The 144179-nt window shown below is 42.8% G+C and overlaps 2 protein-coding genes across 3 annotated transcripts; both read left to right on the forward strand.

Moving 5' to 3' along the window:
- The first annotated feature begins 25944 nt into the window (after positions 1-25944).
- On the forward strand, positions 25945-59466 carry C27H21orf91 (chromosome 27 C21orf91 homolog). 2 transcript variants are annotated; one of them, XM_004429498.3, is made up of 5 exons: positions 25945-26070; positions 27017-27150; positions 50961-51497; positions 52796-52858; positions 54614-59466. In XM_004429498.3, exons 2-5 carry the CDS (start codon positions 27024-27026, stop codon positions 54778-54780), a joined length of 894 nt encoding a protein of 297 aa, XP_004429555.1. In that variant the 5' UTR covers positions 25945-26070; positions 27017-27023; the 3' UTR covers positions 54781-59466. The 2 variants fall into 2 exon arrangements, with proteins under 2 accessions (XP_004429555.1, XP_087274316.1); XM_087418190.1 differs by lacking the exon at positions 25945-26070 and adding an exon at positions 26077-26216.
- Positions 59467-118798: 59332 nt separating this feature from the next.
- Positions 118799-120310, forward strand: LOC147913455 (melanoma inhibitory activity protein 2-like). Its single transcript, XM_087418219.1, has one exon. The coding sequence runs from the start codon at positions 118799-118801 to the stop codon at positions 120308-120310; it is 1512 nt and encodes a 503-aa protein (XP_087274345.1).
- Positions 120311-144179: the final 23869 nt, after the last annotated feature.

The following is a 144179-nucleotide window of genomic DNA, read 5'->3' on the forward strand; positions in this document are numbered from 1 at the left end:
TGTTCACGGCAGAAATATTCATAATAGCCAAAAGGCAGACACAATACAAATGACTATCATCTGTTGTATATCCATGCAATGCACTATTATTGGGAAATTAAAAGAAATGAAGTACTGATACATACTACAATGTGGATGAATCAGGAAAACATTATGCTAAGTGAAAGAAGCCAGTCACAAAGGACCACATATTGTATGATTCAATTTATATGAAATGTCCAGAATAAACAAACCTATAGAGACAGTGGTTGCCTAGGGCTAGGAATAGGGGGAAGGAAATCTGAGTAGGGGATGAAAATTAAAGGGCCTAGGGTTTCTTTTGAGGGTGATGAAATGTTCTAAAATTGATTACGGTAATGGTTACACAACTCTGTAAATATATTAAAGCCATTGAATTGTACACTTTAAATGGCTGAATTGTATACTGTATGAATTATATCTCAATAATGCTACCAAAAAAAAAGAAGAAGAAAGAAAAGAAGAGAGTTCCAAGTTTGAGACCTGGGGCCTTTGAACATTTAGGGATTTATGCTGCTTATTAGATAACCAAGAGGAAATGCTGAGTAGGAGGCTGGGTATGTGAATTTGGAGATGAGGAGAGAGGTCTGGGCTTGAGAAATAAATATGAGCATCCTTATTATAGATAGTATTTAAAACCATTGTACTAAGTGAGATTACCTAGAAAGTGACTATACAAAATGAAGAAAAGAGACATGAGACTGAGTCCAGGGCATACCAGTGTTTAGAGGCTGGGGATATACAGAGGGGCTAGAGCACAGGGCACAGAGCAAAGGAGCCTGAAAAGGAGATGCCAGTAAAGTAGGAACAGAACCAAAAGTAGAGTGTCCTAAAACTCAAGGGAAGACATATTTAAGGGAAGAGTGATCATCTCTGTCAAATGCTTCCAACAGCACAAGTAAGATGAAAACTAAGATAGAGCATTGGTTTTAGCTATATGGAAGTCAATGGCAATCCTACAAGAGCAGCCAAAAGAATGAATGCCTGATTGGAAAATGGGAGACAAGCAAATTGCAGATATCAAATAGATATAACTACTGAGAAGATTTGCTTTTCACAGAAGCAGAGAAATGATCCAGTAACTGAAGGAGGATAAAAAGTCTGGAAGATTTTGTTCTTCCTAAGACAGGAGAAATAATAGCATTGTATAAGCTCATGCAAATGAGCAAGCAACAGAGAAACATGATTTTACAGAAGACAGAAGCCAACTGCTGATGTGATGTCCTTGAGCACAGGAGAGGGGATGTTCACCTGTAGTCATAAAGGGTAGAGCATGTGGGCACAGAGCAAGCAGGTGGTAGATGTGGTGGTAGGAGCACATTGGAATTGTATTCTAGTGGCTTTAATACCCCGGTAAAATAGGAAACAAGGTCTCAGCAGAGAGTAAGGCTAGAGAAGGAGGCACTGAGGAGAGAGAAGAAAGAAGAAAATAATCTCTGGGCAATGGGTGGGTGGAGGACTAGAGAAATGCAGATGGTTGCCAGACAGTATTAAGTGCGCACTGTGGTTCGTACCAATGAATTGAAAGAGAGACCAGCCAGCAAGGTGGTGTTTTTCCAGACCTGTTCAGCCCCATAGGGGTAGACCTTGATAAACTGAGAGTTGGCTTTAACCACGGTTGGGATTAACGAAGGAGAGGTGGAGGGAAGGGAAAATGCTCATAATTTTGTAAAAAAAAGAAAAATAGGAGATTTTACATACAGCATGATAATAGCACTTCCATACGAACAAAACAGATTGAAAGGAAATTTACATATGGGTATGGTTTTATAAGCAATTTTAATTTCTTATATATTGTCTAAATTTTTTCATAAAAATCAAAGCTCACTCAATCTGTCTTAAACAAGCTAGTATTTGGGACTATCCATATAACCAAAGGCAGGAAGTAGGGTCAGGTCTCAGAAAAAATTTAAATCTGAAAGCAATAAAACAAGACCACAATTCTTTTTGTCCCTTCTCTCTCTGACCACATCATCTCTTGCTCTCACTGAGCACAAGCATCTCCTGCTTCCTTCCGGGTATTGTATCATTCTCTTTGACTCTCTCTGCTTGGGGACCAAAGCACAGGATCCCAATACGGCTGCTCTTGTTTCAGCCCATTTTTCCAGAGACCACCATCACCTGGCTGAATCTTTGTCTTTCTCAGATAAAATCCATAAGAGGCAAGCTGATTGGCTCAGCACGAATTAGGACTCATTTGATTCAATCAGCTGGAACCAGGAATGAGAAGTCAGCTAGTCAAAATATGGTGGCCACCCAATCCTTTCCTTTAGCTGAATGTCGGGGAGACAGGTAACTCCAACGAAACAGGCCAAGCAGGACCCCAAGTATAACTCTAAAAGCATATATTACATAACAAGAAGAACAAATATTTAAAAATAAATACTTATAAAGAAGAGATGAAAAGGAGACAACAAAATATTAAAAACTTAGTTTCCCCTTTTTTGTCAAATATTCCTTCTGTTTCAGGTAGGTTTTTCATCATTGTAATTTCTAAAAAGCTTCTGTTGAGTGCCTATTAGCACAAGGCATCGTGTCCTTCACTGTGCAGAACGAGTCTGACAGGCACAAAATCATATTAAACAGTAAAATTTACATTTTTGAAGAAAATATTGAGAAGATGGAACGTATACCTAACTGCAAAATGGAACTGTTGACAATATCAAAAATTCTGAAGATTCTCTTCCTTCTTCAGTGAATGCCTAGAGAATATTTCCTGCATGTTATTAGACTTGAATGTTAGATTGGAGGCGAAAATAGCAAGATAAAACTGAAATGTTAAGTCTATTAGTGGCATTCTCTTTTAAGATTATTTTTAGTTGCACAAATTGTACATGATCCATGTTTGTGTATTTAAAAATCTGAGTAAACACAGAAGCATATAGAGAAAAAGAAAAGCCTCCTTGGTCTTACCTCTCTCACTGCTGAGTACCCCCAAATCCACAGCCCTCTGCAGAAGAAAATAATCAACAGTTTGGGCTGTGCCCTTTCAACTGTTTTTCTAGGCTGGGTTTATTTACTATTTTGTTCTGAAGGCTTTTCTTTTTCATTTTTAAACTTGCCTTTCTTTCTTTATGCTGATGACTTCCTGTCAGTATTCCTGGTAAGTTATATACCCCAATGGCCTTGCATCCAGGCTCTATAAAGACATTTTTAATAATATCCCAATGGTCTAAACTCTTAAGGCTCTAATATTTCACCCGTTTTTTTAAAAGCAGACATTTTATGGACTGGTGAAGCAATCATTTAGAAACATACATCTCTGAAGCCATCATCATTTTACAATTTGTTCTGCCTCGCAAACAATCACAGTCAGTCTTCCAAGAGGACAATCCTTTAAGCCAAATCTCTAACATTAAAGCTGCTTACGGCTATTTCCGATAATAGGAGCTGTCCAGTCTGATGTGTTTGGTCTCGTCCATTTAGGGAGGATCTGTTGTACTAATAATTGACTTGAAAATGAGTTCTGCACTAGAAATTCAGCAGTGAATAATGGACATGAGTGAGCTTACGAAATTTATTAGAAATTTCTTTCTGAAGGTCAGAGAATATATCAAGCACAATAGCAAACATGAATTTTTTTAGTAGTATATCATATTCTTATGAGAATCTGATGTAAAGCTTATGGTGCTATCCTTTCAAAAGAACTGGTTAAAGATGCTTCAACCAAAACCTACTTTGTAGATTTGTGTAAATTTCTGAAATAATAAATAATATACAACAAAGGAAAAAAATCTCTGGAGATTTCTCCTAAAAAAGAAAAATTTTGGGGCCGGCCTGGTGGCATAGTGGTTAAGTTTATGCGCTCCGCTTTGGCAGGCCAGGGTTTGCAGGTTCGGATCCCCAGCATGGACCTACATACTGCTCATCTGGTGCCGTCCCACATACAAAATAGAGACAGACTGGCACAGATGTTAGCCCAGGGCCAATCTTCCTCACCAAAAAAAAAGAAAAATTTCCAAAACTGTGTTCTTTGTGGTTGTGAGTCATACTGATGTAGAAACTCACTTTATCACTTAAGAGTTATGTCACCTTGAACAAGAACCAGAATTTGTCTGATTCTCAGTTTCCTCATCTTTAAACTGGAAATAATAATGTCTATGTAGCAAGTATTGTATAATGTATGCAGAGCAGAAGCTCTGCCATGTGTCTGGCCAATCATTGACTACAATTCCAACTGTTGGTAGACAATTCCCATTCTTATGGCAAAACTCCACCCTGAGTGTCTGTCTTATCTCTCAGCTTTTCTTCCTCAGGATTTATTCTGGTGACATAAGATTTTTCAGCCTTATGCAACATTCTAGAAACATCGGGGAGTTAACACCTACAGGGGCAACCTTCAACTAATGAGGAATGGGAGTCGGTGGACAAATGCCTCAGTCTTCTGTTTTTTGGAGGAATGATTCTGAAGCCCATTCTACACGGTTCCTTGGAGAGTCCACAGTGGAATTGAGCACCAGTTGCCCATAGCAACAACTGGCTCAATAATGCACCTTTAATTGGCTTCCTGGAATCATCTCTCAAATGGATAACATTCTCCCAAATGCTTGTCTCAGACTCTGCTTTGGGAGAAAACCAAACTAAGATATTATGTAAAGTGCTTTTAACAGTGCCCAGTACATAATATGTGGTTAGTACACGATGGTTCACTTTCCTGCATCTCCTCATAAATGCCATTCACTCTACTGATGAATCAGTTTTCCAGTCCTTATCAAGGACTCACTCTTAGCAAAACAATGCTCTAGATACAACTGTTCAATATGGTAGCCACTAGCCACACATGGCTATTGAGGACCTGAAATGTGGCCAGTCCAAATTGAGAGGCGTTGACAGTGGAAGCTACACAACAGATTTTGAAAACTTAGAATAAAAAAAGAATGTAAAGTATCTTATTAATAATTTTTATATTGATTAGTTGAAATGATAATATTTTAGATACACTGGATTAAATAAAATTCATTATTAACATTAATTTCACTTGCTTCTTTTTACTTCTTATAATATGGCTACTAAATTTTTTAAATTACATTAATGACTTGTATTATACTTATTGGACTGCACTGCTCTAGAAATTATGGAAAAGAGCCATAGTGTGAAGAGAGAGAGAGAATGTGTATGTAACTCAGTATATTCAACAAGATGTTTACTTATAAGCCACAGAAACAATTTAGGCTCATACCGTAGAAGCAAGAAAGATTTTATTAAAGAATAAAGGAGGCTCTAAAATCTGATCCAAAGAACCAAGCTTGGAGGCTGCACAACCAGGTACAGGGTCTGCAGATTGTTTGCAAGAATGGCTCCGTCGTTCCCCTCCCTATATCCTCATCCCTTGGCAATGTGACTTTGAAGCTCCTCCCATCAAGAGGTAGGCTGCATTTCTCTACCCCTTGATTTTGGGCTGGGCTTGTGACTTGTTTTCACCAATAGAACTTGCAGAAGTAATGACTGTATCACTTCTAAACATAAACTTCATGAGGTTGTCCTTCTTGGAACCCTGCTGAGCTGTCATGCGAACAAGCCCAGGCTGGCCTGCTGAGTGACAGGGACACGGTAGTCCAGTTGTCCCCATAGCCTCAGCCGACTGTCAGCCAAATCACAGAAACAGAGCTACCTTGCTGACCAGCAGCTAATTGCAGACACATGAGTGAGCCCAGGGCTGCCTAGTCAAATCCAGTCCAAACTGCTGCTTCCACAGAACAATAAGCTAAATAGGCTACCAAGTTGTGAGATGGATTGTGTCAAAGACAAATCTGAACACTAAAGTCGTAAGAATAAACTTTATTCAGTGATATAAAGGGGTGGGCGAGTGGACAAAATCATTTGCGCTGAGAGTCTGCAGTTTTTCTAGGCCAAAGTTGAGACCTAGCTGAAAAGAGGGCTCAAGGGAGCCTGTCTAAAGTTGAGCCTAGAAGATAGTCTCTGTTACTTGCTACTTATTTTTGCCATGGTTTGTTATGGAGCAAAATCTAAATAATATAACATGTCAAATCAAAGCCACAGGACTGGTCCAGTGGAAACTCCACCACCACTCCCTCCAGACCTAGAAACTGCAGCTTGCACTGCTGGATCTGGGTGTTGCCACTAGTGCCTCTGTAAAGCGCACGTAGCTCCCACCGCTGCCAGGCCCGCCAGAATGGATTCTACGTCATTCGTGCTTTTTAGAATCACTACCCTCAATTCAAAGTCTGGAGAGAGTGCATCTGACTGATGGAGCCTAAATCAATTGCTCAATGCTTCACATTGGTATCTTCAGCCTCTGCAATGGAAATGGGTTCTGTTTAATAAAATAAGAAATTCCTCAATGAGGGAAGGGTGTTCAGATGCTGGGTCATCAAAACAAAAAAGCAAATGCTATTACAGGTACCATAATATTCCATACTTCATTGCTTTACTGATGCTGAGAATCATGACCAAAACACATCCTCATCCTTTTCTACTTTAATACTTCTCTTCATCTTCCCTGGGAAATCTTCAACTTCCCCCTTCCCCAAACCTGGCTGAATTAGAAAAATGCATAGAGGCATGAAACCTGCAAAGTAATTAGCATTCTCACTCTTTCCTTAGTTCCTCGTTGGTTATAGTTCTTATCATTAAGCATCTCGCAGTCTGAGTGAATGAAATCTTTCACCTATTTCTCAGTGTCTGGAATACAGTAAGTATTCAGTGTTTGCTTCCACACAAATAAACCAGAGATTTCATTACAGGAAGAAATAGGAAGTGAATTTTATAAAATAGGTTGGTGTCAGATTATGCAAGATGTCAAGGTAATTTATCTCAGAGGCAATATAGCACCACTGAAGGTCTGAGTACTATTTATTAGAAAGATTCATCGGGAATCAGTGTGTAGGATGCAAAAAAGGGAGTGAGAATAGAGCCTAGCTGGCAGGCTACTGCAAAATACTGGTATGCGAGTAGATGTGGGTAGCCATGGCAATGGAAGAGAAGAGTCAGATACACAAGATAAAATTAAGAAGATGATAGAACCTAATTGGTTCTGGGTGGAGGGGGAAGAAAGGAAGGAATGTTTTCATATGTCAAGGGACAAAAAAGATGAATTGAAGTGTATGTGTTTTATTTTAATTGTAGTAATTTCCATGCTGCCCCCAAGAACTTTCCATCATCCTATTCATTCTGAGGCATTTTCCAACCCAGGAAAAGAAAAATTACTGCAGAACAGGAGAAAAGGATGTCATATTCTCTGCTTTTAGCTTCAAAAGCAAGGTTCTTAGGACAACAAAGATGTTGCAAGAGTACTTGCAGAAAGAGACTACATCCTTCCTCTCCACTCAAGCTCCCACGCCCAGCAGATAAGAGCCTTCTGATCAGGATGAAAACGAGTCATGGGGGGAAAGCAAAAGGGTTGAATGCATATGCAGGGAGGATTGGAACGTGATCCTCTTTCCCAAGTATGTAGCTTGGGGAGAGAGAAGGTTGGAGAAAAGTGTGGTGTTCTAGATCTACCACATCAACTTGGTACCCCAGTATCAGGACAGAAATGGTGGTGTGGGTCTCTCTGCACCATAATTACATCGGGCCAACAATTAGACATGGCAGGGTGTGACAATAGGGAACAAAGAGGCTCTGATGACTACCTTATGCTCACCAGTGAGAAGTGGACAAATAAACTTTCCGCCCTTCCCTAAGCACGGCTCAGATGTCAGTTGAAGGAGACAGCTGAGAGCCAAAGGGGTTGAATTTGTAACCCAAATGCCAGTGCGAATCGTGCAACTGAGGCTTTACAACTGCAGAGATTTCAGAGGTGGCCTTTCTGAAGAACGCCAAATACCATGACCACTAAAGAGCAGGCAACCTTCCTCTCTGCACGTACTTCCAACCTCATCCTGTCATTGTCATAAGTAACCCTTGGAACAGGAGTGTCACCCCGAAGAGGAGGAGAAGAAGGTCAAATTCAGAACTGACGTGATTTTAAACTTGAAGTGACTGAAGAAGCATGACAAAGACTGGGTTCACCTGGAAATGACTAGATACCATTTAATAGCATCAGGAGAAATAGAGCATATAATAGAAACTAAGTTCAATTATGGGAAAATAAAATGTTATCTGTTTTGTATGTATGATTTTAGAGCCTAAGAAAATGATACTTGCAACAGGTATCAAGAAGTTTAGTGCAGGGCCGGCCCTGTGGCTTGGCGGTTAAGTGCGCGCGCTGCGATGCTGGCGGCCCGGGTTCGGATCCCGGGTGCGCATCGAGGCACCACTTCTCCGTTCATCCTGAGGCCGAGTCCCGCATACAGCAACTAGAAGGATGTGCAGCTACGACATACAACTATCCACTGGGGCTTTGGGGGGAAAAAATAAAAAATAAAAAAAAAAAATAAAAAAAAAAAAAAAAGAAGTTTAGTGCATCCTTAAGAGGATTAAGAGCTCTCTTTGGGGAACTACAACATATTTTATTTAAAAAACACAATAAATCATTAACTGAAATGGTTCAATACTAGATTGAAATTAACAAAGTGAATTGCTATTTTCCTCATGCCTGGCCTTCCCTCTGAGGAGCGTTCTGATTCTAATTTAATTCTGGGTTTGGGTCACTATGTGATAAGGGTCGATAGCCAATATTCTTCAGTACAGGGCATTCCAAAGATTTCCAGTATACTCTTGGATCAGTTAAAGTTTAGAGGACTCCAAAAAGATGCATTAAGTTTTGAAGTGATAGCTAAGATAAACTCTAGAGCAGCAGTTCTCAGTGGGGCAGGAGGGAGAGGTAGCAGGCTGAGGGGTGGAAGGTGCACCCCACGGGACAGTCGGCAACGTCTAGAGATAGTTTTGGTTATCACAACTGAGGGTGGTGCTACCGGCATCTAGTAGGTAGAGGCTGGAGATGCTGCTAAACATCCTACAACGCACAGACAGTCCCCACAACAGTCAACAGTCAAAAAAGTCAATAATGCCAAGGTTGAGAAACCTGCTCTAGAGGTAAGTTAGAAGCCTAACCACTTTCAGGGATCCTGGCAGCCTCATAAAGTTGACCTATCACTTTGAATTACTCATATAAGAAATTTTGTGTTCACAGGATCTTCTGTTCTGGGGAGGGCTTGAACAGACCTTCGAGAATTGTTTCAAAAATAATTTTTTCTTTAAAGGGCTCTTGATGATGATAATAATATTCAGGTAAACTTAATTCTAGTTATAGTTTAGTGCAAGAAAGACACAGATAATCTACTCGTCTGTTTCTTTTGGATGCTATATTATGGGCTTTTGAATACAGAGAACAGGGGAAGGAGAGGAACAGGGGAGGGGAAGCAGTCTGTAAGAGAGAGAAGCTCAATATTATCATTTCTGTCATACTGGGAAACAAGTTACTAGGTCATTTAGTAGTATCAGCTTTGAAAAATGTAAACCTTACATTTTAAAATGGTCATTAGATTGTTTTAAGAAACACTTTAACTTCTAAATAAAAATAAAAGTACATTCTTCAAATACTTTGCCTCCCTCCTTTAAATGTATAATTGAATTAGTTAATAAATACTGCCACCTCTCTCTTAATGTCAGTAATCTGTTCTTGCATAGTTCTATACAAAAACACTAACTGGGAACCTAATTACCATGTTAAATGGAAAAATTATAATACAGCATATGTCAACCACAAACCTGCAGCCAATTTCCTAAAACTCAGTAAAATACCTATAAATAAATGACAAACTGCCATGTTAGGATGTAAAATGCTTAAAATATTACTTCCCAATAACCAACAAAATAATATAGCTAATAATCAGTTGTTTGGTATACAGCAATATACTGAACATCTCCTGTCTGAAGGCTCAAGAGCTTTTCAAAATATCAACATGTGACTCTGACATTGTGGTTGAAATAACTCAAAAACTTTCCCATACATTATTTCACCGAAAATATTTCATTGATTTTTCATTCCACTGATAACTAATGGTGTTGTGTACTTTTTCATGTAATTATTGGGTATTTATATATCCTCCTTTGTTAAATGTCTGTTCAAGTATTTTGGCTATTTCTGTTTCAATTGTGTGTATTTTCATTATTGAGATATAAGAACTGCTTATATATTCTGAGTATAAGTTCTTTGTCAAATATATGTACTGTGAATATTTTTCCCCAGTTTGTGGTTTGCTTTTCTTTTTTTTTTTTTTGGTGAGGAAGATCAGCCCCGAGCTAACATGGATGCCAATCCTCCTCTTTTAGCTGAGGAAGATTGGCCCCGGGCTAACATCCATGCCCTTCTTCCTCTACTTTATATGGGATGCCGCTACAGTGTGGCTTGACAAGCAGTGCGTCAGTGCACGCCCAGGATCTGAACCCGCAAACCCTGGGCCACTGAAGCAGAGCGCACGCACTTAACCACTGCACCACCAGCTGGCCCCTGCTTTACATTTTTTTTAACAGTGTCGTTCAAAGAGCAGAAACTTTTAATTTTGATGAATTCAATTATTCAATTGTTTCTTTTATGGTTAGTGATTTCTATACCCATTTCAGAAAAATTTACCTACTTCAAGATCACAAAGATATTCTCATGTTTCTTTCTTCCAGAAGCTTTACACACACTAGAATGGCTAAAAATGAGGGTTGACAACACCTAATGCCAGCAAGGATGTGGAGTAACTGGATCTCTCACAAATTGCTGCTGAGAGTGCCAAATGGTACCAGTACTTTAGAAAATTGCTTGATAGGTTCTTACGATGTTAAACATATACCTACTCTATGACCCAGCAATTCCACTCCAGGTATTTTCTCAAGAGAAGTGAAAACATGTCCATCAAAAGCTAATACAAAAATACTTATAGCGGCTGTATTCATAAAAGCTTAAAACTGGAAACAACACAATTGTCAAACAACAGGGAGTAGATAAACAAATTGTAGTATATTTATACAATAGTGAATGAAACACCAATGCGTACGACAATATAGATGAATCACAGAAACATGATGAGCAAAAGAAGACAGACACAAGAGTACATACTTTATGATTCAAGTTCAAAACAAGTAAAACTACTTGATATCGATAGAAATGAGAATAGTGGTTGCCTTGGGGTGGAGGGAAAGAAAGGGGATTGACCAAGAAGAGGTACAAAGGAATTTTCTAAGGTGGAAATGCTTTTTATCTTGACAATGGTTTGGATTACATGGGTGTATTTTATTATGTGTATGTATGCATTAAGTGAATTGCACACTTAAAATTCGTGCACTTCACCACATGTAAATTATACCTTGAAAATATATATATCATATTGCATTTTAGAAGCATAAGTATAAATTTGTCCTAAATGTACATGGCTGAGAGATATGCATACTTTATGGTGTTCGGGTATTAAAAGTCACAGGCATTCTACTGGAAAAATGTTAAACTGGGAGAAATTCTCTTGGGGTGTGCCCGTATTTCCTGAATGGCTGGAAAGATCTGTCCTCGTCTGTGCCCTTTTAGATGTAAGTAGAGTCAGATTATGTGCTGGAGGTTGTTTCACTCTGGATTACAACATTTTAACTCAGTGGGAATTCCCAACAGTGGGGCTGTGTTCTCTGCTATGTTTGATCTCTACTGTTGGGCAAGTGCCAGGAGTTCATTCTATCTATCCCTATAGTTGTAAATACAAAATATGGTATGAGAGGATTTTATTATAAAATAACAAAGTTGGAAAGTACTTTTGTTAGCTATAAAATTAATGTAACCCACTCCATGTTCTCAAGGACCAGAGAAAGTGCATCCCTTGATCAGTCACCAAATCTGCTCAGCCTCCAATCTAGTCTTAACAGTACAAAAGAGGCTGCGTGACTATGGGTAAAGCATTAACAAAACCTTTTATCCTTTATGAACAAACTTGACCTTGGGTTAACTTTATAGCACTGTTTCCCTGGAAACCTGAAAAAGGTAGAATGAAAGTGGTGCTACTGGGCAATATTTCTTATGATAAAAAATGACAAATTACATCTGGCAGGAGAGAGACTATATATGAACTATAAATACCTGGTGGAAACCATAACTTTGGAGTGTGATGATTCTTCTAACTCAGCAGGCCCATTGCAGGGACTCTGGAATTTATGCCTCAAACATTGTTACAAGAGATATTGGTTCCTATTTCAGACATGAGACTTTATAGCCAAGATGGACCACATGTATGTGTCTCATCCCCTTGCACTCAAACTGTCAACTTGGAACCAAAGATTAGCCCCTCGATGGGTGTGAAGACGGCTGCAAGAAGTCTTACTGAAGAGCGATGCCCAAAGCTGCCAGTTACATTTCATGTCCTATATATCTCAAATTGAGTCTGATGCCAAGTGTGCCCCGTGGAAGTCTCATGAGTCAGAATTTTTAGAGACCCCCTGGTGGGCATTGCAATAACTCAGTACACAATATAGGATGCCGTATATGGAATGATAGTGAATAAATGTGTTTCATGATTGATGGGAAATTCACTGCTCTTGGAGGCCTTCTCATTTCTGTCCCACGGATAAGTCACTCTTCAATGCCACAATATAAAGTAGAGATGACATCTGCTTCTCTACAATAGTAGGAATGTCACAAACATAAAATAATACATGAAATATTTTGACCTCCTTAGAGAAAGGCATTATAAAAGGCAAAATAGGCTTTAGTACAGGCATAGTTTCTAGCTTTATTTCCTCTTATTTGATAATCTATTTTTTGTTTTCCTCACAGATATATACATAAATGGTTCTTCTTTTTAAAACAATAAGTTTACATATATCAAAAATGAACATTATAATCTCTCTTCTCCCCTGGTTAACTGCACTTGGCCATTATATATCACAAATCAAAAGCAAAGGAAGGGAACGGTTAAATAACATTAGAGAAGTTGATGATCAGAGAGTAGACAGGAACAAAGAACGGAAATCCCCAAATCATTCTAAAGCAGAGAGAAAAAAATTAAGGATACTTAATTAAAGGTACTTGACATGAACATTAAATAAATAAAGCAAACTAAGAGGAGCTCCTGGGCAGTTTCCATGGGCATATAAATTAATCCACTTGTTAGGTCTGTCAGAAATCAGCGTACCACCCCGAGCCTCCCCCTTGTCTTCAGTTTGCTATATAAACTTTTTTCCTACATGAACTTTCAATGAGCCTAACATAAAAAGCAAATGAGTGAACCTAATACTAAATGACGCACTTAGAGAGATTAAGACTCATCCTGAGCATACATGCATTTGTCATTTGAACTTTATTATGAAAGAGAGTTGGGTACACTCCACTTCCCTTACTGAGTTCTAGGTATAAAGCCCACATCCTCCTTTGGCAGATAACATTACCATCTGCACGTATTGAACGGCTTTGCAAAAAAAAGGGTTGGATACATCAATGATTAGATAGCCAGTTTTGGATGATAAAGCTGCAGGGCTTTTTTGTTTTGTTTTGTTTTTGAAGACAAAAAGATGCTCTAGTTTTCCAGATGATTAAGCTGAAACATTTAACAATCTGCAATTCTAATTTATTTTCTACGCATACATGCAAATTTCACTGATAGCCTGCAGCAGCATACTTAAGCTGCCATCAGTTGATCAACACATTCTAACCACAGTCAGTCCCATTCTTCTGGGTGTTTAAGAAGGACCTGTAAGTGGACATGAAGGAGAAAGAGGCAAACTATCTCATCTGATTCCTTAACCCTATAATCTTCTCCATCAATGAGTTTATGTCTGAATAGATGGGAACTAAATATGGCCAAAATGGCCTACATTAGCATCACTCTTTCTGTAGCAATAGAAGACAGCCTCTGTCAAATGGTGAATGAGAGTAGAATCCATGTGGGCCCATTGCAGAGATGATAGGATAGACTACCTGTCTATCTTGGTATGCCTAGAAGACTAATCAATTCTACTAGTTATATTGAATGTGAATGCTAATAAGTACTTGCTCTGTGATAACAGTATGCTAGACAGATAACTCTGTGATTATTTGTTTGCACCTCTATTGTCAATTCCTTGAGGATATGCATGAACTGTATCTTATTAATCTTTTTACTCTAAGTTTTGCATCTAGCATGGTACACAGTAAATTTACTCAATAAATGAATGAATAGACAAATGGTTGAATGCGTAGCAGTATGGTGGCCAGTTCGTCTCAGCAGCTACTGAAGATACTGCTACTCTATCAGTTAGGATGTTTTCAGCTGCAATCAAAAAGTAACAGACCAAAAATGGATTAAATGAAGTAGACATTTATTATCTCTTTTAAAAAGGAAGTTATTCCAAGGTTGGTACAGTGATTCAGTTATGTCATATGGATCTAGGTTCTATCTTTCCACTCTTCCAACCTCAGTATGTCAGTGACGTATGCTTTCATGGTCACAAGATGGCTGCTAAAGCTTCAACATCACATCATCACAAGAATAAAGAATAGCCAAAGCAGAAAGGAAGGAATTGATCAAAAAAAAATTTTTTTTCTTTCCAGAGGTCCTCGATTCTACCACTCTTTTGCTTACCTCTCACTGGCCAAGGCTGGATCACTTGTCCTTTGTTAGACTGGACAAAGAAGAATGGAATTTCCATAACTGGTGTAGAACAGTTCTCTATGGCTAGAGAACAGAGAGAGAACAGAGACGCATCCCCCCTGCCCTACACTACTAAATGAACAAAGTGAGAATTCTGCTTACATGTAAGAGGAAGAAACGGCTATAACCCACAGTATTGGCACAGCTGACTAACATCATGATATATAGCAGATCCAAAAAGTCAGCACACTCTCAAATCATTCATTCATTCATTCAACAAATATTTGTTGAGCACCTACTATGTGGCAGGCACTATTCTCCATCCCCGGGATACATCAGAGAACAAAATATAAATTCCAAACCTCATGGAATTTACATTCTAGAGGAGGAAGACAGACAATAAACAATAAGTATGATCAATAATAGTAAGATATATGGTTCATATATATGCATATATACAGATTTAATATATTCATACATGAAAGCGATAAGCAGTTTTTTTTAAAAGATCAGGGTAAGGTGGGAGTGAGTAGAAGCTTTAAATAGGGTGATCAGAGAAGGCCTCCTGAGAAAGTGACAATGATTTGAAGGTGAAAAAGCCAAAGATTAAGTGCCCCTGGGCCTGAAAAACTGATTTAATCTGGATCCCAAATGGCAAAAGGTCAGACTTCTGTCTTCCCAGCCAAGTCACATTTTTCAGATGGCCTCAAGATAGCTGCCATTAAAATGAAAGAACATGTCAGAAGAAGAGCAGGAAAGCAAAGACCGAAGTACTGTATAGAACATATCCAGAAAAATTTGTGGTTGTGCTTACATACTGGAAGGAAATAAACTAGGAGCTTACTAATATTGAGGAAACTGTGTTGTTAAAGAATCTATGAGCCTAAGAACCAAAGAGCTATATGACTCTTTGAGCCTTAAAACAACCTATGAGCCTACAAACAGCTGCAAAGTATCTGCAGCCCCAAAGGGAACATATTCCCAAAACCCCATTTCAGATGTCACCAAGAAGAATAATAGACAAGGAAGGTCCTTCCAGAGAGCAGAGCAGGGGATCACAGAGAGCAATGGACAAGAATTTCCTCCTGGGGAGCAGAAACAGGATCCAATCAAGGGACTTGCTTCACTGCCAGAGCAGAGGTCTTTGACATCCCTGCTCAGCTGGTTTCCATCAGTGCTATGGACCAGGGACTGTTGCTTTTCTCCTTCTTCTCTTCTCCAAATAGGAGTTTTAATTATCTGATCCTCCTGAGCTACGTCTGGGCCTGAGTGATAGGACTGAACATCACCCAGGAATCATGGAGTCTAAGCTGAATATAGCAACTGGATGGAACATGACTTGTCTCCCTTGAGGAAGGGCCGAGTGTGCTCTATGTGTCTTGCTTGGAGAGAGGATGACTGTGAGAAGGACATACACAGAAACTTGGCAGCCAGAGTTTCAGGCTGTGGGAGAGACAGCAGCCACCCACCAATATTCATCCACCCTTATTCCTGGGCACATAATTGGGTTACATTACCCAGTCTGCTTTGCAGACTGATGTAACCATGTGACTAAATTCTCAGCAATAATGTATGAGTAGATGTGATATGTGCCTGCCTCTTCAGGACTGGGGTCTTTAAGAGAGCTGTGCCTCCTCCACACTGTTCCCCTTTCTATTGGCTCAAACCTGGATGTGGTGACCAAGCCTTGACAGTGCACCTGATGACAAGTTCCTAGAGGATGAAGGAGTCACAAGACAGAAGAATCTTGGGTCCCTGAATCACCACATGGAAGAGAGCTGCTACCAACCTGGAGCACCCTTGACTATTACATGAGAGAACAATAATCTTCTAGTTCATTAAGTCACTGATTTTCTAAGTTTACTTTTACAACAACTTAGTCTACACGAACACAGAGTTTTAGCTCCTTGGCTAATGCAGAAATTATCTTCTACATATTTTAAGATGGCAAAAAATAGTATAATACATTTTAGAAAGCTTTTGTCTTAGTGTCAGCTGCTATTACAGAACACCATAGACTAGGTGGCTTATAAACAACACAAATTTATTTCTCGCAGTTTTGGAGGCTGGAAGTCCAAGATTAAGGCACTGGCAGATTCAGTGTCTGGTGAGAGCCCACTTCCTGGTTCCTAGAAAGCCATCTTTTTGCTGTGTCCTCACACGGCAGAAGGAGAAGCAAGCTCTGTGGGGTCTCTTTTTTAAGGGTACTAATCCCATTCCCGAGGACTCCACCCTCATGACGTAATCACCTCCCAAAGGCCCCACCTCCTAATACCATCACATTGCAGGGTTAGGACTGCAACATATGAATTTGGGGGGGCATAAACATTCAGTCTATTGAAGCTTTCTCTCAAAATAGCTAAATTTTTTAAAATTTTGAAACCATCATTTTCCAGCTATTTAAAAAAAAAAAACTGGGGCCTGGCCTGGTGGCATAGCGGTTAAGTTCGTGCACTCTGCTTTGCCGGCCCAGGGTTCACAGATTCAAACCCCAGGTGTGGACCAACACACCGCTCATCAAGCCATGCTGTGGCAGTGTCCCACATACAAAATAGAGGAAGATGGACACAGACTTTAGCTCAGAGCCAGTCTTCCTCAGCAAAAGACGAAGACTGGGAACAGATGTTTGCCCAGGGCCAATCTTCCTCACAAAAAAAAAAGAGAAAAAAACCTATGGTGGAACCCTTCATTTCCTACAGATTATGGATAAATGAATCATTACTATACTTGACATGTAAGATTTAGCAGAATAATGAAAAAGAAGCAAGACAGAAAAATATTATTTACCAATGTGGTACTTAGACATCTTTACAGTGCTATAGCAATTAAAATGCAACTGTATTTCAATGCTATTAAAAACTCCACTCCTAAAGCAATTACTTAATGCCTGTCTCTTGCAGTAGGTGGTCAATTTCTAAGAATAGGGACTGTTTTGCTCTCTACTCTATAATATCTGGCATAGTATCTCACACATAATAAGCATTTAATAAAAAGTTGTTGAGTGAATAAATAAATGATTGAATGAATGAAAAAATATTTAAAATGTTTAAACTTTTGTGGAAAAGTAACATGTTTAGGAGAAATTAAAAAAACAAAAAAATTGTATTTTTTTTCACTTACTCTTAATGATATCATCTGCCATAAACAAACCTTTCTGAATTACAGAAATTTCTGAAAATTTAAAATTCTGAAATTTTAAATACATCTAACTCAATGGGTGCACCAATAGTTAACTCAGAAACATGTCTAGATTTCAATTTCTAGCTTGAGTATTCCACACCTAGACATCTGATATAAAAATAAACTTCTGGTAAAATATTATGAAACAGACTCTTTTCTAACTTCAGACATCAATCCTAAACCTTTCTTTTGTCACCCTGAGTGTAACAGTGGGAACTGTCCACATTACTAAAGACTGGATTGGCCCACAGTGGGAAAAAAATCAATAGCTTGGTAGTTAACTCTCAATCACCTCCCAGCAACGCCAACAGTGAATTTATCCATAGACTGGAAATAGGTTTGGTTTGTTCTGCTTGCATAACAGGACAATGGATCAGCAGACAGCTTACCCATAATGTCAGCATTACTGAAGCTATAGGTGGTAAATCCCTTTAATGCAAATATTTGTATCCCAAACTCTCAAAGGGATGCTTGCCTAAGCTTAAGAGGAGCCATAATTTTAAGAGAGGTATTTTCTTTAGCATTCCAATAGAGTAGCACTAGACTCTGTCTAGAATCCTGTAAGGATTAGACTTTCAGAAAATGGATCAACAAAACTGAAATAGCCTGCCACACTGTTCAAACTGAGTGCAAAGCAAAAAGAATCCTAAAACAATCAATTATGGCTTTCTCGCTTACAAAAAATGAAAAATAGTTTAAATAGGTATTTTAACCTCAAATATATTCTTTAAACCAGCATTGACTCTAAGATTGAAAATTTAGTCTTCAGTGTTTATTAACCAATTTTAGTTTTGATTCATTCACTCACACATTCATTCAGGAAAAATTTGCTGAGCACTGTGGCAGAGATTGCTTTTTGTCTATTCCAATATCCATGCTTCCTCTTTAGAAGCCCTGATTTGTAGCTGGGCACATGGGTGCCTGGAATGAAGACATGATCCCCAAGTCTTCCTTTCAGCTAGGCTCCTCCCGTTGCAAGGGTGGGGCATAATCAGAAATGTTATGTGGCAGCTTCTGAGAAATAGCCTTAAAAGGCAGCTGGTCTATATTCTTTGCCCAGTCTTCTCAATTTCCTCCATCCTGCTGTTTGGAATATGGTTCTAATGAAAGGGCCTATCTCTTGCCCACAAAGATGAGACCCACATCCTAGGAATGACAGAGCAGAAAGCTGGAAGCAGCACATATGCCTGAGGACTTTGTGGATCAGAGCCACCACACTTGCCCTAGACTGCCCACCTCTAGACTGTAACGCAAGAGAAAAAATAAAATCCTATCTTTTAAAGTCACTCTCATTTGGGGTTTTTATATTATTTGCAGTGAAACCTAATGCTAACTGATACAGGCACTATTTGTAAGCTATTATAAGTATTGAATAAATATGAGTATGGCAGAGTTCCTGCACACAACAAGCTTAAAATTTAGCAATGAATACTGAAGTATAAAGAGCACCAGAGTGGACTATGATAGACAGTTTTTGCCTGTTTATTATGTTTCAAACCACCTCTCTTCTTCTGGCAACAACAACCACTTTCCTTTGGAGAAACTCTTCTCTCGTATCATGAGATCACATTTTAATCCCTGTAGCTGCATTGCTGAGCCAAGCTCAGTTATTTGGGGAAGTGGGGAGGAGAAGAGGTGGGAATGTAATCCAAGCCTGGCCAATTAAAGTATTAGCCATTGTAACTGATTCAGGAATAAGCATATGAATTAAACTTGGCCATTTAGAATCCTGGGTATTAACAGCTATCACACTGTTCAAGGCAATATGTTGCAGAACAAAACAACCCACAACTCACTGCTTACAACAACAAACATCTATCATGGGTCTACAAGTCAGCCGGGCCTACCTAGCTTTAGGCTGCAGATTGGGCCCAGGTCTGCTCCATAAGTCTCACAGCCTCCTTGGATCAGCAACTATCTGGGTGAAGTTCTTCTCGAGACATATGGCAGAAGCACAAGAAGCCAAACTAAACCAGGTCAGGTTCACTAATATTCCATTGAGGTGGGGAAATATATTTTGCCCACTGTAGTGAACTATAAGGTCACATACCAGAGGGAGGGTAAGAAGAAGTAGAAATGATAATGCAATCGATTATGCACACAACTTGAGTTTCTGGTGCCTTTAGGGTCATGATACTAGAAAGCTCTAAGCCTGGGGCTGCACGTGCCAACCTTCTAGGCTAAAAGGATGAAGCACATCTCCAACAGCAGAGCGTGAGATAACACACAAAGAGAAGCAACGACAGGGTAAAATACCCCAAAAATATTGAAAAAATACCAAAAATAGTAGCGGCATGAACAAGAGTTATGGGGATTCAGAAAAGGGAGATGATTAGAGAAATTTTTGTAGCAGACATTCATTTGAATGATGAGTAAGGATTATTTTCACCAAAGCAGATACAAAAGTGATTTTAACTTTTCATATACAGAAAATTATGTAAACTCTCCAGCAGTCATTGTTGGTTTATTTACCTAATCTTTTTTCCTTGCTTTTTGGTATAGAGGCTGAAAAAGGTAAATACTCATTTTCCTAGAATCCATTGTTTTCATATAAGCTCTGGTGATCAGATATAAGTGGAAATCTGCTGGGGTCTCTCAGGAAAGCTTTTCTTTCCTTGCAAAAATGAAAGAGGCAGCTTCCTCTCCCATTTCTCCCTACCTCTTCCATCTGTATCTTCTTGCCTGGAAGAAAATATGTTGCCTAACTGTAGGGCAGCCATTCTGCACTCTTGAGAGGGAAGCCAGAATAGTTCCAAAGAGGGTAATCTTGACAACAATGAGCCAAGTACCCCTGCCAGTAGTTGGTTCCTCTGATCTTGTTGTGTGAAACAAATAAAACCTTACTAGATTCAGATACTATCAATCAGGTTTTCTGTTACTTGTATCTGAAAGGATTCTTAACTGATTTAAGCCTAAAGCCAAAGTAACGTCTACTTTAGGTCAAAAACCAACTATATAACTAATCTTTGTATATCTCCTTACAGTTTATAACACATTTTTGCACACTTCATTGAGTTACTAGATTAGAAAGTATTGCAGTTAGTTAAACAGAAAATCCTGGACTATCCAAGTAAATAAGTTAGGTTTTATCAAATGAAACAGTAAAGTGGAAAGCCCACTGTAACTGTCTAACTGCTAAATAGATTTGTGTATTACTGTTATGAAAAAGGCAAGAAGCCATGAAAAGTTTGTGAGAAGGAGATTTCCTCTGTATTTGTTTCAGAATGGACTGTAAAGGATGGACTGAAAAAACTACACTGGAAGCAAAGAGATCTGTGAAGAAGCTCTTGTTTGGTGAATGAAGGATCCACTGACAAAATAACAAGAGATTGTAGCCAGGATGGAGTAAAGAATACCAGAATAGCTGTTAAAAGTTAGGAAACAGGGCAAAATACATGAAATATCTATTTTCAGATACTGGGACATAGGCAGAGCAAAAATGTGATCCCAAAGAGAAAGGAAACAAATGAGGTAAACCCTATAATTGCCCCGGTCTTTTACCTGGAGGTACTTTCAGACCATGCTCCACATAGGGAGAGCCAAGCAAAGATGGGTTGAGGAGACAAAAATTGAGTTTAGGGAGTATGAGAAGTCTGGAATTTGCAGTAAAGAGTGCTAGAAAGGAAGAACCATACATGGAAAGAGTTTCAGAATACTCTTTAAGTCTTTGCCTGAATACGAAGCTATGTATGTGTGTGTGGGGGGGGTGAGATTCCAAGAGGCTGGGCAAAAATTAACTACCAGAGAAAGAAGAGTTACCGAGGAAGTGTAAACTAAAAAACTACTGGGACTCACAAGGAAAGGAGTCATTTGAGTTTTATCCAACTAGAGAATAGAAACTTCACTGAAGACCTGTGACATATAATAGAAAGCCTAAGCCACTCCTTAAGAGAGGACTAGAAAATCCTTATAACAAAGGATAGTCTAGACTCGCACAAACGGAATTTAAAAACAAGCCTCAAAAAGACCAAGCTGACCCACTACTAGAATAACAGCCTTCCTAAACAAAGCCCAACACTCTTTAAAAATCCAGACATTCGATTTATTACTTTGGTAACGCTGCCGTAACAAATTAACACAAATTTAATGGCTTAAAACCATATCCATTTATTATCTCACAGTTCTGTAGGTAAGAAGTCCAAGCACAGCATAATTCAGTTGAATCCTCTGTTTCAAGGCTGAAATCAACGTGTTGGGAGGGTGTTGGAATGAACTTCCAACCCCATTCAGTTTGTTGGCTGAATTCAGTTCCTTGCAGTTTTAGGAGTGACATCTCCATTTCCTCGTTGGCTGTCAGCCAGGGTCCAAGTCTTTGCTCCTAGAGCAATGAGTGGCTCAAGTCCCTCTCATGCTTCCAACCACTTCGACTTCCCCTTCTGCTGCATCTCTCTGACTTTAGTTGGAGAAAGTTCTTTGCTTTTAAGGGTTTATGTGATTAGATTGAGCTCACCCTGATAATCCAGGATAATGTTCCTATCTCAAAGCCCATAATCGTAATTATATCTCCAAAGTCCCTTTTGCTATGTTACATACATATGTACAGGATCCAGGGATTAGGGTGTAAACATCATTGGGGAGCTCCTCTGCCTACCCTACTCAACAATGTCAAATTTACAATGCTCAGCATCCAATCAAAGCATATCAGATAAGAAGCAGGAAAATATGACTCATATCTAGGAGTGAAAAAAAGTCTGTTAATAGAAACAGGCAGCAATAACAGAGATAACGGAATTAGCAGATAAGAATTTTAAAATAGCTATTATAAACATATCCAATGTTTTAAAAAAAAACATGAAGACACTGAGGAAATAAATGGAAACTATCAAAGAAAACCAAATGGAATTTCTTTTGTTGAAAATACATTATCTGAAGTGAAATTTTCACTGAACAAACATAAGAACAGGTTAGACACTGAAGAAGAAAAGATCAGTAAACCTGAAGACTTGTCAAAAGAAACTATAAAAACTAAAATACAGAGAGAAAATGTTGAAGAACAAAATGAACACAGCCTTAGTGATCTCTGGGATAATATCACTCAATCTATCATACGTGTAATTGCAATCCCAAAATATCAGAGAAGATTAAACAAATTTTTTCTATATTTGATGAAAAATATCAACCCATATTCATGAAGTTCAACAAGCCCCATGCATGATAAACACAGGAAAATCAACCAACACACATCATAATCAAATTGGCTAAAGCAACAATTAAGAGAAAATCTTAAAGCACGTAGAAGCAGGGAAAAAGACACATCATATACAACGGAAAAGATTAAGAAACATTGCTAACTTCTCCTCAGAAACACTGCAATCTCAAAGAACATGGAACAACATCTTTTAAAAGCTGAAAGAAAAAAAATCTATCATCCTAGAATTCTATATCTACAGAATGATTCCTTCAAAACTGAAAGTGAAATAAAGACATTTTCAGACAAACAGTAGCTGAAAGAAATTGCTACCAGCAGAGCATCATTACAAAAAATAATAAAGAGAGTTCTTCAGGTGAAGGAAAATGATACCAGATGAAATCTGGATATACACAAAGGAAGGAAGAACACTGGAATTGGTAAATATGTGGGTAAATATAAAAGACATTTTATTCTCTTTGTAAATTTATTTAAAATATAGTTGATGAAGGAAAAAAATAATGTATTTGGAGTACATGACACTTGTGAAGTAAAATATATAACAATAATAAATGATCAGAGTGGAGAAATATATATCAATTGATTGAAATATATTATCGCAGGCTTCTTATATTTTACATGAAATGTATATCAGGTAGATTGTGAGAAGTTAAAGATGAATCTACTAAACCCCAGATATTTTGCAGCCCCAAAATACATAAATATAGCCATTCATCTATACATATGTACATATATAAACTGTAGCTAATGGAGGAGATAAAATGAGGAGACAAAATACTAAACAAAAAACAAACAAAAAAAATCCTCAACTACTCTAAAGAAGACATAAAAAGAGGGAAAAGGAACAAAGAGCATACAAGACAAATAGAAAACAAATAGCAAGATGGTAGACTCAAACTCAACGATATCAATAATTATGTTAAATATAAATGGATTAAACACACCAATTAAAATACAGAGATTGTCAGACTGGATTAAAAAAGCAAGACACAACTACATTGTCTACAAAAAATACATATTAATATAAAGACAAAGAGAGGGTAAAAATAAAAAGAGGGGGAAGATACACATGGAAACATCATAATAAAGCAGGCGTGGCTATATTAATATTGGAGAAAGTAAATTTCAGGAGAAGAAATATTACTAGAGATAAAAAGAAAAGTTGTATATTGATAAAAGGGTCAGTCCATCAAGAAGACATAACAGTCCTAACTGTGTAAAATGGTATAACCACTTGGGAAAGCAGTTTGCCAATTTCTTTTAAAAGTAAATGTGCACTTACCATGTGACTCAGCAATTCCACTCCTAGGTATTTACCTAACAGAAAGAAAACATAAGTCACAGAAAGACTTTTACACAAATATGCATAGCATCTTTACGATAATAGTCCCCAAACTAGAAATAACTCAAGTGTTCATCAATAACTAAATGGATAAACAAATCATGAAACGTTATTTGGCAATAGAAAGGAACTACTGTTACAAAATATCATGGTAAATCTCAAAAACATGAAAGAAATGATTGCCTGAATGAAAGCAGCCAATCACAAAAGAATACATACTGTTTGATTTCACATATATCAAGTTTTAGAACTTGCCTTTAGTGATACAAATTATATCAGATGTTGGGGGACGAAGCATAAGAGAATTTGGGGGTTGTGGAAATGTTCCATATCTTGATTGGGGTGGTGGTTACACAAGTGTATGTGTTTGTCAAAATTCATCGACTATACTTTTAAAATGGAAAAATTTTAATTCTGTAAGTCATATCTCAATATGTTGACTTAAAAAAAAGGTTGGGGAGAGAGAGTTTTAAAGTTAGGTAATAGGGTAAAATGCCACAGAAAGAGAGATAACTGTGAAGTGAAACTAACTTTTCTGCTAGAAGGAAATTGTTAGTGATTTTAGAAAGCATTTTTATTGAAAAGATGGTTTGAATACAGGATGCAAGACATTTTAGTCATATTTACCTAGGATGAGAAATTCAAACAGAAAACACTTAGATTTTACTATTTCAGTTAGTGCTTCTCAGACTTTAATGTGCATAGGAATCACCTGGAGGTCGTGTTAAAATGCTGCTTCTGATTCAGGAAGTCTTAGCTGAGACTTGATATTCTACATTTCTAACAAGATACCAGGTGATGTCGATGTTGCTGGTTCATCTACTACGCTTCGAGTAGCCAGAACACAGATCACTTTTCTCAGGTATTGACGGTTTATATCAAGTGCCAATTTGGTCTAGAAGTTCCCAAGATCTGTGGAATCCATTCCCACCATCAGTTACATTCTATTTGTGAATGTAACCAGTACAGGTGTTTATGATGCTCTGGAAAATGAGTGTAATTTTACATCAGTATCCTTAGGTTCAAGTCCCAACTCTGTTTCTCACCAATTGATCATCTGGGTTAGTCACTCCAAAACTGCAAAACGAGAGAAGTGCTTCCGTTTCTTCTCTCTAGGCTGTTGTGACGATTACAATAGAAAATGTAAGCGAAAGTATTGCTTGAACTATAACCTAAAAAAAAAACAACCGCTTAAAACGTCAAGCAAGGGGGTCAAAACAAGACCTTAAGTACCCGTCTTTAAAAGGGGCGGGACCTAAAATAAGAGGTGGGGCTTCGGGATGATCCCTTTGGGCGTGCAAGGAATGTGCCATATTATAGGGGAGGGCCGCCCCATTTTAAAAATAATCTGTAAAAAATAAGCTTCTGTACTTAAAATCACCTCTAAATTATGCAACTTGAAACATGAGCTTTTCACTCATTAAATACTTCAACTGGCACCTAACGTGAAGTTCAGTGATACTACTTTGCTTCCGTCTACTGATTTCAAACAAAGTCCTCTCCACGCATCTGTATCCCTCTCTCCCATCCACTCGTCACTTCTGCCCCCGCTCCCTGCGGCCCCCGCCCCGGGACCGGAGTTTCCACTACGCTGAAGGGGGAGGTGGTAACGGACTCGTCTATCTTTGTGCCTCTAAGAGGGGGGTATGAGGAGCCAGGTTCCAGAGAAGCTGAAGAGACCGGGGCCAAGAGCCGCGGCATCACGCGAAAAGACGAGTCAAGGACGCGGCGTCGGGGCGCGAGGAGAGAGGCGGGCCCGCAGCCGCCGTGCGAGCGCGCAGCTGTGCCCTCAGCCGCGCCACCCCCCTCGGAGCCTTCACCGGATGGCACCGGCGGGAGAGGGCGGGGCCGGGCGCGCGGCGGCCGCCTCCGCTGCGGCCGGAAACAATAGTGGAGAAGTCGGAGCCGCGCGGAACGTTTGTGGCGGCGCGCGGAGGCGGACGGTAAAGACCCCGCGCCCCTGTCCCCGACCCGCCTGCGCCCCGGCCCCCGGCCCCGCCGTCCTGCCGCCTCTGCGCTCTGAGTCCTGCGGCTCCTCGCGCTCCTCCGCGCGGGGCGCTCCGACGGACGGACGGAGAGACGGACCCAGGTTCGCGGCACCCTGAGGGGCGGGGCGCGCCCCCAACCCCGGAGACGGGGCGGCCGGGCGGCCCCCAGGCGCCGGGTCCGAGGGGACTGGCTGCCGTGGCCCGCGGACGCGTTCGCTCTGAGTGGGAGGGAGCCTGGGGCGAGGGGACGCGGCGCTCCGCCGGCCGTGCTTCGGGACGCCGGCTGTGCTTGGCCGCCCCGTCTCCGGCCGTGCCCGACCCGCGCGGTGGAGCCGCTGCCAGGCCTTCGCTGCGGGCGCTGTGGCCGCGGCTGGGACGCGCTCCCCGGGGGTTCGCTGTCCCACGTGCGTTTTCCTGCCGCCGATCTCGGATGGGAAACCTCGCTCCGCCGAGTTAGCGAAACGCACCTAAGGTTCCCACAGTGGAGTTAGCAAAGCGGTGTCCCTAGCAGGTCGTTCTTCCTGCATTTAGCAGCGTTCAGTAGGTTGACAGACCCCGGCGGCTGAAATGGCCTCGCTGCTAAGCTCTTTCTGTGCCTGGTCGGAGGTGGGGGGCGGACTGGAACACCCGCAAACTGCTTCCCTTCTGATCCCCTCAACCCGATGAAATATAGAACCAAAAAAAGGGCGTAGTGTCACTTGTGGCTAGGCTTTAAGTGTTACTAGCTTTGTGTCTTGGTACAAAGTATGCTATTGAAGTACTAGTATGGCGATGCTTGTTTGAGGGGGCTGTTGCATTAGATCAGCTGAAGAGCATCTTTCTCTTTTCCTAGAAGTTCCTGATATTGCCGTCATGGCAAGTTATTGGAATTGCATCACTTTCCTTTTCTGTTTCTTAATAGGGGCACTATGACCGAAGAGGAGCAGTTTGTAAACATTGATTTGAATGATGACAACATTTGCAGTGTTTGTAAACTGGGAACAGACGAGGAAACACTCTCCTTCTGCCACGTTTGTTTTGAGCTAAATATTGAAGGTAAGGACATAGTATGGATTCATGTCATGCATGAACTTACACAACTACTTTACTTTTATAAGGTAAAACTAAAATTTCTTGAATGATTGGAAATTGTGCCAAATATGAAGTGTGAAGATCTGTCAAAAATAAGCATTTCTGGAAACGAAGCTGAAGTTAGCACAGCTATGAATTTAAGAGAAATCTTTTTTAACTCCCACAGTACTAACCCCAGTTTTGCTAATATAAAATTGAGGTATGAGTATTGACTGGTAAACATGTAGCTTCTGGTTTGAGAGCTTATTAAGTTGTCAGATTGTAACAGACATTTGTGTGTGTGTATGGTTTTGTTTTTTTCATGTTAAGAACTAAGGTAACCAAACATTTACATTGACGGACAAATGTATTCTCTTCTTTTGGCCTACCAACGCCAGTACCTGACTGAGGTGAGCTGGAACTCTTTTCCTCAGTGTTACCTTATTATTTGGAAAAATGTTTTTAAGTTTTAGATGACCTCTTTTCAGTGATCACACACCTCTTTTATAATTTTTAAAAACTAAGATTTTTTAAATTTCTTAATAGTATCTCAGAGTATATGAAAAAGAGTTCTTCGAATATTTTTAAAAATCTCTGTTATTGAATGGATTGGTTTGGATTGGTGTAGGTAACTGTACATTAATGTGTCTGTGGATATCATTAGTTTGCCCCCAGGAAACACGTAGGATATGTTTCTTTAATCTTGACGTTGTCATGATAAAAACTCTGATTTTTTTAGAAAATATGAGTCAAACTAAAAAGAATCTTAATATTCCTGCAATAAAGTTTGCCTTTCTTTTGAATTTTGAATTATAACATATCAGTAGAGATTTTTTGTTAGACTTTTAGATTTTGGACAGTTTCAAAACAGTATTTCATTCTTTTTCCTGGATTGTATATTTGAAAAATTTCAATATGTTTTTTTATTTATTAAGTAGGAGATATGAAATGTTCTTATAGTGAAAAAAAAAATTAGGATTATCTACCTTGAGGTTCCTATTAGGACTTGTTTTTCAGAAATTGTTGTAGGCACCAAATTAATATGTTTAGATATTCTATAGTCAAAGTCAAAATAATAGCCGTGAGTAGACTACTAAAGACATAATGGAGTTAATTACTATAGGACATTCATCTTCCATTTAAGATCATATTGGTTATGACAGTTTTGCCATTATATACTTTCTGAACATGGTAATTGATTGAAGATCATGGATTTCCTGTGGGTTACAGAGAATACATATAACTTTGGCTTTAATAAATGTAGTAATTATAACTAATTTCAAAGGGATGATTTAGAAATATGATTCTTCTGTGACATTTAAATTACCATGTCCTTAATCACATTAGAGTGAAAGATCTAACTAAATGTATGTTCTTTGGAAATAGTTGGTCCTGTATATTCTTTTACATTGTAGATTTTAATTTTAGATGGGCAAAGGCATTAGAAATGATCCAGCCCAAACCTTTTTTTTTTTTTTTTTTACATTGAAGGCCGGATAGTAGGACTGCTAACGGTTGCTCCAGTGGTGATGGGGAACTGTTGTTATGTGCCAGGCATTTACTGTGAGCACTTCTGTGCCAGGCACTGTACTAAGCACCTTGTGTGGATTTTCTGATTTAACTCAAAATAGCTCTGGGATGGCTACTGTTATCCATTTTAAAGGTAATGGAAGCTAACCTCCAAGACCTAAGAAAAGCACTTTGAAGTTGCACAGCAGTAATTGACAGTGCTGGCTTTGAGGCCTGGCGATCTGGTTCTAGTATATATGATCTCAATTCCATTGATCTACTGTCAGTTGTTGTTTTAATTGTTAGAGCTAATATTAGAAACTTGTTTTCCTGAATCCTAATTGTCTATCCTTGCTATTAGGTCACTCAACTTTTTCTAACCAGTGCTTCCTGCTAAATCATTATTAGTGGTGTTCATGCTGTGATAGAATTTTTCCACAGAAACCTAAACTTTCATAGTTGCTTTTCTAGCCTTTTTTTTTTTTTTTTTTTTTTTATTTATTTTTCCCCAAAGCCCCAGTACATAGTTGTCTGTCATAGCTGCACATCCTTCTAGTTGCTGTATGTGGGACGCGGCCTCAGCATGGCTGGAGGAGTGGTGCCTCGGTGCGCACCCGGGATCCGAACCCGGGCCGCCGGCAGCGGAGCGCACGCACTTAACCACCAAGCCACGGGGCCGGCCCTCTAGCCTTCTTTTTAATGTGCCTTTTAACTAGTTCTCAATTATTATGTAGAGAATATACAGATATTCCTTAGGTACCATCTTTATAAATATTTCATCTCTGATAACATCTATCTCGATGTGTAAGCATGACATAAGTCCTATGTTGTTGAGATAATAGTTATCTTTAACAGACAAAAACAATTCTCAATTTGAATTTTATACTCTGTATATGCTTAAGGTTGTATATTTCAAAATGCCAATTAAACCTATGTGAGAGAAATTATTTTAGAATTTAAATTTCTTCTCAATTTGTCTGATGTCAGTTCTCGCGAATATATACATTTTCATATTTACTACAGTGACAATATGGTGCATTATAACCATTTTGATTTAATATCATAAGATTATTGTAGGAAAAAAGGAAGGAAATAAGAACACTGAATTCCACAAAATTTCATTTTTTATATCACTATACAGGTTTTTAAAAATCAATGAAAAAAACTGATAATAAAGTAATCAAATACCTGAAAAATAACAAGGTATGTTTTTTTGTCTATGTCAGTAAACTTTTTTTTAAGTGTTTTTGAAGTTTTCTTTTTCCTACCAAGTTCTCAGCACAATGCCAGTCAATAAATGTTATAATGTAAGAGGGATTTTAAAAAATACAACATTTAACTTGACTAGTTTGGTATAACTTTATTGTAGTATGGTAATGTTGCTGTTGCCAGGTTTCGTAGTTTACTAATTGCTAAATTTGTTCTAAAGCATTCTGTGTTTTACTCTGCCAAGAGGCTAGTTAAAAATTCTGTCGAGGAATGATAAGAATTTGGCTAGTTTTGAGTCCACACATTTGTAGTAAACAAAAATATTTTACACCTTTGGGATTGTTGATTACGTCGACTCAAAACTGGTCTAATCAAGTGGCTTCTTGTTTAAAAGCTGTGTGCATGCACATATTTATAAAATGAAGACAAAAGAAGAAAGAGGATAACAAAAGACAGTCTAATCTTGTCAGAGAGATTAGTATTCTGAGCATGGTTGTAAGTTGCCTTTTTTCTGTGACTTGATAGTAATTAAAAGTAAAAGGGTAGCTATGTTTTTATATACTTCCAAGCCATAGGTGATATACTTCAAGGACCTAAGAAATGTACTTGGAGGACTCAGATCTTTTAAAATGTTCACAAGATTGATTTTTTTTTTTTTGTACCTATAATTCACCATTAGAATAACTTGTCTACTTGCTGGCTTAGGAGACAAATAAACTTCCTATTACTTATGGTCTATCCTTGGTCCGAAGACACTGTAAACTTTTTTATGCATGTATGATCAAATACTCTAATAAGCATAATAGTTCATTGTGCTAAAATCTCTAAAGTTATTTAGTGACCAGATTACTACCATTCCCAAAACTATTGAGGCTAGAAGGAAGGTAGCCCAGGGTGATCTGAAGCCAGGAGTGAAAGTTGATTGTAATGTAACCAAGTCAGAAAAATGAAAGTAGAGGGGACAAAGATCCCAGGCCTCTGATCTGTTAGTTCATACTGTTTTCATTTTGTTCCAAAATACTGTGCAAATAATTCTTAGGGCATTTCTACCTTTCTTTAATACTTGATTTTCTTTCTTTTCTATGTAGATATACTTTTTTATAAGACTGCGTCCATTCTTATGCCAAGCTAAGTTTTCAGTTTAAGTTGATCTTGCTAGTTGATTAGTAAGCATTACTAATGTTTATTAGTCCATCTCAGATTTCGTTCTCCCCTTATTTGTTGAACTTTCCAGGAACTTTTCTAGAAGTTCCAAATTCAGATCCTTAGTAATCTTTCCAACAAGAAAAATTTTTAGGTGTTTTCTGTTGGTTAAGGCACTGGTGTACACAATGCTTACTTTTAATCTCATTCTTCCTTGATTCTCTGTGTATGACGGAAACACTGTTCATAACGGTCGGTAGTCAGGGAGCAGTCTGAATCTCACTATTAAATCCTTGATTTAGTTTGGAAGTCAAGACTGGTTATTACTACTCAGAGTCCGTCAACAACTCTTCCTCTTTCCTGCTTCTGACATGCCAGCATCTTTCCACTTAAGTACAGAGGCCCACCACTTGTGATAGGGAAGCTGTCTGTAGCTAACTCAATCTGGCGTTAGCCTCTCTCTCTTGGGTTTCCCACAGTGGCAAACATCGTGCATTGGTATTAACTAAAAGAGCACTTTTAAATACAAATCCTAATGTGACTTTTGAACTTTAGCTTGGCTATCTTTGTTATACTTGGAAATACAGATGGAAGGTTGCTTTTCCATAACTGCCTTTTAATGTCACTTTAAATAAATTTAAACACTTTTAAAATGGCTCTGATAGTAAAACCTCATTATTTGGACAGGAACAGGGAGAGATGGAAGTGGAAAGTGGGTTTAATTCGTGATAAATTTAAGTTATAGAATATTTTAAAAGAAAAGTAATTGAAACTAGGCTAACTACATGTAATTAAGACTTTTGACTTAGCTAACACCCATGTATGAGGAGCCAGGTTCCAAATTCTTATCCCTGTCCTAATTATGGTGGCCTCTTTTTAGTTACTCCCAACTTTTACTTCCTTTTAACTTTGTTAAGCTTTATAATTCTAAAGTCTAGGATGAGTTTAAAATTTAGATCATACACAAATTTCAGTTGGGAAGATATATCCATTAGGAATTAGGTCTGGCTGTAGGTAACAGGAAATCCAAATAATAATGAAATAAAATGGAATGGATATTTCTCTCTCTCGTATAAAAAGAAGTTGAGCCTGGAGTTGGTATGGTAGCACCATGATCAGGACTCACCTGCTCCTATTTTTCTATTCCACCTTACTTAACACACGCTTCCCATCTTCAAGGCCATCTCATGAGCCAAGGTGATTGTTGGAACTCCAGCCATTGCTTGTTTATTCTCAGACAAAAGAAAGGACGTCTGACACAAGGTGCATGCCAACAGTCTGTCCTGCATCTAAAAAGGAGCTTTTCCTGAAGTCTCACCTAAGAGTTTCTTACACATTTCACTGCCCATTCAAGAGAAGCTGCTCCAGATAAAATCAGTGTTTTACAAAGAAAGGGACAAAGGATATTGAGTAGGCAACTAACAAAATCGGCCACAGAGAGGCCTTTCTAGTAATTAAAGATTATACCACTTGAAGACAAACTATTTGAGCTGCACCTAAGACCAACAAGTAATGCTCTGGTGAGTCTTCTAATCCTGGAGTTTGAACTGAAAGAGATTTTAGCAAAATGAGGGATTGTATTCTGAGGATAGGCATACAGCCAGATCTCACGGGGACTTGTTACCAGAAAGCTGTAAGAATTTTCAAGTTTCTGACCCATCTCAGTACATAAAATGTAATGATTAATGCTACTGCTCATAAAGAGGTCTGCAGTGTTTTTTTTATTCTGTTAGAAACTTGTGTGATTAAACAAGTTAGATATTATAAACTTAGGAAAACTCTTCCCTTTTTTCTCCCAGCCTCTGTTCATGATAGACTACCACCTTCCTGTACGTTTAGAGAAGAGTGCTTTTCTGCAGCTGGACACATCTGCCACAGCTCCACTTCTGCTTAGTGATTAAGTGTGTGGGCCCTGGACTCAGACCTGGCCTTGAATCTTGACCCTGCCACTTACTAGTTGGGTTTTTTGGCAAGATAGTTAAGTTTATAGTGTCATACTGGTTCTCAGATGTTACTAGTAAGAGCAATTTTGTATTTTTGTTTCTTAATCTTGAAATGATGGTGGCAGAATCTGATTCAAGAGGCTGAACTCCAGGTGTTGCCTTTTGTTCCAAGAACACTTGGCAGTAGAAGCAGTGGAGCTCAGATGTATGTTTGCTCGTGATGCTCGGAGTGAAGCTGCAGAGTAATTGAAGCATGGCGATTAGGGGCACATGTTCCTAACTCTGTGCCCCTTAAGTCCAAAAACTCCAGGTCGGGGCACACACTCCAGAGCCAGACCTTCTGGATTCAAATCCCCACTTACTAACTGAGACTTAGGCAAGTTACTTATGTGTATTATTCTGTCAATTCAGCTAGAGATATATGCCCATAATATTTATTTTCTCCTATTTAGCAATGTAGTGTATAGCTAAAATGCCTGTAGAAGTGACTAGGAAGGTTGGAAACCCTTACTTTACCAACTGATTTTTAAGTGTTACCAAGCATTTATCATAGCTCTCACATCAGGACTGAGGGGTAAGTAATAGTATCCCTATTTATATGTGGCTAAAGGAAGACTCTGAAGTCAAATAAAGTTGCTCTAAGTCCCAAAGATACATAGTAAGCAACACAGAAGGGGGCCACATCAGGTCTCTGATATCAGAGTTGTTGTAACCACTGGGAAATGGACATTTCTCTGTTTGACCTTTGCCATATTTTAACAGTTTCATTAGTAGGCCCTCTATGATGACGGAATTAATACATTGGTTTTCCTGATGCCTCTGATTAGTCCTGCGAATCTTCTTTGTAGTCTCCTTTTTTTTTTTTAAATGTTGGCATGCTGTGTTCTCAGCCTTCCATCCTCACTCTGTCTTGGCTTTCATGACTTTTTAGATGCTGATAACTAGCAGACCTCCTCTGCCTCCTTCCCCCATCCCCCAAGCTACATGTCTATATATGCAACTAATATTTAGACATCTTCACTTGTATAGCCCATAAGTACTTCAAACTATGTGTCTAAAGCTAAACTATCACTCCTACCCTACCCATACCTTTTCAAAATGAATGAATAAATAAATAAAATAAGGAAGTGAATTCCCCTTCCATCCCTGCAGCCAAATCCCAGGGTTGGAAGTGCAGTATGGAGAAGTTAGACTTGACCTGCCTAGCTAGAGCGTATGCAGGGTTGCTCCGCAGAAGAGCCTGCCTGCCCTCGTTCCTAACAAGTTACTTCTCGAAGCCGTCCTCCCTGCCCTTCACCACTGCTTCCCTGCCACCACTGCCTACCACATTGTTCTTTCCCTCATAGCACCCTTTTCTTCATGGCACTTTCTATAATTAGTTACTATAGTTATTTGCTTGTGTGTTTAATGTGCTCTCCTCCCCAAATTTGTAATTCCATAAGGATGTGAATTAGAGTGTTTTATTTACTAGTATATAATCGGCACCACAAGGACTGGCAGGGAGTAATAAACGAATATTTGATTGATGAGTGAAAAACCCATCAATCTTAAGGGGACTTTAAAGAACTGTCTTTCTTTATGTTTTTTCCCTTAAATTTGCCCACGCTCTTTTTCTGCCCTTGCACGAGATCTTTCTGGAGTCTACTAAAAGTTTTATGAATCTTACAAATAGAAGAGCTTTGTATCATATTCAAAGAAAAATATAATGTAGCCAGTAATACTAACAGTGATATCTAGTGTATTTTTTCAATCAGGAGGATGAAAAACAGAAATAGTATTTTTCTCCAAACACAGAGCAAGAAGTTTTAACAGGACCGCGTTTAGAATGGGAGAGTCTAGATTCATTTTACACACTGCCACTCAGTTATTCTGGACACACCAGCGTAGTGATGTTTGCTCATAATGATGACCCCAAGGCAGCTGATGATCTTGAGTGCATTTTAAATCAGTGATAAAAGTATGTTCTTTAAATCAGTGATTTAAAGTTGAAAACAAAGAAGCAGAATATACAATCCAGAATATCTTATTAATAAGAACATCATAATTATAAATAAAAAGGATTTGTTAGAATACATAAAAATGGCATTCTGGTTCACAGTCATAATTCATTCATCCCAATGTGTTGACAAAGATGAAAAGAAATGTTTTATGAGATATATGGAAACAAATTTAGATTGAAAATCTTTGATACTTAGGTCAAAATGATCTATTCTCAGTAAAAGGATATAATTTTCGTGATTGAAATAATTTATAATAACTGTTACTGGAAAGCTGATAAAGAGAAATCAGCTGCCCAGAAATAAGGATAATTTTTCTATTACATGCAAAGTAATACTGGCCTGAGAAGAAGGAAGACAAAGATAGGTTTATACCTCTAGTCTGAAAAAAATGAAATATCACTCTAGTTGGGAGAAGCTACTTCCTCTGTCAATAAATATGTAAGGGATTTACACATTTTGATAAGTGGCTTTTTTAAACAGTAGTCAGGTATTGTTTGTCAGGTATTGTGTGCTTTACATGCATTGTTTTATTTCATTCTTAATACAACTATGTGAGATAGGTGCTGTGTTATCCTGATTTGACGAATAAGGGAAGTGAGCAGAGAGTCTGGGTAACTAGTCCAAAACCACACAGCTTAGAAGTTCAAACCCAAGGTCTCTGATTCCTGAAAGCCCAAATGTCTAAATCATTTCTGCTTCCAAAGAAAATTACATGGACTCTTAAATAAGAATTTAGGAGATATTAAGAAGCTTTTAGACAAAGTTAGAGATGAATTACACAAATGAGAATATTCAAGTAAGGGACAAAATATGGGTCCCAATAGATGCTTAATTTTTGAAAATAATTTCTACCCATGATATTATTTGATTAATACACATTCGGTGGAATATCCAAAAAATACACATTTCTGATGACTCAAGAGAGTGGGATAATGCAATCTGTATAGATTGTAATCTAAACAAATAATAATCTGTCAAGAAAATATGGTTTTTAGAACTCTTGGATTGGATTGATGATGATCACAGAGGAGAGAAGACCTAGGAAGATAAGGGACACACCCATGACAGTCTTGCCTGTTTCTGCCCAGGAAGAACAAGCTGGTAGAGCTGCAGACTGACGTTTGCTACAGAATTATGCAGATGTCAGCTAAGAATGGGGCAGCGGTTCTAACACTGCTCTCTGTCCTTCCAACCATCCAGGTAATGGAGGCTAACATACTTATCCTGACTTTTGTTTCTCTCAAGAGGGAATAGGGTTCTGAGTAAGTGGAGGCAGCCAGTGTAAACACAAGTGAAAATGTCAGCACCAGTGCTAGAATTGCACACTGTCTCCCTTTTGTTCATCAGCCTCTGTAGCTGATCCTGGGGCACTCTCTAGAAAGAGAGAAAGAAACAGGTGGTTTATGAAGTGGATTTTCTAGTTTCTGAGTTTAGAAAATAATGAGCGTTAAACTTCACTACATCAGTAGAATATTTTAGAAATGTTTAGAATGTATTTAGAAATATTGTCCCTCTGTTTACATTCTAATAAAAAACGTAAGAAACTTTTCCAATGTCTGTTACTGAATATAATACAAAGACAACATAACTTTACGTTTGTTAGCACCTTAGAGGTTGGAAGGTGCTTTTACAGCACCTTATATTTAATCTCCACATTATATAGGAAATGAACATTAGTGTTCATTTCAGAATTCCAAATAAGGTAATACATGAAAAATATGTGGTTGAAATCAAAGTGGCTAACTGCAGAATTACCAAAATGTTATCAACTATAGTTCTAGTTAGAGTGGATTTAAATTACTGTCATCCAATTTGGCACATCATCTGTTAGGATTTTGATATGGAGAATAAACCCATTAAACACTGAGCCTTGGGTTTAGTTTGTAACAAGGTAACATTGTTCGTTTACAAAGAATTTTAAGCTAGTGTATCTATTTCTGGTTGCTTTTTGCCATTACTGTCTCAACTGTATATGAGTAAGGCAAAATAATGATTTGTATGTACCCATCAAAATCTAAATCTCAGAATTAAAGCTATATGTGGTTGAGTCCATAGCAAATTTTTATTTTTTTATTTTTTTGTTTATTGTAGTAACATTGGTTCATGACATTGTAAAAATTTCAGGTGTACATCATTGTACTTCTATTTCTGCATAGATTACATCGTGTTCACCACCAAAATACTAATTACAACCCATCACCACACACATGTACCAAATTATCCCTTTCACCCTCCTCCCTCCTCCCTCCTCCCTCCCCCCTTCCCCTCTGGTAACCACCAATCCAATCTCTGTCCCTATGTGTTTGTTTATTGTTGTTATTATCTACTACTTAATGAAGGAAATCATACGGTATTTGACCTTCTCCCTCTGACTTATTTCACTTTGCATTATACCCTCAATGTCCATCCATAGCAATTTTTAAACACACTCATTCAGTAAATATTAACTGAGCAACTGCTATGTGCCAGAAATTGTACTGGCAGCTGAGGATAAGGCAGTTAACAAAACAAACATACATCGCCGCCGCTGTGAAGCTTACATGAGAGGAGGGAAAGGACAACAAAATAAATTATGCAGTATGTTGGAAGTTAAATCCCCTTCCAAATGTTGGAAGGGGATATAGGATTATTTGCCTTTATGAGGTGTAAATTCAATCTCTAATATATTTTCCATGTATTACCTTATTTAAAATTCACACTTAATGATCATTTCCTATATAATAACCAGGAGATTAAATTTAACAGATAGTAAAAGCATCTTCCAACCTCTAAAGTGCTATACAAATATACTTAAATGACATTTTTAATATCTAAAACTCACGATAACTAGTGGAATAACATCCCCAATGAATTTAATGAACAATAATTGCTAGTCTGTTTTGGAAACAGAGTCCATATGCTGAGGAAGTTTGGTGGTATTATTGGGAGGGAGTGTTTCAAAATTAACATGAAATACTCTCTTACTCTCTGACTCATATCTTATATTTCTATCTTCAAATATTGAAGAGGATCTTTGGTATTCTTTAAGTATTGGAGACAATGTAAAATATTTTAAAGTTTTTGTGTTCTTTCTACTTCCTCCCTAACACTGTTAATAGTATTTGCCCTGAGAGCATTTATTTATGTTATTTATTATCAAAATATCTTTCATAATCTTGACCATGTTACTTTGGCTTACCAGATTATTTTCAGTATATCAACAATCAATTTTTAATTCAATGTCAAGCAAGATTTTGGCTATATTTCTACTACAAAGTAGAATAAATACAATATAGATAAAATATAATTCCTACATACTGTATCAGAAAGTTCTCCAGAAAACTCAGTTTTATGTTACCAGTGAACGTATTTATTAACTGAATATGACTGATAAATATCAGTCATAAGTTATCTTGGGGAGGAAATTAAAATCTCACAATTCTATATTTAGTTGAGACTGGACATAGAACAATTTCATGCTCCTTACAGCCTGTCTTTTCTCCCACCCACTCTTCTGAAGTCATCTCTTGACCTTCCCCTCCGTTCGTTTTACCTTGTACTGACTCATCACCTTGCCTGCTTACAGTTCTGTTCTCTGAAACCTGGCAGATGGACCAAACAGATGATTAGGGTTGCAGAAATGCTCATGTCTCCCATATTTAAAAGAAAAGGAAAAATCAAGGGAAACAACTTTCCTCTCCTTCCCTTAAACCATAGTTCTTGAAAGAGCAGTGTTCATTCAAGGTCTCCTCTCCCTCTTCTACGACTTATTCTTCGGCACCCTTATAATTTGCCAACCTCCTGTGCTTTCACTAGTGACCTCTTAGTAGTCAACACAATAAATTGTTTCACATTCTTGCCATTTTCAAAATCTGACATTTAACATTTCCCTCTATCTTGAAACACTGGACTCCCTGGGTTCTGCAGTAAAATAGCTCTGGCCTCTTATTTCTGCCCACTTTGCTGTCGTCTTCATCGCCTATTACAGGTCCCTAAAATACTAGTGTTTCATTGAATTCTGTCTTTGTCTTTCTTTTCTTCTCATATTGCGGTTATCTGTTTCTTTCACTGCAGTGGCTTCAACTATACAAACATAGCGCCAGGCCAACTCTATCTTGTAAGCACCAGACCTGTATATCCTACCGCCTGCCAGATCTCTCCATTTAGATAATTCTACAGGTGTCTACAGGTGTCTTGAGTTTAAGTTTCTCAAACTCAGTATCTCCTTGCTTCCATATACATATGCATTTTCTATTTCGTTCATCTTTGGTTCACTTAGAATTTCAGGCTCCATACCTCAGAGATTTTGATTTAGTAGGTCTAGAGTTGAGGCTAGGAATTTGCATTTTAACAAGAATCCGAGCTGACTCTTATGCAGGTGGTTCAAGGACTGAACTTTGAAAAACTGCCTTTAGTGAATGAATGGTTCCAGATTCTTCAGGACTTTCCATGTAGAGTTGTGTAGGTGCAGTGATGAATTAGGGCTGAAATCTTACCTGAGCTCTGCTTTTCAAGCTGTGTGCCCTCGCAGGGATGGCTTTCCAATTTGCAAAGGCAGGTTGGCCTGTGGGCTAGCAGCTGCTCTCACTACTTCCCACCCCCCCACCCTCTCCATGCCGTCTGTCCCTGAGTCCTATTGATTCTCTCCAGTCTGTTCCCTACTTTTCATTCCCACTGCTGCACCTTTGTCCAGGCTCTTATTCCTTCTTAGCAATATTACCTCAAGACCCACTTCATTCGTTTCATTCACTACCCCACACCCCCAGTTCTCTCTCAGTATCACCAGAAGGGCCTTTAAAGTACAAATCTGATCATGCCATTCATTGTCTTAGAACTGTCCCCTGATTCCTTGCCATTTTCCTCAGGTTAAGCTGTGAACTCTCCAACATGACACATAAGACGACATGTCATGACCAGGTCTGCTTAACTGGCCACCGTCATCTTTCATCACCCCCTCAAAGGCACTCTACCGCCAGTCACAGGTGCCCACTCTCTCTCCTTCCCTCCCATCCCTTCTCACTCCTGTGCTTTTGCTTGTCAGGCTTCCCCTGTCCTAAACGCCATTGACTTCTTCCTCCTGGTATGCAACTGCTTAACTTTTGGAGTACAGCGTATTAAGTAGAGGTGATGATAAATAATATCATTGCCTGTGTTCACAGGGCTGCTGTGAGGATCACAACAGATGAATGTAGGAGCCCTTTGGTAAATACAGTATGCGATGCAAATGTTAGTATTTAAATTCAAATATAGAAGGGTTTCGTTTTCATCTCATCTGAAAAGATGAGTGTTACTGAAAAGATTGCTATGATTGGTTTTTATATTGTCCTGAACAGCTTCTCCATTGACAAAATAATTTAATTTTTCATGTACATTGAGGAAGTTTGGATTTATCCTGAGTTTACCTTTCTATCATTTGGTTTCAGTAGGTTTTTCTGCTCTAGCTGCCATCATTTCCCTCATGTAGCAGCTGCTCAGCAAATCTTTTCACCATAGTTTCTTTTTTATCAACAATACAAATTGTGTTCACTTATCAATGTCTTTCTTCCTCACTCCCTTTGGGTCTCCAACAGAGATTGCTAGATAAAACTATAATGTGGGTATGATTTTGCTTTGGGGGAGGGGCACTGGTTTCATTTGAAGGTTAAATACTTTTTTTTGCTAGATACATTGTTAGCCTAAGAAAATTCTCACAATCTTAAATTCAGAATTTTAGGTATGTGTGTCTTTTACCATTTCAGTATCTTAATCTTTTTTCTTTCACTTAGTTCATTGCAACATACAGTACAATACTAAAAGCCCAATTTGTCTTGGACTGAGGAACACTATGTTCTTTGCTAAACTAAAATGTATTTTTTTACAGGCATTTTTTAAATGTTTGTCATTGAAAAAGCAAACTATGCCTGTTTTAGAAATATCAAAATACAAGAAGCAAAAAGAATGTTAAGATTCATAATCTCACCTATCTACCAATAATCTCTTAATATTTTTGGTATGTTCTAAATTATTTTCTGCAGGAGAGTGTGTTTGTGTGTGTGTACATGTGTGGTATATTATGTTGAAAAAATGAAATCAGGCTATATATATCATTTAATAACCAGCCTTTTCGTTTAATATATTAGGAACGTCTTTTTCATGTTAGTAAGTAAAATTCTACCAGTTAATTTTTTTTTTAAAGTTTGCATCCCATCGTTCCGTAATTTATTTAACCAGTATCCCATGGATGAATGTTTAGCTTGCTTCTAATTTACCAGTACTAAAACGCTCTCATATGTACATCTCTTTTGCATGTCTGATTAAATTCCCATTTTGTTGTAGTTGAAATTCCCAGAGGTGGACTTTTGGGTCAAAGGCATGTCCCAATTTGCAATCCTATTGTTTGTTTTAATATCTTCCATTATTACTGAATTAATACCATGTAATCTACCATTAAAAAAACTGTCTCATGATGGAAGAATTTTATTGTACGTCAGTTCTGCAACCTCTTTGGGTCAAAGTTTTTTACTCTAGAATTTCTGTGATGCATTTATAACACATAATCACAGTATTTGTTTTAGCATTATGCAGTATGATTCATCGATTATTATTACTCTTTTTTAAGCTTTAGTTTTATCAAATGGTTGGTGAGTTGTAGTGATTGTTTCCCATCGGCCTTAATTTTTACCATTTACAGTAGTCCCCCTTTATCCAAGGGGGATCCCTTCTAAAACCGCCAGTAGATGGCCTGAAACCGCAGATAGTACTGAACCCTATATATACTATGTTTTTTCCTATACATACATACCTGTGATAAAGTTTAATTTATAAATTAGGCACAGTAAGAGATTAACAATGATAACTAATAATAAAATAGAATAATTATAACAATATACTGTAATAAAAGTTACCATAGATCTTAGCAACCTCAGCATATGATTTTTTTTCTTATTAAGTCGAGAACTTTCACCTTTTCATTTAAAGAAAGCACTTTACGGCTTCTCTTTGGCACACCTGAATTGCCAGCATCCCTCCTCTTGCACTTTGGGGCCATTATTAGGTAAAATAAGGGTTTCTTGAACACATGCACTGAGACACCATGACAGTCGATCTGATAACTGATGGCTACTAGGTGACTAATTGGCAGGTAGCATATACAGTGTGGATATGCGGGACAAAGGGGAGATTCACGTCCCAGGCGGGACAGAGCAAGACAACACGAGATTTCATCATGCTACTCAAAATGGTGAGAATTTTAAGACTTATTATTTATTTCTGGAATCTTCCATTTAATATTTTCAGACCACGGTTGACCACGGATGAGAAACCACAGAAAGCAAAACCGAGGATAAGGGGGAGACAACTATACTACCTATATATTAGTAACTGAATTGTAAATGTCTTCAAACTCACTACCTAGTATATCTCTATTTATTAGATGCTGCTATAAAGCATTTATTTAAGGAATAGTCAACTAGAATTTCAGGAACAGTGATTCACATATATGCAAAAAGGTTGAGATGCAAAACTGAGGTTTTAAAATAGCTGCAGGACAGCTTTTATTTTGTTTTTCTTACTTGTAAGAAAATAAATCATTTAGAACTTCAGTTGGGCAGACAGCAGTCCAGGAGATGAAGGGCAAAAAGTTCATATGGCTATCACATATCTTGCTTTCAAACTTATAAATTTACTTTGTCCCAGTGCTTTGGCCACATTCATGTGGTGTTACTATATAGGCGTTTTTTCAGGCTCTCTTGTTTAAGTAACATGTATCTTTTTAACCTTGTCTATCTTTAGGAAAGATTTTTTTTTTCTGCAAATTAGTGTCTCCATGTGCCACAGGAACGTAATTATTTAAAACTGATTAACTCAGTTATATTATAGTTAATTTGAGTAGCTTTTTGGGAGTCTGTTATGACAAATTCATGTACACAAAAAATTTCAGAATAAATGTCAGTACACTTAATAGAGCTATTTAGGGGGAAAATGGAGCAAGTACAAGTAGAGGGTTAAGGTTACTTGGGTCAGCTAGATTATTGACCTAAAACTTTTAATGATATAACTTTGTTTGTACCACTTAAAAATTATAGTCCAGGGGCCGGCCCCGTGGTGAGGTGGTTAAGTCTGGCATGCTCCGAGTTAGCGGGTTTGGATCCTGGGCATGGACTTACACCACTCATCAAGCCATGCTGTGGCGGCATCCCACATACAAAATAGAGGAAGATTGGCACAGATGTTAGCTCAGGACTAATCATCCTCAAGAGAGAAAAGAAGATTGGCAACAAATGTTAGCTCAGAGTGACTTTTCCTCACCAAAAAAAAAATATATATATACATATATATATTTTATATGTATAGTTTATATATATAGTTTTATATATATAGTTTAAATTTGATATATTTTAATGTACTAGAAAAACAAATTTAGCTTTTTATATTCTATGGTGCTATGAGCTTCCATCCATGTTCTCATTCCAAGTGCCCTTTTGCTTATTTAATTACCTATAGACAAACCGTCCTGTCAATTTGGTAGCCTAGCCACAATGTGGTTATTCAAATTTAAGTTAATTATAATTAAAGTTAAAACTTTAGTTCCTCAGCCACAGTAGCTACATTTCAAATGCTCAATAAACACATGTGACTAGTGCCTACCGTATTGGGTAGCACAGATAGAGAACATGTCCATCATCACAGAAAGTGCTATTGGACATTGCTGGTTAAAAAACAGGTAGCTAAATTAGGGATTAGAATTGAGTGTGGATTGTTATTTTTTGTATACTGTTAGTAATAAACAGTTGTTATGTAGGTGTGTTTCCCCAATTTTTCCAACTGTTATAATGAAAAAGTAAAATTCACTGAGAGAGATTTTCTTGTTGATTTGCAATTTATACATCTCCTATCAATATGAGAACTCAGCTCTACCATGGCTTCCTTGGTTATTTGAGGTTGAGGTCTATCTTTTCACATTATCTCTCTGAACTCTTCGCTCACTGAAATTTGCCCTTATAATTCATTTATTGGATTACACTGCTTCAACTGCCTAATCCTTAGCACACACAAGAACTTTAAAATGGAATAAAGTCTCTTAGCTGAAATCTGCTGTCTAAAGACCACCTGTTGGTGTATCTTTCTTTAGGGCAGTGATTCTCAAAATGTGGAAAGGCAAGTTGCTGAATCCATCTGTATACTGGCTTAGTGTGGTTGCCAGTAATTCCATCTGCTGCCAATGCAGAGATAAGCAATTACCTATTACTTTTAAACAGTATGTTGGGTACTTGAACATGACAAACTAAGTGACTCTTAAGTTAGCTAAAGGCATGAGAGGGAGGGGAATGGGGCACTGTTTATCACAGTACTTACTAAGGCACATAAGACAACCGATAAAGATTTCCAAGAGGTAGAAGGCTGTCCTGTTGTGGGTTTAGGAAGCAAGTAGCTGCTCCAGCTGTCCATCCTTGCATACCCATCTTTGGTCTAATTTCCTACCTAAAGGAAATTAGGTATCTAATTCTATGTCTCTATCTATCCCATGACAGGATAGACAATCAAAGCTTCCTCCCACTAAGTGGCTGTGATTGGCAATAGATAAAATGGTAATAACTCTTGAATCATGGCTTGGCTGCTGCAACTTGCTCATCAAATGCAGAGTAGTCGGGTCGAGTTGGGTGTCAAGGCATCATTGGGACAAGCAGTATTTACACAGAAGCAATCCACACCTATATCATTGCACAGGTTTAGTATAGTATAAGAGTCACTAACCAACGTGGCTGAGGCGCCTGCTAGGTCACAGGTACCCGCACACTCATGAAGGGAGTGGTAAGAAGTGTTTGAATTGAAGAGCACTTGCCCTATTTTCAGATGGTAGCTGCTTCTCATTACCAGCCAGTTGCTGCCAAATCTTTTGATTTTGTTGTTAAGAGAAACCAAGAAATTGAAAATTGTTAAGTGGCTCTAATTTTTTTTTTTTCTTTTAAAACACTTGTAGGCTAAACAAAACTCGTGTGCAGTATGGGTCCAGACTTCAGGCTGTGGGTGTGCCGCCTCTACTTACAGAACATTTCCTCTATCCTTTTATCAGAAATGGGAATCTGATCCTCAAAAACAAAGAAGTAGCATCTCAATCCTTTTAGTCTTTCTTAGAACAACAGGTTTAGCTATCCTCCCATTTTTACAGTTAACGCTTGAAGAAGCATGTGATTACTGCTTAATATGGGCAGAACATAAACATGCAGGTCTTGTTCTCCCCTTCTTAGCAACCAAGATAAGATCATCATAAAAAGAAAAACACATCAACTCTTGGGAAATTCTTTAAGCTGGGCAAAATGTGAGCCTCCATAGGAAAGATTTTGAAGCAGTACCGTGTGAATTGTTGCACAAATGTTGGTCAGGGCTGAAGACAATATGTTTAAAATTTCTTCACAGCATGTTAACAACCTGGAACTTAAATCATAGCTACATTTTCTTGCCTAGCTACATTTTCTTGCCTTATTTAAATATTAAGAAAGAACACACTCAAACCTATCATTTGGAAAACCAATACTGCCAGTGTTCGAATTCTGGTTAGTAGTTTGAAAAAGTTGAAGTGCTTGATCTCTTAGAGCTTAAAATCTATTCCTGACATGATAACATGTGTATTAAAGCTTTACATCCAACTACTGGTTGTATTATATTTGCTCTACCTATGGAGCAAATTATATGAAGCCGTTCCTTTGACTGGGAAATGAAATATAATAATCAAATTCAAAATGAAGTGTAATTGACAGAGAGTAAACATGCATAAGGCAGTCAGATGATATGATTCAAGAATGTGTAAAATATACAACCATGTAGCATCCATGTAGTCAGCTGAGAGACAGTGCTTTTTGACAGGACCAGCTGGTGAGCCATCAGGAAAAGATTGCTTAGCTTACCTCATCACTACCAAATCATAAATAAGGTCTTCTTCGAGAGGTTAGGGGTAAAAGCTGAGGATGAGGGGACGTGGTAGAACTTGTTAAGTGTTTTGGGGTTTGTGGCTATTTTTAGTGCCATTTGGAGTATGTAATTAAGGAAAAAAACTGTATTACTGTGACAGGCTGATTAAATATAAGCATGGAAATATCCTTACTTTAAAAGGATAACAGTGGTAGGTAGACAAAAAGATCTACATTTGAGTGGCTTGTGCTCTTCTAGGGGTTTAACCATGTTTTCTTAAAGTAAATTGATTTTAAGAGGGACTTAAAGAATAGACATGAGGACAGCATGCCAGATGGGTCAGTGGGAGGGTTTCAGAGTGTGTGAGAATGATATAACAAAATCAGAGGTAAAAGTGGGAAAAGATAAAAAAGAAAGAAAACTATTGAATAGGAACAGCTTAACTTTTTACAATACCACTGTTCATACAGAAATATACTGCCTACATAAATTTCTAAATAGCCTCTATCCAGAAGAAATTACTATTTACAAAAATTTAGCAATTATGGTTGCTGCTTAAAGTCTTGGTTCTCTAATAATAATGACCTCATGACAAAAAAAGTTACATGGACATCTTCAAGGTATGTTTTAAAGAAGTTTTCATGATAGTTAGGATGTCAATTACATTGGCCTTCAAAGTTTTTATTAGAAAGAAAGTTGTGGTGCAATTTTTGTTGAACAGGTTTGGAAATGCCTTAAAATTCAGCTCCTCAAAAGTATCAGCTCATTTAATTGCATTTAGATTCATTTCCTTTCAAAAAAGCTGCTGAGGAAGCACATTAGTGCTCAGAGCTGTTTACACTTGTAAATGCAATTAAAATCGGAAAGTCAGTTGGAAAACTCACTGAGATCTCTGATAATAGCAATGGTTGTTTCTCTTATTAATTTGAACTGATGAGGTGGAAAAAACAAAATCACTTCGGGGGTTTATAAATGACATATATTGCTGATACAAATTAAGTGGGCTACTCCCATTCTTTTCTTGATTAAAAAGTAATTTATTCAAGTAGATGAAGTAGTCTATTATATTTTTCGAATTTTTTGTTTCTTCTGCTACTGCATGGGATATTTTAAACTGTGTTTATAAAACAAATATTTTCAAATTGAACTTTAAAACTCAGTCAAGTTTTAAATTTTCAGTGAGCTAAAGAAATTAGAGGTACAGATCTGGATGAATGAGCTGCAATTTACATAAAACCACCTTCTTGTATATTCACTGTATGTAAATTTCTGTTAAAAATATATAATTGAGTAGAAGTTCATGATTTTGCTTAGCAGATTGAATGATGCCACAGGAATACCATGTCTTTATTAGTGCCACTCATCAGTTCTTCAGACTAATGGCCCAGTAAACTAAATGTAGGAGTAACTTCAATGGAAGATGCCTTAATTAACCTCTGCAGCCTGGCAAAACTGCACATCCTGGTTCCCTTGCTAGGATGGGCACAACTTCATTGCAGTAGACCTTAAATCATAATTGGTAATAAGTCTGGGAGGTTTTTTTAATATAATTAATTTTTCTTCATTCATTTAACTACTTTTTCATGAGTACTCAGCATGTGCCAGGCAGTGTGACACTGAGCCTGCATGTGAAGCAGATATGGTCCCCTTTCTTGCAGACTTACCTTCTGGCAGGAGATGAAGGCCAGTGAAGAGGCAATCGTAAAATCTGGTGTGATAAACAATACACCTGAGTTACTTTAGTTTAGGAAAGCCTTCTGAGAGGAAGTGAGAATGAGACAGGAGATGATGATGACCCAGATAGTATAGTAGGAGTGGTAATGGAGTGAAGCAGGATTTGAGATGTTGTACTTAGATTTTGTGGGAAAAAAAGATGGACTATTAAGATGGACAGCAAAACATCTGGGATGGGTAGGGGGAGCTGTCATGGAGGACATCCGGGTTTCTTCCTTGAGCGCCTGGTGGTGCCAGACTCGGAAGAGGATCGGGTGTGGGGATTGAGGGGTGAGAATGGAGGAAGAGTTTCATTAGGCAGGGTGAGTTTGAGGAGCCCATGGGACATCTAAGTGGAAATGTCCGCTGTATTCAAAACTCTTCCTACCCATGACACTTTATTTCACGTCTTTTTTAGGGGATTTTTCTCCTGCAAGTCTGAAAGAATCTGAAATTTACTTTGCATTTATGTATTTTCACAGTAAATTGAGTATTATAGTTCTCTGATTTGCTGTTCATCTCAACAGATGACTTATATGCATGTAATCATGTGCTTATCTGGGTTCCTAGCATTCATTTGGGGATTTAAGTAAAAATTAAAAGAAAATTTATTTCTGGAGAACTTTATTATGTGAATTACTAAGAAGCAACATTGGATAAACAGATATTTAAAAACCCACATTATTCTTCAAATAGACATCTATTATATTGACCTGTTGTTGAAGCTCTGGGGTATGTGAGGAAATTCGTTGTTTCATACAAGTTTTTATCTTTTTTTAATACAATTTTTGAAGTCTCTAAATAAATACAAAAGAACACAAAATTTAACAGCAAAAATTAACTACTGTCTATAGCTTAGTTGAGAACTCTTTTTATATGCTAAAGAATTTCCTTTCATATAGACTGAAAGAGAAACTTATTACTATGTTTAGATTCAGCTAAATCATTGCCACACAGATTAGAGCTGTGGCCATGGTCTGAGAATGACACTGTTTGCTGTGTCGAGGGACTAGCTAGCCATCTGTTGGCAACGACACCTGAGAGAGTTTACAGAGAGTAAGGAAGCTCTTCAATAAATTTTCCAGAATAAGTAAAGTAAGCAGGTTTCAAGTCCTGTCTGCCTGCTCGCTGTTTACCCAGAGCGGTAGTATTAGAATCAGATAGCAGAAGGGAGCTGTTTGGTCTATAACTTGTACTACCTTTTTGTCTTATTTATGACCTAAAACATATTACAAAACTTTAAATATTTTTATTCTAATAAATAAGGTTTGTGAACTTCCTTTTTATGTTAATTTGCCTAGTTTTGAAGGTGTACATTGAGTTATCAAATAGAGCTTTGAGGTTTTGCATTTAAGTATTTCAATTTTGCTGGAAAGTTGATCTAATCAGACAATAACTGGTAAAAAAATATATATATACACACATACAGTTGCAGTACAGGTAGCAAAGTGGTAAATAAAATGTGTATGAAATTCCGTTTAAGTTCACTTTTGCGCTCAGTGGAAGAAACAAGGCTGAGGCTGAGATACTTGAGTTTACCTCGTGAGAGCAGTGGTTCACATATGCTTGTACTATTAGTGTTCAGGAGGGGTGCCCACATAGCTTACTTGTGAGGGAGCTGATAGAGAGCCCATTTACACTGGTTTTGACAATCTCAGCAGGTCCCACCACTGGCTGATGTTATATGGTTTTGGAACAAATTAATATTCGCAAGCACTTTTATTCCTGATTTAATACCACTAAAACGCAAATGCTTCATTATCTTACTATTAGCTAGAGTTTGGAGTTCAGTTAATAAAATTGTTACGACTTCAGTTTTTAAAACAAAGGATGAATACAGAAGGTAATTTTTTCTGATGAGTCAGCTAAAACTTTTTTGTTTTTTTTTTTAATTTTATTTATTTATTTTTTCCCCCAAAGCCCCAGTAGATAGTTGTATGTCATAGCTGCACATCCTTCTAGTTGCTGTATGTGGGACGCGGCCTCAGCATGGCTGGAGAAGCAGTGCGTCGGTGCACGCCCAGGATCGAACCTGGGCCGCCAGCAGCAGAGCGCGCACACTTAACCGCTAAGTCACGGGGCCGGCCCTAAAACTTTTTTTTTTTAACCTAGCACCTGAGTGGCTCTCCACTTACTCTGTTTTCAAAGCTAAGCAGATTTAGACTGGTTAGTTCTGGCAGGCATTAATTTTCAGCTCCACATCCCTATTCACCTTCAATGTAAAAGCACTGCTGTTTGACTTTAATACTATGTCTTGAATTTAGGAAAATATATGAATGTATTCTGTATTTTGAAATGTATTGCATATTTTAAAATGTATTCTATATTTTAAAAAACAATTGAGATAGCATACTTAAGCTCTATTAAAAATTGGGAGATAATAAAAGTGTAATAAGAATATTTCCATTATTTATTGTGTGTATTGAACATTTGTGAGTTGAGGAATTATACTGACTGTTGTATCTTGACAGATTGAATTTACTGCTATATGAAAAATAATTGTGTGTATTTCTTCCAGAGGATAAAATTATCTTGATAAAGCTTTAGTAAGTATAATACAGAAATGGGAAAACATTTCAGATGCTTTCGTTTTCTTAAAAAAATGAATCTGAACACTTCATTGACTTTTTTGTGTGTGTGTGTGAGGAAGATCGGCCCTGAGCTAACACCTGCCAATCCTCCTCTTTTTGCTGAGGAAGACTGGCCCTGGGCTAACATCCATGCCCATCTTCCTCTACTTTATATGGGATGCTGCCACAGCATGGCTTGACAAGCGGTGCATCGGTGCACGTCGGGGATCCGAAGTGGCGAACCCCAGGCCACCGCAGTGGAGTGCGCACTTAACCGCTTGCGTCACCCGGCCAGCCCTTCATTGACTTCTTGAGGCTTTTATTAACGTATATTTTTCTGGTTCTGGTTTGTCTTTCCCCAATAAAACATAAGTAATAATTTAAGAATATAATTTACTATGTTTTTGTTAGAAAAGAATTGTCAAGCATTTCTCTTATTGAGCCTTGTAATAGAAATTTTTGCAAGTGTGTACTTCAGGAGGATTAGTGAAGAAAGCACTATAATGTAAAGGCCAGGATTCTGTAAATGTAAATTGCTGGTTCAGTAGTATTTTTTATATTGTATGCTATAACATATCTCTGGACTAAGGTTAAAATTGAATCATTAAGTCTTTAGAAAGGCTTTGCTATTCATAAGAATTTAATATCACTGAATATATAGTTAAATTGAAGCAGAAATTATTAGACCATATTTTATATTATTAATACCAATATACTTTGGCATTTTTCCTCTAATTTATAAACTGTCAGTGACTGTATTTTACTAAGATTTGTGTATTCTTAAAGCAACTTTAAAAAACAAAATTTTCTCAAGTCTCTGTCTTCTCTTTTTTTTTCTGTAGGAGTACCAAAATCGAATCTCTTGCACACCAGATCATTAAGGGGCCATAAAGACTGCTTTGAAAAATTCCATTTGATTGCAAACCAGGATTGTCCTCGATCTAAGCTTTCAAAAAGTACCTATGAAGAAGTTAAAACCATTTTGAGTAAGAAGATAAACTGGATTGTACAGTATGCACAAAATAAGGATCTGGATTCAGATTCTGAATGTTCTAAAAATCCCCAGCATCACCTGTTTAATTTCAGGCATAAACCTGATAAAAAGTTACTCCCACAGTTTGACTCCCAAGTACCAAAGTATTCTGCAAAATGGCTAGATGGAACTACAGGTGGCCTCTCAAACTGTACACAAAGAATTTTGGAGCAGAGGGAAAATACAGACTTTGGGCTTGCTATGTTACAAGATTCGGGTGCCACTTTATGCCATAATAGTGTACTGTGGCCTCATAGTCACAGCCAGGCACAGAACAAAGAGGAGACAGTCTCTAATCCAGAAGCTAATGTCCAGACCCAGCATCCACATTACAGCAGAGAGGAGTGTAAGTAAAATGGGAGAGGTAAAGGCTGGAGTTTTGTTGTTTTTTATGTTTTTATATATGCATGATGTGTCAAGAATTTTGCTGTAGAATTATAGATTTGGTAAATACAGTATTTATTTATTTATTTATTTATTTTTGTGAGGAAGATCGGCCCTGAGCTAACATCCATGCCAATCCTCCTCTTTTTGTTGATGAAGACTGGCCCCGAGCTAACATCCGTGCCCATCTTCCTCCACTTTATGTGGGACGCCACCACAGCATAGCCTGACAAGCAGTGCGTCGGTGTGTGCCCGGGGTCAGAACCCGGACTGCCAGCAACGGAGCACGCGCAGTTAACCGCTACGCCATGGGGCCGACCCCTGATAAATACAATATTTAAATGGCATGTTCACCCTAGCAAAAATGAGATGTCTTAAAACTCCCCATCACTTCTGGAATACTTCTTAGTATGTCCTAAGCATTGGAATTCTGCGGTCCCATCATTTGTTTTGTCATTTTAAATTATTAAACTGAATAGAATCAACAAACTGTGAATTGGAAAATTCAGGGCTTATCTTGTTTAGAAGTACAGGCTCAACTATTGACTAACACACACTGTCACGTGCTAATCCCTACAAGACTAATTAACTGGGGGTGGCATTTTGAAAGCAAAACTCTCACATTTTACTAAAGGCCAAAGGTAATGTGTGCACTTATTGTAAAGTTGGAAAAGTGATTCAGTGTGCATCTGTTTTTACAAAAATGCACGGAAGCTGAGATAATTTTAATTGACTTAAAATCAAGTGATCTTAGAGCTAGAAGGGACTTTGGGTATATTTCTATACAACTTCTTCTACATATCAACTATCTAAGGTTATATAACTAGATAGACAAATTGATTTTTCAGACTATTTTAACAGTACTTTAAAGTAGTGTTTTTCAAAGTGAGGATCATGAACTATGTAGTGCATAAGCAAAATTACTTGATTGTGACTAGCACTTTTTAAAAACTGAAATAGAGTAAGAAATATCAGAATCCAGTGGACCTAATACTAAGTATTTTTTGGTGACACTTTTGTTTCAGGTGGAGGTGTACTGGGAGTGATATAAAACATGTTTCTTACTGTGGGTTGTGGTCAGAATTTGACAACTCCTCCTCCACACTGTGTAAGAGTTAATGAATGAATCCTAGGGTACTGCTGAATGCTATGTTGGCAGATAAGTGACAATATTTTTTTTAAATAGGATCTTGTGTTAGTGACGTAGGCAGCTTATTTTCCCAGGTTGTTGTGGTAATAATGACTATTTTCATGTTTCAGTGAATTCGATGACTCTTGGTGAGGTAAAGCAACTGAATGCAAAGCTCGGACAGCAGATACAGGGTAAAGAATCAGTGTCGATGATTTTTGCATGTGAAAATTTTGATACAGAAAATCCCCTATGACAGGTCACCGTTAGCTTCATCTGCGTTTAAATTTGGAAATGGGAGTAGAACCTGTTAGAGTTTCCAGAGCAAAAATAAGAAAAGAACTTCTTTATGAACTGCAGGAGAAAGAGGTTTCTCAAGTTGTTAAGTGAAAATGTAGATTACCACTTAGTCTCTACCTCTTAACATGTTATTGACCACCTACTCGTGTGCCAGGCACTGTGCGTTGTGCTCCCTAACAGTTCTTTAAGGCAGGTGGTATTAGCCTCGTTTTTTTTTGATTATGAACAATTTCAAGCACAACAGTAGTGAGAAAGTATTGTGAACCCTTTGACCCATCTTCAACAGCTTCAGCTAGTATCAGAAGCATAGCTAGGTTTCCTTCGTCTCTACTTCTACCCATTCCCCTCGCCCCACCCCTACTCCCAGCATGGATTATTTTGAAACAAATCCCAGACAACATATTGCTTTGTCCATAAATACTTTAGAATTTTCTCTAAAAGATGACTTTTTTCTTTTTTGTTTTGTGAGGAAGGTTAGCCCTCAGCTAACATCCGATGCCAATCCTCCTCTTTTTGCTGAGGAAGACTGGCCCTGGGCTAACATCTGTGCCCATCTTCCTCTACTTTATATGGCGCCGCCACAGCATGGGTTGACAAGTGGTGTGTCAGTGCGTGCCTGGGATCCGAACCCGTGAACCGTGTGCTGCTGAAGCACAGCGTGCACACTTAACCGCTCCACCACCGGGCCGGCCCCTAAAAGATAACTTTTTTTAAGGCAGTCATACCCTCATTATCGTACCTAAAAAAAAAAAAAAAAAACAGCTAGTAATTCTTTAGCATCATCAAATATGGTAAGAATAACGGTTAGTGTTCAAATTCCCCAGTTGTTTCTCTTCTCTTCTTTTTTTTTTTTAACACATGATTCCCATTTAGGTGAGGCACCTGCACTTCGGAGACATTAAGTTGCTTACAGAGATGATGTATTCAGTCCATAACAGATGAAGGATTCTAACCCCTGCCTTAACTCCAAAGCTAGTGGTCTTTCTCAACCACACAGCCTCTCAGAATAATAAAATAAAATAATAACAATAATAATAGTAATAGCAACTTATATTTATCAAGTACTTATTCTGTGGGAAGTACTTTACAAGTATGATCTCATTTAATGCTCACAGTAATGCTGTGTGGTGCTTACTGTCATTATTGAGGTTAGACGTAAGAGGAAGTTAAGACATAGTTTAAGTTACTTGCCTGAGACTCTTAAGAGTAGGAACAAGGATTCAAAAACCCTGATAGTCTGATTCCAAAGCCTCTTAGAGCGGTTTCCAGCCTGGTACTAGTGCTCCAAGTACTAATGAGCACTTCTGATCCATAAGTCTTATTAGATGTTGATTAAACCTATTGATATATTCAGATTGAGAAAAGTGTCACAGAGGTAGTTGTAAGTGCCATTTCTGCTGTGCATCTCTGTAGTCATTGCTTATGACTAAATTTTCACTTGACGGGGAAGAAGAATACAGTATTACAGTTGGCTGTGCAAAGTATACAGCTTCCTAGGATGATCAAAACACAGCTGTTTCCATAGTGTCAAGTCACTTTCATTGCGAACATTCGCCCAATGCATTCATTTCAGGTAGTGTATTTGAAATATAAATCGTAGGATTAGCTTTCTATGTACTAAAACGGAACTACCTTTTAAATCTTTACAGAAGTTTTTGAAGAGTTAACACACCAAGTACAAGAAAAAGATTCTTTAGCCTCACAGCTCCATGTCCGCCATGTTGCCATTGAACAGCTTCTCAAGAACTATTCCAAGTTACCATGTTTGCAAGTGGGGCGAACAGGAATGAAGTCACACCTACCCATCAACAACTGAACTACACTTACACTTATTTCTTAAGCCCTTATGCCCTACCATTTATTGATCTGCCAAGCATGCAGACTTTGAAGAAGCTGAAGAAAGTCATGGTCGGTTTTTTTATGGTTGTTAAATTTGTAAAGCTCAAGGCAATATTTAACATCTTTGTCAAATAAAGCAGATCATTATGCTCTATTCTTCTAGGGATAATCATTTTGGTTCATTTTGGGCATCTTTTTTCCCATAATTACTAAATGGCCCTCCCTAACTTTTACCACATGTGACTACTTAAATATACTGTTACAGTGTGTTTTTATTAAACATATTTTAATGTAATTCGCCTGTCAAAACAATAGAAGGTTAAACTCCTTAATTAGTCTAAACTACTAAAGATAACTTTTAAGAGGGAAATGGAATTCATAATATCACCTCTTATTTATTATGAGCAATATTTTAATATGAAAATTTTATATATAAAAATGCTATTTTAGGTACCTTTCCCATTCTCTTTATAAATGTGTATTTGAATGGCTCTGTATATTATATTTACACTTTCATGTGTGAATGTTCACCCATATTTCAGATCACTGCATTTTATTCTCTTAATATACTGTTTTTACAACTATTATTTTGTTTTTCAGAGATAAATGTATTTTGGAGTAGAAATCTATCTAGTTAAATTGTTTTGACTTCTGATAACTCTTATGAAAGAGGAATTAATAACTTTTTAAAGCAAGTATCCAAGAAAATAAAATACATTATTTTTTTCTAACAAAAGTAGTTCTGAGTTAGTTCAGGAAGAAAATGCTAATCTAGTTTTTGTATGTTAGCTTGTCTCCATAGAAGTAAGCCTCTTCTCCTTCATTATTACTTTCATTCTAATGACTTTGATGTGTTAAAATTCAGATACAGTAAGTCAGGCCTCACTTCCAAGTCAAATGTAATATCTGTCTTCAAATTGAGTGTGCTGTGAAATTGTTGTCCTATCTTTGAAAAAAACTGAAATTATTCGGTGTGCCACTTTGGATAAAGGTCCAAGAATCCTTAAACTGTCCAAATTCTGTTATCAACATCATTGAAATTAGTGCCCAAAGAAAGCATCGTGAGGTATTTTTCTAAACTTTAGAATCTAAAGGAAAAGAGAAGATTGCTTGACACAGAAAAACAAAACTCTAATGCAAAAATTAAGCCCATTTTGTAAAGGATATTCTTAAAAATTGACTGTGATGTTTCCAGAGAGTTCTGAACTAATAGGTTGTCTCAAACAGCTAGATAAGTTTTTTAATAACGTATTATAGTAAAAGCTATAACCAATGCAGAATCAAAATGGGCTCTAAATTCTGTTTTCAGTTGGTGCTTAGAATGTATTTATGAGGTGAGAGCCTTTGCTTGAAAGAATCTGCAGAATAGCCCATTAACTTGGCAGCTTCAGGCGTAAAGATACGAATGACTTCTCCCTTAAATTTGGCAGCGTGCCCTGGCTTGGGTCAGATTTTAGTCTTGAACACAAACAGTATTTGACTAAGGAAAGAAACGCCTCAATCTAGTAGAAAACAGCTTTTTGTAATGTTAAGATGTGTTAAATTTGCGTGAGAGTATTAATGGATATCTCACTGATTTTGTTCTGTTTTCTTTGAAGTATGACATAACTGCTTTTTGGAGGGAGCTTTTGAAAGATGCTTTCAATTACTCTCGATTCTTTGAGTCATCCAAAATGAATTTAAAATCCAGAGAGTGGGGATGCATTGCCTTAGTTTTGAGAAGCTTTGAATTGAATGTGTGCAATATCAAAATCTCCATAAATTTACAAGTTGAATAAAGACATTTCCTCATGATGCCAGTTAAGTGTCTTAGTGCTTAGTTGTTATGGTCACATTTTCAAATTTAACATTACTCTTTTTTGGCATAATTCATTAAGAATGTTACCAGCCAGTGTGCTTGCACACATTTGTGCTTCTATTTAGATCACTTAGGGACAGTCATAAAAGTTTGGGATGTGTTGCATTTGATATCAGTGGTAGCATATTTCCAGAATATGAGCCATATGGTGCAGTCCTGAAGACAACAGTGTTATCCAAAGAAAGTGTTTGCTTATTTCTTAAAGAGTTTCTGGCAAATACATAGCTTTACTAACGAGTCTGGAACTACTGGATGGGATTGTGCATGTACCAAGGTCTTAAAACCAGGGACTCTGATTTATTCCATTTAGATATTTCTACTTAAGCTCTTCAAAGGAAAGGTGCTCTTAAAAAATATCTGCGGTGCTGGTACTCACTAGTACTTTATTCATATGAATATTCTAGTAAAAAAAAATTGTTGTTGAATTATTTTGCATAGCAGTTTATCCAAATATTTGGTAAGCTTATTATATACTCCTATATATTCATGATTGAATATGCAGTTTATTGTGTATGTTAAAATAAGCATAAGGGACAGAGTTGATTCTAACTTGAGAGAACACAAGTATTTATGATAACAGAAATGTCGATTACCATACTTGGCTTTTATTCTCTACAATTGTTAGTATTTTTGAGGAAGTTTAGAAGAAAAGCTCATATATAGCTTTAGTTTCAAAAATGGCAAAAGAGAGACTGCCAACCAGCTATTACTAACATTTCCAGAGCTTCTATGATTAAGGGGGGTGAAATAAGACTAATATTTTTTCACTTAGATTTCATAATTAGACAAGTTGAATTGAGTTTAAAAAATCAGCTTCAAGTCAAGTGATTTTGACCACACAAGATTGTTCTCTTTAAAGATTAAAGTTTTAAAATCTGTTCAGCCTTTTAATTAAGCTAAAAATCAGTTGTTTTTACTTTGAGATTATCATCCTTTTTTCCTAGTATTTAATATCCAAATTATTCTTTTTTAAAAAAAAAAAAGGCATGCACTTAAGACATGAATAATAGATGATACAGGTAGCAGAACAGTGTTTTGTTCCATTATGTAGTTTCTTATGCACAATGTTGGAGCAAAGAAATGTTCTTAGTTTTTCAAATTATATATTCTTTTCACCACAAAGTGTCCATTTTTATATACATTTAACGATTATTTTTAAAATAACAAGTTCTTGTTGGAAAGTGATGTTGGAAATATAGTCAAAATATATTCTATTTTGTTGACATCTTGACAGGCATCTTGAGATTTCTTGGGATTTTCATTTTATCGTATTCTTTCTCATTGAAAATGGTTTAAAGTGCGTTCTTTTTTTTATGTATTTTTTTTTACCTTGGTGTTTACCTTGTCAGTCAATTTTTGCTAGTTTTTTTAAATACATTTTGGATCTCTTTGTGTGTGTTGATGTTTACCCATTTGGATTTTATTTTGTTGTTTTAGAAGAAATCTGCTTGTGTTATTAACGTTGTAAAATGTAATACAAGATGTATATGCTCTAAACTTAAGTAGGATATTTTTTAAAGAATAAATTATTTGTGTAGCTTAGTAGGAGGTTCAAGTTAGTGACCATAAAATTAGGTAATGTGACATGAAAACTTTTAAATGGTACAGTGTAAAAGTTCTTGTAGTGTTATTTTTTCTGATTTCCTGACAGGTGTTATTGCTCATGCTCAAGTAAGACATTTGAGTATTTTTAAGTACTTATTAAAAAGTGTAGTACTCTACAAAATTTTTAAAATGTATTTTGTTCAGATGTGGCTGTAAAGCAAAGGTAATTGATTGCATTTCAATGTTTAATTGTATTTTTAACTTTAGGTTGGTGAAAATTATTTGAGGAAATCTGTAGTGAAAAAAATCAGTAAGAGGTAAAACTCAATAGGTTTTTCTTGCCAAGTTAAGTTTTGTGGTAGAGGGGTGGGAGAGAGTTTATTTTCCAGAAAATTAAGGTAATAAGCCTCCAGCACAAGTAAAGGTAACTTGGCAGAGGGCTATAATTCTGTGTTTGGAGTCATGTGGTTCTGTCTTGCATCCCAGTGTTTTCATTCACTTGATCTTTTCATAATCACCCTTGTTATAATGTAGTCTAACTATTAAACAGCTTGGTCACCTTGCTGGGAACTATATCATAGCAAGTCTAGCATTAAGATTTTTTGTAGCACCTAGGTTGTAACATACTTTCCCTATTCTTTTTAGTTTGAGTCCAGATTACTAATGCATTTTAGTGATCTTGACTTAGTCCACAATTTTAAGCTTACCAAAGTGAAACGAAGAAAAAAATCATGGAGATGAGTATTGCCTCCACCCTCCCTCCAAAAAAGTGTTAGTTGAACTTCTCTCATCTGCACATAAAGCAACCAGAATTTTAGTAAATGTGTTTCTTCTTTCAAACATGTAGAATGTTTATTTCCATTCTACTACCTCCAAAAGAGGCAGTTTAGAAAGTGTTCAGTAGGGACCTGTTAAATGCCATTCCTGCTTTTACAGTTTGTGTGTGTTAACCTTGCTTTAAATCCAAGTAGGTTATACTGTGGTCATTGAACTTAATCTCTCTTTGGTTTAGAAATTTATTTTACAGAATTGTGCTAAGACCTTTGGAAAAAGAAAATGAAATTGCAGTAGTGAAAACCAAGTTGGTTTCAAAAAAGTTTATTTAGACATCACTTGGCTGTTATACTTTTCTTTTAAAACTGCAATAATTTATATATTTGTATTGCTCTGTGTTGGAACTGTAACTACATATGCTTGTCTACTATTTTTAATTTTTACAACAATAAAATAAATATTTTGTTACCTGTTAGCTTCAGTGGATATTTTTAAGTGTGCTTACATTTTTTTTTAATAGTGGACGCATATGAAGGATTTTGTTTTGTAGATTTAAGGAGTCTAACAATATTTATATAACAATTTCTTGTCCTAATAATTTCTTGTGAGAATCTTTGTTTGATACTTAATATTCTTTCTGTCCCAAGAGTCCAGAAGCAGGAAATAAGATTCCTGTGACTTAACTGGATGTCTATGCAACTTTTTAACTTGGAGTGTACTTTACATACAATAGATACACAGATTGTAAGTATGTTGTTTGAGTGTTAACAAATGTGTACACCTGGATAGCAGTCAGCCCTTGCTGCCCCTTCCCAGTCTCTTCCCTCTCCTTTTCTCTTCCATCCACGGCTCTGATCTCTGTCTCCGTGATTTGCATTTGCCTGCTTTAGAACTTTATGTAAGTATTAGGCAGGATGTACTCGTTTGCCTCTGGCTTTTTTCACTCTACTGGATGCTTTGAAGTTCATCCATATTAGCTCAAGGATCAGTAGTTCCGCTCCCTCCTTTTGTTGTTGACTGGTATTCTATTGTATGAATATATTATAATTTGTTTATCCATTCATCTGTTGATGGACATTTGACTTCTTCCCAGTTTGGGGCTAATGTGAATTAAAGCTGCTATGAATATTTTTAAATTGGCTTTTGAAAGAATATTAAACATAGAAATATGACAAAGTATTCAAGGTCACTTGTGGTTAGCATTATGAATCTGAAATATTTATTAAATTATCTTTTTTTCTGTGAATGATTTTTAAAGTAATTTTTATAATTTTGTGGTAATAAAAAATTTTAAACCAGGAAACAAAGACAGTTGTACAAAAGGTCTGCAGCAGATTACAAAATAAGGGATGTTGCAGAATTGGAACATTTAATGGCTTGCTAAGAGAATCTTAATCATCCTTGAAGGTCTCTTCAAAGTCTAACAGTCTAAGTCAGACCACTTTCTTTTCCAGAAGAGGCAATGAAGACCAGAAGAGTCTGGTTTGGAGACAGTATTGGAAAGAGCACCAGACCACAAATGAAGTTGTTCTGTTTAGCTGTAACTCCTGTGTGACGTTAAGGGAAGTCTGTCACTTCTCTAGGCCCGAATTCACTAAGCAGAGCTAACAGCTGGTAAAACGTAAGCCTGGTGCTGCTGCATCACCTTTGTTCCGGCCCAGTTTCCCAGCCTTCCTGGAATTTTCGAACTATTTGTAAAATGATTTGCTCTCGCCTATTTTTAAATGTCATTATAGGACCTGGAATTATTTGCAGGTGTCATAGAGCCTGGCAAGTAGGTACCAGTATATTGGATAGAACAGGAGGGAGAGCTGTAGACGGGACGACACCCTTCTTATATCATTTATATATTGGTTTTCTAAATTATTCATAAAAAGTTTTCAATAGGTTTTACTTTTGGAATCGGATCTAGATGATGTCCTAGATCCCTTCTATCTTAAATTCCACATGATGTGCAAGTTTACGTCAGTGGATTTCTTTTTTCTTTTCTCTTTTTTTTGTGTGCTCTAAATCTTTTTTTTTTTTGAGGACGATCACCCCTGAGCTAAAATCCATGCCAATCCTTCTCTTTTTGCTGAGGAAGACTGGCTCTGAGCTAACATCTATTGCCAATCCTTTTTTTCCCCAAAGCCCCAGCAGATAGTTGTATGTCATAGTTGCACATCCTTCTAGTTGCTGTACGTGGGACGTGGCCTCAGCATGGCCGGAGAAGCGGTGTGGCGGTGTGCGCCCGGGATCCGAACCCGGGCCGACAGTGGTGCTCTAAATCTTAATCACAATCCCACTCCAGTGTTTGAATGGCATAGACCACCTTTACCTCAAGAGGCAAAAATTTACAATCCCAGCCTCCCTTGTATCTGGGACACCTCACCCTGATTGGTGAAGCAAAGAAACTGGGTAGAGGAGGATCCATGTTGAGGGCAGCAGTCTCTAACGATCAATAGGGGAAACCCATCCAGTATCCCATATGTTGTGGGGGCAACAGGTAAGCTCCTGGCAACTGGTATTGAGCAGCCCTTGCTGTGTGTGAATTTGGCCATGAACCTAGCAGCTGATTAATTACCTTCATTCCTGCCTGGTTTCCAAGCCTTCTAGGCGATCTCTGCCCGCTGAATAAATTCCTTTCCAGCTTAAGTCAACTAGTTGCTTTCTCTAGGTTGCAACTGAGAACTCTACTTCATCCACTGGGTCTACGTCCAATGCTCTTGTGCTCTGAGATGTTACAAAATTGGTTTCTAAAAGTGAACTGAGAACCACTGCTTATCTAAACTATCCCTCAGGACCACATGGGCTGCCTGGTGGGTCAGCTGAAACAAATGGGCCAGATTCTGAAAAGAAACCTTTTGGTAATACAGATGTCAGTTTTCCAGTTAAAAGTGTTCATTGTTTACAGGTGGGGTGACTTTGGAGCCCTTCCCACTACCTGCCACTAACTGCTGAAAGTGCTCACAGTTGGTATCTACCAGGATCTTGGAGGAGGTGGTCTAATTGAAACAGGGATGGTCATAACTTAGCTCTGGGCTTGGTCTCTGTTCTCCCTAGTGATACTAAATGACCTCCAGCCCAGTAAGCATCTGTTGAATGAACGAAAAACTTCAGAAGCAGCACCAGGATTGCATGTCCTCTAAAAATAAATCAGTAGCTACCCAAAAATAATGGCTAAGGCCCTCTTCCAGTGACTGAATATTACACATTCTTTCCACACACCTCCATGATTCTATTTCAGGCCTTGGCTAACTCGCACTTGTTCTGTCTCCATTTCTCCTCCAAACCAGTGTTTCTCTAACTTTGAGTTTCATGAAACATACATCACTGGGCCGCACCTCCAGAGTTTCTGAAACCACAGGTCAGGGTGGGACCCAAGAATTTTCATCTAACAAATTCCCAAGTGATGCTGCTGTTGCTGGTCTACACGGCACTTTGCAAACCACTGCTCCAAACCATCCACTGCTGCCAAGTTTACTTCCCAAAAGGTGTGATAATACTACTTCTCTGCTCAAAGACTTTTCTAGATTACCATTGCCTAGAGAATGAAAATCAGTCCTCACAGCTCAGCATTAAAAGCCCTCACCATTTGGTGCCCACCAATTTTCCATTTCAATTTGTTCATCAAATTGAGAATTTGTTATGTGCCAGGAACTCTAACAAGCCCTGTAGGCTTTCAGTCCAAGGGATACAAAAGCCAACATGACTTTGTTGGTCAACTGAAAAGGATTCTCCCAAGAGATTAAATAAGGATTGAAAAATGTCCATTGGATTTAGCAACTAGGAATTCAAAGAGAACAGTCTTAATGGACCTATGAGAGCAAAAGTAGATCAGAATGAAGTGAAGTGTGGGTGGGGAGGTAGGGTAGTGGATTTGGGTGTGAGCTCTAGAAAGTTACCATAAAGTGAAGTTGAGGAAGTCAGGATGTGGGTCCAAGGTTGTTTTTTTTTTTTTTAATTGGGAAGTACTTGAACATGAATAAATACTGACAAGACAAATCTAGTGGAAAGACTAAAGATTGAGAGACAGCAATGATCAAAGGTGTAAAATACTGAAGAGGCGGAACAGGATAGCACAGCTAGAGTGATTTGTCTTTGAAGAGATCTAGGCAAGTCCCTACCAGGCTGCTTGCATTTTCCGTGAGAGAGAAGGAAAAGATGACGGGGTCAGAGGCTCGAGGGAAGTGGTGAAGTGCTAACTAGCTGCTTCCTGAGGAATGAGAGGGCGCCTGGCTACACTAGGAAGGGTTGCAAACTTCCATTTAGAAGAGGTGGAGATTGCGGTCCACGACTCACCGCTGATTGAATTTCTCTGAGTTTGCACTCAGATTTTGTTGCTAGAAATACATACAGACAAGGAGTATTTTTGCATTTGGAGTAAAACTAAACTGAGAGCACTACTGAAATAGAATCTGAAACTCAGATAAATTTGTGGCTCAAAAATTCATAGAAACCCTACCCAACAGGTAAAATTTCAAGTGTAGGAACAATGAGAAATTTGAAAAGCTACTGCAAATAACGTGTGGGGGGAAAATGAATTCTGTAGCTTTAACTTAAGCAATAATTTTCAAGCAGTTAGTTTCATTTGTCCTCTCAGTAATTGGTCCTACAGGTGACAGTGGACTAACACTGCCTTGAAGGCCAAGCGCTTATAGGTCAGTTGGTATCAAGCTTCAGCAGAGGGAAGTGAGGAAGCGTCTAACCTAGATAAAAGGAGGTTTGTAAGAGGATAGTCGGGACACAGAATGGGGAAGAAAGCCAAGGCATAGCTAAACACGGTTTTGGATCTGTATCTTCGGAGCAAAGAAAAGGCAATGTGAAAGGAGAGGGCTCTTCTAGGGGAAAGAGGCAACTGAACTGAAAGTGATGACGGCAGAAGAGGAAGTTATAATGAGCAAGGCGGTTGCTAAACGACATTAGGGAACTTGGGTTCTAATCCTCCCGTGCCGCTCCTGGGCACTGCTCTACCACTCTTAGCCTCTGTTTTCTCCTCTGTAAAACACAGAATTGAACTTACTGATCTTTAGGGGAACTTCCAGCTCTAACACTCTATAAGGATAATGAGTTGTAAGAAACCTGCAATGGAAAGTCTCCCCAGCCCCTGCATGAACAACAGAATTGAGCTGAAAGGATATAAAGGAAGTGTGGTTTCATTTAAGAAGAAACTTCGAGGTGCTTTTACAGCAAGCTATTTCTGTGATCATCTGTGACGAAAGAGAAAAGGCAGCGGAATCAACCTGGCTCATAAACAGCTATACAATTCTCTGTGTGTTGTTTAAGAGCAGCAAGAGAAAAGGACCATAAGTCTTGACACCTTATTACTCTCCCACATTCTCATATCAGGGAAAAATGTTTGGGGAGACTGTTTTCTTAGGATTAACGTGGGAAGGTTCTCCCACACAATCAGAAGTTGGGTCACCTTGGGGCCGGCCTGGTGGCGTAGCAGTTAAGTGCATGCACTCCGCTTCCGTGGCCTGGGGTTTGAGGGTTCGGATCCTGGGCGCACACCAACGCCCTGCTTGTCGAGCCATGCTGTGGCAGCATCCCATATAAAGTAGAGGAAGATGGGCACGGATGTTAGCTCAGGGCCAATCTTCCTAAGGAAAAAAAGAGGAGGACTGGCGTTGGATCTTAGCTCAGGGTTGATCTTTCTCACAAAAAAAAAAAAAAGAGGTTGGGTCACCTACATCACGGCTCCTAAAGACCAGCTCACACATTTCCCCCTGTGCATGGAAAATGAAAAATGTAATGGCACTGTGGTAAGCTGTTGAATAGGACATAATTTATTCAATCAATAGAGCTGTCCTTTACTCTGATAGTTCATCTTTCCTATTATGGGAGAAGAAAACTGTTCTTTCTTTCATGAAGTGATAACAACAGTAGATGGTAGACTTTCGTTTTTATTTCTTTGTTTAGTTTTGAGTCCTTACTTGGTAAAAAATAAAACCACAATCTCATGTTGGTGTATCACTCAGGGTTCTCCAGAAAAACAAAACCAATAGGATATTTGCATAGAGAGAGAGAGACAGAGACAGAGACAGAGACAGAGAGTGTTTTTTTAGGGCATTGGCTCACACAATTGTGGGGGCTGGCAAGTCCAAAATTTGCAGGGCAGGCTGGCAGGCTGGAAATTCCAGCAAGAGTTGATGGTGCAGTCTTGATTCTGAAAGCAGTCTGGAGGCAGAATCCCCTCCTCTTCAGGGGAACCTTAGTCTCTTCTCTTAAGACCTTCAACTGCTTGGATGAGGCCCCCCCACATTATGGAGAATAATCTGCTTTATTAAAAGTCTATTGATTTAAATGTTACTCACATCTAAGAACTACTTTCACAGCAACCTCTAGACTGATGTTTGACCAAACAACTGAGCACCATAGCCTAGCCCAGCTGACATACAAAATTAACCATTACAGTTGATCTCTATTTTTATTTTAATAATCCATGAATTTGGTAAGTCTGGAAACCGTGGATCTGGCATTACCTCATCCAGACAGCTGCCTCTAAGCAGCACTACCTGAAACCCCTCAGCTCAGGTCTTAATGATCTCCAGGGAAGGAAATGCACTCAAGAGGCTCTTACACAAGTCTGAATTTTTCCGTGTGTTCCTAGAGGTCTTAGAGGAGCAGCTTTTCATTATTTTTTTGAATAATCCTTTGTGTAACAAAGATAGTTATCTTTTTTCTCTTAATCAGGTGTTGGTCTTAAATTATTTGAAGACTGAGTTTTATATAAGAAGTAAAAGATATATAGCCCCTAGAAGATTCAGTACCCAATAATTTCAGATAAATTATGGAAGGTTTTAGAATACTGAATGTTCAGTTTGTTCTTCTCTTATTCTCCTTGCTCCCTCCTACTCCCACCCCACAAATAACTATCCGGAGAGTCATTTTGTATCAGAGAAAGACACCACTCTATCCCGACCACCACCAGCCCAAAGCACACGTTCTAGAAAACAAATTTACATAGTCCTGGGTGGCAGAAGAGGTCTGGGGCGCCCCACGGCTAACTGGGTAAATAACTAAATTGCCTTTATCACTGTGGGGAGTTTTGTTCCTTTTAGTCCTGATCAGATAGCTCTGAAATGAGAAAAGGCAGCATCCGGGCCCCCTTCGAAGCTTCTCTCAGCTGTTGCTGCCACACTGCTTCTCACAAAAGCACCAGCAAAATGTTAGCGCCCCGTGCACTGCTACTGCCCTACGGAGAGACTGAGGGAGATTCCCTCACTTCACAGAAAAGGAAATGCAGGGGAGTTGAGCTAGTGACATGCAAAACCACATTTTCTTTCCATCCTGCATCTCTCCTCACCTTCACACCTGTGTAAACAAAGTACCAGCCAATAGACGTTCACATTCTGCAGGGCGACACTGCTTCTCACCCAAGTGTGGATGGAATTTCTCTCCCAGATTGACACAGATTGATCTCACTTCAGAGAACAACTTGAACCAGCATATGAGATACATAAATATCATAGGAAACCACTAAATATGTGGTGCTAAAAGGGCCTTCAAGAGTCTCAGCTTTGATTTGATTTGATTTTGTTTTATTTTAGGAGAGCTCTTTCTTTAAAAAAAAAAAAAATCCTTCAAGAACAACGAAGGTGTAATATGTATGAAAATGGAGCTGCTGCTCTACAGGAAAGACCATGGAGATTACTGGAGCAATGTCCTCTTCACATCCTTCCAGTGACTATCCCCCCAGTACCCAGAGACTGCCACCCTGAGCCCCGAACCAGCTCTGAGTGACCTACAGGGCCCTGAGAATCTGCAAAGTGCCATTTAGAAACTGCTGATGTAGTCTCACCCCCTTAGATGGCCTAAATTGCTTAAGAAACTTCCAAACATTCTACAGACCTTATTAGCTGCAGAGGCAAGGACCAAATCCCAAATCTCCTGATTCCATTTTCAGAGCTCCCATGATAAGATACCACCTCCAACCAGCCTCCTAGTTTTTATTTCTGTCACACGAGATCTTCTGTCAAAGGGAACCGTGGGCTATTTCCCCACACTCTGATGGACCACAGAAACAGCCTGGAGAAGACAACACAGGAGAGAAAAGGCAAGTTTTCCCAGCTAAGTGAAGCCAGGTTTTGTCCGCCAGGACAGCTGTCGTGAATCCAGAGGGCGACTTAGATGTCCTCATTCTGGACGGCAACTAGGATAGGCGGTGAGAACAGATCCTATCATTAGAACCTGAATACAGCAAGTGCCTTCCTTATGTCAAAAAGCCAGTTTCTGCGAAATCCATTGCTAGGAAATGTCAAAGCTTGTAAATGCGCATCGCTATTACCTAGAAAAAAAGGAAAACACACCGCTCCCCCTGACTGGTTCTTCAAAGCAGAGGCGCTCAAGTCATATATTATTGTATTGTAGCCATATGTTTGAGGACTGTACACGGTGGAGGGGGGATTTCCTGTGTCAACAGAAGGAAATCACAACAGCGTGTACAAAGCCCCAAATGTCCCTTATTATATTAGTATCTCTTATGCAGAAATGACATATTTCTGTACCTCACCCTAGAACCAATGAGATAAAGGCTAAAGTAGCTGAAGCAGCAAGGAAGCTCATTAAGAAGCCGAATTCCAATCTCATACCTAAACAAATTTGAAGTGGAAAGCTAGTTAGAGACAAAGAAACTTTAGAACAAGATCTGAAACTGTTAGTTAAGTAACCCTCTGCTTAGTCATTACCACTCACGTAATGCTCATTAGAAGAAAAAGGAGGACCTATCCAATTACCCACGGCTTGGTTTCCTGTTGTGCTAATGGGCAGGAAGAAAAAGACGAGAGCCTGAAAGCACGAATTCGTGTCTGAGTGCAGCCTGCAGCGCGGCCACGTGCCTGGGTGTGCTGAGTTGTTCCGACCAGTCAACTTATGTAAAATCTCATTACTGGGGATGCCAGAAATAGCAGCAGCAAAATGTCCTAAGAGACCACAAAAAGTTTGTGTTGCCCCTTCCTCTTTCCTTCTAGATCAACTCAGTCCAAGAGCTATTAGGTGAAGTAAACAAGGTAGGTGTCCACAGGGGTGTAGGGGGGTGCGGCTGCTGGTTCAAGAGATAAGGAGGGCACCCATGGGGGCATCAGGGAGAGATGAGGGCCTGGATGTGGGGCATCAGAGCCTCAGTGGGCTGAAGAGGGCATCTGCAGGGGGAAAGGAGCAGGGAAGGCAATGGAAGATTGGTTACATACACAAAGATTGGTCAAATAAGTAAATATATCAATAATAATAGGGGGCTGGCCCTGTGGCTTAGCAGTTAAGCGTGCGCGCTCCGCTACTGGCGGCCCCGGGGTTCGGATCCCAGGCGTGCACCGACGCACCACTTGTTGGGTCATGCTGAGGCGGCCTCCCACATACAGCAACTAGAAGGATGTGCAACTACGACATACAACTATCTACTGGGGCTTTGGGGAGAAAAAGGGGAAAAAAAAAGGAGGAGGATTGGCAATAGATGTTAGCTCAGGGCTGGTCTTCCTCAGCAAAAAGAGGAAGATTGGCATGGGTGTTAGCTCAGGGCTGATCTTCCTCACAAAAAAAAAAAAAAAAGAACAATAGGAGCCTGGTTCCTCATTCTTGAAGGAGTTACAAATACGGAAAGAGAGAAAACTAGAATGAACCCTGTGGGTTTGACTGGAATTAAAGATAATGGGGTAAACTCATGATTTTCAAGATAGATAACATGGATAGAGAGATGATTAGATGGATGGACAGATAGATAGATAGATAGATAGACAGACAGACAGACAGACAAAGTATGGATGTATTCACATGTAAATGCACCCATGTGTGCTTGTCCACTGAGAGGGTCTGAGAGAGTGACCCCGGACAAAAGCAATGAGTATCACCTAGAACCTAAATCTTGGTTTCTACAAACTGTTCTCCACGGGGCCCCTTGGGGAAATGATTGACTTTAAGGCTGGGTCAGGGAAAGAACAAGATGAGTCTGGAACATCTTTTTGTTCCAGAATGTACAGAAGTGCTCAAAAAAATGATATGGACATGTCAAAAGAGCACAGAAGCCACACTGAGGGGGCTCCACTGGCGAAATGGGAAATAATTTAAGTATTAAAATAATTAGTGAATCAGTTGAATAAAATAGGAAAATATGTGTCTAGACCGATTAAAAAAATGAATAAACTGAGAATTTGTCATGAGAGATGGCAGAGTTACCTAAGCTGAAAATAGTTCCCCCTAAATTATTATTATTTACAAAAGGGAAAAGAATAACTTTAAGGCTCAACCTTAATCACGTAATCAAAGTGATACAGAGGGGTGAGGGTGAGGGTGGGGTGGGAAGAGGCACGGAACTGCTATTTTCCATATGAAAATACAATTTTATTTTTCTAATGATATAAATGTATACCTGTGATAAAAATATTAAGTTCGAAAAAATTTAATAAAAATTCTTGTATGTTATTCTTACGTCTTATTCACTGAAAGCTAGAAAATAAACAACAAATATTATCAATTAAGACTATTCAATAACACAGTGCTTGAAACAAAAAATAAATGAAAAGATTTTTACAAAGGAAAAAAGATCATATAATAGCTCTCAACACAAATCCTTGATCCTTAGAGTTTCAAATGCTACCAATTTGAAAAAGGCAATTTTATTTGTTCTAAAAGTTAGCAAATACCATCATTAGTTATTGTAGGTAGCACAATACTATTGAGCATTTGTAGAGTCTTACTGAAGGGCAAGCATTGTTTTTAGTGCTTTATACACAATATCACATTTAACTTTCACAATTTCTCTGTGAGGGAGGTCCAATTATTATCCCCATTCTGCAGATGAGGTAACTGAGGCACAGAGAATTTAAGAACCTAGCCCCGCATCACACAGTTAGAAGGATGAACACAAGTAGTTTAACCCTTGTGTCTGTATTTAACTACTACACTGACAGTTTTAATCCTTAACTCTAACCCTTAGTTCTATTCCTCCTCACCTTTATTCAGTATTCACTTGTCTCCCAAAACATCTCTAGGAGCCATCTCTGCCACCATGACTAACTACCTCAACCTTAATTCTAACCCTGCTATTTAGTGCCTTGGCTATTAAGGAGCCTCATAATTTCTCTTTGTCAGGCACTGAATGTTTGTGCCCTCCCAAAATTCAAATGTTGAAGCCCTAACAGCCCAAATGATGGTATTAGGAGATGGGGCCTTTGGGATGTAACTAGGTTTTGATCAAGTCCTGTGGGTGAGGCCCCATGATGGGATTAGTGTCCTTAAAGAAGAGAGAGGCCAGAGCTCGATCCCTCTCTCTACCTTGGGAGGACACAGCAAGAAGGCAGCCATCTGCAAGCCAGGAAGAGGGCTCTCTTGATCTTGGACTTTTCAGCCTCCAGAGCTGTGAGAAATAAAGCTGTCTGTTGTTTAAGCCACCCAGTTTGTGGTACTTTGTTATGGCAGCCCAAGCTGACTAATACACTCTCCCTGTGTCCAGACCCTCCCCACACTGATCCATACTCCAGGCTATCTCCCAAGTAAGCTTTCAAAGATGGATTTATCCATGTCACACTCCTACTTAAAAACGTGTGATGGTATGTCGCCTGCGGGTGTGGTTCATAGCCCTCAGGAGGATATTCAAAGGCCTGTACCACTGGACCCAATTACTTTTACTTACTTTATTTCTCACTACACTTTTCTATGAAATATTCCCTCCAGCCCATTCCCCAAACACATCCTATGCAGCCCCTTCTCTCTGCTTCTGTGTATGCTCTCTGGCTGTTTCTGGAATGCTCTGCCCACCTTCTCTCTCCAGAAATTCCTTTTTACCTTTTAAGACCCATTTTATTTGTCCAATCTTCTGAAAGGCTTTTCTCCAAATTTCTGTGCTCCCATAACACTTTGCTTATAGCTCTATTTTGGCAAGCATTTCTTTAGGGACAGACTCAATCACAGACTGAAAATGCCCTCAGGGCAAGGACACCATCTCGTTGTCTTTGTATCCTCGTCCCTTGCACAGGGACTGGTAGTAGATGCTCATTAAATTAATGTTGAGGGAATGAGTTGAATTCATGAATACACTCTTTCCAAATTTTGATAGCCATTAACTTTGGCTGGAGTAGTAGATAATTTTAACAAGTAGAGGTTTATTTTAGAGATAATTTCGCTTATCTAATTTCCTAACATTGTCACACTGCAGATTTCCTGCATTTCCACATCCAGTTCACTGATCAGCTATCAAACTGAGGGATAGCTTGTCATTTCATTACATCTACAGTGAGTCACTTGCCTGGGGAAAAGTACATGTCACACATTTACATTTTGGCCTCAAGGTAAAAGCACTTTTTTGTTTTCAGAACAGAGCAAGAGTCTTGAAAACTACAACAATAAATCCAATACCGATGTGGTCAGCGATGGAAACTTAGTATCACTCATAAAAGTGTACAGTTTCTGGAAGCATGTTCCTGGTCTTGGGCTGGTATTTGTGACCATTATTACTAGTGAGGAGTTGCTAACTCTGAAGTCCCACACAGACTACTTGTGCAAACAGAGCCTGTAAGAAGCTATCCAGCCAAGACATTTCTTTTTTTTTTTTATAACGAATTTATTTTATTTTTTTGTGTGTGAGGAAGATCGGCCCTGAGCTAACACCTGCCAGTCCTCCTCCTTTTGCTGAGGAAGACTGGCCCTGAGCTAACATCCGCCAATCCTCTTCCACTTTATGTGGGACGCCGCCACAGCATGGCCTGACACGTGGTTTGTCAGTGCGCATCCGGGATCCGAACCCAGGCCGCCAGCAGCGGAGCGCGCGCTCTTAACCACTACACCGTGGGGCCTGCCCCTCAGCCAAGACATTTCTTTAAGGTTTTCAGCCTTAACTATACAGGCATATCTCATTTTACTGCTCTTTGCTTTACCATGCTTCGAAGATACCGCAGTTTTTACAAATTGAAGGTCTGTGGCAACCCTGCATCAAGCAAGTCTATTGGCGCAATTTTTCCAACAGCATTTGCTCACTTCATGTCTCTGTGTCACGTTTTGGTAATTCTCACAGTATTTCAAGCTTTTTCATTATTGTATTTGTTATGGTGATCTGTGATCAGTGATCCTTAATGTTACTATTGGAACTGTTTTGGGGCACCACGAACATGCCCAAATAAGACAGTGAATTTAATCAATAAATGTTGTGTGTGTTCTGACTGCTTCACTGACTGGCCGTTCCCCCATCTCTCTCCCTCTCCTTGGGCCTCCCTATTCCCTGAGACACAATAATATTGAAATTAGGCCAATTAATAACCCTACAATGACCTCTAAGTGTTCAAGTGAAAGAAAGAGTTGCACATCTCTCACCTTAAATCAAAAGGTAGAAATGATTAAGTTTAGTGAGGAAGGCATGTTGAGAGCCATGACAGGCTGAAAGCTAGGCCTCTTGTGCCAGACAGCCAAGTTGTGAATGCAAAGGAAAAGTTCTTGAAGGAAATTAAAAGCACTAATCCAGTGAACACATGAATGATAAGAAAGTGAAACAGCCTTATTGCTGACATGGAGACAGTTTTAGTGGTCTGGATAGAAGATCAAACGAGACACAACATTCCCTTAAGCCAAAGCCTAATCCAGAAGCAAGGCCCTAACTCTCTTCAATTCAATGAAGGCTGAGAGAGGTAAGGAAGCTGTAGACGAAAAGTCTGAAGCCTGCAGAGGTTGGTTCATGAGGTTTAAGGAAAGAAGCCTTCCCTATAACATAAAAGTGCAAGGAGAATCAGCAAGTGCTGATGCAGAAGCTGCAGCAAGTTACCCAGAAGATCCAGCTAAGATAATTAGTGAAGGTGGCTACACTACAGAACAGATTTTCAACGCAGACAAAAACAGCCTTATATTGGAAGAATATGCCATCTAGGACTTTCATAGCTAAAGAGAAGAAAAGGCCTGGCTTCAAAGCTTCAAAGGACAGGCTGACTCTCCTGTTAGGGGCTAATGCAGCTGGTGACTTTAAGTCGAAGCCAATGCTCATTTACCATTCTGAAAACCCTAGGGCCCTTAAGAATTATGCTAAATCTACTCTGCTTGTGCCCTATAAATGCAACAACAAAGCCGATGACAGCACATCTGTTTACAACATGGTTTACTGAATATTTTAAGCCCACTGTTGAGACCCACTGCTCAGAAAAAAAGATTCCTTTCAAAATATTACTGCTTATTGACAATGCACCTGGTCATCCAAGAGCTCTGATGGAGATGGACAATGAGATCAATGTTGTTTTCACGCCTGCTAACACTACATCCATTCTGCAGCCCTTGGATCAAGGAGTAATTTTGACTTTCATGTCTTATTATTTAAGAAATACATTTCGTAATGCTATAGTTGCCATAGATAGTGATTCCTCTGATGGATTTGGGCAACGTAAATTGAAAACTTTCTGGAAAGGACTCATGATTCTAGACGCCATTGAGAATATTCATGATTCATGGGAAGAGGTCAAAATATCAACATTAACAGTTTGGGAGAAGTTGATTCCAACCCTCAAGGATGACTTTGAGGGGTTCAAGACTTCAGTGGAGGAAGTAACTGCAGATGTGGTGGAAATAGCAAGAGAACTGGAATTAGAAGTGGAGCCTGAAGAAGTGGTTGAATTGCTACGATCTCACGATAAAACTTTAATGGATGAAGAGTTGCTTCTTACAGATGAACAAAGAACGTTGTTTCTTGAGATGGAAACTACTCCTGGTGAAGATGCTGTGAAGGTTGTTGAAATGACAACAAAGGATTTAGAATGTGACATAAACTTTGTTGACAAAGCAGCAGTAGGGTTTGAAAGGATTGTCTCCAATTTTCAAAGCAGTTCTACTGTGGGTAAAATGCTGTCAAACAGCATCCCATGCTACAGAGAAATCACTTGTGAAAGGAAGAGTCAATCGATAAGGCAAATTTCATTGTCATCTTGTTTTGAGAAATTGCCACGGCCCCCCCACCTTCAGCAGCCACCACCCCATCAGTCAGCAGCCATAAACATCAAGGCAAGACCCTTCACCAGCAAAAACATTATGACTCGCTGAAGGCTCAGATGATGGTTAGCATTTTTTAGCAATAAAGTATTTTTAATTAAGGTATGTACACTGTTTTTTTAGACAATGTTACTGGACACTTAAAAGACAACAGTATAGTGTAAACATAACTTTCGTAAGATTGGGAAACCAAAAAATTTGTGTGAATCTCGTTATTGCAATATTTGCTTTCCTGTAGTGGTCTGGAACCAAACCCGCAATATCTCCAAGGTATGCCTGTATCATTGGTGATGTTAAAACTTCTGCTAGAAGAAGAGACCCAACATTTGTGTAGGGCAGAGCAGTGAGAATGATGGCTAAGGAGAGATCACTCAGGAGGCACCCATGATAGTTTAGGTGGCCTTCCTCAATGGAAGGAGACAGAGACATGTCTTTGAAATATCCTGATGTACCATTATTTGAAGCATAGACTGCCATATTTACAGATGTGCACATGCACACACACTTTCAGTTTCTGTGTTTACCAGCGTAATGTAGCACATTGAACACACAAATTAGATTATTTTTTTTCTTTTCTGGGGAGCAGTGGTATAAAGGAAAGAGCATTAGACTAAAAGTCAGGCTATCCGACCAGAGGAACTTGGAATAAATGATAATGGCAAATAATAATAACAAAAAGTTATACAACAATTACCATGTGCCATGAGTTGTTCTGATGATTTACGCGTATTAAATGAGTTAATCCTCTCAACAAACCTAAGAAGTGGGCACTATTACTTTACAGACGGGAATCTGAGGCACAAGAAGATTGAGTTGACAACGTCATGCAGTTGTAAGCGGGGGAGCTGGGATTTGAGACCAGGCATTCTGGCTAACAGGGTCTGGGCTCTTAGCCACCAGCTCTAACATTCAGTAATTCTAGTACCTATTTACATTTTTCCCATTTGTTTGGGTTTTTAAGCATCAGCAGATTTGCCTTGCAAACAGTCCTCATGCTAAAGAGTATCTGTACCAAAGGAGAAATTATACATTCAAATAGTCATATGATATTAACTGAATGGACCAGATCATAAACAATCTTTGTTTAAAAAGTAGGAGACAACTAATAAAAGATGCGATTTTTTCAGCCATCGTTCAAATGCCTATCCATAAGCCTATGTTTAGGTCATAAAAACTCCCATTTTGTAACAGGCACATAACAGACACCTCCTATAACTCAGTGCACCGCCTTCAACACCAATGAAGTGAAAAATGCTTCCCTTAAACAACAGAAAGTAAAAACCATGTTGAAATCACTGTAGTTTTAACCCCTCTGGTATCCAAGAGTGTCTTCTCTTTGGAAAAGCTCTAGAAGCACTATTCAACTCAATCATAACTCTTGCAATACTGCACCATTTGGTACTAACAATCAGTGCAAATAGAGGTTCAGAAATTAAACCAGGTGAGAGCAGGTGAGGGTGCGGAAAGAGACGGGCCCCCAGAAGGCGTGCAGTGCTTGAGTGTCGAGCAATGTGATCTCAGCAAAAATGTCCGGTAAACTCAATTTGCCTCAGAATTTCACAGCTCCACTTCCACCGAGATTAAACTTCGGATTTCATTTCTTTACCCCAAGCAGGAACATATCTGACTATAGCTATTTCTCAGTCTGCAAGTTTTATGGGGCAGTGAGCTAGAGTATATTGTGTTAAACCATAACCAGCAGTAAATTACAGGGAGGAAAACAAAGCAAATTCTGCTGAACAGGGTGATTTTTTTTTTGAAGTGAATGAGCAAATAGTGAAACATTTCTTAGGAATTTGTCATCATACTTCATCTTTATTTTGTCTTTAGTTAGTTTAGCAATAGAAGCAGTATTTGAAAGAAATACTTTCTTCACAAGGGAAGGTAAACTGAGGGAACACTGTGCCCTAGCCATTGTGACAGTCACCAGGTAAACCCTGTTTTGGTAACTCTTAGGATTTTACTTTTAAGTCTGTGGACAAACATGCTGCAGAGAGAATCTAACTTAAATATTTCAAACTTCTCAGCTTTCCTGAAACTGTTGAATGCCGGCAACAGCATCTTTTTGTCCAAGCAGTTCAAAGTTTTCTGGGGGAGGTGATGGGGAAAGGAGAAAGAGTGATGCATAAAATAGACAAAAACCAGTCTTTGCCCCAATAGTGTAGACTCTGGCGGCGGAGGAGGAACAACAGTAGTTCCCCGGAGGCTGAGAGTGTTGGCCTCCCATCCAACCTATTTCTATGTAGTTTTTTCAACCCACTCCCACTCCCAAAACTGGAGCAGAATTTGGGAGATGAAGGCCACAGCATCTTTGTACCAACTAGGGAAGCACAAAACTCAGTAGCTTCCCTGCCTCTTTCAATAATGACACAAGCAATCACCAAAAGATCCTTATTAAACACTCACGTGTGTCACACTATGAAAGCAAAAAGAAGAACCCATACATGAGATATTCCCCAACCATCCACCTCCCTCCCCATTATTCAAAATAACATTGAGGGAGTAAAATTGAAGCAATGCCATCATGCATCATGGGATAGGAATTAATGTTTTAATTTGGTAGATAGAGAACGTGAGGTTCTAAGAAGATGCTGTCCCTCTCAAGCCCACAAAGCTTCAAAGGCTCTGTTGTAGCAATTTTGAGAACATAGAAGAGCTGTTTAAAGTCAAGGCTGCCCACTGCAGGAACTCTGGATCTTTGGGATGCTTTTTAACAAGTTCTCAGACTCTAAAGAATTGGAAGGATTAAACTTTAGACCTTATTTAAAAAAAAAAAAATAAGGTCAAATTAAAATGCTTCCTAAATCTAATATAGTCTACATGGTTTCTTTAGAAACAGACTCCCTTCCACCCTCTGGAGAGAGTTAGGGAAGCTGTTTGCATTACAAATAACCATCAGCAAAAATTTTCATCAGGAGACAAGGGACTCTTACTAGAAATTCTAGAATCCAGAAATGTATAAAGGTCTATGTGTTTCAAAGATGATTCACGTTTAATTATGCTGAGAAAACGAGTTAGCTCTTGCTCAAGAGGGTTCTGTAAGACAAGGCTTTTTCAAGGATCTTCCAAAAAACGAAGAAATCAGTATATGGGGGTGGTGAGGACAGAAATTATGCTCCTTAATACAAATATCAAAGAGCAGTCTGCTCACCACAACACATACAACCATGTAGTCAAAACAGTTATGTCTTGGAATGGGAGATAATCGAGTGCCTGAGAGAAAAAATAACGGGGAAATAGAAACATGTGCTGCTCCCAAACATTTCTTAGGCCGTCTCTTAAATCTTAGGGTCTTAATATGCTAGCTCTGGAAGGAACTTCAGAGTCTTCCGTTCTGACTGATATACTTGGAAGAAGTTTGAAGTCATCTCCAGGGAGCCCATCCACCACTTCTGGAGACACTCCTCAGGTGTTATCTATCTTTGTGAAATCTGTCTCAACTTCCCAGGCAGAGAGAGGGGGCTCCTCTTCTAGGTTCAGAGAGCCCTACTTCCTACGCTATTTGGGCACATGTTACAACCACGTTATTTCTTCTTTAAATGTCCATAAGCACCAGTATGGTGCTTAAAGTAAGAACTATATACTTATGTCTATTTGTGTGTGTTAAAATCCTCTGTGCTTAGTAAAACCTGATTCAATGAGTGGGTGCTAACTGATTGTTCAAATAGAGTCATGTGCCGCATAACGACATTTCAGTCAAGGAGGGACCCCATATAGGACGGTGGTCCCATAAAATTGGTACAGTACAGTTGGCCCTCCTTATCCATGAGTTCCTTATCTGAGGATTCAGCCAAGCTGTGGATCGAAAGGCCTACCATGGTTGTGTCTGTACTGAACATGTACAGAGTTTTTCTTGTCGTTATTCCCTAAACAATACAGTATAACAACTATTTACACAGCATTTATATTGTATTAGGTATTATAAGTAGTTTAGAGATGATTTAAAGTATATGGAAAGATGTGTGTAGGTTATATGCAAATACTATGTCATTTTGTATATATAAGGGACTTGAGCATCTGCCGATTTTGGTATCTGAGAGGGGTCCTGGAAATAATACCCTGTGGATACCGAGAGATGACTGTAACGACAAATTAATGCATAAGGAAAATAAGGCCCAGATCTATTAATTGGCTACCCAGATCAGACAGTTACTTTGTGTCAAATTAAATCTCCTCGAAGGCCTTAAAAATTTTTTGGATATATATGCCAGCAAAGGGTTTTACTGTAACAACAAAAATTCCATAACAAAGCTGGCAAAACTTTTAACTCATAACCCAAAAGTTTGCCTCAAGTTAGCTACTGTCCTTTTTAATATTTAAACAATAACACTGTGCTGGACACTATGGAGAGAATTTGAAGCTTCAGAACAAATGCCAAAAACAATTATGTTCAATTTTTCAACATAACCGTACCTCACTTTGTCTGCAGGCCTAGTGCTATGCCAGGAACAAGGAGACCAGGATGAAGGAGACAAATCCCGGCTCCCCAAGAGCTTGCCATCTAGTAGGCATTTAATGGAGAACCTAAGGATTCCTTCATTTTTTAAGACAAAAATAATTTTTTCCAAGAAAAATTTTCTCCAGAGAAAAATAACATATGTCATTTTTAAAAAAAAGTTAACGGGGGCCGCCCCCGTGGCACAGTGGTTGAGTGCCCACACTGTGCTTTGGCAGCCCGGGGTTCTCGGGTTTGGCTCCCAGGTGCAGACCGACTTGTCCCACCATGCTGTGGCGGTGTCCCATGTAAAGTAGAGGAAGATGGGCAGGGATGTTGGCCCAGGGCCAATCTTCCTCAGCAGAAGGAGGAGGATTGGCATCGGATGTTAGCTCAGGGCTGATCTTCCTCACACACAAAAATAAATAAATAAATAATAAATAAATAAATAACATTTATAAAAAGTTAAAAGGAAGCATTTGAGGAAAAAGATGCACTAAGGGAGAACAGCATCAGCTCCAAATTCTGGTGAGCTCCCTTAGGTGGCCTGCATCCCAGCCAGCTTGGAGCTTCTCAGAGCTCTTCTCTGCTCTACAGGAGGTGGCAGGTTGGTAGTATCCTTGGCATTGTTTCTTAACCCATCATAGCTCATATATCCTGAGGAACACGCCAACCCTTAGCTGCTCTGTACTCCAAGAGAAAAAAGGGAGCCACATTCTAACAGCGTGGAGAGAAAGAAGGGCCAGGAAACTCAGCTCTAATACCAGCCTCCTGCCCCACCACCTACACATGCTTCACTCAACTCCAGCTGCCTCGTGCCCAGTCTCTGTCCCTGGCATCTGCTTTCTCTTCCAGAAAAGGCTGGAAGCTCTTGCATGGTCAAGGTCAGGACCAACTTCTTGGACATGCAACCTGAGCAGTCGCACATAGCCCTGCACTCAGGAGGGCCCCACACTTGCTAGCAAATATACGGCATCAATTATAATACATGTCCTCTGCCATTCAACCTACAGGAGGAAAGTTACACTTTTTCATTCATTCATTTACTTCATTCAAAATTGCTTTTATGCATATACTAAACACATTCATGTGTGTGTATGTGTGTGTGTGTGTTTAAGCCCCTCAAGTGAGTCAGCCACTGCAACAGATACAAGGATAACGGTTGTGCCATAAAAGGGCTTACGATCCAATGCAGGAGAAGAGGAGAGGCAAATTCATAAACATGAATAGTTTTGCCCAGAATGCCTGCCGGGAAGTATGAGAAAGTGCAGCATTCTTGGCCAAGGGAGAGATTACATAGAACTTGTTGGGCAGGGTTAGTGAAAACTTAATGAATGCACAGTGCGCTGGAATTTTGACATTTAGGAATGGAGAAGAGAACCCTCTAGGCACAGGAAAAGCATAAAGATATGAGGCAGAAGAGAGTGTGTTTCCAGATGAGCATCTAATTCCGTTGTGTTGGAGTGTAGATTCTGTGTAAAGGATTAATCTGAGAATAAGCCAGAATAATAGTGTGGGACTGACTTTTGCAGGGAGGACGCTAAGTGTGGAGGGAGGGCAGAGTTCTGGCTTCTCACGAGAGGGAGAACAGCATCCTGAGGCCCGTAATGGAGGCCAGTAGCACCTTCTCCTCAAGTTCCCGCTCAGTCCCGGCCACATCTCCACTGTGGGATCTCAGGGCAAAGCACTTAGGCTCTCGGAGACACTGTATTGACAAAGAGATAAGTATATTTGTCCTTCTATTTCACAGGTAAAATGAGATGGGCAGAAACAAGTTTAGAGCCATTTGGAGACAGAGTCACGGTGCTGGTGCACCCCCCGCCCCACCCCGAGAGACTAGATGTTTCTTCATGGTTCTTGCCAGCCAATGCAAAGGATGCTATTTGTAAATCGCCTTCTTATTCTTTCACATCAGAATCCTACATAGGGACTTTTTTCCTTTTTTTTTAAGTCAAGATTAATTGGTAGTTTGGAAAGTTTTCCCGAGCAAGGCTATGTTTAAGCTTCCACTTTTAGACACCCGACTTCCAGCTCATCTCTCCTCACCCTCATCTCCTGCATGGTGTCAGGGATGGACCAATTGGTAGCCACAGGCCTCTTTAAATCCAGAGGCAAGAGACATCCCTGACAACTTGCTGGGCCCTGACGCGAGGGAGGACTTTCATTTGTTAACTACTTTTCTAGCTGTTTCTGCCTGTTTCATTACACTCACTCTTCCTGACTTTTCTATGGTTAGGCAAAGAAATGTGGGCAAATAAATTACAAAAAGCAAAATGGCCCATTAAAAAATATATATTTGCCTGGGAAAAAAGTTTTATATCTTTTGAATGTTAGTTCTTGAGGGCAAAGACCATCTATGGTTAATTCTATACAGCACTCAAATGATATAAAGTCACTTGATAATTTGAGGGCCTCATTTAAGAAGCAATACAAAAATAGCTGGGGGATGTAAATAGACAGCGAGTTGGCAGTGCCCATCAAAACTGAAAATACATGGACAATATGGGGTAAAAGTCATGCTTCTAGGATTTTATCTTACAGATATACTCAAATAGGCAAATTGGCTCTGTACGAGGTTACCCAATAAAATATTGCTTGTATTAATAATTTTTTAAAAGGATCAGAAACAAGCAAAACAACCATGAATAGGGAACTGATTAAATAAATTAAAGTATAGACCTAGAATACCTGGTGATCACAGCAAAGAATGGGGAAGCACATATGTACTGATATGGAGAAAACTCTCCATATATAAATAACTACATAGTTACTATATATAACTATGTAGTTATACATATATATATATACTGTTATGTATACTGTTATATATACTGTTTTTCACAAACAGAAAAGGCAGCACAAATATTTTTTCCATTTGTCAAAAACAGTATACTCCCATATGCCATATACACATACATGTCAAAATCAGTATATTACCATAAAAAAACATAAAATATATATTCTTTTTGTTTGTTTATACCAAAAATATGGCTACAAAAGAAACATAACACTGGCAACTTCCAAGGAAAGAACTTGGGGGCCGGGACGGGGGTTGGGGGAGACTTTTCATTGCAGACGTTGTTGTTCCATTTGAGTTTAGAGATGCATGGATGTATTATCAATTTTAAAAAAGTAAATAAACTAAAATAAGAATTCTAAACTGGTTTAAAAAATAAATAACTAAATTATTAGCCTGAAAAATAAAAGACATTCTAATTTTTCGTAAAATAATTCTAAAAGACTGTCAGTTTTGAAGCTCTTTTTCCTAAAAGCTCAACAAAACTTCCCCACTCTAAAAAAATAAAAGACGGATTTTTTTTTTTTAATCCCGCTAAGGAAAACAGGATGAATCAGCTAGCCTTCTTTACCCTTACCCTCAAAGAGACAAGGCCAAAGAGATGAGCCAGGGAAGAAAACATCATTGGAATAGTGATGGTGAAGAAGATGGAGAAAATGAGAAAGTGTGAAAGGGGAAGCTACATTTAGCCAAGTTTTTATTTCAATGTCCTTCATTTCAGAAAAAGATGTCATTAGACTTAGTAAATTATATACCACACAAAAATGTAATGTCCATAAAAATAAGCCAATTGCTCAGTAAAAATTAACCAGTCACTCACTCAACGGAGGCACAGAGTTTTGTAATGAAACCAAAAAGAAAGTCATTGCATGTGACCTCATAAAGAAAACAGCATGCCATGGAATGAATAGTTGACCCAATAGTAGGCTTACATTAGTTACTATAAGTTGACATAGCTGTTATTTATAACATCTTTAAATGCAGGCAGAAGGGGCCGGCCCCGTGGCTTAGCAGTTAAGTGCGCGCGCTCTGCTGCTGGCGGCCTGGGTTCGGATCCCGGGCACGCACCAACGCACCGCTTCTCTGGCCATGCTGAGGCCACGTCCCACATACAGCAACTAGAAGGATGTGCAGCTATGACATACAACTATCTACTGGGGCTTTGGGGGGGAAAAATAAATAAATAAAAATCTTTAAAAAAAAAAAATAAATAAATAAATGCAGGCAGAAGTCATAATCACAAAGCATAATTGAGTAAAAGCCATTGCACAAGGGACCAAAACAACGGAACCTAGGTAAGCAGCCCCACCACAATCTAAGTTAAGGATGGATTTCACATCATCTGAGGAAGGGAAGGACTGCATATTTTTAGACTGTCCTCCATAAATATTACTCTTCTCAGCAGGCTTTTGCTGCATAGTGAGTGGTTGTGAATTTATTGTTATACTTCTTGACAAGTGCCTGGAGATATTCTCAGGTGCTGCCATAGGACAGCATGATGGGTTTTAATCATCTGCAAAGGTAACACTGAATTAACATCCTTTAACATAAGCTGAAGAGTGTTACCATCCCATGTGGAGGTAGAAGATCTAGCTACTTCTGCACAGAAGTGAGCTGATGTGGGGGTCAAGATTTCCCTTAAGAACATTTGAGGCCCATTCCAACATATTCATGAATGGAGGATTGACGTTCAAAATGTGACCAAAGTTTAATATTTTTGCCTCAAAAAGATAAAGTCATGTATTATCAAAAGTTCATCTTAGTCATTTTTTAAAGTCAGAAAAGCACCCAGAGAACATTTAAATTTGAGCAAATGGCTTCATGGTAAAAGACCAAAAATAAACTGGTTACAAAATGTATGTCTTGATAACTAAATCAGTTGACTTACATGGATGTAAGTAAAAAACCAGTTAAATGTTAGAGGAGGCTTAAATAAGAAAGCCAATTTGGCTATATTTTATCTGAAGTTATTCTCTCTGGCAGTGTATCAGTTAGAATAAGTTTCAGCTTCATTTAACATAAAAATCAAAATAACAGTGGCTGAAATAAGAGAATTTTATTTCTCTTTCACGTAATAGATAGGCAGTTCAGGGCTGGTACAGTGGCTCCAAAGTCATCAGGGACCAAATTTCCTCCTACCTTTTTCCTCAACATCTTAGCCACCTTAGGGTGGTTTTCATCTGCAAGGTCACCTGCCTGGTCCAAGATGGCGGCTACAGCTTCAGCCAACATGCTCCAATATGAAGAGGGAGGGGGAAAAGGGGCATAACTCCCAATTGAGTATTGGGGAAATATAATTAAAAACAAAATCTTCCCCCAATCCGGAAAGCCTCTCCACAAAGGTGGTAGAGAAAGAAAATATTTTTACTATTGAATAAGCATTAAACCAGAATGTAATGAATATCAGGGGCAATCTGGTAAGAGATTGCAAAGACGAAGAGAAATCTCACCTTTCACCCACATAGCCAGGGGGATACAACCCATTACATACATGTTCTCAACATAAACAATAACTAGTCCTTAAGTCAGAAGACTTGACAGCATCATTTTATTTCATATAGTTCATCCTAAATTTACCTGGCAATTGAGGTGCCCATCTGTGTTGGTTAATTGACTTTATAAAAAAGAAAAACAAACTTCTCATATCTTTGTAATAGGAAGTAGTTTTACAACGTGGAGCCAGGTCAGCTAAAGTAGGCTCCTATCATCCTGCTGAAACTTGGAGATAGGGCACTGTCTTCCTTGGATGTTTACATGGAAAGGAGATGGTTCCCAGGTCTTGAGAAAGGCACTCCTGGGTTGAAAAGCTGACAAAAGGCCTATCTAGTTTTCAAAAGAATTTATATACATGAGAAAGTACTTCCTGTTACAAGTTTCTAAAGTAAATGCTCTAAGAAACAAGAGAGGAGGGAAATTCTTCCCTTATTTTCAACAGGGAGAATTAAACCTCTAACTTTTAATTTGTATTTGCCCTCACACGTGTCAACAGCCTCTAAGGGATGGTCCCGTTTACAACAGCGACAAAAATTACAGAATACCTAGGAATTATTTTAGCAAGAAATGAACAAAAACTAAAGGTAGAAAATTTTAAAACTCTCTGAAGGACAAACAAGAAGAACTGATCAAAAGGAAAGGCATACTTGGTTTTAGTATAAGAAAAAACTCAGCATCATATAAATGTCAAGTACTCCTAAGCTTTTTTATCCTTCTAATATAATAAGTAATGACATTTTAAAAACTACATAATACTGAAGTTCATTTTAAAAATGTAAATAGGTAAAAACAGCCAGGAAAACTAACAGTGAAGAACAAAGCAGGAGGACTGGCTCTTCTAGATGCTGAGATACATTACAAAGCCTTAACTGTTATGGCAGTGTTGTCTGACCTGTGAATAAATAGACCAAGTCACAGAATAGAATGTCTAAAATGGACCAAAACACATAAGAGGACTAAAGACGGCAATTCAGATCAACAGGGAAAAGACAAGCTATTTAATATCAGCTGTTGGGACAACTGGGTAGCCATCGGGGAAAAAAATTAAAATAGAACTCGAATCTCACGATGAACACGAGAAAAAATTGTTAATCAAAAATTGAAGTAAAAAAAGACAGCCATAAATACTAGAAGAAAACAAGGAAAGACATTTCTTGCTATGATTCCAACATCCAGAAGACTTAAAAGACTGATAAATTCAACCACACAATCAAATCTTCTGTATGACAAAACAAAAGAAACCTGAGAATCAAAAACAAAAAACCTATAAGCAAAACAAAAAGACAAATGACAAATTGGTAAAGGTATTTGAAATTTATTGTAGAGAAAGACTTAATATCCCTAAAATATAAAGTATGTTTCAACAAATAGGAAAAAAAGCAATAAAAATGGATAAAGGATATGAATAGATAATTCACCAAAAAGGAAATATAAATGGTCTCAAATATATGAAAAAGATGTGCAATCTCCCCCATAATATAAGGAATACAAGTTAAAATACCTGTCACTTTTACCTGTCAGGTGGATAAAAAGCCAAAGGTTTGATAATACCCGGTGTTGATTAAACTGTGGAAAAATTGGCACTCTCATGAACTGCTGGTGAGGCTATAATTTGGCACAACCTGTAGAAGAATGTAATTGGACATCTACAAGAATAACAAATTCATAATATACTCTTGGAATTAGCAATTCCAATTCTAACATTTTATTCTACAGAAGTACTTGCCTATATGTAAAACAGTATATGTACACACTCACTGAAGCATTTTTTGTAATAGCATAAAATTGGAAACAATCCAACAAAATATTATGCAGCCATGAAAAGAATGAGGAAGCTATTTATGTACCATTATATAATTATCTCCAAAATATATTAATAAACACAAAAAAAGACATAGAACAATTTGTATAGTATGCTGCCTGCCATTTATGCAGAAAGGGCAGAAAAATAGCATTTATATTTGTTTACATACTAATAAAGGTAATTTCCATTTCTCTCCCTCTCCCTTGCCCCCTCTCCCCTTCCACCCTCCACCACCCCACATATATAGACATTAACAATCTCAAGATTAATGAAATAAATGTGGTTACCTTATTGGAAAGAGGGTACCAACCAGGACAACACAGGGCAAGGGTGGGAAAGAGACTTCTCATCTTACAGATTTTTCTAGGTGTTTTTGACCAAGCAGATCTGTTACTTTTTTTTTTTTTTTTTGGCGAGGAAGATCAGCCCTGAGCTAACATCTGCCAATCCTCCTCTTTTTGCTGAGGAAGACTGGCCCTGGGCTAACATCCGTGCCCATCTTCCTCTACTTTATATGGGATGGCAAGCATGGTTTGCCAAATTGTGCATCGGTGCACGCCCGGGATCTGAACCCCAGGCCGCCACAGTGGAGTGCGCGCACTTAACCGCTATGCCACCAGGCCGGCCCTATCTGTTACTATTTTTAAAGTAACAATTAAAATTTTTAAAAACAAGATCTCTATTGAGCACATGCAAATTAGGCCATAATTAAACCTGCTTTGAGTGAAAGCTGAAGAGAAGTCAATTAAAATCATAAACGCCATATTTTTCTAAAACATTCTTAAACCTAATTATTTAAATGGCCAGTAGTAGAAGCCCTAGGCCTAAAGCCTTTTTATTGAACGTCTGACTGGGAAGCTCAGACTTGCAGTGTATCAGGAAGAAAACAGGCAGATGATTCAGATGATATTTCCATTTAGGTAACATATTTCTAATTTAGTAAAAGGGTTGCCCTTTCACCAACTGTGAAAAATTACTTTCTCAATTCAATCAGATGGAATCACATTGATAAAACTGATTCTTTTTTTTTTTTTTTGTGAGGAAGATCAGTCCTGAGCTAACATCCGATGCCAATCCTCCTCTTTTTGCTGAGGAAGATTGGCCCTGGGCTAACATCCGTGCCCTCCTTCTCTACTTTACATGGGACGCCGCCACAGCATGGCCTGAAAAGCGGTGCGTCTGTGCGCACCCAGGATCCAAACCTGTGAACCCTGGGCGGCTGCAGCGGAGTGCACGCACTTAACTGCTACGCGACACTATGCTGGCCCCTAGTAAAACTGATTCTTAAAAAAATTTTTTTAACAGGCCAGGATTTAACCATTCCTATTTAGAGTCTTCCCAAGGTAACTTCTTTGAGATTTTCAAATTATGTATAAAATAGGAGGTAGCATAAATGAAACCCTGTTGGAAAGCAGTTCGGCATCTACAAAGTTTTGACAATTGACATAATTATTATATTTGGTAAAAAAAGAGCCTTCTAAGAACTGACCATCCACAGCCTCACTCACATAATTTATAATTTAGGTAACTATTTCACAGAGTTTGCCCGGATTACTAGATCTCATCACCTTTCCATGTAAATTTTTTTATACCTGAGGTTTTGTTTTTTAAGTCAATGCAAAGTTTCATACGAAAAATATGAACATAATAGAGAAGGTGCCAGTGCAGGGAGCAAACAGGATGCTTGATACGGTTTAAAAATAAATCAGAATATGGCATCCGAAAGCAAATCGTCTCTGTTTTTAGGAGGTGTTTCAGAGTCTTCCTTAGTTAAGCAACTGTGGGGAATAAGAGGAACAGGCCCACGTGGGGTAGGTGATGGGCTCTAGAGGGTGAAAAAGAAGCTTTTGTTTTTCCAGCTAGGTTTTATTGTTCAAGGAAACAGCAGGTGGCAAAGCTGTCACCTGGGAGGAAATGAGTGTTTTTACATAAAGAATCCAGAGCCTTCTTGAGAGAGAAGGTACCAATAGCCTAACTCTGCTCCTAGAGCCTTGAAGTTAGGAAAACTCTTTCTGGGTCAACCAGGGCAGCTCTCAAGACAGTTACCTGGAAAGGAGGGTCAGTCTGACTGAGGACTGGGGGTTTGTGAAGGAACTGGAAGTAGTTGTTGGAGGAGGAGGAAGTGCTGGTTAGAGCACAGTGTGCAGCTGATGAACCTGGCCTCTGCAGTTGTGTTTGGAAAACAAGCGTTTAAGCCTGTGAGTAGACACCAAGAGAACTTTGTAAACCAACTGTGTCATCAGTCTCTGATGGTGTGTGGAAATTCTGGTGTTTGCAAATACGACCGATGTGGCTGGAGTCCTTAAACAATGGGATGAGTCCTTAAGAAGGAGGTTCTAGACTTCCTATTAAGGGGTCAGTTGGGTACTGGAGATACTAATTGAACAAATAAGAGAACGCAGCCATCTGTCCCTAGTTTTGAGGCAGCCATGCAAATCTGAAAACATCATGTGTGAATTTCTGAAATTTTGTTTTTTACATCAGCTCACTAACAACACTCACTCAGCTGACTGTGGTTCTTTGTTTCCCAGGTCGTGAGAAAGAGTCAAACAACTCAAATGCCTTCAGGTGTGAGGCTGGTAAAACAATTGTGTCATATAATTGGCAAACTGAAGGGTGCATCTCTCTCCCAAGGGAATCCAAATTCAATGCTATTTAAAAATCTGAGCTAAGACAAAGAAAAAAATAGCATAAATCTGTAGGCTGAATTCAGCATCTCAGCTACCACTTTGATACTCTACAACTTCAGTATAGCTAGAACTTGTTTTAATTTATTCAGTCCTGTTTTCTGCTCCCCCAAGGTCACTAAGGAAGAATTTTAACAGATGCTGTAAAGAAGAGTCAACACTTTATTGCCCCACAACTCAGCTCCAAGCTCCAGGTCCTAAAGACCTAGAGATGAGTCAGCCTGTTCCTCAAGAAGCTCCTAGACACAGTTTGATGTTGTCAACACCATTCGTTGAGTTTCTTGTCTCCTGTCCCCTCCAATGATCAGGAATACTTCTCTGTAACTTGGTCGGATAAATCCACTTTTACCTTCTTTAAAGGCAGGTTTTTGTGTAACATTTATAAGACTCATTTCTTTCATTGCAAGTATTAGAAACCCATTCACGCCTTCACCAGCTCCTGCTTACCCCCACCTCACCCTCTTTGTTCCTCCAGCCACTGAAGCCCCTGGACACCCACAAATTCTGGCTTATGTCCCTGACTGTGCCTTCTGCGCTGTGCACCCAGCAGAGCTCCTGGCACACGGTGTGCTTTTTGTGTGCTGAAGGATTTCAATAAGTTCTGTTGGCTTGGAATCCTGGTTAACGTTCCTGATCCTTCTCTTTGTGAGTCTCTTGATATGGACCTGAATCTTTGGACATTAAACTCATTAAATCCAGACCTAGTTTCCTAGGCTCTGAACCTGGCCTTCTCTCTAGTTTGACCTGACATTCTGACTTTGATTTTCCCTCCTGGAAGCTGGGCAGCCTTGACCCCCTTCCCTCCCCCATGAACAGATGTTTCTGCAGGAAGATGCAATTCCTTTTCTGCACGCTCAGCTCCTCAAGCTCGTAGTTTGTCCCACCCTCTTGTTACTCATAACTCCCCTGATACTTTTGAAGATATTTTTCTGTAAAGCTGCTTTTAGAAAGGCGAGAAATTAAGAGTGGAAAAGTAGAATAGTAAAAGACTTAAGTCATGTGCTAGAGATCTCATCTTTAGAGAAAACTTAATCTCCACACTCCAGTAAAAAGGGTAAAGCATTAATAGCAAGATTTTTGCTGCAGAATAAAAGTTCTCCCTATATCTAGCTTACTCACCCCACTCTGGTCTCCTATTTTTAGTCCTCAAATTATGTTTTTCTTTCATCAAAGACGATATCCATATGATTATATGTTTATGTGATAGACCATTTTTGGCCATTTAATCACTCAATTATTAGCTAAGAAGCTCCTCTCTATTTATTTCTTCTAAAGATTTATTTGCTGTGTGATTTCTACTCCGAGTTTTCATTTTTATTAATGAAATCCATTCTCATTTTCGCAGCCACAGGTCCTTTCTAACCACCTGTACATTTGGTTTCACCAATACAGTCACTTCTCCTCTTTCTCACCCACTTATTTCTCACTAAATTCCCAAAGGGCACAGTGATTAAGTCTTAATAGACAACATTTCCTTTAGGAATAATTTTTTAAAAACGTAAATAACCTAATAAATCTTATACTTCTAAATCTGCTTTCCAAATATACATTACATTTTAGGGGTGCAAGTAGTGAAAAAGAAAAGTCAAACTCAAAATTACTCCCAGTCACCTTGATTTCACAGATTTCACATAGTCATCCTTTGGTGAAATTCTAGAATTACAACACTTTGTGAATATGGGATGAAGGCCACCCTCAGAGGTCATCTACTGAGCCTTGTCATTCACTTTTGACTTAATTGCTATACTATGCCGACAGTAATAGTCTATTTTAATTGTTTCAAAACTGATCTATTTCTTAAAATCACAATTCATTTTGTTACTAAGTGAAAATAAATAGTATATGAATATGAATAGTGCTGGAAGCCCAGGCATTTTCAATTTCCCCAAATCACCACCCCTGCCAAGTCAGTTTCACATACTTTCCACACAACCATTATTATGTGATGATTTGATTCCAAGGCAGGGGGGAAAACCTACTCAACCCTTCGTGGAGGAGTTCTACCATGTGAATTCCTAAAGGGAAACACATTTAAAATTCCAGTTTGGACTGTACCAAGTATGTCTACATCCCCAGAGTGATAAAGCTCAACTCTGCTCTGGCATCAAGAAGAGGGGAGTGGCAAGACAGGTTAGTGCTGGCAGTATGGCTAGGAAAGGGGGAGGTGGCAGGCATGTGAAGGACTGGACATGAGCAACCAAAGGATTTGATCAGCTAGACCAATAGAATAAGGAAGTTCCTGACGTCAGGGAGAAAAGGGAACTCCAGCCACAAAACAGGAAGTGCACATAAAGCATGTGTACAGAATGCATGCTCATAAGCAAGAGAATGTATTTCTAGCTGACCTTAAATCCTTGTTACGAAATATTTGGGGATTTTTCCAGGAAGAAAATTGCAATCGCTTACTATTGCCGGAAACTGCCTTGTAGCCTGGCATGGTGGGAATTTGCCTGGTTTTTGTGGCTGCCACATAAAACTGGTAACGACTAAGTCCAAGTTAAATATAAGCTAAAATTAAATTACTTTCCTTCCTTGTTTATGTATTTCTGCAGAATGAGGACATTTTAGCAATATTATATTCATTAGGAGGATGGAATGTACAGCAAGTCAATCATAGTCATAATGAAAACACCGAGACAGTCTAGTATGTTTTTACACAATCTAGTATGTTCAATTGGAATAAAATAAAATAAAATTCAGGATCTCTAGTGACATAACACTATAAACAGATGTAACAGCACTTCATCTCCCAATGTGAACAGATATGACAGAAATTTGTGAGTTGTGTTCAACAGCTTCCAAAGAACATCTAAATTTCTAGCTACAAAAGCTCGTTTTTCAGGATTAAACTTAACGCTGTTTTTTATAACTGAAAACTATTCCTCTAGAAATAACCAAGGAAAAATACAGTGTTTTCAAAGGGAAGAGAATCATGACCAAACATATCAACATTCACAAAAATGGAGGGTGGAGGAGGATGTTGAGTGTGGCCATGTTAGAAGCTTGAACACAGGAATGTTTAGAAGAGAAGAAATAGATCAGTGATTCTGAATCTTTTTGGAATTGCTACCTAAAATCCACAATTACAGTCGTGTGTTGCTTAACGACAGGGATACATTCTGAGAAATGCAATTTCATTGTTGTGTGGACATCACAGAGTGTATTCACACAAACCTGGATGGTATAGCCTACTACACACTTAGGCTATACGGTGCTAATCTTGTGGGACCGTTATCATATATGTGGTCCATCATTGACCAAAATGTTGTTACATGGCACATCACTGTATACATTTGCTTCACGGTATATTCTATCCTTTGGAAGCAGGCAACCCTTCCCACAGTTGTTACAGTTAACTGTATTTGGATATCAGTTTAAGAATATAACTGTGTTTGCAGGCATGTAACAAAACCAAAGTTATTATCAGATACAGCCAGAGATTTTCTGTGAGCAATCCCAGGCATGCTTAACTCTCTACATAAGAATCAAAAGATGTTCAACTATACCACCCAGTTCCTCCTACTATGGGCTCTCACCTAGGAAAAGAAAAGAGGGTAGAGAAAACTAAATTCTGAGCATACCATCAAGAAGAAATTTTCCCATAGGTTGTAGCTATATTAGAATGCAATGTAGGGGCCGGCCCCGTGGCTTAGCGGTTAAGTGCGCGCGCTCTGCTGCTGGCGGCCCGGGTTCGGATCCCGGGCGCGCACCGACGCACCGCTTCTCTGGCCATGCTGGGGCCGCGTCCCACATGCAGCAACTGGAAGGATGTGCAGCTATGACATACGGCAATCTGCTGGGGCTTTGGGGGGAAAAATAAATTAAAAAAAAAAAAAAAAAGAATGCAATGTAGAACAGTTATCAATAATATCGTACAGTAAAAGAAAACTTTTGCACTAAGAAGAAACACCAGGTATTAGACTCTTCTACCATGTACTTGCCACATTTTTACAAATTGGGTGACTCCTCTATTCCTCTGTAATGTGGTCCATGAGGGGTTCTAGGCTCCACACTTCTTTGAAATAGTTAAGAAATTTATTCATTTACAAAATATTTAACAAGCAGTTACAATACAAACAAGCCCACAAACAATGACAAAAGAGGACGGTTTATTAAAGGGGAAGTTGATGGTTCTTTAGACACATAGTAGGGACACCCAACTTAAACTAGTAGAAGAGGAGGGTCAGGGCGATTTTCCTGAGGGTTGAATGGAGGAATCTTGAAGGATAAGAGAGGAGGGATCTGGAGAGGGTTGAGTGAAGGCCCCAGGAAGAGAACAAGTGCAGCGCATCTTTTAGAGACTGAAAGAAATGGTTGCAGTGTTAGTGGTGGAAAGAGAGATGGGAAGGACAAGAAGGAAAAGCAGGAGGAAAGATGATGAATAAGCAGGAGGAGAGGGGCCGGTCCAGTGGCGTAGTGGTTAAGTTCATGCACTCCACTTCAGCGGCCCAGGGTTCATGGGTTCGGATCCCGGGTGTGGACCTATACACCACTCATCAAGTCATGCTGTGGCGGCGTCCCACATACGAAATAGAGAAAGACTGGCACAGATGTTAGCTCAGGGCCAATCTTCCTCACCAATAAATAAATAAATAAGCAGGAAGAGAGATGGAGGGGAGAAGGTGGAAATGAGTAGACAAGACTGGCTGGGGAAATGAGTACACAAGATCTAGCAGGGGTAGATCTATTATCAGTGTTTTTCAAGAATTTTGATTTTTTTCCTCAGGAGAAAAAAATGAAGCCACTTAAAAGCTTAAAGCACATGGAACTGATACAAAGAGAACTATGTCTCAGAAATATAACTCCAGCTACATTAGAGATTATGAATTAGCCCAGGAGAAAAGTACTAGTGACTTGGATCAGACCCTGATAGCGAAGATAGAAAGAAATGGATGGAGGGGCTGGCCCGGTGGTGTAGTGGTTAAGTGCGCGCGCTCTGCTGCTGGCGGTCCGGGTTTGGATCCCGGGCGTGCACCGACGCACTGCTTGTCAGGCCATGCTGTGGCGGCCTCCCACATAAAGTGGAGGAATATCGGCACAGATGTTAGCTCAGGGCCAGTCTTCCTCAGGAAAAAGAGGAGGATTGCCACGGATGTGAGCTCAGGGCTGACCTTCCTCACAAAAACAAAAAAAGAAAGAAAGAAGGAAATGGATGGAATTGAGATGCATTTAAGAAGCAGACTCAACAGAACATGGTAAAGACTGAATTGTGAGATTGAACGAAGAGAGAATTACAGAGGGGAGGAAATGAGGGAAGCCAGGTATAGAGAGACAAAGGGGCGTGTTGACAAAGACTATGTTTAAATATATTGAGGATTCTCTGAGATGTTGCCTTTATGGGCCCAGACAAGATTTCCAGAGATGGACCTTAGAAGAAATATAACACCAGAAAGCTATCCATGGGTTGGATTTGATCATTAAGCTGAAAGAGCTCTTAAAAGAATGAACCCTGGAATTTAATCAAAATTAGGCCCTTTCCAGTCATAGTTTTCTCTATTTGGATTTTTTTGTTTTTTTTTTTAGTATAGCTGTGTGTGTGTGTGTGTGTGTGTGTGTGCACGCGCATGCGCACGCGTGTGTATGTGTGCTTGTGTGTGTTCTGATGGGAATTTTGCATAATCAAGACTTTGTATAGCCAGAAAAGAAATTACATAGTAAATTTTTTGGGTAATTCTAATGCCATTCAAGACACATACCTTTACTTGAAATATTAAAAACAATGATGCCTAGCAGCCTTTGTCCAGGACTTGCTCAACTTGAAAAGTAAATACAAAAAGAAATATGTAGGTTAATTCCTGTCTCAATCAAAATATTGCTTTCCCCTTGTTGCGCCTGGGGAGTCAAACTACAGATCAGCATCCAAGGAAAGATTTGACTTCCCTGTTCATTCAGACGTTTCCTCAAGATCCTAAATTCACCAAATATTATCTTTTTTCTTACCTAGAACTGTCATTTGTCCTTTGTGATATTCTTCTCTCCCTCGCTTCCTTCCTCCTTCCCTCTGTCTCTCAAAAAAAAGCCTTCTTCATAGCTGAGGGTTTGCCCAGCAGTTCACTGTGGCATGGAGCTGTCAATGATCAGTTTGTGTAAAATAGACTATTTACTGATCAACTAGACTGGATGTCCACCCCACTGGACACTGGCCTGTCTGCCATCAAGTTCCAGACTCATAACCTAGGCTCTTTAGACATCTTTCCAGGCTGAATGGAAGAGATAGCAAAAATTCAACTTGGGCCTGAGCAGAGATACAAAGAGAGAGAAAGGAGGCTGAATAGCACTACCTCCCCTGGTTCCTTGAGGCCTGTAGATGGTAACAGGTGACCTGCAAGTACCCCATGTCATTGCCCGTTAGATTTTTATTGTAGCTGTAAGAAATTTCCAAAAGCTTGGTGGCTTGAAAAAACACAAAATTTACTATCTTACAATTCTGGAGGACAAAAGTCCCAAATCAGACTCACTAGGCTAAATTCACGGTGTCAGCAGGGCTGGTTCCTTCTGGAGTCTCCTTTGGACTTTCCAGCATCTGGATGCCACGTACATTCCTTGACTTGTGGGCCCTTCCTGCATCTTCGAGTCCAGCCACCCAGCACCTTCCCTCCTCTCTGATCTCTGCTTCCTTCCCCACATCTCCCTCTATGTCCCTGCTGCCTCCCTCTTTCACTTACGAGGTCCCTTGTCATTACATTTGGGCCACATGGATACCCCAGGAAACTCTCCACATCCCAAGATCCTCACCTTAATCACACCTGCAAAGTCCATGTAAAGTAACATACTCAGAGGCTCTGGGTTTTAAAAGGTGGACATCTTTGAGGGCCGTTATTCTGTCTTCCACACCACACCTTATGCATTGCAATTCTCCTACACTCACACCTTTGTGAATAGTCTTCTTTGTATAAACTTTCCTCCAAGTGACTTATCTCCAGCATTATCTATTTCCCTGACTCTGTGCACCATATACAGCACTTTTGTCAAAACTAGATTGAGAAGATAAACTCACTTCGCATTTCAAAAACATCTTTCCAAGATAATGAATAGATTATAGTGGTCTACTGACTTAGAGGCAACTTGTGGAAATATAAAAAGTACAAACGGGTATCTTGGTGATTTCTACAAACTAAAGCTTTCTGGTAGGACAATAAAATGAAGACATCATCTATATAAAGTTTACCTACTTTTGACTAACTCTGTTAAGGTTTTTGTATAATTCAGTTTTCCTTATTGAGAGACCAAACCTGTTTTCTTCATTCAAGAATCATATTTCAGTCAACTGAGAACCTCCCAGGATATAGGGGCTTGTGCTCGGCTATGCAACCAACATGCCTTGTTGCTAATTTAATGCAGATTGCTTGTGTGAGGCAGAATACTGCCCTCCACACTGCCCTCCAGATGGCCGTGTCCTAATCCCTGAGACCTGTGTATATGTGGTAATACATGCCAAAAGAGACTGCAGATGTAATGAAGGTTATGAACTTTACGAGATTTCCCCAGATTATCCAGGTGGACCCCATCTACGCACGTGAGCCCTTACAAGTAGAGAACTTTCCCAGGCTGGAAGCAGAGGAGAGATGCAGCAGGTGGACAGTCAGGGAGATTCCAGAACGAGAAGGAGTCGCCCTGACCTTCCCGTCTCTGAGATGCAGGCAGTGAGCGCAAGGACCAGAGAGAGGCCTCTAGAAGCTCAGGGCGGCCCCCAGCTGACAGCCACGAGGAAACTGTCTCTATAGTTTGTCTTTTCCGGAATGTCCCATTGTTGGAATCATACATGTGTAGTCTTTTCAGATTAGCTTGTCTCACTTAGGAATATGCAGTTAAATTTCCTCCGTGTCTCTTTTTAATTTTTGAGAAGATCTTATTTGGAAGCTTATAAAAAATCAGTATGTCACATCATTTTTAATATATTTATTTTATTTATGTTATGACAATGATATAAAGAAAACAAACGTTTTCACTAAGCCCTATACAGTTGCCCCCAAACCCGCCTTGACTTAGCCCACCGTGCTGTAAAAATATCACCATCTCTACGGACGCCATGTGGTGGAAAGGGGTTGAGAAGCACTGCTCTAAACTGTCGATCAGCATTCATAACTTCAGGCCTGTTGATGGGCTTCAGTGGGTGTGTCAAATGTGCAAGGGCATCTTTCTGGAGAGATGGTCCATAGTTTTCATCTGGCTCTTCCATGTCTTTTCGGAATTTAGTAGCTCATTTCTTTTTAGCACTAAATAATACTCCATTGTGTGGGTCCAACACACTGTCAGAATGCAGCTTAGCTCAAGTTACTAGAAATTTTGATGTTGGCTGCAGATCTGTAGTAAAAGCATTGAAGGTGAAGGATGCATTTTAGGTATTGGGGCAAAAATTAATTTGTGCAGACAAAGCCCTTAAGGATGATACTGCCCTCAAAGATTTTAATTATGAAGAGAAAAAGTTTGCAATAGTTATAGGGACAAGTCCCACAGCGGTGATGACACCAGCCCCAGCTACAGCCCAGAGATCAAATCCTGCCACCACTGCCACAGTTGGCTCCCCCACAGCAGCAACTGTGGCTCAAGCCCCACCTCTGCCCCTGCTTTGGCTCCGCCTCCTGCACCTGCGCCCACCGCTCCAGCATCAAGGACGGCGTCTTCGGAACCTGCACCTCCTGGAGCAACTGAACAAGAGAAACCTGCACAAAAGACAGCGGGGGCACCAGTGACCACTAGCCCAATACCAACGGACGACACAGGAGGAGATTCTTCTCCGCAAAACCTTTCGGAGGATGCAACAAGAGCACTTGTGACAGGGTGATGTTACGAGAATATCGTCACGAGATCACGCCACTGAGCTGGTTTCAACAACCCGGGCAGAGCCATATCTTTTTTCCTTTCACTTTAACAGCTAGTCAAAGAAAACTGTATTCGTAACAGACTCTTTACTTTTAGGGTGGTATTAGGTTTACAAAACAACTGAGCAGAGAGTACAGAGAGTTCCCATAAGCCCCCACCTCTTTCTCCCTATTATTACCATCTTGCATTGGTGTGGTCCATTTCTTACAATGTATGAACCAATATTGATGCATTCATTATTATTACCTAAAGTCCTTAGTTTACCTTAGCGTTCACTCTTTGCGTCGAACCCTTCTGTGGGACTCAATACCACATCCTGGACCTCTTTATGAGGATAGTTGTAAGCCCATTTCACTCTCTTTAGACCTGGCTTGGTATGTGGGAAAATACTGTCATTTTTTGGACCCCCATTTGATTCTTTTATGATGACCAACTACTTGCATTAGCAGAGCTGGCTCCTGCTGCACTGAAAGGAGTCTGACTTCCTCTGGGAGGGGCCACTACCCTCAAGCCCACTCTGTGTCCCATGGGGCTCTTGAGCCCTGGCACCCTTCAACACCCGCAAACACGACTCAGATGACTATTCTCTCATCTCCCTTTGGCTAAAGAGACTAGGGAACAGCCACTCATCGCAGAATCCCACGGATGGACGAGAAGGCCTGAGCCTGGGCCTGCCAGACACTCGAGGACAGCAGTGTGGTTTCTTGAAATAAAGGGTGGCAAGAGAGCCTGAAGAGGACCCGCGCCCTCCCCACAGGCCCACTTCTGAAGATGACGTGGTGGAAGGACCCTCCCCACGGCCACCTTGGGAGGCCTGTGCTGAAGATGGCAGGGCCACACGAGGGAAGGAGCCCAGGTCACTGTGTCACCCCAAGAGAGTCACTCCCACACAGGAACACCTGGATTGAACAGGGACATGCTGGCTCCACCCAAATCCATGAAATGTTAAGACCGCCAGTCCCTATTGATGACTCTTGACTTGTTAGGATTGGAATCACGGTCTCTTACTTAATACCTTTAGGGACACCCTTCAGCCCTAGGCCCTTGCTTGTCCCCAGTGACCAAACACAAGGAGAGAGGGAGCCTCAGAGGAGGAAGATCCTGGGAGCCTTGTGGGCAGTCCCAGGCATCCCTGCAGAGAAGGAAACTTTAAAACACGAGAAGGCCCCCACCACTCTGCCCTGACTTGCTCCCGTGCACAGAAAGGGACATCGCCTGGCCCTGCCTTGACCCCCTAGACGTGCTGTGGGGCCAGGTGGGCCTAGAGCAATAGGCTGCCATCAGCCCTTTCCACCTCCCTCAGTGCCTGGAGAAGCGAGATCACTTCCTACTTTCAGAGTTCAGTTAGGGGTCTGTTTCCTAGAACCTGGCTGGCCTCCCCCCCCAACCAAGCGATCAGCCTGGTTGCCGGGCACCTGATTACTTTTGAGGTAGGACAACCCTCAGGGTTCTGTGGGGTCAGTTGTGGCCCACACGACACTGGCACTGGAGGCAGAGCTGCAGAGCCCTCCCCAGCCATGGAGGGCCTGCTGCCTGCCGTCGGATCCACTTTCCAGCTGATCCTGGAGCACCTGTGGGGTGCTCTGCTGGTGATTTCTGAAAGCCTGCGACAAGTGCCAGCTCTCCCTGCATTTCCCTGGGAGATCCTGGTACGTACTGTGGTGGCGGTGCTGGTGGTTTTGATAGTAAAGAGAGGACAGACTTTAAGAAGTGGGACGGCACTAGATGAAAGGTGTTCTGCCCACGATGAAGTCGGTGGAAAACGTGGTGACAATATTGGACCCGTGAGCCAAGACGCTGAAGCCCTTGAGGTGCCTGGGGGGGAGGCCAGTCCTCTCCTGTTACAAACCTTGTGCTTGTCAGCAATAAATACAAACCTGAGCAGGTTCTCACTTCAGGACACTGTTGACTTTCTGGAAAAGGCACGGAAGAGCCAGCCTCTTAAAACTTCCCAAGCAACTGATGCAAAACCCATCTTAAAAGCACCAGAGAAGGACGGAGAACAACTCCAGAAGACCACAACGAATGATTTGAACGGAAACACTCATTCTCCAGCAAGTCCACTCGTGCTCTGCCAAGATGTGTCGAGATGGAAGGAGAGAGCACAGGAAAAGGAGAAGGAGAAGGAAAGGCTGGAGCAGTCGAACACACGAATGCAGCAGATCCTGAAAGATAAAGTCAGCCAAACCCTATCAGTGGTTGCAGACCTGCTGCAGACCATCCCTTTGCCTGACCTCCTTGGCGACCAAGTGGATGACAGGAATGGTGAAGTCCAGCAAAAGAGGGAAGCAGGAAAGGGCGAGCACCCCGCCCATGGGTCAGAGGGTGATCGGAAGGTCGGCAGCGAGGATGCGGGCCTCGGTGGGCCCCTTCAAAGTCCCGAAGAGGAACATCCGAAAGAGCCGACAATCGTGGGAAGAAAAGCAAATGGACGAAGAGCTTGGACAAATACTCTCTCCAAACTGAGGCAGCCTCTTTACAGCACGAAAACTCAAAGCTTGAAAGTGAGATTCAGCAGCTGAAGAAGAAACTTCAAGTTCTGCCTGATCTACAGGACGATCACATCATGCAACTTCACAGAAAACTGTTCGCGGAGGAAAGGGTCTGCTCAGAGCTGGACAAGGAACTCCTCAGCGTGTGTAGAGACCTGAACTCCACGTGTCAGCTTCGCAACCTCTACAAGAAGATGGCTGAAGACGTGGCCGAAGAAGTGGCGAGATGCACTTCCTACTATCACAAGGAGAAGCTCTTCCAGAAGAAAAGAGCGGAAGAAAGCTGGGGGGCGGCCGTGCTGGCTGAGAGAAAGCTCAAGGAGCTCAGAAGAGAAAATGAGCACAACCGGCAGAGGCTGGCCGTGTACGAGGCCAGGTTCAAAGGGCCTCTCCGGGGAGGCCCTTTGGCTCCAGCTGCTCCCCCCGCAGCCCCCCGAGGCCCGGAAGTGTGGGGGATCCCCTGGGCCAGCTGGCCCCCCCAGGAAGGAGGAGGGTCCTGCCCCGAGGCCGCGGGGACCGGGGCTCCTGCAGGTGTGACTCAGCCTCCACAGCAGCTGGGCCTCAGGCCCCACCCGCTGCAGAGCCTCTGCACCTGTGCGCCTTGCAAAGAAATTTTGATTTTTGTCTTTTTAGTTTAGCTACTATGACTTAATTGATTATTCTGATTCAAGTAGATAAACCACTGAATTTGTAAGATATTTTTTCAAATAAAGTTTCATTTAACGCAATTTTATCAATAATTGCTTTCTATGTCCTCGGACCTCTAGAATAAGACAGTATAAGGATTGTATTCAGATAAAATGACAGGTCACTACTACTAAAGCTATCACTGAAGTTGCACACAGAGATGTAGAAAACAATCAAGACCATTTCTGTGTGCTCTGAGCTGCTATTAGAAATCTGTCAAGTAACTTAACATTTGCCTGGATAAATTAGATTGGTATTAAAACCAGTGGGGGCAAAAAGAGAAAAAACTTCAACACACCACCACCACCCATACTTCATAATATTTGTATTTACTCCTAAATTCATACATTAATTTAGAGGATAAGTTGCTGTCATTGATTTTGTTTTGTAGCTTTTTGCTAACGTATGTTGTATTGTTTAAGATAGTGTTTGTTGTTGAAAGATTTCTCCATTTTATGCAGTCAAAATAAAAGTTTTCCCTTGGTGCCAACCACACGCACACACACACGAAGCACAGTGCAGATATAGAACACTTTGTTATTTCAGTACTTAAGGAAAATGGAAAATTAAGAGATTCAATTTTGAAAAATTATTTTAAATAGATTAAAGAAAAAGATCATGCAAATCCACCGCTATGTACACAAAAGAATCCTAAATACATACACAGAAAAGGAGATGTCTGATGTATCTGACAAAATTCCAACTAGAAACACTTCACCCAAATGGTGCAGACGAAGAGACGGAGATGCAGCAGTTTCTGGAGCTGAGACGGGGAGAAGGGACGGACCAAGGATGGGGGGCTCCCAGGTGCCAGCAAGAGGGAAGTTGTTCCCAGCCCTGGGCTGGAGGGAGGAGCGGGAGGTGGTGTCCTCTGGGCCCAGGAGGGGCTGTCATGGGAACAGGGAAAACTGCCCCCACCCTCTGTCCTCCTGGCCTCCCATTCCCTGCTGGACCATGAGGCAGCCCCCAGAGGCCTGGCTAGTGCAGGCAGGGGAGTCAGCCCTGGGCACACAGCAGGCCGGAAAAGGGCCCAGAAGCATCTGGAGAAGGACCAGCACACTTGATTCTGATCCACAGTGTGTGGGTTTCTTTGCCTTCATCGACATCCATTCACATAGCACATGTGGAGCTTTGGCAAGGTCTTCGGCACTGTGCCAGGTGTCTGGGAAGCAGCGATGGACAACACAGCCCGATGAGGACTGTGGACCCCAGAGCTTACATCCTGGTGAGGGGCGAGGTCAGGTAATAAAGAAAAGGAGACGAAGGATGGAAATACGTGCTCTACAGACAGTCCCAGTGTGGGGAGGGGTAAGGCGGGATGACGGGTAACACCCAGTAGGTGACATTCATGCTGAGATGAAAGGTAAGAGGAGTTAGCCTGGCAGGTCAGGGGCAGAATGTTCCAGGCAGAGAGAACAGGAGGTGGAGAGGCCTGAGAGGTGGGCTTCTGGGGCAGGGGAAATGGGACTAAGATGACGGGGAGGGGGAGGGGGCCAGTGAACAGGGCCCACTGCACAGAGGTCTCTCTAGTGCAGTGTAGTGACACCAGGGGACGGTGCAGATCTGGAGGGGAGAGGGTGGGTGGCTGGGGACACAGTGTGGTGTGTAGTCTACACGATCTCCCTATGTGGCGAGTGGAATGTGGGGTGGGGGTAGGAGGCAGGATTTTGATGAGGGGTCTCACAGGGATCTGCATGGAGCACTGGGGTGGCTGGCAGGAGATGGAGGAAGAGGACAGATGGGGCTGCGTTTGGGCTGTTGGGGGGTCAGAAAAGAGGAATGACGAACGACTCAGAACTTCTCTGATAACCTGTGTACTGTCTGCACTACATTAAGTAAGTCTTAGGAAAGTCTCTGCAGGGGAACCCGAACAAGGGTCAGCAGGGCGCAGGTGTAGTCCGCCCAGTGAAAAGCCTGGTTTTCTAAGGAGTGGAGCGTGGAGTAGGCGTGTCCACTGGGACTTCCACGTGGCTCCTACCATCCCCGAAGGCCCTGGGGATCAGACGGTCTGACCTCTCAGGAGCTCCCACCACAGGGACTCCAAGGGCAGGTCCAGGAGGGGCTCCAGGGCAGCGGGAGGATTCCCCAGGGTCATGCATTCACTCCCTGAGTTGAGCCGATAACGATGCCACTTGTGAAGACACCAAGACGAATGCTAAGTTGACTCCAGCAGAGTGCGCGGCCAGTGGAAGAGAAAGACTCACCGACTAGAAGTGCTCATGAAGGTGGTGCATGCACTCATTGCTGGCACTGTGTCCAGCTCTCTAATTGTCCCTGCAGGAGGCTGGGGGGTGACGTGTGGTCAAGGGGGGCCCCCTGGAGGAGGTGGCCCCTGAGCTGTATACTGAAGGGTAAGTAGGAGTTATCTACAGTGCTTTACAGACTCTGAGGGGCATATGAGTCACTTGGAGATCTTGTTACAAAGCAGATTCTAATTCATCACGTCTTGTGAGGGCCTGAATCCCCGCACTGCTCCCAGGTGACGTCCACGCTGGGACTGGACAGAGAATAGCAAGGGTCTTGAGATGATTACGGGGAAAAGCGTGGGAAAGATAAAGGGGCCAGGGGTCTTTCTGGCCAAGGTCCACCCAGGCACAGACACGAAGGTACAGACAGCCTGGCAGAGCTGATGTGGCACTTGTGCAGGCGACCTGCTCCCAATTATCCTCTCGAACGCTCCTGTCTACCATGGCTGGATCCTGTCCCAAGTACGCGTCCTGTTTCAGAGGAGCATGATGAACCACAGACTCGGGGTCGCTCTTGGGGAGTCCAGCCGTGGGGGACCCACTTTAGCTCCAGAATGCCCTAGTCAGTCGATGGCCCCACGCCTCGCTTGCTCAGCCCACACCCCTGGGGACCCTCCTGACCCGCCTGCTCCTCACCCTCTGCATCCAGTGCATCAGGCGGTCTATAGATTCTTCCTTCAAACTCCCACTGTTCTCTTCACTCCATCTCTGCCTCCACCCTCCAGGGCAAACCTCCCCTCTCTCTCTCCTGGGTGACTGTCACTCTGGTGACCGTCCTGCCTACTGGACCCACGTCACCATGCTTCCTCCCATCGACCTCCTCTCAGCAGCCAGAGCAGACTCTTTAACCCATGACCTGGGCGTGGCCAGAACGAAGCCAGGTTGGACACGTGTGTGATGAAGGTCCAGCCGACCCCGGCCCTCAGCCCCCTGTCTCCTGGCTCTGGGTCACGGACGGCGAGGGTGAGCACACACCCCAGTGCAGCCTGGACAGCTCAGGGGCTGCCTGGTTTGTGCCTGACGTACTATGGATAGCCCCTTTTCACTCATAAAACGGCTCCAGTCATGACAAGAAATTAGATGGTCACAAAATTAATGACTTGCTTGGATTCAAACTTTCCAAATAGAAGTGCAACATTTTTAAAACATATAAGCTCATGAGAAAAAGCTCATGAGAAACACAGACAACGTGATTTCCGTCTAAATCTAAATGCAGCCTTGGACAGTTGAAGAAACACCACTATTTTGCCAATTTAATCAGAGTGGGGACATGACATTTTTGGTTAAGATGATTCCACATTCCTTCTTGCAGGACAAACATGAGCCACCTCTGTTTTGAGAAGGTCCCAACAAGAACTGAATGACATGCTGGCGCACATAACACTGAATATGTCGGATTCAAGTCAAGGCCTTTCCAACTTCTCATGGAACCAGAAGGGACTGTTCTTGGAAATCTTTTCACAAGAGTCCAACTAAGGTAAACTTCAGGGACTGAAATCATCTTGTGAGTTATAGACAGGTGATTCCTATGTTTGACTCTGATACAGGCACATTTTGTGGGGAAGTAAGACATTGAGTCTCAAGCTATAATGTAAAGACATGAAGTTGCCACGCCCAGAACAGGGCTCCTAGAAAGACAACACAAGGGGGAAGACAGGGCAGTGGAAAACTCTTCCTTCTGGGCCCCTCCCTGCCAGGCTCTGATTCAGGTGCTCTGGGGTGGGGCCTGGACATCTGCATTTTTTCCACATTCCTCTCATGATTCTGATGCACAGCCGAGATGGGAACCGCGGCTGTGCACCATCAACTCCAGACTATGTTGAAAGCACCCGTGCCCTCCTCTCACCCAGCACTTGGGTCCCTCACCTCGCACAGCTCATGACCCCTGGTCTAAGACGTCATCAGTCTGTCCTCTCATGTCCCCTCTCTGTCCTTCTCCACCTGCTGTCTGCTGCTGATCTGCAGGGTGTCGGCCACAAACAGATTCGTGTCCCTCCAGCTCCCTTTGGAGTCACCAATGGGGAAGCCCAGGAGGAGGCTGGAGGGAGGTAGGAGTGTGAGCACTGAACCTCCTGGCTCCTTCCTGACGCAGGTGGCCTTGCACTGGCTCTGTCTGTGGCTGGAGCCCAGCTCCTGTTAAGGGCTGACTCTGCGTGGCTCTCTTCCTCGGGGTTCCCTTACCTCTTCTCCTGGTTCCTTGAGGCCTATGGGTGATGACAACCGGACTGTAATGACCCCATATTATTGCCTGTTGGTTTTCATTGCTGCTCTAAGAAACTTCCACAGCCTTGGTGGCTTGAAAACAANCAATTTACTATCTTACAATTCTGGAGGACAAAAGTCCCAAATCAGACTCACTAGGCTAAATTCACGGTGTCAGCAGGGCTGGTTCCTTCTGGAGTCTCCTTTGGACTTTCCAGCATCTGGATGCCACGGACATTCCTTGACTTGTGGGCCCTTCCTGCATCTTCGAGTCCAGCCACCCAGCACCTTCCCTCCTCTCTGATCTCTGCTTCCTTCCCCACATCTCCCTCTATGTCCCTGCTGCCTCCCTCTTTCACTTACGAGGTCCCTTGTCATTACATTTGGGCCACATGGATACCCCAGGAAACTCTCCACATCCCAAGATCCTCACCTTAATCACACCTGCAAAGTCCATGTAAAGTAACATACTCAGAGGCTCTGGGTTTTAAAAGGTGGACATCTTTGAGGGCCGTTATTCTGTCTTCCACACCACACCTTATGCATTGCAATTCTCCTACACTCACACCTTTGTGAATAGTCTTCTTTGTATAAACTTTCCTCCAAGTGACTTATCTCCAGCATTATCTATTTCCCTGACTCTGTGCACCATATACAGCACTTTTGTCAAAACTAGATTGAGAAGATAAACTCACTTCGTGATTTCAAAAACATCTTTCCAAGATAATGAATAGATTATAGTGGTCTACTGACTTAGAGGTAACTTGTGGAAATATAAAAAGTACAAACGGGTATCTTGGTGATTTCTACAAACTAAAGCTTTCTGGTAGGACAATAAAATGAAGACATCATCTATATAAAGTTTACCTACTTTTGACTAACTCTGTTAAGGTTTTTGTATAATTCAGTTTTCCTTATTGAGAGACCAAACCTGTTTTCTTCATTCAAGAATCATATTTCAGTCAACTGAGAACCTCCCAGGATATAGGGGCTTGTGCTCGGCTATGCAACCAACATGCCTTGTTGCTAATTTAATGCAGATTGCTTGTGTGAGGCAGAATACTGCCCTCCACACTGCCCTCCAGATGGCCGTGTCCTAATCCCTGAGACCTGTGTATATGTGGTAATACATGCCAAAAGAGACTGCAGATGTAATGAAGGTTATGAACTTTACGAGATTTCCCAGATTATCCAGGTGGACCCCATCTACGCAAGTGAGCCCATACAAGTAGACAACATACCCAGGCTGGAGGCAGAGGAGAGATGCAGCAGGTGGACAGTCAGGGAGATTCCAGAACGAGAAGGAGTCGCCCTGCCCTTCCCGTCTCTGAGATGCAGGCAGTGAGCGCAAGGACCAGAGAGAGGCCTCTAGAAGCTCAGGGCGGCCCCCAGCTGACAGCCACGAGGAAACTGTCTCTATAGTTTGTCTTTTCCGGAATGTCCCATTGTTGGAATCATACATGTGTAGTCTTTTTCAGATTAGCTTGTCTCACTTAGGAATATGCAGTTAAATTTCCTCCGTGTCTCTTTTAATTTTTGAGAAGATCTTATTTGGAAGCTTATAAAAAATCAGTATGTCACATCATTTTTAATATATTTATTTTATTTATGTTATGACAATGATATAAAGAAAACAAACGTTTTCACTAAGCCCTATACAGTTGCCCCCAAACCCGCCTTTGACTTAGCCCACCGTGCTGTAAAAATATCACCATCTCTACGGACGCCATGTGGTGGAAAGGGGTTGAGAAGCACTGCTCTAAACTGTCGATCAGCATTCATAACTTCAGGCCTGTTGATGGGCTTCAGTGGGTGTGTCAAATGTGCAAGGGCATCTTTCTGGAGAGATGGTCCATAGTTTTCATCTGGCTCTTCCATGTCTTTTCGGAATTTAGTAGCTCATTTCTTTTAGCACTAAATAATACTCCATTGTGTGGGTCCAACACACTGTCAGAATGCAGCTTAGCTCAAGTTACTAGAAATTTTGATGTTGGCTGCAGATCTGTAGTAAAAGCATTGAAGGTGAAGGATGCATTTTAGGTATTGGGGCAAAAATTAATTTGTGCAGACAAAGCCCTTAAGGATGATACTGCCACAAAAGTTTTTAATTATGAAGAGAAAAAGTTTGCAATAGTTATAGGGACAAGTCCCACAGCGGTGATGACACCAGCCCCAGCTACAGCCCAGAGATCAAATCCTGCCACCACTGCCACAGTTGGCTCCCCCACAGCAGCAACTGTGGCTCAAGCCCCACCTCTGCCCCTGCTTTGGCTCCGCCTCCTGCACCTGCGCCCACCGCTCCAGCATCAAGGACGGCGCCTTCGGAACCTGCACCTCCTGGAGCAACTGAACAAGAGAAACCTGCACAAAAGCCAGCGGGGGCACCAGTGACCACTAGCCCAATACCAACGGACGACACAGGAGGAGATTCTTCTCCGCAAAACCTTTCGGAGGATGCAACAAGAGCACTTGTGACAGCGTGAGGGTACGAGAATATCGCCACGAGATCACCCCAAGGAGCTGGTTTCAACAACCCCGGCAGAGCCATATCTTTTTCCTTTCACTTTAACAGCTAGTCAAAGAAAACTGTATTCAGAACAGACTCTTTACTTTTAGGGTGGTATTAGGTTTACAAAACAACTGAGCAGAGAGTACAGAGAGTTCCCATAAGCCCCCACCTCTTTCTCCCTATTATTACCATCTTGCATTGGTGTGGTCCATTTCTTACAATGTATGAACCAATATTGATGCATTCATTATTATTACCTAAAGTCCTTAGTTTACCTTAGCTGCTCACTCTTGCGTCGAACCCTTCTGTGGGACTCAATACCACATCCTGGACCTCTTTATGAGGATAGTTGTAAGCCCATTTCACTCTCTTTAGACCTGGCTTGGTATGTTGGAAAATACTGTCATTTTTTGGGCCCCCAGTTGATTTCTTTTTATGATGACCAACTACTTGCATTAGCAGAGCTGGCTCCTGCTGCACTGAAAGGAGTCTGACTTCCTCTGGGAGGGGCCACTACCCTCAAGCCCACTCTGTGTCCCATGGGGCTCTTGAGCCCTGGCACCCTTCAACACCCGCAAACACGACTCAGATGACTATTCTCTCATCTCCCTTTGGCTAAAGAGACTAGGGAACAGCCACTCATCGCAGAATCCCACGGATGGACGAGAAGGCCTGAGCCTGGGCCTGCCAGACACTCGAGGACAGCAGTGTGGTTTCTTGAAATAAAGGGTGGCAAGAGAGCCTGAAGAGGACCCGCGCCCTCCCCACAGGCCCACTTCTGAAGATGACGTGGTGGAAGGACCCTCCCCACGGCCACCTTGGGAGGCCTGTGCTGAAGATGGCAGGGCCACACGAGGGAAGGAGCCCAGGTCACTGTGTCACCCCAAGAGAGTCACTCCCACACAGGAACACCTGGATTGAACAGGGACATGCTGGCTCCACCCAAATCCATGAAATGTTAAGACCGCCAGTCCCTATTGATGACTCTTGACTTGTTAGGATTGGAATCACGGTCTCTTACTTAATACCTTTAGGGACACCCTTCAGCCCTAGGCCCTTGCTTGTCCCCAGTGACCAAACACAAGGAGAGAGGGAGCCTCAGAGGAGGAAGATCCTGGGAGCCTTGTGGGCAGTCCCAGGCATCCCTGCAGAGAAGGAAACTTTACAACACGAGAAGGGGCCTCACCCACGGATGGCCCCCACCACTCTGCCCTGACTTGCTCCCGTGCACAGAAAGGGACATCGCCTGGCCCTGCCTTGACCCCCTAGACGTGCTGTGGGGCCAGGTGGGCCTAGAGCAATAGGCTGCCATCAGCCCTTTCCACCTCCCTCAGTGCCTGGAGAAGCGAGATCACTTCCTACTTTCAGAGTTCAGTTAGGGGTCTGTTTCCTAGAACCTGGCTGGCCTCCCCTCCCCCAACCAAGCGATCAGCCTGGGTGCCGGGCACCTGTTTACTTTTGAGCTAGGACAACCCTCAGGTTCTGAGCGGTCAGTTGTGGCCCACAGGACACTGGCACTGGAGGCAGAGCTGCAGAGCCCTCCCCAGCCATGGAGGGCCTGCTGCCTGCCGTCGGATCCACTTTCCAGCTGATCCTGGAGCACCTGTGGGGTGCTCTGCTGGTGATTTCTGAAAGCCTGCGACAAGTGCCAGCTCTCCCTGCATTTCCCTGGGAGATCCTGGTACGTACTGTGGTGGCGGTGCTGGTGGTTTTGATAGTAAAGAGAGGACAGACTTTAAGAAGTGGGACGGCACTAGATGAAAGGTGTTCTGCCCACGATGAAGTCGGTGGAAAACGTGGTGACAATATTGGACCCGTGAGCCAAGACGCTGAAGCCCTTGAGGTGCCTGGGGGGGAGGCCAGTCCTCTCCTGTTACAAACCTTGTGCTTGTCAGCAATAAATACAAACCTGAGCAGGTTCTCACTTCAGGACACTGTTGACTTTCTGGAAAAGGCACGGAAGAGCCAGCCTCTTAAAACTTCCCAAGCAACTGATGCAAAACCCATCTTAAAAGCACCAGAGAAGGACGGAGAACAACTCCAGAAGACCACAACGAATGATTTGAACGGAAACACTCATTCTCCAGCAAGTCCACTCGTGCTCTGCCAAGATGTGTCGAGATGGAAGGAGAGAGCACAGGAAAAGGAGAAGGAGAAGGAAAGGCTGGAGCAGTCGAACACACGAATGCAGCAGATCCTGAAAGATAAAGTCAGCCAAACCCTATCAGTGGTTGCAGACCTGCTGCAGACCATCCCTTTGCCTGACCTCCTTGGCGACCAAGTGGATGACAGGAATGGTGAAGTCCAGCAAAAGAGGGAAGCAGGAAAGGGCGAGCACCCCGTCCATGGGTCAGAGGTTGATCGGAAGGGCGTCAGCGATGATGCTGACCTCGGTGTGCCCCTTCAAAGTCCCGAAGAGGAACATCCGAAAGAGCCGGACAATCGTGGGAAGAAAAGCAAATGGACGAAGAGCTTGGACAAATACTCTCTCTCCAAACTGAGGCAGCCTCTTTACAGCACGAAAACTCAAAGCTTGAAAGTGAGATTCAGCAGCTGAAGAAGAAACTTCAAGTTCTGCCTGATCTACAGGACGATCACATCATGCAACTTCACAGAAAACTGTGCGTGGAGGAAAGGGTCTGCTCAGAGCTGGACAAGGAACTCCTCAGCGTGTGTAGAGACCTGAACTCCACGTGTCAGCTTCGCAACCTCTACAAGAAGATGGCTGAAGACGTGGCCGAAGAAGTGGCGAGATGCACTTCCTACTATCACAAGGAGAAGCTCTTCCAGAAGAAAAGAGCGGAAGAAAGCTGGGGGGCGGCCGTGCTGGCTGAGAGAAAGCTCAAGGAGCTCAGAAGAGAAAATGAGCACAACCGGCAGAGGCTGGCCGTGTACGAGGCCAGGTTCAAAGGGCCTCTCCCGGGAGGCCCTTTGGCTCCAGCTGCTCCCCCCGCAGCCCCCCGAGGCCCGGAAGTGTGGGGGATCCCCTGGGCCAGCTGGCCCCCCCAGGAAGGAGGAGGGTCCTGCCCCGAGGCCTCGGGGACCGGGCTCCTGCAGGTGTGACTCAGCCTCCACAGCAGCTGGGCCTCAGGCCCCACCCGCTGCAGAGCCTCTGCACCTGTGCGCTTTTGCAAAGAAATTTTGATTTTTGTCTTTAGTTTAGCTACTATGACTTAATTGATTATTCTGATTCAAGTAGATAAACCACTCGAATTTGTAAGATATTTTTTCAAATAAAGTTTCATTTAACGCAATTCTTATCAATAATTGCTTTCTATGTCCTCGGACCCTCTAGAATAAGACAGTATAAGGATTGTATTCAGATAAAATGACAGGTCACTATTACTAAAGCTATCACTGAAGTTGCACACAGAGATGTAGAAAACAATCAAGACCATTTCTGTGTGCTCTGAGCTGCTATTAGAAATCTGTCAAGTAACTTAACATTTGCCTGGATAAATTAGATTGGTATTAAAAACCAGTGGGGGCAAAAAACAGAAATAAAACTTCAACACACCCCCCCCCATCCTTCATAATATTTGTATTTACTCCTAAATTCATACATTAATTTAGAGGATAATTTGCAGTCATTGATTTTGTTTTGTAGCTTTTTGCTAACGTATGTTGTATTGTTTAAGATAGTGTTTGTTGTTGAAAGATTTCTCCATTTTATGCAGTCAAAATAAAAGTTTTCCCTTGGTGCCAACCACACGCACACACACACACGAAGCACAGTGCAGATATAGAACACTTTGTTATTTCAGTACTTAAGGAAAATGGAAAATTAAGAGATTCAATTTTGAAAAATTATTTTAAATAGATTAAAGAAAAAGATCATGCAAATCCACCGCTATGTACACAAAAGAATCCTAAATACATACACAGAAAAGGAGATGTCTGATGTATCTGACAAAATTCCAACTAGAAACACTTCACCCAAATGGTGCAGACGAAGAGACGGAGATGCAGCAGTTTCTGGAGCTGAGACGGGGAGAAGGGACGGACCAAGGATGGGGGGCTCCCAGGTGCCAGCAAGAGGGAAGTTGTTCCCAGCCCTGGGCTGGAGGGAGGAGCGGGAGGTGGTGTCCTCTGGGCCCAGGAGGGGCTGTCATGGGAACAGGGAAAACTGCCCCCACCCTCTGTCCTCCTGGCCTCCCATTCCCTGCTGGACCATGAGGCAGCCCCCCAGAGGCCTGGCTAGTGCAGGCAGGGGAGTCAGCCCTGGGCACACAGCAGGCCGGAAAAGGGCCCAGAAGCATCTGGAGAAGGACCAGCACACTTGATTCTGATCCACAGTGTGTGGGTTTCTTTGCCTTCATCGACATCCATTCACATAGCACATGTGGAGCTTTGGCAAGGTCTTCGGCACTGTGCCAGGTGTCTGGGAAGCAGCGATGGACAACACAGCCCGATGAGGACTGTGGACCCCAGAGCTTACATCCTGGTGAGGGGCGAGGTCAGGTAATAAAGAAAAGGAGACGAAGGATGGAAATACGTGCTCTACAGACAGTCCCAGTGTGGGGAGGGGTAAGGCGGGATGACGGGTAACACCCAGTAGGTGACATTCATGCTGAGATGAAAGGTAAGAGGAGTTAGCCTGGCAGGTCAGGGGCAGAATGTTCCAGGCAGAGAGAACAGGAGGTGGAGAGGCCTGAGAGGTGGGCTTCTGGGGCAGGGGAAATGGGACTAAGATGACGGGGAGGGGGAGGGGGCCAGTGAACAGGGCCCACTGCACAGAGGTCTCTCTAGTGCAGTGTAGTGACACCAGGGGACGGTGCAGATCTGGAGGGGAGAGGGTGGGTGGCTGGGGACACAGTGTGGTGTGTAGTCTACACGATCTCCCTATGTGGCGAGTGGAATGTGGGGTGGGGGTAGGAGGCAGGATTTTGATGAGGGGTCTCACAGGGATCTGCATGGAGCACTGGGGTGGCTGTCAGGGAGATGGAGGAAGAGGACAGATGGGGGCTGCGTTTGGGCTGTTGGGGGGTCAGAAAAGAGGAATGACGAACGACTCAGAACTTCTCTGATAACCTGTGTACTGTCTGCACTACATTAAGTAAGTCTTAGGAAAGTCTCTGCAGGGGAACCCGAACAAGGGTCAGCAGGGCGCAGGTGTAGTCCGCCCAGTGAAAAGCCTGGTTTTCTAAGGAGTGGAGCGTGGAGTAGGCGTGTCCACTGGGACTTCCACGTGGCTCCTACCATCCCCGAAGGCCCTGGGGATCAGACGGTCTGACCTCTCAGGAGCTCCCACCACAGGGACTCCAAGGGCAGGTCCAGGAGGGGCTCCAGGGCAGCGGGAGGATTCCCCAGGGTCATGCATTCACTCCCTGAGTTGAGCCGATAACGATGCCACTTGTGAAGACACCAAGACGAATGCTAAGTTGACTCCAGCAGAGTGCGCGGCCAGTGGAAGAGAAAGACTCACCGACTAGAAGTGCTCATGAAGGTGGTGCATGCACTCATTGCTGGCACTGTGTCCAGCTCTCTAATTGTCCCTGCAGGAGGCTGGGGGGTGACGTGTGGTCAAGGGGGGCTCCCTGGAGGAGGTGGCCCCTGAGCTGTATACTGAAGGGTAAGTAGGAGTTATCTACAGTGCTTTACAGACTCTGAGGGGCATATGAGTCACTTGGAGATCTTGTTACAAAGCAGATTCTAATTCATCACGTCTTGTGAGGGCCTGAATCCCCGCACTGCTCCCAGGTGACGTCCACGCTGGGACTGGACAGAGAATAGCAAGGGTCTTGAGATGATTACGGGGAAAAGCGTGGGAAAGATAAAGGGGCCAGGGGTCTTTCTGGCCAAGGTCCACCCAGGCACAGACACGAAGGTACAGACAGCCTGGCAGAGCTGATGTGGCACTTGTGCAGGCGACCTGCTCCCAATTATCCTCTCGAACGCTCCTGTCTACCATGGCTGGATCCTGTCCCAAGTACGCGTCCTGTTTCAGAGGAGCATGATGAACCACAGACTCGGGGTCGCTCTTGGGGAGTCCAGCCGTGGGGGACCCACTTTAGCTCCAGAATGCCCTAGTCAGTCGATGGCCCCACGCCCCCTCGCTTGCTCAGCCCACACCCCTGGGGACCCTCCTGACCCGCCCTCGGTCCTCACCCTCTGCATCCAGTGCATCAGGCGGTCTATAGATTCTTCCTTCAAACTCCCACTGTTCTCTTCACTCCATCTCTGCCTCCACCCTCCAGGGCAAACCTCCCCTCTCTCTCTCCTGGGTGACTGTCACTCTGGTGACCGTCCTGCCTACTGGACCCACGTCACCATGCTTCCTCCCATCGACCTCCTCTCAGCAGCCAGAGCAGACTCTTTAACCCATGACCTGGGCGTGGCCAGAACGAAGCCAGGTTGGACACGTGTGTGATGAAGGTCCAGCCGACCCCGGCCCTCAGCCCCCTGTCTCCTGGCTCTGGGTCACGGACGGCGAGGGTGAGCACACACCCCAGTGCAGCCTGGACAGCTCAGGGGCTGCCTGGTTTGTGCCTGACGTACTATGGATAGCTCCCCTTTTCACTCATAAAACGGCTCCAGTCATGACAAGAAATTAGATGGTCACAAAATTAATGACTTGCTTGGATTCAAACTTTCCAAATAGAAGTGCAACATTTTTAAAACATATAAGCTCATGAGAAAAAGCTCATGAGAAACACAGACAACGTGATTTCCGTCTAAATCTAAATGCAGCCTTGGACAGTTGAAGAAACACCACTATTTTGCCAATTTAATCAGAGTGGGGACATGACATTTTTGGTTAAGATGATTCCACATTCCTTCTTGCAGGACAAACATGAGCCACCTCTGTTTTGAGAAGGTCCCAACAAGAACTGAATGACATGCGGGGTCACATAACACTGAATATGTCGGATTCAAGTCAAGGCCTTTCCAACTTCTCATGGAACCAGAAGGGACTGTTCTTGGAAATCTTTTCACAAGAGTCCAACTAAGGTAAACTTCAGGGACTGAAATCATCTTGTGAGTTATAGACAGGTGATTCCTATGTTTGACTCTGATACAGGCACATTTTGTGGGGAAGTAAGACATTGAGTCTCAAGCTATAATGTAAAGACATGAAGTTGCCACGCCCAGAACAGGGCTCCTAGAAAGACAACACAAGGGGGAAGACAGGGCAGTGGAAAACTCTTCCTTCTGGGCCCCTCCCTGCCAGGCTCTGATTCAGGTGCTCTGGGGTGGGGCCTGGACATCTGCATTTTTTCCACATTCCTCTCATGATTCTGATGCACAGCCGAGATGGGAACCGCGGCTGTGCACCATCAACTCCAGACTATGTTGAAAGCACCCGTGCCCTCCTCTCACCCAGCACTTGGGTCCCTCACCTCGCACAGCTCATGACCCCCTGGTCTAAGACGTCATCAGTCTGTCCTCTCATGTCCCCTCTCTGTCCTTCTCCACCTGCTGTCTGCTGCTGATCTGCAGGGTGTCGGCCACAAACAGATTCGTGTCCCTCCAGCTCCCTTTGGAGTCACCAATGGGGAAGCCCAGGAGGAGGCTGGAGGGAGGTAGGAGTGTGAGCACTGAACCTCCTGGCTCCTTCCTGACGAGGTGGCCTTGCACTGGCTCTGTCTGTGGCTGGAGCCCAGCTCCTGTTAAGGGCTGACTCTGCGTGGCTCTCTTCCTCGGGGTTCCCTTACCTCTTCTCCTGGTTCCTTGAGGCCTATGGGTGATGACAACCGGACTGTAATGACCCCATATTATTGCCTGTTGGTTTTCATTGCTGCTCTAAGAAACTTCCACAGCCTTGGTGGCTTGAAAAAACACAATTTACTATCTTACAATTCTGGAGGACAAAAGTCCCAAATCAGACTCACTAGGCTAAATTCACGGTGTCAGCAGGGCTGGTTCCTTCTGGAGTCTCCTTTGGACTTTCCAGCATCTGGATGCCACGTACATTCCTTGACTTGTGGGCCCTTCCTGCATCTTCGAGTCCAGCCACCCAGCACCTTCCCTCCTCTCTGATCTCTGCTTCCTTCCCCACATCTCCCTCTATGTCCCTGCTGCCTCCCTCTTTCACTTACGAGGTCCCTTGTCATTACATTTGGGCCACATGGATACCCCAGGAAACTCTCCACATCCCAAGATCCTCACCTTAATCACACCTGCAAAGTCCATGTAAAGTAACATACTCAGAGGCTCTGGGTTTTAAAAGGTGGACATCTTTGAGGGCCAAGTTATTCTGTCTTCCACACCACACCTTATGCATTGCAATTCTCCTACACTCACACCTTTGTGAATAGTCTTCTTTGTATAAACTTTCCTCCAAGTGACTTATCTCCAGCATTATCTATTTCCTGACTCTGTGCACCATATACAGCACTTTTGTCAAAACTAGATTGAGAAGATAAACTCACTGCATTTCAAAAACATCTTTCCAAGATAATGAATAGATTATAGTGGTCTACTGACTTAGAGGTAACTTGTGGAAATATAAAAAGTACAAACGGGTATCTTGGTGATTTCTACAAACTAAAGCTTTCTGGTAGGACAATAAAATGAAGACATCATCTATATAAAGTTTACCTACTTTTGACTAACTCTGTTAAGGTTTTTGTATAATTCAGTTTTCCTTATTGAGAGACCAAACCTGTTTTCTTCATTCAAGAATCATATTTCAGTCAACTGAGAACCTCCCAGGATATAGGGGCTTGTGCTCGGCTATGCAACCAACATGCCTTGTTGCTAATTTAATGCAGATTGCTTGTGTGAGGCAGAATACTGCCCTCCACACTGCCCTCCAGATGGCCGTGTCCTAATCCCTGAGACCTGTGTATATGTGGTAATACATGCCAAAAGAGACTGCAGATGTAATGAAGGTTATGAACTTTACGAGATTTCCCCAGATTATCCAGGTGGACCCCATCTACGCACGTGAGCCCTTACAAGTAGAGAACTTTCCCAGGCTGGAAGCAGAGGAGAGATGCAGCAGGTGGACAGTCAGGAGANTCCAGACAGAGAAGGGNTTGTCCTGACCTTCCCGCCTCTGAGATGCAGGAAGTGACCGCAAGGATCAGAGAGACGCCTCTAGAAGCTCAGGGCGGCCCCCAGCTGACAGCCACGAGGAAACTGTCTCTATAGTTTGTCTTTTTCCGAATGTCCCATTGTTGGAATCATACATGTGTAGTCTTTTTCAGATTAGCTTGTCTCACTTAGGAATATGCAGTTAAATTTCCTCCGTGTCTCTTTTAATTTTTGAGAAGATCTTATTTGGAAGCTTATAAAAAATCAGTATGTCACATCATTTTTAATATATTTATTTTATTTATGTTATGACAATGATATAAAGAAAACAAACGTTTTCACTAAGCCCTATACAGTTGCCCCCAAACCCGCCTTGACTTAGCCCACCGTGCTGTAAAAATATCACCATCTCTACGGACGCCATGTGGTGGAAAGGGGTTGAGAAGCACTGCTCTAAACTGTCGATCAGCATTCATAACTTCAGGCCTGTTGATGGGCTTCAGTGGGTGTGTCAAATGTGCAAGGGCATCTTTCTGGAGAGATGGTCCATAGTTTTCATCTGGCTCTTCCATGTCTTTTCGGAATTTAGTAGCTCATTTCTTTTTAGCACTAAATAATACTCCATTGTGTGGGTCCAACACACTGTCAGAATGCAGCTTAGCTCAAGTTACTAGAAATTTTGATGTTGGCTGCAGATCTGTAGTAAAAGCATTGAAGGTGAAGGATGCATTTTAGGTATTGGGGCAAAAATTAATTTGTGCAGACAAAGCCCTTAAGGATGATACTGCCCTCAAAGATTTTAATTATGAAGAGAAAAAGTTTGCAATAGTTATAGGGACAAGTCCCACAGCGGTGATGACACCAGCCCCAGCTACAGCCCAGAGATCAAATCCTGCCACCACTGCCACAGTTGGCTCCCCCACAGCAGCAACTGTGGCTCAAGCCCCACCTCTGCCCCTGCTTTGGCTCCGCCTCCTGCACCTGCGCCCACCGCTCCAGCATCAAGGACGGCGCTTCGAACCTGCACCTCCTGGAGCAACTGAACCAGACAAACCTGCACAAAAGGCAGGGGGGGCACCAGTGACCACTAGCCCAATACCAAGGGACGACACAGGAGGAGATTCTTCTCCGCAAAACCTTTCGGAGGATGCAACAAGAGCACTTGTGACAGGGTGATGTTACGAGAATATCGCCACGAGATCACGCCAATGAGCTGGTTTCAACAACCCGGCAGAGCCATATCTTTTTCCTTTCACTTTAACAGCTAGTCAAAGAAAACTGTATTCGTGAACAGACTCTTTACTTTTAGGGTGGTATTAGGTTTACAAAACAACTGAGCAGAGAGTACAGAGAGTTCCCATAAGCCCCCACCTCTTTCTCCCTATTATTACCATCTTGCATTGGTGTGGTCCATTTCTTACAATGTATGAACCAATATTGATGCATTCATTATTATTACCTAAAGTCCTTAGTTTACCTTAGCTGCTCACTCTTTGCGCCGCCCCCTTTTGTGGGACTCAATACCACATCCTGGACCTCTTTATGAGGATAGTTGTAAGCCCATTTCACTCTCTTTAGACCTGGCTTGGTATGTGGGAAAATACTGTCATTTTTTGGACCCCATTTGATTCTTTTATGATGACCAACTACTTGCATTAGCAGAGCTGGCTCCTGCTGCACTGAAAGGAGTCTGACTTCCTCTGGGAGGGGCCACTACCCTCAAGCCCACTCTGTGTCCCATGGGGCTCTTGAGCCCTGGCACCCTTCAACACCCGCAAACACGACTCAGATGACTATTCTCTCATCTCCCTTTGGCTAAAGAGACTAGGGAACAGCCACTCATCGCAGAATCCCACGGATGGACGAGAAGGCCTGAGCCTGGGCCTGCCAGACACTCGAGGACAGCAGTGTGGTTTCTTGAAATAAAGGGTGGCAAGAGAGCCTGAAGAGGACCCGCGCCCTCCCCACAGGCCCACTTCTGAAGATGACGTGGTGGAAGGACCCTCCCCACGGCCACCTTGGGAGGCCTGTGCTGAAGATGGCAGGGCCACACGAGGGAAGGAGCCCAGGTCACTGTGTCACCCCAAGAGAGTCACTCCCACACAGGAACACCTGGATTGAACAGGGACATGCTGGCTCCACCCAAATCCATGAAATGTTAAGACCGCCAGTCCCTATTGATGACTCTTGACTTGTTAGGATTGGAATCACGGTCTCTTACTTAATACCTTTAGGGACACCCTTCAGCCCTAGGCCCTTGCTTGTCCCCAGTGACCAAACACAAGGAGAGAGGGAGCCTCAGAGGAGGAAGATCCTGGGAGCCTTGTGGGCAGTCCCAGGCATCCCTGCAGAGAAGGAAACTTTAAAACACGAGAAGGCCCCCACCACTCTGCCCTGACTTGCTCCCGTGCACAGAAAGGGACATCGCCTGGCCCTGCCTTGACCCCCTAGACGTGCTGTGGGGCCAGGTGGGCCTAGAGCAATAGGCTGCCATCAGCCCTTTCCACCTCCCTCAGTGCCTGGAGAAGCGAGATCACTTCCTACTTTCAGAGTTCAGTTAGGGGTCTGTTTCCTAGAACCTGGCTGGCCTCCCCTCCCCCAACCAAGCGATCAGCCTGGTTGCCGGGCACCTGTTTACTTTTGAGCTAGGACAACCCTCAGGGTTCTGAGCGGTCAGTTGTGGCCCACAGGACACTGGCACTCGGAGGCAGAGCTGCAGAGCCCTCCCCAGCCATGGAGGGCCTGCTGCCTGCCGTCGGATCCACTTTCCAGCTGATCCTGGAGCACCTGTGGGGTGCTCTGCTGGTGATTTCTGAAAGCCTGCGACAAGTGCCAGCTCTCCCTGCATTTCCCTGGGAGATCCTGGTACGTACTGTGGTGGCGGTGCTGGTGGTTTTGATAGTAAAGAGAGGACAGACTTTAAGAAGTGGGACGGCACTAGATGAAAGGTGTTCTGCCCACGATGAAGTCGGTGGAAAACGTGGTGACAATATTGGACCCGTGAGCCAAGACGCTGAAGCCCTTGAGGTGCCTGGGGGGGAGGCCAGTCCTCTCCTGTTACAAACCTTGTGCTTGTCAGCAATAAATACAAACCTGAGCAGGTTCTCACTTCAGGACACTGTTGACTTTCTGGAAAAGGCACGGAAGAGCCAGCCTCTTAAAACTTCCCAAGCAACTGATGCAAAACCCATCTTAAAAGCACCAGAGAAGGACGGAGAACAACTCCAGAAGACCACAACGAATGATTTGAACGGAAACACTCATTCTCCAGCAAGTCCACTCGTGCTCTGCCAAGATGTGTCGAGATGGAAGGAGAGAGCACAGGAAAAGGAGAAGGAGAAGGAAAGGCTGGAGCAGTCGAACACACGAATGCAGCAGATCCTGAAAGATAAAGTCAGCCAAACCCTATCAGTGGTTGCAGACCTGCTGCAGACCATCCCTTTGCCTGACCTCCTTGGCGACCAAGTGGATGACAGGAATGGTGAAGTCCAGCAAAAGAGGGAAGCAGGAAAGGGCGAGCACCCCGTCCATGGGTCAGAGGTTGATCGGAAGGGCGTCAGCGATGATGCTGACCTCGGTGTGCCCCTTCAAAGTCCCGAAGAGGAACATCCGGAAAGAGCCGGACAATCGTGGGAAGAAAAGCAAATGGACGAAGAGCTTCTTGGACAAATACTCTCTCTCCAAACTGAGGCAGCCTCTTTACAGCACGAAAACTCAAAGCTTGAAAGTGAGATTCAGCAGCTGAAGAAGAAACTTCAAGTTCTGCCTGATCTACAGGACGATCACATCATGCAACTTCACAGAAAACTGTTCGCGGAGGAAAGGGTCTGCTCAGAGCTGGACAAGGAACTCCTCAGCGTGTGTAGAGACCTGAACTCCACGTGTCAGCTTCGCAACCTCTACAAGAAGATGGCTGAAGACGTGGGCGAAGAAGTGGCGAGATGCACTTCCTACTATCACAAGGAGAAGCTCTTCCAGAAGAAAAGAGCGGAAGAAAGCTGGGGGGCGGCCGTGCTGGCTGAGAGAAAGCTCAAGGAGCTCAGAAGAGAAAATGAGCACAACCGCAGAGGCTGGCCGTGTACGAGGCCAGGTTCAAAGGGCCTCTCCGGGAGGCCCTTTGGCTCCAGCTGCTCCCCCGCAGCCCCCGAGGCCCGGAAGTGTGGGGATCCCTGGGCCAGCTGGCCCCCAGGAAGGAGGAGGGTCCTGCCTCGAGGCCGCGGGGACCGGGCTCCTCTGCAGGTGTGACTCAGCCTCCACAGCAGCTGGGCCTCAGGCCCCACCCGCGGCAGAGCCTCTGCACCTGTGCGCCTTTGCAAAGAAATTTTGATTTTTGTCTTTTTAGTTTAGCTACTATGACTTAATTGATTATTCTGATTCAAGTAGATAAACCACTCGAATTTGTAAGATATTTTTTCAAATAAAGTTTCATTTAACGCAATTCTTATCAATAATTGCTTTCTATGTCCTCGGACCCTCTAGAATAAGACAGTATAAGGATTGTATTCAGATAAAATGACAGGTCACTACTACTAAAGCTATCACTGAAGTTGCACACAGAGATGTAGAAAACAATCAAGACCATTTCTGTGTGCTCTGAGCTGCTATTAGAAATCTGTCAAGTAACTTAACATTTGCCTGGATAAATTAGATTGGTATTAAAAACCAGTGGGGGCAAAAAAGAGAAAAAAAACTTCAACACACCACCACCACCCATACTTCATAATATTTGTATTTACTCCTAAATTCATACATTAATTTAGAGGATAATTTGCAGTCATTGATTTTGTTTTGTAGCTTTTTGCTAACGTATGTTGTATTGTTTAAGATAGTGTTTGTTGTTGAAAGATTTCTCCATTTTATGCAGTCAAAATAAAAGTTTTCCCTTGGTGCCAACCACACGCACACACACACACGAAGCACAGTGCAGATATAGAACACTTTGTTATTTCAGTACTTAAGGAAAATGGAAAATTAAGAGATTCAATTTTGAAAAATTATTTTAAATAGATTAAAGAAAAAGATCATGCAAATCCACCGCTATGTACACAAAAGAATCCTAAATACATACACAGAAAAGGAGATGTCTGATGTATCTGACAAAATTCCAACTAGAAACACTTCACCCAAATGGTGCAGACGAAGAGACGGAGATGCAGCAGTTTCTGGAGCTGAGACGGGGAGAAGGGACGGACCAAGGATGGGGGGCTCCCAGGTGCCAGCAAGAGGGAAGTTGTTCCCAGCCCTGGGCTGGAGGGAGGAGCGGGAGGTGGTGTCCTCTGGGCCCAGGAGGGGCTGTCATGGGAACAGGGAAAACTGCCCCCACCCTCTGTCCTCCTGGCCTCCCATTCCCTGCTGGACCATGAGGCAGCCCCCCAGAGGCCTGGCTAGTGCAGGCAGGGGAGTCAGCCCTGGGCACACAGCAGGCCGGAAAAGGGCCCAGAAGCATCTGGAGAAGGACCAGCACACTTGATTCTGATCCACAGTGTGTGGGTTTCTTTGCCTTCATCGACATCCATTCACATAGCACATGTGGAGCTTTGGCAAGGTCTTCGGCACTGTGCCAGGTGTCTGGGAAGCAGCGATGGACAACACAGCCCGATGAGGACTGTGGACCCCAGAGCTTACATCCTGGTGAGGGGCGAGGTCAGGTAATAAAGAAAAGGAGACGAAGGATGGAAATACGTGCTCTACAGACAGTCCCAGTGTGGGGAGGGGTAAGGCGGGATGACGGGTAACACCCAGTAGGTGACATTCATGCTGAGATGAAAGGTAAGAGGAGTTAGCCTGGCAGGTCAGGGGCAGAATGTTCCAGGCAGAGAGAACAGGAGGTGGAGAGGCCTGAGAGGTGGGCTTCTGGGGCAGGGGAAATGGGACTAAGATGACGGGGAGGGGGAGGGGGCCAGTGAACAGGGCCCACTGCACAGAGGTCTCTCTAGTGCAGTGTAGTGACACCAGGGGACGGTGCAGATCTGGAGGGGAGAGGGTGGGTGGCTGGGGACACAGTGTGGTGTGTAGTCTACACGATCTCCCTATGTGGCGAGTGGAATGTGGGGTGGGGGTAGGAGGCAGGATTTTGATGAGGGGTCTCACAGGGATCTGCATGGAGCACTGGGGTGGCTGTCAGGGAGATGGAGGAAGAGGACAGATGGGGGCTGCGTTTGGGCTGTTGGGGGGTCAGAAAAGAGGAATGACGAACGACTCAGAACTTCTCTGATAACCTGTGTACTGTCTGCACTACATTAAGTAAGTCTTAGGAAAGTCTCTGCAGGGGAACCCGAACAAGGGTCAGCAGGGCGCAGGTGTAGTCCGCCCAGTGAAAAGCCTGGTTTTCTAAGGAGTGGAGCGTGGAGTAGGCGTGTCCACTGGGACTTCCACGTGGCTCCTACCATCCCCGAAGGCCCTGGGGATCAGACGGTCTGACCTCTCAGGAGCTCCCACCACAGGGACTCCAAGGGCAGGTCCAGGAGGGGCTCCAGGGCAGCGGGAGGATTCCCCAGGGTCATGCATTCACTCCCTGAGTTGAGCCGATAACGATGCCACTTGTGAAGACACCAAGACGAATGCTAAGTTGACTCCAGCAGAGTGCGCGGCCAGTGGAAGAGAAAGACTCACCGACTAGAAGTGCTCATGAAGGTGGTGCATGCACTCATTGCTGGCACTGTGTCCAGCTCTCTAATTGTCCCTGCAGGAGGCTGGGGGGTGACGTGTGGTCAAGGGGGGCTCCCTGGAGGAGGTGGCCCCTGAGCTGTATACTGAAGGGTAAGTAGGAGTTATCTACAGTGCTTTACAGACTCTGAGGGGCATATGAGTCACTTGGAGATCTTGTTACAAAGCAGATTCTAATTCATCACGTCTTGTGAGGGCCTGAATCCCCGCACTGCTCCCAGGTGACGTCCACGCTGGGACTGGACAGAGAATAGCAAGGGTCTTGAGATGATTACGGGGAAAAGCGTGGGAAAGATAAAGGGGCCAGGGGTCTTTCTGGCCAAGGTCCACCCAGGCACAGACACGAAGGTACAGACAGCCTGGCAGAGCTGATGTGGCACTTGTGCAGGCGACCTGCTCCCAATTATCCTCTCGAACGCTCCTGTCTACCATGGCTGGATCCTGTCCCAAGTACGCGTCCTGTTTCAGAGGAGCATGATGAACCACAGACTCGGGGTCGCTCTTGGGGAGTCCAGCCGTGGGGACCCACTTTAGCTCCAGAATGCCCTAGTCAGTCGATGGCCCCACGCCCCCTCGCTTGCTCAGCCCACACCCCTGGGGACCCTCCTGACCCGCCCTCGTTCCTCACCCTCTGCATCCAGTGCATCAGGCGGTCTATAGATTCTTCCTTCAAACTCCCACTGTTCTCTTCACTCCATCTCTGCCTCCACCCTCCAGGGCAAACCTCCCCTCTCTCTCTCCTGGGTGACTGTCACTCTGGTGACCGTCCTGCCTACTGGACCCACGTCACCATGCTTCCTCCCATCGACCTCCTCTCAGCAGCCAGAGCAGACTCTTTAACCCATGACCTGGGCGTGGCCAGAACGAAGCCAGGTTGGACACGTGTGTGATGAAGGTCCAGCCGACCCCGGCCCTCAGCCCCCTGTCTCCTGGCTCTGGGTCACGGACGGCGAGGGTGAGCACACACCCCAGTGCAGCCTGGACAGCTCAGGGGCTGCCTGGTTTGTGCCTGACGTACTATGGATAGCTCCCCTTTTCACTCATAAAACGGCTCCAGTCATGACAAGAAATTAGATGGTCACAAAATTAATGACTTGCTTGGATTCAAACTTTCCAAATAGAAGTGCAACATTTTTAAAACATATAAGCTCATGAGAAAAAGCTCATGAGAAACACAGACAACGTGATTTCCGTCTAAATCTAAATGCAGCCTTGGACAGTTGAAGAAACACCACTATTTTGCCAATTTAATCAGAGTGGGGACATGACATTTTTGGTTAAGATGATTCCACATTCCTTCTTGCAGGACAAACATGAGCCACCTCTGTTTTGAGAAGGTCCCAACAAGAACTGAATGACATGCGGGGTCACATAACACTGAATATGTCGGATTCAAGTCAAGGCCTTTCCAACTTCTCATGGAACCAGAAGGGACTGTTCTTGGAAATCTTTTCACAAGAGTCCAACTAAGGTAAACTTCAGGGACTGAAATCATCTTGTGAGTTATAGACAGGTGATTCCTATGTTTGACTCTGATACAGGCACATTTTGTGGGGAAGTAAGACATTGAGTCTCAAGCTATAATGTAAAGACATGAAGTTGCCACGCCCAGAACAGGGCTCCTAGAAAGACAACACAAGGGGGAAGACAGGGCAGTGGAAAACTCTTCCTTCTGGGCCCCTCCCTGCCAGGCTCTGATTCAGGTGCTCTGGGGTGGGGCCTGGACATCTGCATTTTTTCCACATTCCTCTCATGATTCTGATGCACAGCCGAGATGGGAACCGCGGCTGTGCACCATCAACTCCAGACTATGTTGAAAGCACCCGTGCCCTCCTCTCACCCAGCACTTGGGTCCCTCACCTCGCACAGCTCATGACCCCCTGGTCTAAGACGTCATCAGTCTGTCCTCTCATGTCCCCTCTCTGTCCTTCTCCACCTGCTGTCTGCTGCTGATCTGCAGGGTGTCGGCCACAAACAGATTCGTGTCCCTCCAGCTCCCTTTGGAGTCACCAATGGGGAAGCCCAGGAGGAGGCTGGAGGGAGGTAGGAGTGTGAGCACTGAACCTCCTGGCTCCTTCCTGACGAGGTGGCCTTGCACTGGCTCTGTCTGTGGCTGGAGCCCAGCTCCTGTTAAGGGCTGACTCTGCGTGGCTCTCTTCCTCGGGGTTCCCTTACCTCTTCTCCTGGTTCCTTGAGGCCTATGGGTGATGACAACCGGACTGTAATGACCCCATATTATTGCCTGTTGGTTTTCATTGCTGCTCTAAGAAACTTCCACAGCCTTGGTGGCTTGAAAAAACACAATTTACTATCTTACAATTCTGGAGGACAAAAGTCCCAAATCAGACTCACTAGGCTAAATTCACGGTGTCAGCAGGGCTGGTTCCTTCTGGAGTCTCCTTTGGACTTTCCAGCATCTGGATGCCACGTACATTCCTTGCCTTGTGGGCCCTTCCTGCATCTTCGAGTCCAGCCACCCAGCACCTTCCCTCCTCTCTGATCTCTGCTTCCTTCCCCACATCTCCCTCTATGTCCCTGCTGCCTCCCTCTTTCACTTACGAGGTCCCTTGTCATTACATTTGGGCCACATGGATACCCCAGGAAACTCTCCACATCCCAAGATCCTCACCTTAATCACACCTGCAAAGTCCATGTAAAGTAACATACTCAGAGGCTCTGGGTTTTAAAAGGTGGACATCTTTGAGGGCCGTTATTCTGTCTTCCACACCACACCTTATGCATTGCAATTCTCCTACACTCACACCTTTGTGAATAGTCTTCTTTGTATAAACTTTCCTCCAAGTGACTTATCTCCAGCATTATCTATTTCCCTGACTCTGTGCACCATATACAGCACTTTTGTCAAAACTAGATTGAGAAGATAAACTCACTTCGCATTTCAAAAACATCTTTCCAAGATAATGAATAGATTATAGTGGTCTACTGACTTAGAGGTAACTTGTGGAAATATAAAAAGTACAAACGGGTATCTTGGTGATTTCTACAAACTAAAGCTTTCTGGTAGGACAATAAAATGAAGACATCATCTATATAAAGTTTACCTACTTTTGACTAACTCTGTTAAGGTTTTTGTATAATTCAGTTTTCCTTATTGAGAGACCAAACCTGTTTTCTTCATTCAAGAATCATATTTCAGTCAACTGAGAACCTCCCAGGATATAGGGGCTTGTGCTCGGCTATGCAACCAACATGCCTTGTTGCTAATTTAATGCAGATTGCTTGTGTGAGGCAGAATACTGCCCTCCACACTGCCCTCCAGATGGCCGTGTCCTAATCCCTGAGACCTGTGTATATGTGGTAATACATGCCAAAAGAGACTGCAGATGTAATGAAGGTTATGAACTTTACGAGATTTCCCCAGATTATCCAGGTGGACCCCATCTACGCACGTGAGCCCTTACAAGTAGAGAACTTTCCCAGGCTGGAAGCAGAGGAGAGATGCAGCAGGTGGACAGTCAGGGAGATTCCAGAACGAGAAGGAGTCGTCCTGACCTTCCCGTCTCTGAGATGCAGGCAGTGAGCGCAAGGACCAGAGAGAGGCCTCTAGAAGCTCAGGGCGGCCCCCAGCTGACAGCCACGAGGAAACTGTCTCTATAGTTTGTCTTTTCCGGAATGTCCCATTGTTGGAATCATACATGTGTAGTCTTTTCAGATTAGCTTGTCTCACTTAGGAATATGCAGTTAAATTTCCTCCGTGTCTCTTTTTAATTTTTGAGAAGATCTTATTTGGAAGCTTATAAAAAATCAGTATGTCACATCATTTTTAATATATTTATTTTATTTATGTTATGACAATGATATAAAGAAAACAAACGTTTTCACTAAGCCCTATACAGTTGCCCCCAAACCCGCCTTGACTTAGCCCACCGTGCTGTAAAAATATCACCATCTCTACGGACGCCATGTGGTGGAAAGGGGTTGAGAAGCACTGCTCTAAACTGTCGATCAGCATTCATAACTTCAGGCCTGTTGATGGGCTTCAGTGGGTGTGTCAAATGTGCAAGGGCATCTTTCTGGAGAGATGGTCCATAGTTTTCATCTGGCTCTTCCATGTCTTTTCGGAATTTAGTAGCTCATTTCTTTTTAGCACTAAATAATACTCCATTGTGTGGGTCCAACACACTGTCAGAATGCAGCTTAGCTCAAGTTACTAGAAATTTTGATGTTGGCTGCAGATCTGTAGTAAAAGCATTGAAGGTGAAGGATGCATTTTAGGTATTGGGGCAAAAATTAATTTGTGCAGACAAAGCCCTTAAGGATGATACTGCCCTCAAAGATTTTAATTATGAAGAGAAAAAGTTTGCAATAGTTATAGGGACAAGTCCCACAGCGGTGATGACACCAGCCCCAGCTACAGCCCAGAGATCAAATCCTGCCACCACTGCCACAGTTGGCTCCCCCACAGCAGCAACTGTGGCTCAAGCCCCACCTCTGCCCCTGCTTTGGCTCCGCCTCCTGCACCTGCGCCCACCGCTCCAGCATCAAGGACGGCGTCTTCGGAACCTGCACCTCCTGGAGCAACTGAACAAGAGAAACCTGCACAAAAGCCAGCGGGGGCACCAGTGACCACTAGCCCAATACCAACGGACGACACAGGAGGAGATTCTTCTCCGCAAAACCTTTCGGAGGATGCAACAAGAGCACTTGTGACAGGGTGATGTTACGAGAATATCGTCACGAGATCACGTCAATGAGCTGGTTTCAACAACCCGGGCAGAGCCATATCTTTTTTCCTTTCACTTTAACAGCTAGTCAAAGAAAACTGTATTCGTAACAGACTCTTTACTTTTAGGGTGGTATTAGGTTTACAAAACAACTGAGCAGAGAGTACAGAGAGTTCCCATAAGCCCCCACCTCTTTCTCCCTATTATTACCATCTTGCATTGGTGTGGTCCATTTCTTACAATGTATGAACCAATATTGATGCATTCATTATTATTACCTAAAGTCCTTAGTTTACCTTAGCGTTCACTCTTTGCGTCGAACCCTTCTGTGGGACTCAATACCACATCCTGGACCTCTTTATGAGGATAGTTGTAAGCCCATTTCACTCTCTTTAGACCTGGCTTGGTATGTGGGAAAATACTGTCATTTTTTGGACCCCCATTTGATTCTTTTATGATGACCAACTACTTGCATTAGCAGAGCTGGCTCCTGCTGCACTGAAAGGAGTCTGACTTCCTCTGGGAGGGGCCACTACCCTCAAGCCCACTCTGTGTCCCATGGGGCTCTTGAGCCCTGGCACCCTTCAACACCCGCAAACACGACTCAGATGACTATTCTCTCATCTCCCTTTGGCTAAAGAGACTAGGGAACAGCCACTCATCGCAGAATCCCACGGATGGACGAGAAGGCCTGAGCCTGGGCCTGCCAGACACTCGAGGACAGCAGTGTGGTTTCTTGAAATAAAGGGTGGCAAGAGAGCCTGAAGAGGACCCGCGCCCTCCCCACAGGCCCACTTCTGAAGATGACGTGGTGGAAGGACCCTCCCCACGGCCACCTTGGGAGGCCTGTGCTGAAGATGGCAGGGCCACACGAGGGAAGGAGCCCAGGTCACTGTGTCACCCCAAGAGAGTCACTCCCACACAGGAACACCTGGATTGAACAGGGACATGCTGGCTCCACCCAAATCCATGAAATGTTAAGACCGCCAGTCCCTATTGATGACTCTTGACTTGTTAGGATTGGAATCACGGTCTCTTACTTAATACCTTTAGGGACACCCTTCAGCCCTAGGCCCTTGCTTGTCCCCAGTGACCAAACACAAGGAGAGAGGGAGCCTCAGAGGAGGAAGATCCTGGGAGCCTTGTGGGCAGTCCCAGGCATCCCTGCAGAGAAGGAAACTTTAAAACACGAGAAGGGGCCTCACCCAGGGATGGCCCCCACCACTCTGCCCTGACTTGCTCCCGTGCACAGAAAGGGACATCGCCTGGCCCTGCCTTGACCCCCTAGACGTGCTGTGGGGCCAGGTGGGCCTAGAGCAATAGGCTGCCATCAGCCCTTTCCACCTCCCTCAGTGCCTGGAGAAGCGAGATCACTTCCTACTTTCAGAGTTCAGTTAGGGGTCTGTTTCCTAGAACCTGGCTGGCCTCCCCTCCCCCAACCAAGCGATCAGCCTGGTTGCCGGGCACCTGTTTACTTTTGAGCTAGGACAACCCTCAGGGTTCTGAGCGGTCAGTTGTGGCCCACAGGACACTGGCACTCGGAGGCAGAGCTGCAGAGCCCTCCCCAGCCATGGAGGGCCTGCTGCCTGCCGTCGGATCCACTTTCCAGCTGATCCTGGAGCACCTGTGGGGTGCTCTGCTGGTGATTTCTGAAAGCCTGCGACAAGTGCCAGCTCTCCCTGCATTTCCCTGGGAGATCCTGGTACGTACTGTGGTGGCGGTGCTGGTGGTTTTGATAGTAAAGAGAGGACAGACTTTAAGAAGTGGGACGGCACTAGATGAAAGGTGTTCTGCCCACGATGAAGTCGGTGGAAAGCGTGGTGACAATATTGGACCCGTGAGCCAAGACGCTGAAGCCCTTGAGGTGCCTGGGGGGGAGGCCAGTCCTCTCCTGTTACAAACCTTGTGCTTGTCAGCAATAAATACAAACCTGAGCAGGTTCTCACTTCAGGACACTGTTGACTTTCTGGAAAAGGCACGGAAGAGCCAGCCTCTTAAAACTTCCCAAGCAACTGATGCAAAACCCATCTTAAAAGCACCAGAGAAGGACGGAGAACAACTCCAGAAGACCACAACGAATGATTTGAACGGAAACACTCATTCTCCAGCAAGTCCACTCGTGCTCTGCCAAGATGTGTCGAGATGGAAGGAGAGAGCACAGGAAAAGGAGAAGGAGAAGGAAAGGCTGGAGCAGTCGAACACACGAATGCAGCAGATCCTGAAAGATAAAGTCAGCCAAACCCTATCAGTGGTTGCAGACCTGCTGCAGACCATCCCTTTGCCTGACCTCCTTGGCGACCAAGTGGATGACAGGAATGGTGAAGTCCAGCAAAAGAGGGAAGCAGGAAAGGGCGAGCACCCCGTCCATGGGTCAGAGGTTGATCGGAAGGGCGTCAGCGATGATGCTGACCTCGGTGTGCCCCTTCAAAGTCCCGAAGAGGAACATCCGGAAAGAGCCGGACAATCGTGGGAAGAAAAGCAAATGGACGAAGAGCTTCTTGGACAAATACTCTCTCTCCAAACTGAGGCAGCCTCTTTACAGCACGAAAACTCAAAGCTTGAAAGTGAGATTCAGCAGCTGAAGAAGAAACTTCAAGTTCTGCCTGATCTACAGGACGATCACATCATGCAACTTCACAGAAAACTGTTCGCGGAGGAAAGGGTCTGCTCAGAGCTGGACAAGGAACTCCTCAGCGTGTGTAGAGACCTGAACTCCACGTGTCAGCTTCGCAACCTCTACAAGAAGATGGCTGAAGACGTGGCCGAAGAAGTGGCGAGATGCACTTCCTACTATCACAAGGAGAAGCTCTTCCAGAAGAAAAGAGCGGAAGAAAGCTGGGGGGCGGCCGTGCTGGCTGAGAGAAAGCTCAAGGAGCTCAGAAGAGAAAATGAGCACAACCGGCAGAGGCTGGCCGTGTACGAGGCCAGGTTCAAAGGGCCTCTCCCGGGAGGCCCTTTGGCTCCAGCTGCTCCCCCCGCAGCCCCCCGAGGCCCGGAAGTGTGGGGGATCCCCTGGGCCAGCTGGCCCCCCCAGGAAGGAGGAGGGTCCTGCCCCGAGGCCGCGGGGACCGGGGCTCCCCTGCAGGTGTGACTCAGCCTCCACAGCAGCTGGGCCTCAGGCCCCACCCGCGGCAGAGCCTCTGCACCTGTGCGCTCTTTGCAAAGAAATTTTGATTTTTGTCTTTTTAGTTTAGCTACTATGACTTAATTGATTATTCTGATTCAAGTAGATAAACCACTCGAATTTGTAAGATATTTTTTCAAATAAAGTTTCATTTAACGCAATTCTTATCAATAATTGCTTTCTATGTCCTCGGACCCTCTAGAATAAGACAGTATAAGGATTGTATTCAGATAAAATGACAGGTCACTACTACTAAAGCTATCACTGAAGTTGCACACAGAGATGTAGAAAACAATCAAGACCATTTCTGTGTGCTCTGAGCTGCTATTAGAAATCTGTCAAGTAACTTAACATTTGCCTGGATAAATTAGATTGGTATTAAAAACCAGTGGGGGCAAAAAAGAGAAAAAACTTCAACACACCACCACCACCCATACTTCATAATATTTGTATTTACTCCTAAATTCATACATTAATTTAGAGGATAATTTGCAGTCATTGATTTTGTTTTGTAGCTTTTTGCTAACGTATGTTGTATTGTTTAAGATAGTGTTTGTTGTTGAAAGATTTCTCCATTTTATGCAGTCAAAATAAAAGTTTTCCCTTGGTGCCAACCACACGCACACACACACACGAAGCACAGTGCAGATATAGAACACTTTGTTATTTCAGTACTTAAGGAAAATGGAAAATTAAGAGATTCAATTTTGAAAAATTATTTTAAATAGATTAAAGAAAAAGATCATGCAAATCCACCGCTATGTACACAAAAGAATCCTAAATACATACACAGAAAAGGAGATGTCTGATGTATCTGACAAAATTCCAACTAGAAACACTTCACCCAAATGGTGCAGACGAAGAGACGGAGATGCAGCAGTTTCTGGAGCTGAGGCGGGGAGAAGGGACGGACCAAGGATGGGGGGCTCCCAGGTGCCAGCAAGAGGGAAGTTGTTCCCAGCCCTGGGCTGGAGGGAGGAGCGGGAGGTGGTGTCCTCTGGGCCCAGGAGGGGCTGTCATGGGAACAGGGAAAACTGCCCCCACCCTCTGTCCTCCTGGCCTCCCATTCCCTGCTGGACCATGAGGCAGCCCCCCAGAGGCCTGGCTAGTGCAGGCAGCGCGGACAGCCCTGGGCACACAGCAGGCCGGAAAAGGGCCCAGAAGCATCTGGAGAAGGACCAGCACACTTGATTCTGATCCACAGTGTGTGGGTTTCTTTGCCTTCATCGACATCCATTCACATAGCACATGTGGAGCTTTGGCAAGGTCTTCGGCACTGTGCCAGGTGTCTGGGAAGCAGCGATGGACAACACAGCCCGATGAGGACTGTGGACCCCAGAGCTTACATCCTGGTGAGGCGAGGTCAGGTAATAAAGAAAAGGAGGCGAAGGATGGAAATCGTGCTCTACAGACAGTCCCAGTGTGGGGAGGGGTAAGGCGGGATGACGGGTAACACCCAGTAGGTGACATTCATGCTGAGATGAAAGGTAAGAGGAGTTAGCCTGGCAGGTCAGGGGCAGAATGTTCCAGGCAGAGAGAACAGGAGGTGGAGAGGCCTGAGAGGTGGGCTTCTGGGGCAGGAAATGGGACTAAGATGACGGGGAGGGGGAGGGGGCCAGTGAACAGGGCCCACTGCACAGAGGTCTCTCTAGTGCAGTGTAGTGACACCAGGGGACGGTGCAGATCTGGAGGGGAGAGGGTGGGTGGCTGGGGACACAGTGTGGTGTGTAGTCTACACGATCTCCCTATGTGGCGAGTGGAATGTGGGGTGGGGGTAGGAGGCAGGATTTTGATGAGGGGTCTCACAGGGATCTGCATGGAGCACTGGGGTGGCTGTCAGGGAGATGGAGGAAGAGGACAGATGGGGGCTGCGTTTGGGCTGTTGGGGGGTCAGAAAAGAGGAATGACGAACGACTCAGAACTTCTCTGATAACCTGTGTACTGTCTGCACTACATTAAGTAAGTCTTAGGAAAGTCTCTGCAGGGAACCCGAACAAGGGTCAGCAGAGGCGCAGGTGTAGTCCGCCCAGTGAAAAGCCTGGTTTTCTAAGGAGTGGGCGTGGAGTAGGCGTGTCCACTGGGACTTCCACGTGGCTCCTACCATCCCGAAGGCCCTGGGGATCAGGCGGTCTGACCTCTCAGGAGCTCCCACCACAGGGACTCCAAGGGCAGGTCAGGAGGGGCTCCAGGGCAGCGGGAGGATTCCCCAGGGTCATGCATTCACTCCCTGAGTTGAGCCGATAACGATGCCACTTGTGAAGACACCAAGACGAATGCTAAGTTGACTCCAGCAGAGTGCGCGGCCAGTGGAAGAGAAAGACTCACCGACTAGAAGTGCTCATGAAGGTGGTGCATGCACTCATTGCTGGCACTGTGTCCAGCTCTCTAATTGTCCCTGCAGGAGGCTGGGGGGTGACGTGTGGTCAAGGGGGGCTCCCTGGAGGAGGTGGCCCCTGAGCTGTATACTGAAGGGTAAGTAGGAGTTATCTACAGTGCTTTACAGACTCTGAGGGGCATATGAGTCACTTGGAGATCTTGTTACAAAGCAGATTCTAATTCATCACGTCTTGTGAGGGCCTGAATCCCCGCACTGCTCCCAGGTGACGTCCACGCTGGGACTGGACAGAGAATAGCAAGGGTCTTGAGATGATTACGGGGAAAAGCGTGGGAAAGATAAAGGGGCCAGGGGTCTTTCTGGCCAAGGTCCACCCAGGCACAGACACGAAGGTACAGACAGCCTGGCAGAGCTGATGTGGCACTTGTGCAGGCGACCTGCTCCCAATTATCCTCTCGAACGCTCCTGTCTACCATGGCTGGATCCTGTCCCAGAAATGCAGCGTCCTGTTTCAGAGGAGCATGATGAACCACAGACTCGGGGTCGCTCTTGGGGAGTCCAGCCGTGGGGGACCCACTTTAGCTCCAGAATGCCCTAGTCAGTCGATGGCCCCACGCCCCCTCGCTTGCTCAGCCCACACCCCTGGGGACCCTCCTGACCCGCCCTCGTTCCTCACCCTCTGCATCCAGTGCATCAGGCGGTCTATAGATTCTTCCTTCAAACTCCCACTGTTCTCTTCACTCCATCTCTGCCTCCACCCTCCAGGGCAAACCTCCCCTCTCTCTCTCCTGGGTGACTGTCACTCTGGTGACCGTCCTGCCTACTGGACCCACGTCACCATGCTTCCTCCCATCGACCTCCTCTCAGCAGCCAGAGCAGACTCTTTAACCCATGACCTGGGCGTGGCCAGAACGAAGCCAGGTTGGACACGTGTGTGATGAAGGTCCAGCCGACCCCGGCCCTCAGCCCCCTGTCTCCTGGCTCTGGGTCACGGACGGCGAGGGTGAGCACACACCCCAGTGCAGCCTGGACAGCTCAGGGGCTGCCTGGTTTGTGCCTGACGTACTATGGATAGCTCCCCTTTTCACTCATAAAACGGCTCCAGTCATGACAAGAAATTAGATGGTCACAAAATTAATGACTTGCTTGGATTCAAACTTTCCAAATAGAAGTGCAACATTTTTAAAACATATAAGCTCATGAGAAAAAGCTCATGAGAAACACAGACAACGTGATTTCCGTCTAAATCTAAATGCAGCCTTGGACAGTTGAAGAAACACCACTATTTTGCCAATTTAATCAGAGTGGGGACATGACATTTTTGGTTAAGATGATTCCACATTCCTTCTTGCAGGACAAACATGAGCCACCTCTGTTTTGAGAAGGTCCCAACAAGAACTGAATGACATGCGGGGTCACATAACACTGAATATGTCGGATTCAAGTCAAGGCCTTTCCAACTTCTCATGGAACCAGAAGGGACTGTTCTTGGAAATCTTTTCACAAGAGTCCAACTAAGGTAAACTTCAGGGACTGAAATCATCTTGTGAGTTATAGACAGGTGATTCCTATGTTTGACTCTGATACAGGCACATTTTGTGGGGAAGTAAGACATTGAGTCTCAAGCTATAATGTAAAGACATGAAGTTGCCACGCCCAGAACAGGGCTCCTAGAAAGACAACACAAGGGGAAGACAGGGCAGTGGAAAACTCTTCCTTCTGGGCCCCTCCCTGCCAGGCTCTGATTCAGGTGCTCTGGGGTGGGGCCTGGACATCTGCATTTTCCACATTCCTCTCATGATTCTGATGCACAGCCGAGATGGGAACCGCGGCTGTGCACCATCAACTCCAGACTATGTTGAAAGCACCCGTGCCCTCCTCTCACCCAGCACTTGGGTCCCTCACCTCGCACAGCTCATGACCCCCTGGTCTAAGACGTCATCAGTCTGTCCTCTCATGTCCCCTCTCTGTCCTTCTCCACCTGCTGTCTGCTGCTGATCTGCAGGGTGTCGGCCACAAACAGATTCGTGTCCCTCCAGCTCCCTTTGGAGTCACCAATGGGGAAGCCCAGGAGGAGGCTGGAGGGAGGTAGGAGTGTGAGCACTGAACCTCCTGGCTCCTTCCTGACGAGGTGGCCTTGCACTGGCTCTGTCTGTGGCTGGAGCCCAGCTCCTGTTAAGGGCTGACTCTGCGTGGCTCTCTTCCTCGGGGTTCCCTTACCTCTTCTCCTGGTTCCTTGAGGCCTATGGGTGATGACAACCGGACTGTAATGACCCCATATTATTGCCTGTTGGTTTTCATTGCTGCTCTAAGAAACTTCCACAGCCTTGGTGGCTTGAAAAAACACAATTTACTATCTTACAATTCTGGAGGACAAAAGTCCCAAATCAGACTCACTAGGCTAAATTCACGGTGTCAGCAGGGCTGGTTCCTTCTGGAGTCTCCTTTGGACTTTCCAGCATCTGGATGCCACGTACATTCCTTGACTTGTGGGCCCTTCCTGCATCTTCGAGTCCAGCCACCCAGCACCTTCCCTCCTCTCTGATCTCTGCTTCCTTCCCCACATCTCCCTCTATGTCCCTGCTGCCTCCCTCTTTCACTTACGAGGTCCCTTGTCATTACATTTGGGCCACATGGATACCCCAGGAAACTCTCCACATCCCAAGATCCTCACCTTAATCACACCTGCAAAGTCCATGTAAAGTAACATACTCAGAGGCTCTGGGTTTTAAAGGTGGACATCTTTGAGGGCCGTTATTCTGTCTTCCACACCACACCTTATGCATTGCAATTCTCCTACACTCACACCTTTGTGAATAGTCTTCTTTGTATAAACTTTCCTCCAAGTGACTTATCTCCAGCATTATCTATTTCCCTGACTCTGTGCACCATATACAGCACTTTTGTCAAAACTAGATTGAGAAGATAAACTCACTTCGCATTTCAAAAACATCTTTCCAAGATAATGAATAGATTATAGTGGTCTACTGACTTAGAGGTAACTTGTGGAAATATAAAAAGTACAATCGGGTATCTTGGTGATTTCTACAAACTAAAGCTTTCTGGTAGGACAATAAAATGAAGACATCATCTATATAAAGTTTACCTACTTTTGACTAACTCTGTTAAGGTTTTTGTATAATTCAGTTTTCCTTATTGAGAGACCAAACCTGTTTTCTTCATTCAAGAATCATATTTCAGTCAACTGAGAACCTCCCAGGATATAGGGGCTTGTGCTCGGCTATGCAACCAACATGCCTTGTTGCTAATTTAATGCAGATTGCTTGTGTGAGGCAGAATACTGCCCTCCACACTGCCCTCAGATGGCCGTGTCCTAATCCCTGAGACCTGTGTATATGTGGTAATACATGCCACAAGAGACTGCGGATGTAATGAACGTCATCAACTCTCCGAGATTTCCCCAGATTATCCAGGTGGACCCCATCTACGCACGTGAGCCCTTACAAGTAGAGAACTTTCCCAGGCTGGAAGCAGAGGAGAGATGCAGCAGGTGGACAGTCAGGGAGATTCCAGAACGAGAAGGAGTCGTCCTGACCTTCCCGTCTCTGAGATGCAGGCAGTGAGCGCAAGGACCAGAGAGAGGCCTCTAGAAGCTCAGGGCGGGCCCCAGCTGACAGCCACGAGGAAACTGTCTCTATAGTTTGTCTTTTCCGGAATGTCCCATTGTTGGAATCATACATGTGTAGTCTTTTCAGATTAGCTTGTCTCACTTAGGAATATGCAGTTAAATTTCCTCCGTGTCTCTTTTTAATTTTTGAGAAGATCTTATTTGGAAGCTTATAAAAAATCAGTATGTCACATCATTTTTAATATATTTATTTTATTTATGTTATGACAATGATATAAAGAAAACAAACGTTTTCACTAAGCCCTATACAGTTGCCCCCAAACCCGCCTTGACTTAGCCCACCGTGCTGTAAAAATATCACCATCTCTACGGACGCCATGTGGTGGAAAGGGGTTGAGAAGCACTGCTCTAAACTGTCGATCAGCATTCATAACTTCAGGCCTGTTGATGGGCTTCAGTGGGTGTGTCAAATGTGCAAGGGCATCTTTCTGGAGAGATGGTCCATAGTTTTCATCTGGCTCTTCCATGTCTTTTCGGAATTTAGTAGCTCATTTCTTTTTAGCACTAAATAATACTCCATTGTGTGGGTCCAACACACTGTCAGAATGCAGCTTAGCTCAAGTTACTAGAAATTTTGATGTTGGCTGCAGATCTGTAGTAAAAGCATTGAAGGTGAAGGATGCATTTTAGGTATTGGGGCAAAAATTAATTTGTGCAGACAAAGCCCTTAAGGATGATACTGCCCTCAAAGATTTTAATTATGAAGAGAAAAAGTTTGCAATAGTTATAGGGACAAGTCCCACAGCGGTGATGACACCAGCCCCAGCTACAGCCCAGAGATCAAATCCTGCCACCACTGCCACAGTTGGCTCCCCCACAGCAGCAACTGTGGCTCAAGCCCCACCTCTGCCCCTGCTTTGGCTCCGCCTCCTGCACCTCGCCCACCGCTCCAGCATCAGGGCGGCGTCTTGAACCTGCACCTCCTGGAGCAACTGAACAAGAGAAACCTGCACAAAAGCCAGCGGGGCACCAGTGACCACTAGCCCAATACCAGCGGACTGACACAGGAGGAGATTCTTCTCCATAAAACCTTTCGGAGGATGCAACAAGAGCACTTGTGACAGGGTGATGTTCACGAGAATATCGTCACGAGATCACGTCAATGAGCTGGTTTCAACAACCGGGCAGAGCCATATCTTTTTTCCTTTCACTTTAACAGCTAGTCAAAGAAAACTGTATTCGTAACAGACTCTTTACTTTTAGGGTGGTATTAGGTTTACAAAACAACTGAGCAGAGAGTACAGAGAGTTCCCATAAGCCCCCACCTCTTTCTCCCTATTATTACCATCTTGCATTGGTGTGGTCCATTTCTTACAATGTATGAACCAATATTGATGCATTCATTATTATTACCTAAAGTCCTTAGTTTACCTTAGCGTTCACTCTTTGCGTCGAACCCTTCTGTGGGACTCAATACCACATCCTGGACCTCTTTATGAGGATAGTTGTAAGCCCATTTCACTCTCTTTAGACCTGGCTTGGTATGTGGGAAAATACTGTCATTTTTTGGACCCCATTTGATTCTTTTATGATGACCAACTACTTGCATTAGCAGAGCTGGCTCCTGCTGCACTGAAAGGAGTCTGACTTCCTCTGGGAGGGGCCACTACCCTCAAGCCCACTCTGTGTCCCATGGGGCTCTTGAGCCCTGGCACCCTTCAACACCATAAACACGACTCAGATGACTATTCTCTCATCTCCCTTTGGCTAAAGAGACTAGGGAACAGCCACTCATCGCAGAATCACGGATGGGCGAGAAGGCCTGAGCCTGGGCCTGCCAGACACTCGAGGACAGCAGTGTGGTTTCTTGAAATAAAGGGTGGCAAGAGAGCCTGAAGAGGACCCGCGCCCTCCCCACAGGCCCACTTCTGAAGATGACGTGGTGGAAGGACCCTCCCCACGGCCACCTTGGGAGGCCTGTGCTGAAGATGGCAGGGCCACACGAGGGAAGGAGCCCAGGTCACTGTGTCACCCCAAGAGAGTCACTCCCACACAGGAACACCTGGATTGAACAGGGACATGCTGGCTCCACCCAAATCCATGAAATGTTAAGACCGCCAGTCCCTATTGATGACTCTTGACTTGTTAGGATTGGAATCACGGTCTCTTACTTAATACCTTTAGGGACACCCTTCAGCCCTAGGCCCTTGCTTGTCCCCAGTGACCAAACACAAGGAGAGGGAGCCTCAGAGGAGGAAGATCCTGGGAGCCTTGTGGGCAGTCCCAGGCATCCCTGCAGAGAAGGAAACTTTAAAACACGAGAAGGGGCCTCACCCAGGGATGGCCCCCACCACTCTGCCCTGACTTGCTCCCGTGCACAGAAAGGGACATCGCCTGGCCCTGCCTTGACCCCCTAGACGTGCTGTGGGGCCAGGTGGGCCTAGAGCAATAGGCTGCCATCAGCCCTTTCCACCTCCCTCAGTGCCTGGAGAAGCGAGATCACTTCCTACTTTCAGAGTTCAGTTAGGGGTCTGTTTCCTAGAACCTGGCTGGCCTCCCCTCCCCCAACCAAGCGATCAGCCTGGTTGCCGGGCACCTGTTTACTTTTGAGCTAGGACAACCCTCAGGGTTCTGAGCGGTCAGTTGTGGCCCACAGGACACTGGCACTCGGAGGCAGAGCTGCAGAGCCCTCCCCAGCCATGGAGGGCCTGCTGCCTGCCGTCGGATCCACTTTCCAGCTGATCCTGGAGCACCTGTGGGGTGCTCTGCTGGTGATTTCTGAAAGCCTGCGACAAGTGCCAGCTCTCCCTGCATTTCCCTGGGAGATCCTGGTACGTACTGTGGTGGCGGTGCTGGTGGTTTTGATAGTAAAGAGAGGACAGACTTTAAGAAGTGGGACGGCACTAGATGAAAGGTGTTCTGCCCACGATGAAGTCGGTGGAAAACGTGGTGACAATATTGGCCCCGTGAGCCAAGACGCTGAAGCCCTTGAGGTGCCTGGGGGGGAGGCCAGTCCTCTCCTGTTACAAACCTTGTGCTTGTCAGCAATAAATACAAACCTGAGCAGGTTCTCACTTCAGGACACTGTTGACTTTCTGGAAAAGGCACGGAAGAGCCAGCCTCTTAAAACTTCCCAAGCAACTGATGCAAAACCCATCTTAAAAGCACCAGAGAAGGGCGGAGAACAACTCCAGAAGACCACAACGAATGATTTGACCGGAAACACTCATTCTCCAGCAAGTCCACTCGTGCTCTGCCAAGATGTGTCGAGATGGAAGGAGAGAGCACAGGAAAAGGAGAAGGAGAAGGAAAGGCTGGAGCAGTCGAACACACGAATGCAGCAGATCCTGAAAGATAAAGTCAGCCAAACCCTATCAGTGGTTGCAGACCTGCTGCAGACCATCCCTTTGCCTGACCTCCTTGGCGACCAAGTGGATGACAGGAATGGTGAAGTCCAGCAAAGAGGGAAGCAGGAAAGGGCGAGCACCCGTCCAGGTGTCAGAGGTTGATCGGAAGGGCGTCAGCGATGATGCTGACCTCGGTGTGCCCCTTCAAAGTCCCGAAGACGAACATCCGGAAAGAGCCGGACAATCGTGGGGAGAAAACCAAATGGACGAAGAGCCTCTTGGTCAAATACTCTCTCTCCCACCTGAGGCAGCGTCTTTACAGCACGAAATCTCAAAGCTTGAAAGTGAGATTCAGCAGCTGAAGAAGAGACTTCAAGTTCTGCCTGATCTACAGGGCGATCACATCATGCAACTTCACAGAAAACTGTTCGCGGAGGAAAGGGTCTGCTCAGAGCTGGACAAGGAACTCCTCAGCGTGTGGAGAGACCTGAACTCCACGTGTCAACCGCAACCTCTACAAGAAGATGGCTGAAGGCGTGGCGAAGAAGTGGCGAGATGCACTTCCTACTATCACAAGGAGAAGCTCTTCCAGAAGAAAAGAGCGGAAGAAAGCTGGGGGGCGGCCGTGCTGGCTGAGAGAAAGCTCAAGGAGCTCAGAAGAGAAAATGAGCACAACCGGCAGAGGCTGGCCGTGTACGAGGCCAGGGTCAGAGGGCCTCTCCCGGGAGGCCCTTTGGCTCCAGCTGCTCCCCCCGCAGCCCCCCGAGGCCCGGAAGTGTGGGGGATCCCCTGGGCCAGCTGGCCCCCCCAGGAAGGAGGAGGGTCCTGCCCCGAGGCCGCGGGGACCGGGGCTCCCCTGCAGGTGTGACTCAGCCTCCACAGCAGCTGGGCCTCAGGCCCCACCCGCGGCAGAGCCTCTGCACCTGTGCGCTCTTTGCAAAGAAATTTTGATTTTTGTCTTTTTAGTTTAGCTACTATGACTTAATTGATTATTCTGATTCAAGTAGATAAACCACTCGAATTTGTAAGATATTTTTTCAAATAAAGTTTCATTTAACGCAATTCTTATCAATAATTGCTTTCTATGTCCTCGGACCCTCTAGAATAAGACAGTATAAGGATTGTATTCAGATAAAATGACAGGTCACTACTACTAAAGCTATCACTGAAGTTGCACACAGAGATGTAGAAAACAATCAAGACCATTTCTGTGTGCTCTGAGCTGCTATTAGAAATCTGTCAAGTAACTTAACATTTGCCTGGATAAATTAGATTGGTATTAAAAACCAGTGGGGGCAAAAAAGAGAAAAAAAACTTCAACACACCACCACCACCCATACTTCATAATATTTGTATTTACTCCTAAATTCATACATTAATTTAGAGGATAATTTGCAGTCATTGATTTTGTTTTGTAGCTTTTTGCTAACGTATGTTGTATTGTTTAAGATAGTGTTTGTTGTTGAAAGATTTCTCCATTTTATGCAGTCAAAATAAAAGTTTTCCCTTGGTGCCAACCACACGCACACACACACACGAAGCACAGTGCAGATATAGAACACTTTGTTATTTCAGTACTTAAGGAAAATGGAAAATTAAGAGATTCAATTTTGAAAAATTATTTTAAATAGATTAAAGAAAAAGATCATGCAAATCCACCGCTATGTACACAAAGAATCCTAAATACATACACAGAAAAGGAGATGTCTGATGTATCTGACAAAATTCCAACTAGAAACACTTCACCCAAATGGTGCAGGCGAAGAGGCGGAGATGCAGCAGTTTCTGGAGCTGAGGCGGGAGAAGGGACGGACCAAGGATGGGGGCTCCCAGGTGCCAGCAAGAGGGAAGTTGTTCCCAGCCCTGGGCTGGAGGGAGGAGCGGGAGGTGGTGTCCTCTGGGCCCAGGAGGGGCTGTCATGGGAACAGGGAAAACTGCCCCCACCCTCTGTCCTCCTGGCCTCCCATTCCCTGCTGGACCATGAGGCAGCCCCCCAGAGGCCTGGCTAGTGCAGGCAGGGAGTCAGCCCTGGGCACACAGCAGGCCGGAAAAGGGCCCAGAAGCATCTGGAGAAGGACCAGCACACTTGATTCTGATCCACAGTGTGTGGGTTTCTTTGCCTTCATCGACATCCATTCACATAGCACATGTGGAGCTTTGGCAAGGTCTTCGGCACTGTGCCAGGTGTCTGGGAAGCAGCGATGGACAACACAGCCCGATGAGGACTGTGGACCCCAGAGCTTACATCCTGGTGAGGCGAGGTCAGGTAATAAAGAAAAGGAGGCGAAGGATGGAAATCGTGCTCTACAGACAGTCCCAGTGTGGGGAGGGGTAAGGCGGGATGACGGGTAACACCCAGTAGGTGACATTCATGCTGAGATGAAAGGTAAGAGGAGTTAGCCTGGCAGGTCAGGGGCAGAATGTTCCAGGCAGAGAGAACAGGAGGTGGAGAGGCCTGAGAGGTGGGCTTCTGGGGCAGGAAATGGGACTAAGATGACGGGGAGGGGAGGGCCAGTGAACAGGGCCCACTGCACAGAGGTCTCTCTAGTGCAGTGGAGTGACACCAGGGGACGGTGCAGAGCTGGAGGGNGGAGGGTGGGTGGCTGGGGACACAGTGTGGTGTGTAGTCTACGATCTCCCTATGTGGCGAGTGGAATGTGGGGTGGGGGTAGGAGGCAGGATTTTGATGAGGGGTCTCACAGGGATCTGCATGGAGCACTGGGGTGGCTGTCAGGGAGATGGAGGAAGAGGACAGATGGGGGCTGCGTTTGGGCTGTTGGGGGGTCAGAAAAGAGGAATGACGAACGACTCAGAACTTCTCTGATAACCTGTGTACTGTCTGCACTACATTAAGTAAGTCTTAGGAAAGTCTCTGCAGGGGAACCCGAACAAGGGTCAGCAGGGCGCAGGTGTAGTCCGCCCAGTGAAAAGCCTGGTTTTCTAAGGAGTGGGCGTGGAGTAGGCGTGTCCACTGGGACTTCCACGTGGCTCCTACCATCCCGAAGGCCCTGGGGATCAGCCGGTCTGACCTCTCAGGAGCTCCCACCACAGGGACTCCAAGGGCAGGTCCAGGAGGGGCTCCAGGGCAGCGGGAGGATTCCCCAGGGTCATGCATTCACTCCCTGAGTTGAGCCGATAACGATGCCACTTGTGAAGACACCAAGGCGAATGCTAAGTTGACTCCAGCAGAGTCTTGGCGGCCAGTGGAAGAGAAAGACTCACCCGACTAGAAGTGCTCATGAAGGTGGTGCATGCACTCATTGCTGGCACTGTGTCCAGCTCTCTCATTGTCCCTGCAGGAGGCTGGGGGGTGACGTGTGGTCAAGGGGGGCCCCCTGGAGGAGGTGGCCCCTGGGCTGTATACTGAAGGGTAAGTAGGAGTTATCTACAGTGCTTTACAGACTCTGAGGGCATATGAGTCACTTGGAGATCTTGTTACAAAGCAGATTCTAATTCATCACGTCTTGTGAGGGCCTGAATCCCGCACTGCTCCCAGGTGGCGTCCACGCTGGGACTGGACAGAGAATAGCAAGGGTCTTGAGATGATTCACGGGAAAAGCGTGGGAAAGATAAAGGGGCCAGGGGTCTTTCTGGCCAAGGTCCACCAGGCACAGACACGAAGGTACAGACAGCCTGGCAGAGCTGATGTGGCACTTGTGCAGGCGACCTGCTCCCAATTATCCTCTCGAACGCTCCTGTCTACCATGGCTGGATCCTGTCCCAAGTACGCGTCCTGTTTCAGAGGAGCATGATGAACCACAGACTCGGGGTCGCTCTTGGGGAGTCCAGCCGTGGGGGACCCACTTTAGCTCCAGAATGCCCTAGTCAGTCGATGGCCCCACGCCCCCTCGCTTGCTCAGCCCACACCCCTGGGGACCCTCCTGACCCGCCCTCGTTCCTCACCCTCTGCATCCAGTGCATCAGGCGGTCTATAGATTCTTCCTTCAAACTCCCACTGTTCTCTTCACTCCATCTCTGCCTCCACCCTCCAGGGCAAACCTCCCCTCTCTCTCTCCTGGGTGACTGTCACTCTGGTGACCGTCCTGCCTACTGGACCCACGTCACCATGCTTCCTCCCATCGACCTCCTCTCAGCAGCCAGAGCAGACTCTTTAACCCATGACCTGGGCGTGGCCAGAACGAAGCCAGGTTGGACACGTGTGTGATGAAGGTCCAGCCGACCCCGGCCCTCAGCCCCCTGTCTCCTGGCTCTGGGTCACGGACGGCGAGGGTGAGCACACACCCCAGTGCAGCCTGGACAGCTCAGGGGCTGCCTGGTTTGTGCCTGACGTACTATGGATAGCTCCCCTTTTCACTCATAAAACGGCTCCAGTCATGACAAGAAATTAGATGGTCACAAAATTAATGA

This window comes from Ceratotherium simum, chromosome 27, assembly GCF_057802395.1.
Source record: "Ceratotherium simum simum isolate JZ-2026a chromosome 27, ASM5780239v1, whole genome shotgun sequence".
In the NCBI taxonomy this organism is placed as follows: Eukaryota; Metazoa; Chordata; class Mammalia; order Perissodactyla; family Rhinocerotidae; genus Ceratotherium; species Ceratotherium simum.

Coding starts and splice junctions, on each gene's coding strand:
- C27H21orf91 (XM_004429498.3), top strand. CDS start 27,024: ATGACCGAAGAGGAGCAGTTTGTAAACATTGATTTGAATGATGACAAC. Junction 27,151..50,960: donor TTTTGAGCTAAATATTGAAG/GTAAGGACATAG, acceptor TTTTTTCTGTAG/GAGTACCAAAATCGAATCTC. Junction 51,498..52,795: donor ACATTACAGCAGAGAGGAGT/GTAAGTAAAATG, acceptor TTCATGTTTCAG/TGAATTCGATGACTCTTGGT.
- LOC147913455 (XM_087418219.1), top strand. CDS start 118,799: ATGGAGGGCCTGCTGCCTGCCGTCGGATCCACTTTCCAGCTGATCCTG.